At 39.5% G+C, this 111,285-nt stretch overlaps 7 protein-coding genes across 7 annotated transcripts; 4 read left to right on the top strand and 3 right to left on the bottom strand.

Moving 5' to 3' along the window:
* The first annotated feature begins 10,133 nt into the window (after window positions 1–10,133).
* Window positions 10,134–26,442, top strand: LOC140243255 (3-ketoacyl-CoA thiolase A, peroxisomal-like). Its single transcript, XM_072322924.1, has 11 exons — window positions 10,134–10,528; window positions 13,984–14,135; window positions 14,630–14,752; window positions 15,759–15,857; window positions 17,730–17,810; window positions 19,366–19,462; window positions 20,534–20,627; window positions 21,770–21,949; window positions 22,871–22,926; window positions 23,967–24,112; window positions 24,574–26,442. Exons 1-11 carry the CDS (start codon window positions 10,283–10,285, stop codon window positions 24,647–24,649), a joined length of 1,350 nt encoding a protein of 449 aa, XP_072179025.1. The 5' UTR covers window positions 10,134–10,282; the 3' UTR covers window positions 24,650–26,442.
* A 540-nt stretch (window positions 26,443–26,982) lies between these two features.
* LOC140243403 (uncharacterized) lies at window positions 26,983–44,746 on the bottom strand. The gene is made up of 8 exons (XM_072323083.1): window positions 44,696–44,746; window positions 37,050–37,717; window positions 33,643–34,000; window positions 32,255–32,390; window positions 31,452–31,616; window positions 29,868–30,016; window positions 28,599–28,702; window positions 26,983–27,973 (listed from the first exon to the last, which is right to left on the bottom strand). Exons 2-8 carry the CDS (start codon window positions 37,659–37,661, stop codon window positions 27,752–27,754), a joined length of 1,746 nt encoding a protein of 581 aa, XP_072179184.1. The 5' UTR covers window positions 37,662–37,717; window positions 44,696–44,746; the 3' UTR covers window positions 26,983–27,751.
* Window positions 41,885–69,771, top strand: LOC140243402 (uncharacterized). Its single transcript, XM_072323082.1, has 8 exons — window positions 41,885–41,962; window positions 62,251–62,808; window positions 63,538–63,895; window positions 65,142–65,277; window positions 66,236–66,400; window positions 67,633–67,781; window positions 68,821–68,924; window positions 69,550–69,771. Exons 1-8 carry the CDS (start codon window positions 41,885–41,887, stop codon window positions 69,769–69,771), a joined length of 1,770 nt encoding a protein of 589 aa, XP_072179183.1.
* A 1,299-nt stretch (window positions 69,772–71,070) lies between these two features.
* On the bottom strand, window positions 71,071–79,034 carry LOC140243400 (GH3 domain-containing protein-like). Its single transcript, XM_072323081.1, has 6 exons — window positions 78,023–79,034; window positions 76,963–77,098; window positions 76,420–76,584; window positions 75,446–75,594; window positions 72,499–72,608; window positions 71,071–71,624 (listed from the first exon to the last, which is right to left on the bottom strand). Exons 1-6 carry the CDS (start codon window positions 79,032–79,034, stop codon window positions 71,400–71,402), a joined length of 1,797 nt encoding a protein of 598 aa, XP_072179182.1. The 3' UTR covers window positions 71,071–71,399.
* Window positions 79,035–88,040: 9,006 nt separating this feature from the next.
* LOC140243865 (RISC-loading complex subunit tarbp2-like) lies at window positions 88,041–93,897 on the bottom strand. The gene is made up of 6 exons (XM_072323538.1): window positions 93,847–93,897; window positions 92,680–92,960; window positions 91,427–91,578; window positions 90,095–90,207; window positions 88,971–89,079; window positions 88,041–88,347 (listed from the first exon to the last, which is right to left on the bottom strand). The coding sequence occupies exons 2-6, from the start codon at window positions 92,934–92,936 to the stop codon at window positions 88,061–88,063; spliced, it is 918 nt and encodes a 305-aa protein (XP_072179639.1). The 5' UTR covers window positions 92,937–92,960; window positions 93,847–93,897; the 3' UTR covers window positions 88,041–88,060.
* Window positions 93,898–95,732: 1,835 nt separating this feature from the next.
* LOC140243399 (uncharacterized) lies at window positions 95,733–103,107 on the top strand. The gene is made up of 5 exons (XM_072323080.1): window positions 95,733–95,786; window positions 98,837–98,985; window positions 100,126–100,301; window positions 101,452–101,660; window positions 102,858–103,107. The coding sequence occupies exons 2-5, from the start codon at window positions 98,844–98,846 to the stop codon at window positions 103,105–103,107; spliced, it is 777 nt and encodes a 258-aa protein (XP_072179181.1). The 5' UTR covers window positions 95,733–95,786; window positions 98,837–98,843.
* Window positions 103,108–104,008: 901 nt separating this feature from the next.
* Window positions 104,009–108,795, top strand: LOC140243283 (uncharacterized). The gene is made up of 3 exons (XM_072322951.1): window positions 104,009–106,636; window positions 107,434–107,503; window positions 108,521–108,795. Exons 1-3 carry the CDS (start codon window positions 104,034–104,036, stop codon window positions 108,524–108,526), a joined length of 2,679 nt encoding a protein of 892 aa, XP_072179052.1. The 5' UTR covers window positions 104,009–104,033; the 3' UTR covers window positions 108,527–108,795.
* The last annotated feature ends 2,490 nt before the right edge of the window (window positions 108,796–111,285 follow it).

Below are 111,285 nucleotides of genomic sequence, written 5' to 3'. Positions count from 1 at the left end.
AAAATAGGGTTGCAAGCGTGAAGCTCAAATAAAGCTCATATAGGATGTACACATTGAAATATAATGCCTTGCTTAAATATCTGTTGTTCCAATCTCTTCAGAAATTCTTAGTAGTTTTTCCGGTTTCGTAAATATTCTACTTTTTCATGTCTGTGAGTGTTTGCTGTCCACAGACTTGATCCAAGGCAAATTTATCATGCTGCCCCATAAATCTGGCTGTCAAGGAGGATTGCATGCCATATATTTGTACGATTCACCTCAGTGACACATCGTGCACAATTATCAGCTCAGTCTTGATCAAACACCATTTGATGGTGTAGTGAGCCTACAGGAAGAATTCATGCTTTTATCACAAAGCTGGGATGTAGTAGAGAGCGATCATATTCAGGGCAGTTGTACACTCTTACCCTGGACCACTTTAAAAAAATGTACAACGTGTACATGACTGCATGATGAAAAAAATACAGTCCTCAGCCTTGCAGCTAGGCTACACCTCTACCTAATGCAGCAGGAATAGTATTATTTGTTTCATTATGATTCTTTACAAGTTCCTGTTTCTGTCTTCCATGCGATTGTGAGTTTGACTTGTTCTTTCATTATGAAACATTCATGTGACCACCTGTTTACTGTACACTTTATGAACCTCTCTTAGAAAACATATACATGTAATTACCCAGTATCTTTTTTTCTCTCTCTCTCTCGTTTGTTTGTTTGTTTGTTTTTGTTTTGTTTTGGAAAGGGAGATGAGTAGGGTAGGTTTTTGGTTAAGAGGTGTAAATATCATTTGTTTGCTTTTTTTGTCATTTTTTTTTTCCACAAGCTTTGGCAAGTACAAGTACCTTGACTTCGAGGTTGCATGTGTTACTAGTAGTAGTGCTATCCTGTTGCAGAGTTGACCCACATGGACGGAAGGGATCGATATTTAACGCAGAACTCAATCAATGCCACGTTCACTCCGGAAGGAGTACTCATTACAACTGCACTTACGTCTTGACTCTAGCTAATGATTTACTTCTAAGGGCTTCACTTGGTTCACTGGTGCAAGTTATTACATTTTTTCCCCTCAGAGATTGCAAAAATTTTCACCGAGATGTGTATGCCCTGCTAACATGAAGAAAAGCTAGGTGCGGTAATTTCTTTTGCCAAAGAAAAAAAAAAAAAAAAAAATTAAAAGTCCCATTGCTTTCAAATTCATGTAGATTCAGACTGCTCTGAAGTTATGTTGTACATTTCTTGCAAACATAACAGCATACCTGTTGTTTAGGCATCACTGCTAACAATTGAACAACAGTCAGTGCAATCTGACATTGTTTATTTAGCAGTGAAGCGCCAAAGGTTTATTATCAAGTTGATGCGTGATGTTCTAAGGCATGCGTGGTCGATTATGAGTTTGTTTTATCTGCTGAGACAAGCAAGCAAAGGAATTAGTGTGCAGGGTATCAACACTTTGTGTGTGTTACTACAAAACATTGTTTCAGTTTCTTCCATAATAGTGGTGTCTGTCAAGTAGACAAACAAACAAACACCCAAGCAAAGAATCAACTCTTCTGTGGCAGTAAATGCCATTTTTTTTTTCAGAGTGGATAGCCAAGGTTACAAATAGTGTATTGGAACTAATACTTACGAGTGTACTTTCATATAATGCAGTACATTGAGGTGAGAAAAATGGGTAGTACAACTTGTTTGTTGTCTTTTTTTTTCTTTCAGGTATGTATTTGTTTTATCCTATGTTTGTTTGTTTGTTTGTTTGTTTGTTTTTTGGAGGTGATGCACAGGAAACCCATGGACCTGAAATTCACAAGAAATGTATGTTTTTGTGTCAACGTTGAAGTTTGTATGAATTGGCTCCTTTCAGTATATACATGGTGACACCCTTGTCCATATTTTCTTCTCCTATATGTGGTATGAAAGTGAGGCTGTTATCTACCAGGTCACACTTTATATTTTGATCTTGGAGGGTATTAATAATGATCAGTTCTTTACCAGCTTTTCACAAGGTACTGTAATAAGTGACTGATTATGGATAAGGAAGGATCTGTGAAGTATTTTCCGACATCGATGAGCTAGGTGCATGAGTGAATTATTACACCATGACGCTATTGGTCTGATAAGTGTATGTGAGACTTTCGCATCATAGTGCAGCAACCTGAAGTTTTTGGTGAGAATGCTCACTGTAGCACTGCAGAGCTGGTTGTGTTGTGTGACTTATTTTGAGACTTGTTTTTACATTGAGGTGTACAAGTATATTTGGCTGCATATATTTGTATGTGGAGAAGTCTTATTTCTTGTGGATTTAATTGCAGAGAAAATAGTTCTTTCCTTTTTTGTGTGTGTAGGTTATTTTTTCTATTTGTTTGTTTTTACCCTCAATATGTATTGCTCAAAGATACATTGTATGTACATTGTACAAGTATCGATAGTCTACCTACTGATAGAGGTAAAAATGCTGTATCGGAAAGTGTTATCTCATTGGTAATATTACATTGAAAGAGCTGCTGTTATGTTATATTTTAGATACTGAAGAGAGAAAGCAGATCGTGATTCCATCCTTACCGTGACATGATGCGATATCATGAAATCGCTGACAGCAATTTTAGTGATGATGACTGTTGAGTTAGTGTAGAGAATAGTGATGATTGATAGTGGTGATGACGATGGTGATGATGATGATGGTGCTGCTAATATTGATGATATGATTTAGTCACCATGCAAACATACAGTTTTATGAGCAGCTGCGAGGTTTGGGATAAATTATGTGGACCGGTCATAGGTCTTTGTCTCGCAAGCTCGCTTTGATGCTCAAAGCTGTGGGGCTGTTGTTGTATTTTTTTGTCCAAACTTTTCACCTTATACTAAGGAGAAAAAGTCGATATGTGGAAGGTTGTTTAGTTTGTGTCTGAAATTACAGTCTTTTTTATTGAGTGCGTGGAGAATCACAGATGTAGAAATGACAGGCCCAAGTTTGAGAGTGTTGAAATTGTATGGAATCCGTGTGGGCAGTTCATCATTGGCCACTCAAATCGTGTGTACATAGTCGTTGTTTCTATCCATGTTTCAATCAAGCCAACTCAATTGTTTCATGCGATATTAAAAGTGCCTTAGCCAGCACTCTGTAGCTTTCAGAATTGACAATTCTGGAAGAAAAAAAAAAGTGGCTGTATGTTTTCAGAATATTAATGGCTTCCCATATGGTGGGAGGCAAATTTCATGTGTACATGTATGTACAATTTGTATGTAGCATTGTGATCTGAACACATCCAGCATTTGTCACTCAATATTCAAGTGGTCACTCTTTTGTTTTAGATTGTATATTAGTTGTAATAATCAATATTAGTGAATGCGTAACAACGAAATGGCAATAGACAAATAAAGAGATGGTTAGCAGTGATCAAGATTAGACATTTTTTTCCCCTATTTTAACTCGTTGACTTTTTACACTAGTTGGGCCATGGACGGAGTGTATGGAGATTTCAGAATCCGTTGAGTTAAACTTCAAAGGACTGTGTATTCTGAATTGCCAGCAGTAAAGGGGGATGGGAGTTGGGGGAGAGGGGTCATGAGAGGGATTTATAATTGCTGGGGGGTTTTTTCTTTTGTTTTGTTTTTTACCAACAGTAAGTGATTTTGCAGTAGTGGCTTTTAGTCTCAGATCATTCACAAAAGCTTGCTTCAAAGAAATTAGATTTTCTTGACATTTTATATTCAAATAGCAATTATATAGTGAGTTTAATGACATGTTTGTGCCCCAAATAATAACTAATCACTTTGACAGTGGCATTTTTAAAATAATATTGTTTGTTCATTTCTGTTCAAAGTTTGTTTATTCCCCCCCCCCCCCCCACATGCTTTTGTACATAGTGTACATGTTATTATGTTCAAAATAGTCTGAAGGAATATGTTTTGCATCTTGGTATGGTGTAAACTTCATTGCGGCAAATTGTGATATGAAATCTGCTATTGAAAGGTAGTAAAATGGGACCAAGTTTTTACACCTGATAATAATTGTTTTTAAATATTTGTACCAGAACACCATGGTATTTGTTCTGTTGTGTAGGTTATCAGATTTGTTTTTGAAGTATAATTCTGAATTCTGCACCATTCCATCTGTGTTAGCCATATTTGATTTGGCTTTTATTCTCCTATCTGAGTGTGTGTATGTATGACATGTAGGTGTAGATGTCAGTATTTACCAGCTGCTGTAACTTAGATTGTGAACTTTAAACTTAAAAGCCGGAATGTTGAAAGCTAAATTGTCCAATCATAGCACCATGCAAACCCAAGATGATACACTTTGTATATCGGTAAATGCTTTTGCAATTTTGAAAATAATGTAAATGAAGGAGTAGTCTGCTTTAATTTTCTTGTAGCCTTGTACTTAGTGTTTTACAGCCACGCATCATATATATTTATTGATTTGTCATATTTATTGAATATAAGCATCCTCAAGCCCAGCCCCCACCCCATCCAACCATGGTACCACAGAGTACGAGATGGCCTCAGTCATTTTCAAAGTTAGTATATTGTTCGATTGTAATTTGTATTCTGAATGAGGTTACTCCCAAATGCATGTAATATTGAACAAAATTCGTTATTTGTAAATTTGGGTATACATGTAGCTTGCATTTGAGCTGGCTATTCTACAAGTAAGCGTTTGTTTTTCTATGTGCTTTTGACATCAATGTTGTGGTTTTTAAAACATCTTTTTACAATCTTTTCGCGATGAAACGGGATATTATTGAGACTCTGTGTGTATGTTCAGGCAACACTATGTTTCTGAAATACCGGGGTATTCTCACTTGTCTCAGTTGTGTTTGCTGGGAGAATGCCGAATTCAACTTTTTCCAAACTCTTTTGTTTTACACAAAGTTGGCCCATTTAAGAACGGAATCATGCTGGTGTACAATACTGTAAAATATGACACATTTGTATTTTCGCGGCATGAAATTTTCGCGAATTGGAGCCAACGACCTCTTTTCGTGGCATGAAATTTTCGCAAGTTGCCTCTAACATTCAATGCGTATAGTGTAGACAATAACTTTCACATGCATTTTAATTTCACGGATCTTGGCTGTCGCGAAATTTGCGAAATCGAAATGCAAGTGAACATTCCTCGTTTTACAGTATGTGAAGTATTGGTATTGTATTACAGCAACTGGCATGTGTATAAAGAAAGTGAAGACTTGAGCAGGTGTTAAATGCAGCAGTGTTCATTATCATGGTTTCAAATCTAGCAACTCTGCTGCTGGTATGGGTTGACATACAGAACTAGGGAAAAAGGAGTTGGAGTGTGACAAAATGCACATTTTTTTTAGATTTTGGAGGGCTTTTTTTTTTTTCTCCTCTCCTGTCTCTGTGTATCTATCTGTATCTGTCTACTTATCTTCCTTTCCGTCTGCTTATCTCTCCATCTTTTGCTCTATCTATTTTTCTGTCCATCCATCTACTTATCTATTTGTCTGTGTATCTATTTATCGATCTTGTCAAGCGATAAAGAGTGCTTTTGGTCATCACAGTCATTGAAGTGATAAATTGCCATAAATGGATATGAAAGGTCAATAATGAATGTCGTGCCAAGTACTCTCATGATATGAGAAGATGTTTGAAGGGACTTTAATGTTTCCTGTCAAACAGTTATCAGTTATCACTTATTATTTTTTTAGTGCACTTTTCAAATGAAGTAATAAAAAAAGTTTGTAAGCAGTGCAAGTATGCTTTTAAGTCGGTGTAGCTGTACAGTAGAGTAATGGGAAGATGAGTTGTACATTCTCTGCAATTTTAGGTAGCTGTGTGTCCATATAGAAAAAAAAATTATACGTACAAACGTAATTTGTAAAGCATGTACCTGTGTTATATTTCCTCATGATCTGTTCTTTATTTTTAATGTTGATAGTCGTTTCCCCCTCCCATATTGCTATATTCTTCTAGTAAGCTTACAGTGCACTTTCCATGTCATAAAGTTCATGTGGTATTAAAAAAAAAAAAACCACATCGCCATGAACAGACCTCAAGTTTCGCAAGACTATGGCTGTATCTTGCTTTGTAAGCATTGGCAAGTGTGTACTTTGCGATAAGCTAGGCTTTCTTCTTTTTTTTTTTCACAGCAAACAAGAAAAAAAAAATGTTTTGTCATGTACTGTATATTCATTTTTTTTTCTTTTCTGCTGTTTACATAATGTCTTTAATAACTGAAGATCACGTAGTATTGCAGAAGAAAGTATCCCTCGTGTGGTCGTGTTCTCAAAAAATAATGGGAAAATGAGACTAGGTATTTATTATGTACTTTCCTAATGTGATTCGATGCAAATTGTGATTTTTCATCATGAGGGAAAAAAAAAGAAAAGTCACTTTGTAGCATACAAGACAGTTCTGTGCCTTTCTGTAGATGGAGGTCACGATGACGGTGGCCTCAAAATTGTGTCTTGTAAATATCTTGTCTGTACTACTAATAAAAGTGATCTATGATTATATATATCAAGTCCATATTTCCAAATGTGGAGACAAGAGAAGAGCCGTCATCTTCATGGTATTCATTTTGCTGAGTTTGTCTACGTGAGAAGTCATGGTTGATGTTGTTAAAGGAAATGCAAACCCAAAGAGAAACATGGATTGAGGGAAAGCAGCAACATTAGTAGAACACGTCAGTGAAAGTTTGAAGAAAAATCGGACAATCAGTGCAAAAGTTATGAATTTTTAAAGTTTTGGTGTTGGAACCGCTGGATGAGGAGACTACTAGCGGTTATGACATACAACTTTATGTCTGGACAACAATATAAAGAAAATATAAAGAAAATTCCAAAAAAGAAAATCTTTTTTTCATGAAAATTACACATTCCATCAAATTGATACTGACATATGTTAAGTGTAGCACTTATTCCCCCTTCTTTCTGAAAGCGGTGAGTCAAGTGCTCTTTCATTGTCCTAGAAAAGTGAATTTTTATGGAATTTTCTTTATATTTTCTTTATATTGTTGTCCACACATACGTACTAACCACTGGTTCTATCCTCATCCAGCGGTTCCAACACCAAAACTTTAAAAAGTCCTAACTTTTGCATCGATTGTCCAATTTTCCTCAGACTGTCACTGATGTGATCTACTAATGTTTGCTGCTTTCAATCAATCCACATTGCTCTTTGTGTTTGGGTTCCCTTTAAGGCTGGTATTTCAAGATATTTTTGTCGTTGATTTGTGGTTTTGTTTTATTGTGGTTCCTTTTTTTTTTTTCACACAAGTGGTTGTGGTGATGTTTGTGTACATGTAAAAGGCACATTAAAGAGAATGATAAGATGAAGTGTTCCCCTGCCACTTTCATACAAACTTAGAGCCTGACAACCTGACACTTGGACACTTACAACCCGACATGAGAAAGCATTTGACGGAGTGTACACACTCATGCTCAGGATAGCTCTTAATGTGTCGTGGAGTGACTACACATACATTAGAAATGTCAACTTACATGGAAGTTTCTGACAAAGGCGTGAGAGAAGGATTAGATTACGGGTAGTTAGGACACTGTGCGCGGCACCCTTGAATAGCTATCTGCCAATTCCCTCAAACTCTTGGATCCCAAACAGGGAATTGCAAAAAGAGGAAAAAGTAGGGCCACTTTCATCCGTGTGCTGAAGAAAGACACAGGCCTTGATGGCATTAATGAAGTGACAATAGGCCATGTTAGATAGACAGGTTTGGAGGTGCAACTTCATTTATGGAACCCGAGATGGCATGGGCTGAAGCTAATACATGCCCTCGAATTAGTAGTAGTACATGAAGTAGTTCCCTTGCCATGATATTAAAGGACCAACAATTTTAAGCTGTAATTTGTGCCATCTGGTGCATACTAAATAATCTCCTTGCTGTAAAAATACTGATTAAAAATAATTGCCAAAAAATGTGTCTTTTTTGGTTGTTGGAAATCCATGTGTGTGTGCGCGTGTGTGTGTGTGTGTTTTGCGTTTTTTGAATTTTTTTTTTTACGGTTTCATCTTCTTGAAAATGGTGACTGGGTTTGACCAGATGAACTCGTTGGAACAAATGTTGGTATGTGGTTCAGGGGGTGGTGGGGCTAGGGTATCATGGGGCCCAAACATCTGCAGTAGGGAAGATATTTTGCTTCAGGAGAATGCAATCATTAGCCCAGGTCTGAATATTTTTGAAATAGTTTGCTCAGGTCAAGTACCATGAAGGTGAAGTGCACTTACTGCAGTAGGCAAATACTTGACCCACAGGTCTTTTGTGTGTTTGTTTGGTTTTAATTGTTTGAAATGGGAATTTTCTTCCATGTCTTGTTTCCCATATATCATGCAATATGTTTAACCCTATATAGCCCAAGCTGTTTTGACCCCTTCCAGGCCAAGGGGGTGGGGGGGGGGGGGGGAGGGCACATTGTGCCCCCTACATAACTTATTATCATTATATGATGTATCACCATCATATTTGACACATTAGTAGAGCAACTCATACTCTACATGACCCAAAAGTTGAAATTTCAAGGTCACCCATTGAGGGCGCTATTCAACTAGATATAAAGAAATACATAGGAAATATGATAAACTCATGCTTTTTCTTTATATTTCTTTATCCCCAGTATATATGTTTTTATTTTATACCAATAATGTTTGTATTTACCACAAAGGAAAAGCAAGTCAACCTCAAGTATTTGTAATATATGGTTGAAATTTCTCAGGTTCACTGCACATGGGGGGGGGGGGGCACTATTCATTGTAACATAAAGAAATATAATTATGAGATCTATGATGTATTATTTGGGAGAGGTACATATATTGGTATCACATTTCATATTTCCATATTATTGGAATTTTGAGTTTGCAGATTAATAACAAATGATACTTCTGCAGGCAAAACTTGTGTGAAAATGACACATGACACAAAATAAAAGGGTAGTCCTTGGAAAATGTATATTTCAATATTATTTCTATCATATTTATTGTTTGATACCTATATCATCATAAAAAATGAAGGAAATAATAAAACGACCATTTCAGGGTAATTCACGACCATAATTACTTCACATTATGGTCCTTCACGCATTACAGCCAAGAAAACCCCCATTTAATTCATCCATTATATTGTTAACTGGAATTGGAACAGAAAAACATGCAAAATCTGACAGACATGTAGTTAAATTGTGAGTGTATGGTTGCCATGGCAACCTGCAATGTCGGAAATAGCTAAATCAGGGGCGGATCAAGGAATTCCGTAAAGGGGAGGCGCCTTTACAAAATTAAATGGGGCACCAGCGCCCCACATTTTTTTCTTATTATTTCTTTTGTTTTGAAAAATAATAAAGAGGGGGGCGCGCCCCATGGTGCGCCCCCCGATCCGCCACTGGCTAAATTATAATGTGTGCAATAAAATTTTAGCTAGGAAAAGTCAACAAATTTGGTTGAAATTGGGTAAAGGGCATAGGAGTGGCAAATGAAAATAGGATGGGGGCACAATGTGCCACACCCCCTTGGACTTTATAGGGTTATAATAGATACGAAGTTAATCTTTCCCATAATTTTTCCTCATCGCATCTGAGTGTAGAAGTCATTGCGATCGATGAGCCACACAAATCAATATCTTACTGCTTTGATTTTGGAATATCGAATAGCTTACGGACCCGAAGGAAAAAAAAGGGGGCACAACTAAAGAGCTCCAGCCACCTCCAGCTCCTCCACCAAGTTTGAGTACAGCTACACAGTCACTCTCTTCCCTTCCACCTCCCTATACTAGTTGGTGAGAAGGGGGGGGGGGGTGTTTCACGAAGAATTCGACTAAAAAATTATGGTATGCCACTGGTTTCCCTGTTCAATTTTATTAGCCTAATCACCACCCACTTCAAATTTTCATTCATGTTTACAAAATAATTCTTTTGTTATCTATTCTATCTTATGTTACTAATGGCGACATGAAAAAAAGTCTCCAGAATCTTCATTTTCATTAGAAAGTTGAGTAACATTGAAGACACACACAGCACACCAAAGATCCTAGCTCTTCGTGAAACCACCTCCCTGCTGGTGGTGGAAACACCCCCCGCCCCAACGTATCGCCAATAATTATGCGTTGAGCATCGACCCAGGCCATCGCACCGCTATCGCGTCAAGTCCAAAGGTCCAGACTATAATTTATTGAGGGTATATAACGAAGTATTCTGCAAAGACTGTATAAATATCTAATCTCAGCTGGAACAACAAACACGCTGAAGAGCCTCTCAAGTGAGATTCACCTCAGTCAAGTCCTTTTTACTCAGTTTTGTTGCCCGCGCTTACTGTTTGGGGATCAATGTCACTCCCAAGTGATTCCACCATGCATCGCATGTCTGTTCTATCGGGACATCTCTCCCATGGACTCCAGCACAGTGCGGCAGTACGCCGCCTGCACAGCTGCGTCCCGATCCTCACGGCAGCCACCGCCAGCCGACCGGGTCAGCGTCGGGCCGTGCCAGAAAGACGATCGAAACCCGACGACGTGGTAGTTGTGTCAGCCCTAAGAACGCCTATCGGAAAAGCGAAGAGAGGTTCCTTCAAGGTACGTGTTGGTAATCATGATTACCAGTGTGTTTGAAGTAGACGACTTAACGCTGATCTGTTGAGTGTTTCAGAGTTTTTACAGTGTTCTTTCAAGTCTTCAAACAATGGTAGAAAAAACAAAACAAATTGCAAGCAGGGAGGGGAGAGGGCTGGTATTCGTGGTAATAAATTATTGTAACTCGACATACAAACCAAATGGTGATGAAATGTCAGATTTTGCTCAGTTGAAGTTCATCTCTTCCCATTCAATTGTTTGAAGTGTGAAATCATTGTTTTCTTCTTGGGACCACTGATCCCGATAGCTGTGCACGACTCTGTGAGGAATTAGTGCCTAGTGGAGGGTGAGCGTAAAGCAGATCAGTGTCTCTTGCACGCGCACATAAACATGAAAATAAAACATTTAGAACTGTGTCTGATGTAAACATTTTGAGATGCTCAATGTTTGTGACAAAATTAAGCATTTTTAGGGAATTCAAACTTGCAGAATTAAGCCATAGTTGCTACTCTAAGAGCCAGGGCTATAATTTTTATTGGTTAAAGTGTAAGTAATGGGGTTCATCAGTCCGCAGCTATCTGAACTCCTATAGTATAAGTTATACCGTCCCTAGGGCCTGGCCTCTGTAAAACTAATTTATAAGCAGCCCAGTCGCTGTAAAAATTACAGCGACTAGGCTGTGTATAATTACTATAAAACATTGACTGGATAATAGATGTGCAGTCTTCTTTCTTCCGTATAAGTGCAGCCCACCACCAGTCTTATATCAGTGCCATTTGCGTGCCTTTGATTAATCAGTTGTTCGTAACTTCAAGTTTGCTGAATTAAATTTATATCTTCCTTTTTTTGTGTGTGATCATTTTAGTTTTATAATTTCACAACACATGGTTCATGCCATTTAATCAGTCAAAGACACTGATGGTTCACTTGTTATGATATAATGTGTCCTTTTAGTGCATTCTAAAAACAAAAAACAAAACAAAAACAATACCGGTAATAAACTGATTTAAGTTGCATAAGTCGGCCTTGTACACTTTGTGAGAGAACCTTTCTGTACACACATGCCACATGCATTGGTTTACATATGAAGGGTTTGTTTGCAAAAACCGATAAGTCCATTTTTGAAGATTTTGAAGTGCGATCTCTGTCATAAAGTTCAAAATAATACCTTTTAAATGATATATTGGTCACTACATATAATGATATATTTTTTAAGTTATGGTCAAAAGAAGCAAAAATTTTCTTAATTATTCTCTTTATTTTTCGTGACCTTTAATCGCAAATATCTCCATTTGACAAATATGGACTTATCGGTTTTTGCAAACAAACTCTTCATATATTTGTTGTACATGGTGTGCATGGGCCTACTAGGCTGCAAGTACTACTATGAGTAGTAATTTAGGTATTTAAAAACATCAATGGATGATTTTGGCCACAGATAAGCCACTGGTACCCGAGATTTGATACTGAGCTGTTTGAGTGATGACTCCGTAGATGCACACTAATATTGTGGGCAAAATGCAAGCCCATACCCCAACACTCCCCCCCCCCCCCCCCCAACACGCTCACGTGCGAAACATACACGTATCTTGCTGTAACTTATAAAACCAAAAAGCTTTATAAAACTCTAAATGCAATCTATTGCACAGCAACCCTGCTCATACATTGTATTTGCCCATATATGATCTGCAAATAGCTAACTGGGAAAGGGTATTTTTATTGTGAACATCTTGTCTTGCGATCATGCCATTTGCTGTATGGAATAAAACAAATAAAACAGGACAGATTTGTACTTTGACCAGCAGACAACAAGAACTTGAAAAAAATGGTGTTTTGTGATTGTCAGGGGCTTGACTATCCATACAATTGACAGTGGACTGCACTTCAACTACACAAATTGTGAGTTACAGTGCAGTTTTACCAAGGAGACATTGGGGCCATAGTGCTAGTGGATAAGCAACCTATTATATACAAGTCTTCTGCAGTTAAAGGCAGAAAACTCACACTTCAGGGGTCCGATCTTTCTCACACACGTGACTCACATGCTTAACAAGCTTTTTGATAACTCACAAGAAGAAATACACAATATTAACACAAAAAGATAGGGTTTGAAAACACCTGTAAAAAGGCCCATTTTGAGACAGTATTCTTTTTATTGAATTAAGCCAAAATATGAAATTACTATGCACCAAATCGCACAATTTTAATACAGCTCAAAATGCTTTTAGAGCTGCTTACCTTTGTACACAGAAATTCTAATTTTTCATAGTAATTTACAGTACAAAGCTGTGTTCATAAGAATTTGCAGTAGACCCTACACAGCTGTGATGATATGACATGATAAATTTTTGTGCTGAAATCCAGGTAGCATATTAAAGTGTATTAAACACTACCAGGGCCCAAATGTACCAGCGAGAATCAAATTTAAATTCATCCAATACCTGTACAAAAAACAAAAACAAAAACAAACTGTAGTCATGCTTAGAAAAGTTTTGAAGGTACTGTACACACACAGCTTCCATATCCCCCCCCCCCCACATTCTTACACACTAAATATATGTGCACAAACTCCACACAGCATACAGTTTTGTATTCAAATAATATGTGCTGGTACAATCCTAATAAGGACTATAGACTGTAAAACTTTGAATGAATTAGAGGAATGCATGATGCGGCATTCTTGGTACTGGAGTTTAAAGTCACTGGTATGTAGCACTTACTAATGCAGTTACAGGGAATCAGACAAATTAGGCGTACAGATATCCACAATGCTTGCTCAAATTACGTGTTCATTGTATTCTAAAAAAAAATATCTATAAAAATTTGACAAGTACAGCTACTTTTAAGATAATGATCAGGTGTTAGCATAACCTTTGTTATGATGGTACACAGGTACTGTAATAGTACCTGCCCTCACATGATAACACTCTTAAAGTGGATGCACCAAAATGTGAATTGTGAGTGGATCTTCATTTCCCCAGTGTGCGATCACTTAACATTGTACATAAATTGTGCAAACAGTCAAACTAGATCTTCAGCTGTTCAGAACAGAAAAAAAAAATGAAGCAAGACTACACATCAGTCAGCTGTGAACATTTTAATATGTATGTGTATTAAATTATCAAGAAAATCTCAGTTATTTCACATTGCATCTATTTTGATTTCTTCATGAAACAGACACTGGTCACAAACATCCAAACTTGTAGTGCTCGAATCAATCTATCAGTCTATTGGCTATCCTCGTCCTGCACGAAGCACTTAAAGGCAGACAATCTAACACACAGACTAACAATTTTTCCCACTTGCCCAATTACATGAGCATTCAGGCAGGGGCCTCACTTTTTACTTGCCCTACAGTGGGTATAACTTGCCCTGGGAGAGCATGTAGTGGGTTTGTATAAACCCGATACCCTGCCAGTAAAGAATGTGATTATAATTTGTGTTTGTACCATGCACAGGACACACGAGCAGACGATCTGCTGGCTGCTGCATTCAAGGGCGTGCTGGATGAGACGAAGCTGCCCCCGGAGCGTCTTGGAGACATCGTTGTCGGCAATGTGCTCCTGCCAGGCGGTGGCGCTATACAGGCAAGATTTGCCCAGTTCTTCAGGTAAGTGTGACATACTACCTGATGTCCCGTGAAATATACTATCACTCTTAATAGTGTTCGAAGATGCTAGGGCCAAACAGATTGCTACGCTTGGGTTTAAGTTGAATATGCCCATTGCTGACCAATATTTCTTTCACATAGCATTGAAGATGATGTACCTAGAAGATAATGATTCACACAAAGTAGAAAACATTTTTTCAGATGACATAGCATTGGTTACATTTTTGACATTGGATAGATGCTAATAATATTGCATCTTAGGGAAAAAGCTTCAAAGGATGATCTTTGGAGAAAACTTAATAAAATGTAATTTGGTTTGATGCCTTAGATACATTCGTATCAAGTGTCATAACAGTCATGCATTTTATGCAAAATGCAGATTTTGTATGTGATCTCATTCTGTCATGATAATGTCACAAATGCAGTGCTAATGTTGGAGTTCGGTAGTGCTCATGGGCAGATAAACACATACTGTTCTTTTGATTTCCTTTCAGTAACATTCCAGAAACCGTGCCAGTCAACACAGTCAACAGACAATGTTCATCTGGTCTACAAGCGGTCATCAATGCTGCCGGAGGCATCAAGACAGGAGTGTACGATGTCGCCATGGCTGGCGGGTAGGTCAAAGAGAGGTCAAAGGAAGGTCAAAAGGAGGTCAATGCACAAAGAGACCGAATGCCCATTGTTCGATTGACTACAAAGTGACAATTGAAAAAAAAAAAATAGTATTTTCCATGTGTAGTCCCAGGCACCAAAAAATTAAAAGATGTTTTTGTCAGTTGGCTTTAATAGCTAGTAATATAGAATGTAGGCACAACCTGAGTTAAAATGTACAGAATATGAAGGTTATATTTAACAACAAAAGAGGGGGGTTGTTCCTATTGTTCCTATCTATTCAAAAGAAGATACACACTGTATCTAGATTTGATTTGGTTGATCTTCATTCTGGTGTGATGACACATTGTATATACATACCTGGACTTTTCTACATTTAAGTTGGCCATGATAAAACAAGCATTTAAGTTTTAAAGTAGAATCTTTTTGCCTTGGCTGGGATACTTGCAGTGGGTTACTCTTGGTGACATTTAGTTTTCATGTTCCTTCACTCAGTTTTTGAATGATTTTACTGGATTTACTGCTAACTTGATAACTTGATTAGGTAGAAGAGTTTTTAACGTGTACAATCCCGCCGTTACTGTTTAAATGTGTGAGCCAGCGTTGAGTCCATGAGCCGGAGCGAAAGGGGTACTGGCTTTCGAGATCTCAACCCACGCGTTCACGCAATGCAAACCGCAGAAGACTGCCTTATACCCATGGGGTGAGGATTTGTATGTCAAGTGTATACAGACCACCATGACAACCACCTTCCTCTGCATGCATTCTCATGAAAAACTGGGAGCCATGCGCTGCGCATTTCGTATCTAATCTTTGATTCTGTCTCTTTCTCTTCACTTTAACCAGTCATGCAGTGTATGGTCAACTATAATGAATAATGTACATTGTACTCATATCCTATGCAAACTTGTTTCCCCATCCAACCCAATCCCTTCCTTTCTCCACCTCCATCCTTTTCTAAACAACCTCACTTCATCCTGAGCTGCATTACATCTTGCCTCCTTCCAGTGTGGAGTCCATGACGCGCTCCCCAATGTACCAGGGTGAGGATCTTAACCCGAGGGTTTTACAGAGCCAGGTCACGCAGGACTGTCTCACGCCGATGGGGTAGGTCATCTAAAACAATGACCCTCTTTTTGGAGACTTTAACCCAAGAGGGGTGGGTAGGTGGGGTGGTGGTAGAGTTTGAAGTGGTGATTTAGAATGTCCAATAGCATTCTCCAGAATGTAGCACTTCTGTGATGATATGGAATGTCACTGATTTTTTTATATTTATTTTTTATCACTTGTCAGAAGTTATACTATAGAGAAGAAAAATTATGTTCCTGTCCCTCTTATCTTCTTTCTACTCGTTGCTGTTGCTGTTGTTTTTTGTCTTGTCTTTTTTTTGTTTTGTTTTTTTTTTAATGCCACCTCCAGGAAGTGTCGCTGGAGGCATTATGTTTTCAGGTTGTCCGTTCTTCCGTTCTTCTGTCCGTCCATCTTTCTGTCCGTAATCAATTTTGTGGGCAGGATAACTTAAAACCGTTTGAGCCAGCATAATGAAACTTAGCATATATATCAGTGAACAAAGTTTTGCCTATCAACTTTTGGATGCACTTGCTCAAGGTCAAAAGTGAAGGTCAAATTCTTTCAATTTCATTGTTTCCCCATACCAATACAATGGCTGAAGGTATTTTCTTGAAACTAGCTGCATATCCATTATCAGAAAAGATTCTGCAGTGAATGTTTTCGGCCATAGGTTCAAAGGTCAAGTGATAATGCTTGAATTTATTTGTTTTCTCCTTATCTCGGAAATACATGTAGCTCAGGGTACAATGTATCTTCATGAAAATGTGGTTTCACGACATTTGCTCCTGCAACAATTGCTCCCATGAAATATCTGGCATGCTAAGCCAATCATAAATGCTACCCACAAATATAACCCAAATTCTAATCCTCACATCAAACTACTAGTAAACCTAAAACGCTATCATATTCCTAACCCTAACCCCAAGTCCATGGAGAAAATATGATCAAAGTAAATTGTCGCACAAGCAAATGTGCCACCGCTTCATGACGATGTATTTCATGCCCTTTCCTTTGGTTTTATGACTTACATGTACATACAATCTTTCATCTACTCGTGCTAGATACTTAAATAACTTGTCATAGAAATTTCCATTGCTTCAGTGCTTATCTTATTAATACATCAGTCTTGCAGTGCATGTAATGCTCATTTATTTTATAGTACTATTTGAATGATTCTGGATTGCATTCAGTCAAGTATATTACATATACTTACAGATGTTACTGTATTATAAACGATATATTTATTAATGGTCTTTGTCCATTTGCCTCTTGAAATGTAAAGCGTGAATCATCTTGATAATGGTCTTGCACAATTATCAACAGAGTTTTCCAACTCTGCATTTACTATGGGGCACATCAATATTTAGAAGGGAAAAATGGATTGATGGGGAAAAAATGGAGAGTTTGGTGCCATCAACACTGACATGTACCCCCTCCAAATGATTCAACAGCAGCAAATGCACAGTTGCATCAACGGATTGAAACAGGAATGACTGAAATCTCGTCCCCAAGGTTTAAAGCAAAAGCATAAAACCGAAACAAGAATAAAACTAATGCAACAGTTCTTCTGTGATCTGTTCATGTTTGATGACATTTGTCTGTAGAAATATATGTCAATCAAATGTTTTTGTTTATTGTGTGTGTTTTCCTTGACTTCTCACATCTCATGAAGAGATGAATACAGTATTGCTCCAAATTGTGTATTTTCTCAATTAATGTCCTTTTCTTGTTCATTCATTGGTATACAGACTCAACCAATTTGTTTCCATGTGTAGTATAATCTGTTTGCGTGGACACCATGAATGCACGGATGGAGTAATTGCAGTAAAATAGCTTACTAATTTCTCATGAGTGCCATTCTGCTTGATGTGGCTTTTGATAAACTCTGTTGCACTTCGATTCTGACAGGATCACCTCAGAGAACGTGGCAGCAAAGTTTGGAGTTACCAGGGAACAGCAAGACCAGATGGCATACGAATCACAGAAGAAGTTAGTATGCATATGCTAAAATGATATCTGTTTTAATATCATTTCTTGGAATATAAGGTGTTGTATTGTTGGAAATATATCGGGATAGAAGCACTGGTAGTAGTAGCTGTAGTAGCAGTAGTAGTGGTAGTAGTAGTAGTAGTAGTTGTGGTAGTAGTGGTAGTAGTAGTAGTAGTAGTAGTGGTAGCAGTAGTAGTAGTTGTTGTTGTGGTAATAGTAGTGGTAGTAGTAGTGGTTGTAGTAGTGGTGGTAGCAGTAGTAGTAGTGGTAGTAGTAGTGGTTGTAGTAGTACATGCAGAGACTCCAACTCTCCCGCTTTCGCCCATTTTTGTAGAATCTCCCGTTCTCCCGCTTGAGATTTGATTTCTCCCGCTTGAAATGATTTCTTACTGAAAGGTGCATGGTCCCGGTGTTTTAGTCAAATGTGTACGCGGGTGCACGGTGCAAGTTTCCTATAGAGACCTACGCTATCGACTCCTCTTTAGCGCTTACGCTTTGGCCCACTTCCCCGAGTCCGAAGAAGTCCGATCCACTGTAGTCAGTGGTCCGATCACAGTTCGGCTCATAATTCGACTGAGGGGGATGACAGCTTTAGCAAACTTCTTTTGTGATGTCATAATAACAAGCACATATGCACGCACCCTGGCTATACTACAGACTGCGCAGACAACGAAGGCAACGCTACTTAGCAACACCTGTGCACTTTACTCGTGATGACAGCTCAACTACGGTAATCTTTGTATCAATGCTAACGGTGATCGGCAGTATCATCAACAGCGCCCTCTACACTACCGGGACTATGCCCCTTTAATTTCATTGTATGTCAAAAAATAAGCCTGAAATAGCACAAGAGAGCATCTAGAACCCTAGACCGCAAGGGACTTTGCGCTCGTGATGTGCGCTTCGCGTTGGAGTCTCCCGTTTGCTTAGGGTTTCAGATGGGAGAATCTCCAGACCAGAGATGCTTGGGGTTGGAGTCTCTGTACATGTAGGTTGTGGTGTAGCAGTAGCAGTAGGACTATAAGGAGTGGTGGTAATGATAATAATACTGATAGTGATTACCACCACCATCATCTTGATGTGAAATTTGGTTTTTGTGGGCCGCTTTCCTATTGCGATCATTATTGTTACACGATTTACCCCGGTCACTCTGGTCAAACCTGCATGTCCAGTGCATTCTCCTCTCCCTGGCAAGCGTTATAGCCAGGCAACCATTTTATGGTATCCACATCACAACCACATGCAGTGTATGCTAAATTTAACCACAAGAATGCTTCATTTCTATCATGGTACACCTTGTAGCTGTTTGTGCAACTTGGTAGAGAGAAAGGAGAGCTACAGATGGAATGACATGCCATACAGTGTTGAATCTAAACATCATCAGAAACTAGCAAGAATGGAGAATCTTCTGATTTATATGTCAATAAACAGAAGTACAATCTATCTGTGACATACATGTAAATATTAACAACAAGTCAATAAATTGACTTGTTGGTTTAAGAACTCAGGTTTCAATCTCTATGTGTTTTGTATGAATTCTTCCTATGATTTACAGGGCTGCAGCCGCACAGCAAAAAGGTTACTTTGACCGCGAGATCATCCCCGTTACGACAGTCATCCAAGACGAGTCTGGCAATGAAACAGAGATCACGGTGAGCAGCATCATTAACTCTTGTCATCACTAATGTGCACTTTGTCAGTGGTGTGATGTTGATGGTGGTTTTCAGAGGGTTAAACGAGAATTGCCTTTTGACATACAATATGTTGATTCAGTGAATGCACAAATATTATTTGAATAAATTAATGATGTTTTATCACAACCAGACTGTCCGTTCAAAAGTTATGGATTCTTAAAGTTTTGGTTAAATATGCAGCAGTTACCTACATGCCTGCATGCCATTATTACCTCCGCCAAGGGGGAGGTTATGTTTTCGTTACCGTTGGTTTGTTAGTTAGTTAGTTAGTTAGTTTGTCCGTGTGCAAAATAACTCAAAAAGTGGTGAACGGATTAGGATGAAACTTGCAGGAATGGTTGAGAATGACATAAGTAACAAACGATTAACTTTTGGTAGTGATCCGAGAATTTTGGGGGAATTTATGAAGGATTTTTGATATTTTGGCAGGTAGGGTCAATGAACTTGGGAGTTCAGGCTGCGCGTATTTGAGGTTTCCATGCGCGCACTAAAGTGCGTGCTCTAGTTTCTGCTAGGGCAAGGCGCGCTGTGCAGCTGAGGGTTTATGACGTAACAAAGGCTTCTATATTGGGAAATCGGGAGACTTCCAGCACACTATTATAAACACTTTCAGCATGAATACAAGTATGTATGGGTGGAAATCACTGATATCTCTATGGAAGAACAAGATCAGTGGTGGAAATGAGCTGCATGCTTGGCGGAGGTCTGCGCTCTCAGAGTGCTTCTCTAGTTTTTTAATGCAATGGCTATCAGTGGTATTTTGTGTTGTCAAAATAGTGCAACAATAGAAAAAGGACACTATAAAGAGAATCTCATACATTTTTATTTTTATATTGGTGAAAGAGCTCTCGACTTGCCTCCTTTAGAGCAGGGAAAATAAAATTACCCTTTTGGCCTTACCATACATTGTACACCAGTAACAAGAAAAAGAATATATGGATTTTTACTGTAATCAAAAATTCAAATCATGTTTGATTTGATGTGGCAAAATGTATTGCTTTATGGACTTTCCTCTTGACTTGACCATAGGTGACCAAAGATGATGGTATCCGTGCGAACACGACCCTTGAAGGTCTGGCCAAACTGAAACCCTCCTTCTCCGCAGATGGCACAACAACAGCAGGTTCGGATCCACATACAGCACGCCGTTATCTTGCTTAGAATTTCTCTCTAAATCACATTAGCAAACAGAACCCTAATTCAAATTACCACAATGATTCTTGCATCGAGTTGTTCTCAGTGCAACTGGTTGACAACTCCAAAACTCTCCAAAAAAATCAGTGTGTGTTTATGTCAGTAAATGTCAATGAAGGGCAACCAGCACCCTACCTGTCATAGTTTTGATATCTAGACTTCAACTTCCTTTTTTCGAATTCAAAACTTACAGACTAGCATTTGCCTGACAGTGATTGAAATAGCAGCTCTTACTTTGTGACCTCATTATTGGTGGTGCAAGGCAGGGGCTTGTGTCCAGATTTTGTCAAAATTATTAATTTTGGTATATGGTTTCATGCCATTAAGGATTTTCTTTATCTTATGCAACATAGAATTTCATATGAATAACAGAGGTTTTAAAAGTTCTCTAGATGGCATACAATGAGTCAAGCAACAGCCCGTTTGTGTTTTGTTTTTGTGTGGCATAACCTTATAAAAGCATTGATTTGGAATTGCAGTAGTAACAACATTAGTTGAGCAAACTGTAGCTGTGATGAGAATAAGTTTATCCCAGCTTCATTGGGACAGCCGTAAAACAGGCACACTATAGATTGAGCAGTAACAGGTGTTTGTACAACTGTGAGTACATTGTATGTCAGTTTGTATGATCGTGTTAGAGTAATATATTCATTGAAAGCATTGTCACTGCCGGCAACCAGGAATAGTCTGGTGGTAGTGTTGCTGTCTAGAAAGCAGTAGATGACTGGTTCGAGTCCCGTGGCTCCTTTTTTCCGGCATAATTGTTAAAGTACAGATCAGCAGTTGCGATCTTACAAATTTCATTTGTAGAGGGAGACAAATTGAAGAAAATTCACACCTCAATATATATATATTGTTGTCTACCAGTGATGAACAAACTTTTTTTTCATGATTGAACAGACAATGAATACTCGTAATATATCATATCCTCTTCTTACTGCGCAGTAATTTCATGATGTACATGTGCTCTCCTCCTCCCCCGCCCCTCCTTTACCCCCTTCCCCTCCCATGCCGCTCCTTTTCAACTCCCTCTCCTCTTTCCCTCCTACAAATCTCATCAACCTTCTCCAGGTAACTCCAGCCAGGTGAGCGATGGAGCAGCTGCCGTGCTCATGGCCAGCAGGGCGGCGGCTGAATCCCTCAACCTACCCGCCCGACTGGTGCTGGTCTCCTATGCCGTGGTGGGCGTGCCCCCCGCCATCATGGGTATAGGCCCCGCCTACGCCATCCCAGAAGCACTCAAGAAGGCTGGTGAGCATCCTTAAGTCTTACTTTCATGCGGATGCTGTCATTGTTATGAATACAGGCACTTTTTAGTGTTGTGGTGACTCAATTTCAAAACTCTGCTGACCGAGTGGTTTGATGATGTTCAAATGCAAGACAAAACACACTAGCATGCAAAAGTTTTGAAAATATTTCCATCATTTTCAAGAGATGTGAGAAGAAATATCACCCTGCCAATAAAACATTTACTAAATCAAAGAATGGTTTATTCAAGCAATGCTGTCTATGATAAATATTGAGCATGCTTAAAGGGGAAGGGGAAGTGTCCCCAAATATAATGTGTATTGATTGAATACAGCAATACTAGAACACATCAGTGAAGTTTGAGTGAAATCGGACAATCAATTCTAAAGTTATGAATGTTTAAAGTTTTGGTGGTGCCATCACTGAATGAGATATCAACAGCAGTTTATGGCCTCACAGCAGAATAATGATGTAAAGAAAATGTAAAGAGAATTTTACAAACAATTGTTCATTTTCTAGCACTTTGCAAGAACAATTATCTTTGTACCTCCTTCAGAAAGCAGGGGGAATAACATCACCCTCAACATATATCAGTAACAAGTAAAATGGAATGCATACTTTCTTTTCTACGAAACAATTTTGTGGAATTATCTAGGGCATCCAGATGGTACAATCTCCTGGTTAAAAAGTTTGCTGCAGGTTGGAGTCTGTGCAAAAGCCCGTTTTGTGCCTCTGCTGCATTTATGTAAAGTTTTTATCGATACAAAATGCACCTATAATTCCAATGTACTATATGCATGTACCATAGTAATTTGTTTTATCTGCCTTGCCCCAACTCACTGACCACCCTGCTGCATCGGTATACCATGAAACTGCCGGGTTTCGACTCACAACATATCACTGATTACCTCTTATCATTTCCAGGTCTGACGACTGATGACATTGAGATCTTTGAAATCAACGAGGCATTTGCAAGTCAGGTGAGTTTAACCTGTTAAAGACGAGTCCCGAGTATACTCGTTCAGGTGTCTATGCGAAATGCGTGTTGTAGCAAATTCAGCCAATCCTCAATGTGTTAAAGTTCAGTTCCACATTGTGTTCGAGTTTTGTTTTATAGATAAAGTATAATTGGACCCCCCCCCCAAAAAAAAAAAAAAGAAAAGAAAAAAAGAATAACATTGTTTTCAACATTGCCATACTTAACAGTTTTTGCACATTTTGATGAAATAGGGATATTGCTTGCAACATCATATACAAGTTTGATGAGGTGTGATGAAGTCATCAACTCAAAATAATCCACTTGACCCATACATCACTCTTTACAAAATTCCTGTGATAACATTGCATAAAGAACAAACACTGATGTCACATGCATAGACTAGCAACGATACCTTTCTTAGCTGAAATATGATTGTTGTTGCTAACATGGCAATCCACTCAAGAGTTGTATGATAATTTTTGTGAATAAACCAGTTAAGAGTTTTTAGTATATTTCATAACCACAATTTAATTTGCATAAGATGTGTTAAGCTACAACAAATATCAGTATTTCTTTAAAACATGAAGTTTGAAATTCAATAACATTCCTATTTCTTAATCTGACTCTAATGAAATTTCTTTCATTTTGTGTCTGTGATTCTGTACTATTGTTATAGTCAACTTTATGATACAGAATAGCATGCGAAACTTTAAAATTTGATAAAAGATAATGGCCCAGCTATTAAAGGTTGGCATACTGCACACTGATCCAACATATTTCCACAGTTAAATGTACTTTTATGGAATTTGTGAAACAGACGTAATGATGCAAACAGCACAATCATCAATCCCAAATGACTTGTTTTAAACATAAAGTCCCGATCGTGAAGGCAGAAAAGCTCTTGAAATGAGAAGGGAACAATCTGTCTCTGAATATTCAGGTTTGCTGACTGTACGTGTATGTCATGATGGTAATGTCTGTGAAAGTTCTGGTACACTCTGTGTGACATATTTACTTCATTTCTGTCACTGCTTACATCAGGCCTTCTACTGCGTGCAGAAACTGGGCATCCCCATGGAGAAAGTGAACCCCAACGGGGGTGCCATAGCCCTTGGACATCCCCTGGGTTGCACGGGATCTCGCCAGGTAGCCACCCTCCTTCATGAGATGGAGCGCAGGGGTAACAGGTGAGCGATATCATTTCCTTGTGAGATTCATGTACTGTAAAAGTGGCCTTATTTTTTTTGTGTGTGTGTGTCAATAAATTTTCATACTAAGCTGGATGAAATTCTGTCACTGAGTGCTGGTATTTCATTTGCATTTATTTTCCTGAATTATGTGAGTCGATTTATGCTTGCACAATTAACTCACAAAAATGTCGCCTCCTGTGACAGATATACAATGTTTATCATCTCCAAAGGTGAAGATTGCCAGTTTCTTACTTGAAAGGGAATGAAACTTATTCCTCATTTCATTGCTATGGTTGCTAAGGTATCTACCTGTGAAATATGATAAAAATGGGGGGGGGGGGTTATAATATTTATAGTTTGCATGCATAATTATGGTTGGTTAAGTCTTACCCGGCTTAATGATACATGCACACATTACAAGACAGTTTTCTTTCCTCTCGTTTTTTCACACGCTACAGGGCATACGGAGTGATTTCAATGTGCATTGGAACAGGGATGGGTGCTGCAGCAGTCTTTTACTACCCTGGTAAATAGATACCTGCAGAGGGCGCTATGCCACATCATTTGATCAGAGGATTTGCATCGACAGGACACTCAGATACAGTCACTGATGGCAGCACTCAGTATAAAAATGAAATCCATCATGCAGTTGCTTGGATTTTGGTGTTGGTGTTAACTCACCAAGACCCAGTGCGGTTTTCTTGTCCACTTAGGCCCTACTGCTAAAAGCTGTTTGATATGATGTTGACATAATGATTATTATTTTCTACGTTTATCAATGAAGTTGCCATAGTGATAGCCAGAAATCATAATTATGGAAGTCTAGGCATATGGAAATCTTTTGATGTAGAACTATATATTTCCTGTCACCAAATCATGCATTTTGAAAGGTGAGTGTCAAAAAATAAAAAAAGTAGGGGAAAAATTGAAATGATTTCTCTCTTATGTTTGGCTGTATTTCGAGCAGATGATATGCATTCCCCTACTAGTCTTCATTTACAGTTTTTATATGGATTCCTGCCGTGACAGTGCCTACAAATATTTGAGAGCCTGGACAATCTGTGTTGCCAGTAATTTGATAGAAAACAGTAAGGAATTTGTATTTTAAGAAAGTACAATGAGCTGGCAGTGTCTTTGAAATATGAAAAAGAAAAATTATGTCGCATTCAGCACACATGCATATGTACATGTAAATGGTAGCAAATGCTCATTGTGCAGGATTATAAAAAATTGAACAACTCGATATTCAAGAAGAGCACAAATTCACATTACTAAAATGGTGTAATGTATTTTGTGTTGTATCAATTTTGCAGAATATTCAGCTTTGTTTTCTACTGACACAAACTACACATGCTATCTCTCCTAACCACTGTGACCAATATTTTCATTGACAAGAAAGTACAGTGTATGAAAGTTTGTCCATGAAATATATTTTTGTATAAGACAAAAAAAAGGTCATAATTTTGTTCACAACTCAGGATATACTGATTATTGTAAAACAGTGAACAGTTCATTTCTATTATAGTGCATCAAAATGTATGTCTGTTTTCTTCTTAATATTGCACATTGCAGTGTTTAGTGAGGTAATATATAATGTCACATCATTCTTTGGGCCAGCTTAAAGTTAATGGAAGCCACAGCCCAAAATTATAATTATTAAAGTCTGTGGTGCAAAATTCTCTTTGGTCATATCAGAATTTTTATAAATAATGAAAGAAAACTGCCAGTCCAGAGGACTTCGTTATAATGGAAGTCACCTGCATAATGAGTTCCATCTAATCTCTCTCAATTGTAGCATTATCATCATATGCAGTGAAATTCAGAGGTGTCAATTTGATGATTACCAGATAATGATTTCTGTGCCAAACAGACACCTCCAAGAAGTTGACGGGTTGAGGGATGTTACAAATTGTTGGATTAGAACAATAATGTGAATGGGTGTCTCGAATATAATCTGTGCAATACGGAAATAACTGTCTCCAAAATTTTTGATAACATGCAAGTTTGAAGAATGAATAAATACCATAATCACTTGTAGTTGCCACTGTCCTTGATTGTGCAGTGTTTGCGTTCATACAACTGCCCAGTTAATAGCAAAACATCTTTAGGTTGAAGTTTGTAATGAATTCGATGAAGAGAAAATGTGATCTGTATGTATATATAAGATGAAATTACCTGTGATTGATATTCCCATGAGATCAAAAAAGGATCAAAAGGATTCTGCTAAAGCAGTGGAATTGCATGTGTAGTTGACAGAATTTCACAGATTCACCACCACCCAATTGAGCCCATTCTTACCTGCATTATGTGTACCAAATGAGTGTATATTACCAAGGAAAGTTTTGAGTTCTTGCACATAATATATGCCTGGCATGCTACCTTGAAGTGTCTTTAAAATTGCTTTACAAGTGTTCTAACACCACCTCTCTTCAAGCGTCGTCCACGGTATATAGTCTTCCAACCACCTGGCTGTTTGGCACTGTGTGGTCCACGCTCACGACCACTCTATGTAGCCATTTTCTTGTGTTTAATGAGCACGTCCGTAAGGCTGTGTGAATAATTTAAGAGTTTTATCACAAAACGAGCTAACTCCATTCTTGTTGAGATATTTGTGATTAAAGCTGCTAAAAAATACAGGATATTTTAATCATAACTTCTAGAATATTTTTTGTTATGTCACAAGTGAGGTATTACTGGAAAGGATTGATTTTGCCCTATCTGATGGAGTTTAGAAATGGTGCTTAGCTCATTTTGCAATAAAATTCTTCAATTTGACCATGCAGAAGAGCAGTTGTCAAAATAGGGTAGAATGAGTGAATTTGCTAGAAGGCATTTTACATTACATGTATATCAATTTGAATGTCAATTTCAATTTATACAAAACCAAACATATAGGCCAATCAAGATTATACAAGATTACATGAATCATTGTTACAAAAAATTTACAGGACTTAAACATGAATGGCTTGTAGGGCCACACAAGGAACAAGCTCCTCACTAGAATAGTATCAAGCAATACCACATATATTCTGAAGTATTTTCTGTTTATGGAAGCTATTATGTTGTAGAGTACAAAATCCTCAACTTATTACATGTACATGTACTTACTTTGCATTCATTAGGCGATAAGGACACACCGATATGGAAAACACCCAAACAGATAGATACACTGTAGATGAAATGGGAGAAAACACCATTACAATTATTATGTGATCTAGCCCTGTAAGAGATTTTTTCATGATTTTACCAAAACAAATGAAATTAGGTTGGTACAAATACATTCATAATTCACATTATTTAAATGTTCAAAAATCTTGGCAGATCGAAGCATGCCCGATGGGGAAATGAAAGGTTCAATTGACAGAGATTCAACGGAATGACATTGAGAAACATTGAGCCGTTGTAGAAACAAATTCTATAAAATCATTTCCGTAATTATGGATCTACTACACATGGACTATTAAGGGATGTCTTTTTTTTTTTTTGGATCCCATCAGATATTTGATCAATACCGCCAGGCGCCACCTGATTATGTGCATCTTAATGAAAACATTCGGAAGTTTGAACAGTGACAACTTCATTAATCGTGCGTTGTCACTGACAAAAGAACCGTCTCCCCAACACCTCTCATCTGGTCTAATCTTGAATGTGATTCAGCAGGAGTTCGGCCATTCCGTAGAGCCTGAGTTTTCGCGGCGTTTTGTACTGGTTGGCAGTCGCGCCTGTGTTCGCTAGAACATAGGTCTTGAGTTTGTCGAAAGTGTCGGGTTTCACGAGATGGATTCTAGGATGGGATATCCCGTTGTCTTTGCGCATTCCTTGGTAGACGCTGTTTCGGCGACGCAATTCGATGTCAATCTGTAAAGATTGAGACACCAGATGTCACTGCTAATGAAATCATCTCAAGTGTTTTTGTGATATAATTTCGTTCCTACCAAACCATTGGTATACTATGAATAAAACTGTAACTATCATTATCATCGTCCACAACATCATCCCCACTTCTACTTTTTAAAAAAGTACATATTTTGAATGTCGATCGCAAAATGCAATGTAAATCTAAATAATACTTCATATTATGTAAATCTTGTATTTTGCGATGGCAGGAAATTCATTTCCAATGGCGTGTTTCCTATGAAAGGAAGAGACATAATCTCCGTGCTATGCCCTATTTTCTTTGATCTTTCAAAACATAATCAAGCGCATTAATCTAGCCTTTTTTTATGAAAAAATATCAATTTTATATGGTATTGAATACAAGTATGACTTTTAAAAGGTTGATGAATACGACCCGTTTTATGGTCCTGTAAAATGGCGCGTATGGGAATAACATTTAACTGATTTATTTGCATTTTTCTTAAAACTTTAGTAATGTCTACTTTGATTCTATCAATTTGATGTAGTTACAGTGTCACGTAAATTGGGATCTGTTCACTCCACATGTCATGAATAGCTCTCAAAAGAAGCAAAATTATCAACTTACCATAGATTTTTGCTCCTCGGTGAGTGTGATTTGTCCTTGCCCGTTTTCTTGTTTCACCTCTAGGAAGATTAGATAGTACGGCATGACCTCATCAGGCTCGAACGCTAAGATAAAAAGAAAGTACATGTGCAGTACTAGTAAACAGTGGCAAATTATAAAAATGACAATAATGAGGATAGTCCACTCATAATGCCATCCACGAAACTGCACCTGAATATCTTGAGAATTCTTTGTCATTTTTGAAGACACAAATCTACCATATCAGTTCGACCAAACTTTCAAGGAACTGTGGTTCGCAAATGACAGGAAAAGGAAATGAAAACTTGACTTAACTACGCAAAGATAAGAAATCCGAGATATATTATGACAACAAAATCTAGTCATCTTGATTGATAGACGCATAGTCTGAGAAAACATTAAAAGCGACCTGCTAGATAGGCCTACCATAATATATTTTGCCTCTCTCTTCAATATGATTTTCAATAGTAATACAAAATTTATATTATATACAATTATTTTTATGTTTGCGTGTGTGTGTGTGTGTGTGTGTGTATGTGTCTGTGTTTCTGTAATAAACCAAGACAGATCTGTCCAAATACCTAGTCGATCTGCATTACGAATCAAGTGTTTTTACTTCTTAAAAATAGTCACTTCCTGAGTTGCTTTTCAGTGTTCATGGAGTAATATTTTCAGTCAGTATATCAAAAGGGTCGTATAGTTTTGGTTAAGACCTAATTCAACAGTAAAATTTCTATTTTTTTTTTTTTTTTGGTGAGTTGACGAGAAACCTCTTATGAAATATGAAAGAGCATGGAATTCCAAGAGGAATTCACCATATATCTGACAAAAATTGTTATGAAATGACTGAGATATCCAAAACAGAGCGATACTAATAAAGTGTGGGACTCACCTTTTATTATGATCGTTTTGTTTAACTTTATTTTTAGATGTCTCAGCCATCCGAATACCTATTTCACCAAATAAACTTCGAATTCCTCTTAGAATGGTATGCTCTGTAATATTTCGGAAGTGGTTTCTTGATATCTCGCAAAAAGTTAAATGCCCAATCGTCATCCAAACCAATACTAAACTATCAAGTTAGTGTATAGGACTCCCTTGTAATAAATGAAACCATCTTGCAAGCAAAAATAAGCAATGAATAATCATGACGTGTTTAAAAATCTGCAACAGTTGTTAGTTAGTTAGTTAGTTAGTTAGTTTGTTTGTTTGTTTGTTTGTTTTTCCCTCCGTGGATCCGAATGAACTCACCAGGGCTTGTCTGGGGGATGAGGGAACTCTCCGCTGCCGCATAATCGCAGAGGGTCAGGCCAGACCAGCGGGCAACTGCTGAGAAGATGCTTTCTCTCACGACTGCCTCGGTCAACTTCTCGTATCGCACATTCAGCATCGTTCCCAACCTGTTGGTTGAAACGGACGGAAAAGGACGGATAAAACATCGAAAATATATAATCACCCACTTTGCGAGGTGTGCAGACGGTGGAGAAACCTATACAATGAATGAGTGGAGAAACACAAAGACACGTATAGATAGAAGTGGTAACAGGTAAAACATAAGCTGACAAACTATCATGTCATGGGTAATTATTCAGCTGGCTGAAAGAAATTAGTGGCAAGCAGTACGTGCTTTCTTGCCGATTTGTAACTTTCTTTCTTCCTGCAAAAAGCAGGGCAACATGACTAAAAAATGTGCAGAACACGCAGGAATTTTGCTTCATCGTTCCAAAACTACACCCACACGATGTTTTTTCTTCGGCAGGGGGATATCTACGGTTATTCAAAACAATGCTGAATTGTGATACATGAATTTTGCTTGAATCCTAAAACAAAGCTAATTCTGATACATTGTCCCACGTGTCTTAAATTTAGTGACACCAGCGTATATAATTATAGCCAGCCAGATTTGTGTGTGTGTGTGTGTGCTTCATGATCTTGGATTTGTTAAACTCTATGGCCTTTCATATGATTATAGTGCTGTATCAGCAATTCAAATCAAAGAGACGATTAACCCTAAAAGGGCCGGGGGCGGCAGAATCCGCCCCTGCCCCCCCCCCCCCCGAAGTTTCACGCTATTATTCCGTAACGCGAGAAGGCCTCGTCGCGAGTCTCCTTGACTTTCTTTGTTCAAGTCTCGCGCAACTTTTGAGACCAAATTTGCAACGTCTGCGCGTACTTTCTAGCGGAAGCAACGCCCATTTTTGTAACGGCATGTCACCCAGAAACGGGCACAATTTTGGGATTCTTTTTGTGCAATTCCTATGGAAAACAGAGCTCTGTCATGAAAGTCATAAAAACCTGATTATTTTACAATTAATCACTTTCTTTGATTAATTTTATGCTAATTATGGTAGAAAAGTGGTCAGTGACAATTTCCAATAAAAAACAAATAAAAAACAAAAGTCTGAAAACATAGAAAACAATAACAAGACCAAAAACAATAAAATACATCAGAATTCAAATGACTGTTGGAAGTTTTTATGATGTACAATTGTTGAATATGCTAAAACAGATATACAAACCAAAAAGTAGACTCGCAATGCTTTTAATTAGGCTAAAATATGATCTTGGGCTTAATTTGCATGATTAATTAATTAATGATAGAAATTGATTACTTTCAAAAAATCTTATGACACAATCTTGTAGATTACGACTTGGGTGTCACGCATGCCAAACTTCGTTGCGATCGCGACACTGATGGCCAAGATCTGTCGAGAATCTATCGAGAATCTGTCGATCTTTCAGACGCAGATTGTGAATTTTTTTGGCAAGTTCAATATTTTTGGAAGCAAAATGAAACTTTGAGGTCGTCTGTCTATCACTCAATTATACACCCACCTGTACAGGACCTCTAGGATGGGAGTTTTGCCATCGAAAGCGACCACGCGAATGATGTCGCCCATCCGATATCGGTAGAGACCGCTGAGTTGGGTGATGACCACCTCGTACTGCTTTCCGACTTCCAGCTCGTCGAGTAGGTAGGTCTTAGGCTGGTCTTTATCCCTGTACCACCACAACAGCATCATATAATGAGCGTCGTCCAAGAACATTAATCTTCTTACTTTCAGATTAATCCTTTTACTTTCAGGTTCACTTCTCAGTATATTTTCATATTTCTCTATTTTCAAAAGCAAACGATACAATGCGGTGTTACAGGTAGGCCTATACATGACAGACGTGGGCCGTTTTTACCCAGTGTCGAATTCGTGGGCATTTTTGCTTAGTGTCGAACTCGTGGGCCTTGTTTGCGTAGTGTCGGACGCATATACATGCCTGTAGTGTCGAAATCATCACGCTCATGGGCTGCATGACTCGTGGTCTGTATGACTTGCGGACCTTTATTCAATGCCGAACTGTATGACTCGTCAGCGTTGATCTCATGGGATGACCCCGAGTTTCGCGGCTCGACCGAGTCTCCCAACAGCTGCGGATGTGCCCCTTGTAATGCTCATCACCTAGTCCTTGGAAGGTAAAGTTTTTACTTGTGTTCAAATTGCTTCCAAATTATAGGCCTATTTCTTGTTTTTAGCTCTGCTCAAAACACCCTCTTTACGTAGGTATTTATAATGTTGTATGTGTCATCTTAAAATCAAATATCGAGGACACAATGTTTGAAATTAAACTGTCCATATTATACTCACGTATCTGCTAGCTCGATGAATTCGTAGATGAGTTCGGTGTTGACAGGATAATAGCCTCTTTGTTTCTTGGCAAACCAGACAGCCTGACCCAAAATAGCCTCGGATGATCCGTACACAAATGGAAACAAAGGAATCCCTAAAAAAAACGATGTGAAGATGATGATATATTTTGTGTGAGTACATGAAAATGATCCACAACTGATGTTTAAATGAAAATGGGACATTTTGAATTATCAGTGATGAACGATAATTTACGAATACTAGTACGAGTAATACATCAATTACTCAACAATTCTCTCACCCATAATTGTCAACACATTTTACCAGATTTACTTTTTTCTCTGCAAAGCAATGGCACTCAAAATTAAAATTTTATCAACTATAAAGCTCCTATCTTTTAGAAATGATGGCATTTTAGTTTTTGAAGTGGTGAGTGATTGTAGCTACTAAATAGTGATGAAGATCATGATCATAGCTTTGAGTAAAGCCAGTAGGGGAATTATAAGGCAATCGCGATAACGTCAATTTTTCTTTTAACTGGCATAACTAAACTACGCCGTTGTTATAACCGATTTGTGTGAAAACATGGGGAAATGTTGCAAATTTCACAATTTTCTAAATCTTGTTTGTGTTCATCCTTGCATTTTAATAATCTGCCGTGATTTTAGGTGTCATCTTCAAATCAGGTACGATCCTGGTCACCAGCGAATTATTTTAACTATCATAAGTATTGAGCTTTTTGGAGCTGGAATAATCATGCAGCTCACTGGGACTCTAATCCCCGAGAACTCGAATCCCGGGGGCTTCTAATTTGTTGGGCTGATCTAATGCCGACTGAGCATATTTTCTTTTCAATTCAATTCAATTCAATTCAATTCAATCCAATTCAATTCAGTTCAATTCCACTTAATTTCTGTCCATCGAAAAGTAATACATAATACAAAGTATACATTTGCCAAAGCATATCGTTTAACAAATCGTGAGAAGTACAAGCCATAAAGTGTGATGCAAAATACATGTACGAACACAAGAAATGATTATGAATAACATAAACATAAAACAACCTATATTCTGCAATGTAACAAATGGTAACAAATTTTCTCACAGCGAAGCTTGTTAAACGTGGATCACTTGAAAATCAAAATGTCAATAACGTACATTATGCACAATTCATCTATGTACAGTTATAACATTATTTTGATAACTTACATGATGCAAATGATTAAAAAAAAACGTATTGTAATGATGCTTATTTTACTGTGCAGAGTATATAAAAACTTGAATAGATATCACTCTTACGGCACAGACATTATTCATTTATTCATTATTATTACTTGTGTTTGGCTCTCTGTTGAATAATCATGCATATTTTAGGACTGAGGGATTACCTGGTGCATACTTTGCCTCCATCGTAGGCCAGATCTTAGTATTATCAATGCCCACAACCATGGCCATGTCGGGCCAAATTCTCCTCATAATCCCCTTGAACCCTTTCTCAAACTCGCGTCGCAGTTTCCCGGCCCTCTCTCGGTCGCCTGAGCCCAAGGTGGCCTCCAGAGCCGCCCTGACGCCATCGTCGAGTTCGATGTCCTTGTGGATAGTCCCTAGCTCTATGTCGGAAACGATGTCCGGCCACCTTTGCTCCAGGATTTTCATCATGCTCTCCATGTAGTTCAAGAAGAAGAAATAAAAAATGCCGATGGATGGCTCTCGAACAGCGAAGAGCACGTGGACGTAGCTCGCATCCTACGTTTGAAAAATTGGAAAAAAAAAGACTGTACGTTAGAATGGTGGTTGTGCGATGTTTTTTTTTTTTTCAGATTATCGTAGTGTAGATGTATTATACGGTATAGTGTACCCTTGTTCTTCGGCAAATCATGCAGCTGTCTTACAGGTTGAGTCTCCCCTGGTCACTACCATTTCGACTTGAAAAAACAAAACAAAACAGACTTTGGGAATATCTCCATGCTTGCCGGTCTGTACTTTATCTCCCAAAGATTATAGCCATATCAGAGTACACACTATTTTGTAGATGAACGTTTAGTGTCAGACAGGCATGGAAGCAAACAAGTTGGCAGAAAAAAAAAGTAAAGCAAAGCAAAACCAAACCAAAAGAACGGGGTGGGAGGGGGGGGGGGGGTGTCTCGTGCTGATATCGCAAGTTCAACTCCGCTGCATACTTGTATTGTGCCCATTTGAACAAATTCCAAAGATAATTTCCCTCTAGAATTGCTAGCAGCAAAGTTATAATGAAATTCCGTCATGGGTTTTCATGAATATGTAAGAAGTTTACGCACGACGCACGACGGACTACAAACGACGGACGCCGGACGATGAGTGATCGGAACAGCTCATTTGATCCAGTGGCTCAGGTGAGTTATACATGAATGCGATGAAAACTACAACCAGAGAGCTAGCGACTCACAATTGACGTGAAATAATACTGCAATGCTTAAAAGAAATAAAATTATAAACAAAAAAAGATAAATAAATAAATAAATAAATAAATAAATAAATAAATAAATAAATAAATAAATAAATAAATAAATAAATAAATAAATAAATAAATAAGCCGACGTCTGTTTGACGCGCTTTGTTGTTACAGCAATATGTAACCGCGATGATGACAGAGCGCTATAGAATATGAACACTTGCTTTTTCAAATGCCCTTACTAGTCGTGTTAGCACTGACAGTCACTAGCGGGCCTTAATTGCAAGATCACCGATTGTGATAATTGTTTATAACCGAAAAATGCCTAACCCCAATCTAACCGTTAAACTTACTTCGACCAATTCAATGTGATTCACCCATACAGTGACTGTCAGATTGAAACGTGTTTACATCAGTCTACTTCGGACGACGCTCTTATACTGATTGGCTTTGAGTTTTGCTATCAAAACTGGTAGAAAATTCCAGTACAGGCCAATCCCGTTGTAATCGAGTCCTTGGACCGGGCAGTTTGGATTCGTTATTTTGAAATTTCGTTAAAACCGAAAAATAAAGCATGTTAAAATGTTATATAGATTATGATTTGGCGCTTGAGTTTTTACTTCGTTGTAACGAGAATTCCGTTATATAAGGTGTTCAGTATAAATACGACGGTATAGTGTAGCTCAAAGGTGTAGCCTACGTTAAATGAAGAAATTCGGACAGATTTTAAAGGGTACATGTCACGAACCCCGACCGCGACACCCCGAATTGTACAGCCCACAACTCAAAATATGCCTACTAGTCATACTGCCCAAGCGCAACACAGTTCACTAGTCATTATAGCACACAATCAAGGTCCACAAGCTCGACATTAAGTAAAGTACACGGGCTTTCTTTATAGACATATAGAAGTAAAGAAGACCCACAAGGTCGACATTGCATCACGGGGCTTATTTGCGTAAAGTGTCGAGCTCTAGTGTCTAGCTCGTACGCCTGTTTTACTTGGTGTCTATCCCGTGACCCCACTATACGACCTTGATACACTGCCGGGTCTATCAACGACCCTCTGCTTGCACCTTATAAAACTATTCCAGCGGAAGGGCCTTTTGACAACAGTTATATGAACACTGACTATTCTTGTGTTTTGTCATGTTATGTGAGGTTATGTCATGTTATGTTATGTTATGTTATGTTATGTTATGTTATGTTATGTTATGTTATGTTATGTTATGCCATAGTTATTAAGTTATTTATTACGTGTTGATGAACAGTGTTGATGTGTTATTGAAGATAAATTGGATCTTTTTGTAGCCATACTCTCATAACGTGCGTTACCTTACTGCTCACTTATTAAAAAAAAAAAAAAAAAATCACTTTTGATTATATCGAGAACGTTAAATAGCGAAGCTGACTGCATGGATACTGCTGATTCCCAGGGATTCTACCAAGCGTTACAAGGGAGGAATTGATGTGGCTCAGTGAATGACCTTATGGGTACCTCTTCGGTCCCGAGCTGGTTAGAGTGCCAGGGCACCTCGCGGTGCATGGTTGTGCCCAGGGGCAAGGTACCATTCCCTCATAGTCTATAGTCCCTCGGATGGAATTTATACTCCTCTGTTTCGGGCTTTGTTTTGCTTCAGTTTGATTTTGATTTTGTTTGTACTTTTCCACAAACGAGATGAAAAGTGAAACGATAACGTTTTATAAAGGAGGAGTTGTTTTAATAATCTTAGGGACCTCTTCGGAATAAGAAGATCCCGAGATAGTTAGAGTGCCAGGGCACCTCGCGCGGAGGTTGCGTGCCTAGAGGCAACGTACCTTTTCCTCATAGTCTAGTCCCTCGGCGGGAATTTATACCACTCTGTTACGTGTTTTGCTTCGTCTGTTTTGTTTTTGATTTTGTCTTTGATTTTACTTTTGACAGACATTCATGGCTTCCTCAGTAACCGATTTTAATTCAGTATTACTTCCAAAGTGACTCATGTCGTCGTTGCGAGTTATCGTTTATCTTCTCGGAGAGTTACATTGCGTCAACATTATCAGTGGAAGTCGAAATTTATCAATCATACTTGTGAATAATTTGATCTTATAATCACTGCGTAATTTGCATGAGGAACTCACAATGATGGATTTTAACTTTTGCTTGAGCGAGCATTTTACAAGTTTTTCTGTTCCTGCGGTGTAACAGGATTGATATGAAGGAGTTCCGGTCACATCGAAAGAAATTAATAAATCATGGTTCGTTTTAAAGCTTTGTTAGAAGTGATCACGGAAAAACCACCGCTGCAAATCGTACGCAAGAAAAAAAAAAAGAATCCAGTCCTTTAAAAGCCAGATTGTTATAAGATATGTCTGTTTTCTAACCTTTAAGGAGCTGATCCCAAATGCCTCCGGTGGACTGCTGAAGACATCTAGGCGACGGCTGTCTTTGGGAGAGAAACAGAGGAACGAGCTGATGCCAACTCCACTCTCTGCTTTCGTGACTCTTGGATGGGCGTAGAAGCAAAATTCTTTCTGGAGAAAACCAAGAGTTGGGCAGAGCTCGAACGCAAGTTTCGTCGTGCGACAAAACAAGGCGTCCAAGAGGTGCAACTTCATCACATGCGGGATGTATTTCGACTGACCGGTGGTGCCCGTTGTCCGGCAGTAACTGTCCAGCGTCCGTGGCGTAATGATGCCCGACTCACCTCTCATCGTCCGGTCGACGTAAGGCCTGTAATGCTCGTACGATGTCAGTGGATGGCGCCGTCGGAATTCCTCCATGGAACGAATCTCGCCGAGGCGGTGTTCCCTCCCGTAGACGGTGTCGGCATTTTCCCGCAGAATGTCAAGTAGAAACTTTTCCTGAGACTGGCGAGGATTTTTCCAGGACTCGCGCAGGAGCGCCATCTCCCGCCTACCACGGATGTAGCGACGAGTCACCTCGCGGATGTGGCGCAGAGTTGAGAGAATGTCGTCGTGAGGTGATGAGCGCATGCGCGAAATGAAGAGGAACCCAGCAGCAAGAAGTATAAAGAAGGCTCCTAGAGCCACTGTTGGCAAAGGCAAACACACAACCACACATTATCATATCGCAATTACTAGTAGCCCAACCCTTGCAAGAAGTGTAGTACTTCATGCATTTGTGCACAGAGGATTGAAAATGTCTTCTGCGTCGGAGTGCACGTGAGAATGATGCACTATACATAATCATGTTTATTTGTAACTCTTTAAGACGAAAGGACCCAAAAGTCGGAAATAACCAAGTCGAAAAAGGGAGAAAAATAGCATTTCAAATCATATTTGTCAAAATTAGACTACACAGTCCATCCCATCACCACTCTCCGAGAACCGCCTGCCTATATCCTCAATACCTTCTCGTTCTTAAACTCCGTCTCATTCTTTGCCATGATTAGAAAGACATATCTCTCCGGCAAAATACACTAATCTTTTTGTCTATTTGAATATTTATGTGATATTTAATAATGCATGATATATGTTTCATATTTATGTTATCATAGGATGATTTTTTTTTTTAATGGTAACATAATAACATAGTTATCAAACCTATACAAAGTTTTACTATTAAACTAATATCAGTACATTTTGGAACTGATGTTGGCAAGTAGTTTCTTACTATCTCGTAAGTCTCCCATTACTTAATCACAACCTGTAACATATTATGGACATGTATTGTGTTCAAAATAAATTATTGATCGACTCATTTAAAGATAATATAAAGTTTTGGTACCTCAAAGTTTCCCTGAGTTTCCTTGTCTTAGTTTGTGTTTCAGGTTAAAGTAACTTTCATATAACTAACACTGTGAGACTTACTCGCCCCAAAGTGCTCTCATGTCTTAGTAATCATGCAATAATGGTTTCGTACCAGAGTCAGAGCGGGCTCTGAAAAATTCGAACGAGCCGTTAGTTTGACTCGACGCGGTACCGCGACAATCAATATACACGTAGCCTATTGTACGAAACCATTTTTACAACTCAACTCAGACAGTCTCAACATGGACCTAAACGTGGTCTACGTGGACATTCATCACTCGTTAATTCATAGACCTTTTTCCGTCAAAAGTGTCACAACAACTCTTTAACCGTGTGTTCCTGCTAGTCATCATCTCCGCCCAAACCCTTTCTCGATAAAAAAACAACAACAACAAGACGGTGCTTGGAGAAATCTAAAGACTACATTATACGCAGGTACTCTTTAGGTGCTCTTGAATCAAGAAAATGCATGAGCACTTGTTCGTTAGAAATCAACGTTCAAGCAATGCCATTTGCGGAATGCAAGAGAAAGCAAATATTTTAGCAGGTTGATCGTGACTTGCGGGGGGGGGGGGAGGTGAAGGGGGAGAGGCATTGTATTACCATAGACCAAGTACTGCGCATGCGTGTGATCACGTCTTGGAGGGAATCGATATCGAGAAGTGACAACGACAACTTCGAGGCAACATTTTGCTAGGACCGTTTTAACAGAAAGCCCGGACGTTGTGGCTCTAAGTCTGGTTTGAAAGGCCCTGCTAAAACGGGGCTTAAGTCCATCATTGTCTTACCTGGGTATAAAAGAGAAAGAGTATGCACTGAACTATAGTCGAAGTTGGAAAATAATTGCTTATTACGTGCATGTCAAATAAGTCTCAACTCGATGCCCTAAACTATATAGATTAGGCCATAAACTAACAAGGTTTATCAGCATGCAGAAGCCCATATTATGATAGATATAATACAATACCTAAACAGAGATAATCTATTTGATGTACCACTAAAGTCAGGGGGTCGAGTTCAACATAAGTTCAAAATATGCATTTATTCTCCAAAGGCTAACGCGCTGACCAAAGCACGACGGTAGATTAAAAAAGAAGAACTAATCGTATAAACGAACGACTCTGCATTTACACGTACTGTATTCTGATTTGCTGAGTTCATGAGGACATTGACCAATCATAGCTCGCCATTAGTGTTCTATACGTGTTTGATTGGATATGGGAACACTTACTCTGATACATACATGAATAAATCAGTCAGAGCCGAAGAAAGCAGAGAGAGAGAGAGAGAGAGAGAGTAAGAATGGAAAGAAAAGAGATGGATACGAACAGTAAAAATGGGCAGACAGATAGTTCATAACTTTGTTGCAGTGTGAAGTCTGAAATACAATTAAGAAACAAAGTGCAATCTTTACTAATACTTGCAAAATACAATTAGTCTGTTATTGAGTAATGTGCAAATATAAAGAATATATATATATATATATATATATATATATATATATATATATAAAATCGAGTGAAAATTTTCACTCTAAAAAGAGTGAAGACAAAAAAGAGTGAATTTCAAGTGAAATTGGAGTGAATTTTGAGTGAAAATGCTCATTTTCACTCATTTTGGAGTGACGTCAGGGATCACTCCAAAATCTTCGAGTGATCCCTGACGTCACTCTAAAATGAGTGAAAATGAGCATTTTCACTCAAAATTCACTCCAATTTCACTCGAAATTCACTCTTTTTTGTATTCACTCTTTTTAGAGTGAAAATTTTCACTCGATTTTTTTAAAAGAGTATATATATATATATATATATATATATATATATATTATATTATATTATTTTATTTTTTAACATTATTAGGTAGAAAGAATGCTATCATTGAAGAGCTGAGACATGCATCCCCCGCTCTTTCGTAAATTATCTTTTAATGAAATCAACGATATCAAATCAGATCACCAGAAGTTACAACAAATATCAAAAAGTTTAATGTATAAGTAACAACTACAGTGCTATCATCGCAACGATTATTTTGACTCTGTTTTTTTTTTTGTGTGTGTGTGTGCGTGTTCCTAGAAATCTTTATTTTCCATACTCTCTGCGTTATAAATAATCTACATTTCGTTTGTATCTTGACTTATCTTGACTTGCAGAAAAAAAGGTACAGAAGTAGACAGGAAAAGTTTTGATTCCTTAGGACTGTTTCCGTTCTCCTTTACCGGTCACGCGCTCCCCTAGATTATATACTTCTCAGCATCCTCAATCATATATCTTCTTTTTTTTCTTTCGGTAGTGTTCTCATTGGTATATTCTAAATGTTTTTATGGTAGCTCGAGAATTGTCCGACGTGTATTTTGAACTCAATTCATAACTTTTCAACGGATCATTCGAATTTCCCCAAGTGGCGTTCGCTGATGATTTCTACTGATATTGCTGCATTCACTCAATTCATACATTTATACATTAATTTGAGTTGCATTTTCCTTTATTGACTCTCACTGAATAGAACAATGTATTTGTTCTTAATGAAATAGGCAGTTTACTCCGCATTCACTTCTTGCGAGTGTCTAATAATGCTTATGAATGACTCACCGCAAAACAAGGACTTCCATCCCTTGTCGGACTGAATACCAGCCCAAATAAGCCGACAAACGAGACAGAGACAAAGCCCAGAAAACCAGCCTGACATTGCACGAAATGTCCACGTCGCCATTTTTAAAAAGATGAAGAGTTTTCAGAGCAGTCGGTCTCTTGTTATAGACATACGAGACATGCACCGGGATGATCCGCTCCTGATCCGGCGATCGTCCTGAAATGACTTACTGTGTATAATACGCTCACTCTCGCGACATAAACGTCCCATTAGTGGGCGAGAATCATGACCTTATACAGAACGAGCATCAATTTATCGCATGATTTCTATTTTTGGTCAGGTCATTTCTGACGTCACACGCGTTTGAAAAGAGAGACATTGACATTTAACACCTTCAGCATTTTCTTTTTTAATTCCTGCTGTCCAACCGTCCAACTTACTGATATCTATATGCGTCTTGAAACCATGAGCATATAGATATGAATCTAGGTAATCACCAGCGAAGGCAGGTAAATAAACATCATACAAAGATGACCAAAAGAAAAAAAAAACTTTTTATCTAATCATCCATTCAGAGTATTAATGTCCAATGATATCCGAAGGGGACAAAGATCACCAATCGCGATTAGTTTTAGCGTTGTCCAAGGTCGTAAAAATTGGGCGAAGGGGAGGTGTGAAGCTCGGACGATAATGCGTTCCGCGCATATTTTGACATAATCATGGACTCACTTGATATCATCATTATCATCCTGGTACAAATACACACACACACACACGCACACACACACACACACACACAAACATACAAACCCAGGTATTTACCCAAAGGTCAAATGGTTCAAAATAATATTAAGGCAATGAATAAAAATGACCCTCGAATGAAGGGTAGCAGACAAGACAACGAACAGCCACTTGGTGGCTCCGGTGCTGTTGGAGTGAGTACGTCGAGTTGATATCGAAACGAAAATTCTGGTTACGAGCGAAGCGAGTCAGATAAACCATTGAAGTTGTAGGTCATGTGAACAAACAGAGGCGCTTGAGCGGAGGGCATCTTGACAGCTGCATTATATTCGGCAGACACGGATTCCTTCGGATTCATGAATGAAGATTCCCGCACTGCGATTTGTTACTTCAAAGGGGATGAAATTTATTCCTCATTTCATTGCCATGGTTGCTATGGTATCTAGGTGTGAAATATAATATAGAGGGGGTATACAGTATCAAAATAGCTTGCATACATGGTTGATTAAGTCTTACTCATGCTTTGTAATGATACATGTACACATTACGAGACATTTTTTCCTTCCTCTCTGTTTTCTTTTTTTCACTTGCTACGGGGCATATGGAGTGATTTCAATGTGCATAAACAGGGATGGGTGCTGCAGCGGTCTTTTGCTACCCTGGCAAGTAGATACCTACAGAGGGCGCTATGCCACATCATTGAATCAAAGGATTGGCATTGGACACTCGGATACAGTCACTTGATGGCAGCACTCAGTATAAAAATGAAATCCATCATGCAGGTCCTTGCATTTTGGTGTTGGTGTCCAAAACAGTCCAAAAGACCTATAATGCAGAAGTCTGGTCGCAAATGTTTTTTGTTTTGTTTTGTTTTGTTTGTTTTGTTTTGTTTTCTTCTCTTTTTGTGTGTACAACTCTTTTCAAGTTCAAAAGCTCTTATGTCAGCTTTTCCTCCCGAGAAATGGTTTCATAAAGGAATTACAGGAAACAAAATATGGTACATTATTTTACTTCACTAAAACTATTACAAGTTGGAAATTATGTCAGATTGAGAAGTCATTTGCATGATAAATTTAGTGATGATGATGAAGATGATGATGACGACGACGACGACGATGATGATGATGATGATGTTGAGGAGGAGGAGGAGGAGGAGGAAGAGGAGCAGGAGACAGGGACAGGGACCAGTTTCAATTACCTCCTCCCCCTTTTCTGACGGTTTGAAACATTGCGTCTCCGGCCCGGTTCCTCAAAAGGTGATGTCTATAAACATTGCGATACTGAGCAGAACTATGATTTGTAAAATACGTGGTTTCATCCATGAAAATAGAACAAATAAGGGTAGCTACTGAAGACAGGTAGATAACAAGTAAACATGTACACTGCAGGGTCAGGATTCAATAAAAGGGATGGTTTTGCAGTACACTATTCAATACCGGACGTATAACATGCAATTACACATTACGGGACAATAAATCTTGCATCCAGGCACCCATGTACGTATTATGGTGTAGGGGCTACCTGTATTTGAAAAAAAAAAATGGAGTTGTTTGATGGAATTTAAATTCCCTGAACCCTGAACCCAGTGGTATGGACTCTAACCTGCTTTGTATGGATGCTCGATATAACCTATAGACCGATTCAATTTCGATGACCTATTCACCTACCGCCGCTAGCGGCGCTATAACGGTCGCCATAACTGGGGGCCAACGGGGGCTTCCAGCGAGCTAGCTACCCAGCGAGTTGCACTTGCAGCTCAACAGCCTAGCGTACCCGTCGCGCATAGTTAGCCGGGCGCGGCCGCTGCGCCACGGCCGGCGACCGCCGCGCTAATATTGTGAGTGTTTACTCATTGTGGGAAAAGTCGTTCAGCGGCTTTTAATGCTTTTCTTTTGGACAAATTGAGTGATTCAGACATATTGATCTACAATGAAAGCTTCAGAGGAAGGATCAGGAAATCATATTGTGCAGTTGTTGGGTGCACAAATAACAAAAACAAAAAAAAAACAATGGAAATGGAAGCTTCACGGCAGTGTGTGCAATTCAGACACCACTGACGCATGACAAATATACAATGTTAGAGACAATTAAGTGAAATACAACGGCATAAAAAATGCACTACACTACAGCTAAATAAATGTTTCAAGATGCGTTCAATTCTTATAGGGGCCTATTGATTTCACTTCTTTAATGTTCAGCACTGAATTGACCATATTCAATTTTGGCCTGAAACTCTGAATTTGATTTTTGATAAAGTGATACTTTTAAATATTAAACCATGGATGGTGGCAAACATCCGTTTCATAATCATAATTTATTAAGAAAGTATGATTTGAAAATCTCTTTTGCAGATCTTAGGCGTTAGGGTGATGTTATGCAAAGTTACTTAGACCCAAGTAGTTTTGGTTGTTGACATCAGGCAACGTAATTTAAGTTTATACGGCTTAGAAACGCCTAGATTTGTATTCCTTTTGGTTTACTTAGTTAGGCTTACCTGAAGTTATCGACAACCGAAAATGATATAGGATGTAGGGTTCTAGAAGTCAATAGGTCTAGATGTAGTCTGGACTCTTGCCTAGAACTCTAGACAAGATCTAACGTAGATCTAGACAGATTCTACCCCGCTGGCCCGAGACTCCCGAGTAAAGGCAAAAGCCTAAAAAGGTTCAATTTAACTGATAGGTTGCAATTTATAGCGCCATCTCTAGCTCAAGGTTCTTATTCATTATTTGTATCTAATTATACCAGTTAACTTCTCAACAGTCTATGCTTACTAGCAAGACGTCTGCCTGCGCCTAGCCATAGTTCTCCCCTGCGGTTTTTATTCTCTTACACAAATGTGAATATATGGGGCTTACACGCGAGTAACCAAGTCATCGCCAAAGAAATAGAATCTACAAACACTCACGGATCGTACCGATATTTACCTTGAAATTCAAGTTTTGGCTACAGCCGTATGTCATCTACCCATTCGCTCATAGTCGGTAGAAGTTGTTTAATTTTTTTTTTTTTAATTAGCTAGCGAAAAAAAAAAAAGTAGACTCCAGTTGTCACAAATCCAGATGCGTCGATCGCTGCCAGCGCCAGAGATAGCTAGCTGGCCGGCTGGCGCCGGGTGGTAAAAGCACTGGCTGCCGCTGGCACCCTTGCCACGCACGCAGGGCGCTTGCCGACCCGGCCTGGTTGGCCCCCAGTTATGGCGTCGCCATAAGAGGGCGCACTTCCATGAACAGTCACTTGAATCGGTCTATAGGTTACCATGATGTTTATCTATGGCTCAGGGCAGCCATGTTTCACGCGAAAGCAGCGTGAGACTTTTACCATGAGACGAATTTCACCGCTGTCTTATTATACACTGATCCCCGAAAATCTAGCTGGGAGAAAGAGATGGCTGAAATTATGCCTATGTCTGATCAACATAGGTGACCTTTTTTTTTCTGTTTACATCCTGTGATTCGTGGCATTTCTTAATACAAAATATTGAACCCATTATTGCATGCATACTAGCTAAAGACAAAAGTGTAAGTCTGTATAATTATGCAGAAATAATCACTATAAACCTATATAAGCTGATGCGCTGACTGCATTACGCTGAGAAGCTTCCCTTTAATGTCAATACACTTTAGTAGACACTCCCCACCTCCGCCCCCAGCTGACCCATCAGCTCCGGTCCTTCTACGCTGTACATATACCTTGCAATATCAAAGGTGCGCAATCCCCTTGCATAGGCTTACTGGTCACCAGTCCTGTCGTAAACATATTGATGGAGTAAATCCATACTATGTTTTCTCAAAATTTATGTTAGCGCAAGTGCAGCGAATTTCGATGCGAGCCGAGTAGATTTCTACACTTTTATACGGCATTGCTCGCCAAAGACATTGCACATTATTAATCCTTGATTCATGGGTATTTACTATTCTGCAAATCATTAACGATATGATATTCCATTCCATTTCTGTCTCATCCCTGTAAGGTGAAGTTTGATCCCAAGATAGGCCCTAAATGGCCGTATATCTATACTGCCCTACTTTGGCAAAAGGAAGCAAGTGACATTTGTATGGATAATGACTTTTTTATTGATTTGGTATAATTTAGGCATGCTCTATCTAACTGAAAAATCCAAAAGTTTTACAATTTTGGCCCATTTCTGAGATATTCGGGTGGCAAAAGGAAGCAAGTGCACCGTTGCATGAAAAAAATGGCAAAAGGAAGCAAGTTACAACCCAATGATATGATCGTCACTTGCTTCCCGTTGCCAAATCATTTATATTTACACACAATCTAAAATACTTTGGCAAAAGGGAGCAAGTAACATCCTCATGATATGATTGTCACTTGCTTCCTTTTGCGGCCAATTTTTTATGTTTGCTACAAATCTATAATACTTTGGCAAAAGGAAGCAAGTAACATTCTCATGATATGATTGTCACTTGCTTCCTTTTGCCAGTTTTTTCATGTTTGCTAAAAATCTGAAATAAATTGGCAAAAGGAAGCAAGTTACAACCTCATGATCAAATATGACTGTCACTTGATTCCTTTTGCCAAATTATTTTTATTTGCACACAAACTAAAATACTTCTGCAAAAAGGAGCAAGTGACATCCTTATGATATGATTGTCACTTGCTTCCTTTTGCCAGTTTTGTATGTTTGCTACAAATCTATAATACTCTGGCAAAAGGAAGCAAATAACATACTCATGATATGATTGTCACATGCTTCCTTTTGCCAGATTTTTCATGTTTGCTACAAATCTATAATAAGGAAGCAAGTAACATACTCATGAGTTTCTATGGGAATATCAAAATTCTTCGAATTGTCATAAATGCATCACCATATGACTTGCACGAGTACCGATATCATTTCTCATCACAAATTTCCATTTTGAAGGGCCTACCCAAAAACAGTATACATGACCTTCAAGGCTGAACTAATTGGAGATCGTCTAGTCATTAAAAAGCCTGTTGACAATGTAATTTAACCCCGATCTCACCCCCCTCCCCCCCCCCAAAAAAATATATATATATGTTATAATATGTGTATATACGTGTTCATGTCACTAAAAAGGAGAAATGCTTTTCTGTTTGTGCCTCTGTGTGTGTGTTTGTATGCGGGTGTGAGTGTGTGTGTGCATGGTTATCATTGTCAGTCCATGACAACAACGCTTTACACACATTGTATATTTGACATGGAAGGATGTATAATCGTGTGACGTCAGTAGTGTCATCTTCTCCGTACAGATTTCCCCGACATATCCGCTTCCCGTCCTGTGAAAACTTATTCCATGTTAACTCAGCTGATACGTCCTCATAACGTCACATAACTCGCAGGAATATTGTTTGATAAAGAACTGCATCCATTGTTTGTACTTACAGTGCATTTTAAAGGGATGGTATAGTATTGGTGGCGATGATGATTGGGCTTTTAAATTTTTGAGAGATACCAAGAAACCAGTGAAACGAAATAGTGCAAAGCATACCATTCTAAGAGGAATTCAAAGTTTATTTGACATGTTTGATGAAAGTCGGTTTTGGAATGACTGAGAGATCCAAAAACGACTGAGTAAATCAAAGCGATCGTAATAAAAGGTGGGTCCCACGTTTTAATAGGATCGCTGTATTTTGGATATCTCATTCAGCCATTTCAAAACCAATTTTCGTCAAGTAAAATGTTGAATTCCTCTTGGAATTACATCCTCTTTCATATTTGATAAGAGGTTTCGTATCATCTCACAAAAATGTTAGAAACCTGAAGTTAGGTCTAAACCAAAACTACAATCCCTTTAAAATGTCCGTGCTTGCAGTAGAGGTTCCACTTCTGACAAGAACAACAACAAACAAGCAAACAGACAAACAAACAAACAAAGAAGACAGTTTTCTTGCCTTCCGAGACATCATCAATAGTAAAATTAAATAAAATAGGACAACAATACCTAATTCAGAGCTCGACACTAACTTACTTCTCTGATGGACTATTCAGGCTACTAAAAACTTCAAACTTGAAATTTTAATTCCCCGAAAGAGAAGTACAATGTTATTGGCCAAAAATAAATGGAAACATAAAGCCTATTTTGAATCTAAGTTGTCCGTTTGGGGTACAGAAATATTTTTTTTTTAATCTGGTAGCCCGACATAATTTTTTAGTGGCCCCGGGCCACCGCTTAAAGTGTCGAGCCCCTGATGGCATGGACCTTGTCGTAGCCAGGAACTTATAATAAAAGCAAAACGGGTTTCCAAATACTATACAATTCCACACCTTTCTCTTTCCATAGACTCAAGCTTGGAACATTTTCAACTCGGCGATGACTACCATAGTGTTCGGGTGATATTCTGCATTCCGAAACTTCGTTAATCTGAAAATGAAATAGGGTTCGTTAATCCACACATTATGTGGTATTATTCCGAAGGTTTCTTATTCCGAAGTTTCGTTAATCCGAACATGAAATACGGTTCGTTAATCCATAACTAAAATAAGGTTTGTGAATCCGAAAATGAAAAGAAGTGGCATACTAACAACCCTTCGGAATTACGAACCAGATTTCATTTTCGGATTAACGAATCTTCGGAATGAAAAACCCTATTTCGTTTTCGGATTAACGAACCCTTGGAATAAATAACCTCCTGATAATAATATCAGTGTAATAGCAATAAAAAAAAACAAACCTGTAACCTAATGGTGTGAGGTGCATGTTCTGTTACACGCAGGGTCAGATGCGTCATGTTCAGCATTTTGATGCATGTATTTCAGCTCACTATACTGTTGATGACGCCACAAAAGGCAACAAGTTTCCTTCTATTAAAGTTAAAGTTGCGGAGATAGTGGCTGTAGGAAAAAGGACAGATGAAAGTAAGTAGAATCTGTGATACATATCTTTATCAAACAAATCAAGAAGAGGCCAGTTAAAAAGATCATTTGCATCCTCAGAAGTCAACTTCTGGAAGTCGAGGGACCTATAAATTTCACGACAGAAAGAGTTGAACTTCGCCGACTTTCATTTCCATAATCAGGATAGCGCATAATGTGCATGACACAGATATCCTCTTTAGACGCAAAATGAGCTAGGGAAGCACGTATACCTACTAAAATATGATTATGTCCTTTCGTGTTTGTGTGCATGTGCGTGGTGTGTGCGACAATGAAATAAAAAGTGAGCATACACAAAAACTTGATCTCGTGATTGCGTCCTCGTATCGTTTAATACCGAAATTATGAGGGGAAGGTGAGATAGTGGAAGACGTGTATAAGTAGGTATACGTGGCGTAGAGGCAGTTCAGTAATTATGTACATTCAGCAAAGAAAAAAAGTAAACACATTTTCGAGTTCATAATATTCATAGAAGACTTTGATGAAAATTAATGTATTATATACCATATTAAAGGTCATTTAATTGGCTTTCAACTTAGTAGATCAATATAAAGGAAAACTTTACCCATGAGTGAACACATTTGCTTTTGTCCTCCAAAGCACGGTAGTAACATTTGTAAAAATTGACATGTCTTTCATTTGCAAATGCCCTTTAAGGTAACAATGACAATAAAAGACCAATTTCACACAATGAGAGACATGAATGAAATAGCAAACATAAGTTTTCGTTCTCTTTATCTCTTTATATAACCTCAAACAAAATCAAAGTGGGGAAACTTCAAATGACATAGGGTGTAAGGGCACAAAGATGATTACATGAACAGAATGTCTTTATTTAATTCATTCAATTTAATAATTTTAGAATTCATGAGACAAATCCAAGAACCCAATATCATTCAAAATTTTCCTAATTTGAGAAATCAGTTCAAAATCGTTCCATTTTTGTTAATATTGCTTCTTCTCTCATTTTATTTAAATTTGGATTTGACAGAACTTCATTTTCCTACTTAAAGGGGATGGCTAGTAACTGATCAGTGGGAGTCAGTGGGAATGCTGGGGGATGATTGTTCCAATCCTTGTGGGATTCATTTAAGAGTACATTATATATCAATTGTTGTGTGAAAATCATTTGCTTCAGAATGGTCTCATATTCAAGTCATGTGCAGTTTAATGTTTCCAGGTTAGCATGCCCGTACAGTGACGGGGTATCAAACTGCACATTACTTTAATATGAGTCCGTTCTGAAGCAAATAATTTTCACGCAACAGTAGATGTATAATGCACTCTTAAATGAATCCCACAAGAATTGGAACAATCATCCCCCAGCATTCCTGCTGATTCCCACTGATCAGTTACTGGCCATCCCCTTTAATTTTTAGCCTTTATTGATCCTCTAGGCTTCAAAGATATTATAGAGATCATAGGTATATTTTTACAAGTTAATTCATGCTATTTCATTGTGACGAATTTGGGTTTTTTTGTTCTTATTGTTACATGGAGGAGTATTTACGCATGAATGACAACTAATTGTTCATTTTTGCAATTTTTAGTTTTGTGCCATGAATGAGAAAAGCAAATATGTTCACTCATGCGTAAAGTTTCCCTTTTATTGACTCACCAAGTTGATAGGTGATTAAATTCCCTTTCATATGGTATATGATACGTTAACATTTAGCTAAAAATTCTATGAGAAATATGGACTTGAACAAATGATTACTTTCTTCTTCTTTTTTTTTTTTTGCTGAGTGTATTAGCAATATCCAAAGGAATTCACTTCCCCCAGCAGCGTATTTTTCGTTAGATCATTTTTATTTTTTTTTTTTGAGAGAGAGAGAGATTCTTTTCTACAGGATTTCTTCTTGAATATTATCACTTCGAGATATGCAAACAAAGAATCATTTACATATACATTATATTGAAACGTGGATTCCTCGGAGATTTAAAAAGGAGGTTATAAAACATTTTGAAAATTAACAGACAAAAATAGTTCAAGAATTTATACCATATTATTGTGTCATATCATATATTACGTATCATTATATGAATATACATTTATATGATTATCATACGCGTACCCTAAATAATAGTTAGTGGTGGGGGCATGGGCGTAAATCCCGGGGGGGGGGATGGGGGGATATATCCCCCCCCCCCCCTGAAATGGAGGAGGGGGGGGGGATGGCCTGTACAATCATCCCCCCCTGAATTTTGAAAAAAAAAATGGAGGAAGCAGAAATGTGATTGTATCAATTTTGGCATATTGCGTGACGTTTGTACACCGGCCTTCAGACAGGTAACAGAGCTGAACAGTATTCTATCTTGTAGGAAAATGTATACATAATTTTCTCAAGCGCTCGCTCGCTTCGCTCGCTCGCGAAGAAAGTAACATCGACATAACCGTCGGCCTTATGCCAAAAGGGCCTTAACACCATAGACTTTGTACACTATTAGTGCCCTTTTGGCATGAGGCCGACGATACTGTACAATGTAAGGTATGGCTCAGACGTTGACAACGTCACACAGTATAGGCCTACATGTAAACATGCTATGACGCGAGTAACTTGGGACCATCTGCAAAATATGTACGAAAACAAACAAACAAACAAACAATAAAAAAAAAAACTATATCGCCAAAATTGAACCCCCTCCATTTCCTGAATCATTCCTGAGAAACGACAGTGACTGGTGACTCAGTCAGGATACATCCGATGGGCATACCCAGGGGAGATCAGGGGCGTCGAATCTATCTCGGGGGGGGGGGGGGGGGGGGGGCAAAGGGGCATCTGCCCGCCCCTACGGAAGTGTTTAGGCAGACAAATCATTTATCCCCCAAGCAATTCCCGAGATGAGGACAAATCTCGAACTTTCTTAATGGAAAATTGTCCAAATATCGCCAGAACTATGCACCAGATAGTTGTATTGCAATCTTAAACATGCAAAAGCTCCGCTATCGGGTTCTGTCGCGGTTCGGAGCGGAGGATCCCTTTCGATAGACTTTGTACACTTTTGAGATTGACGTATATTTCCCTAATTTATCAAAGAGTGTGCAGCAGATCTTTCACTTAACAAAAGCACCCTCATATGCAGAGGCGTCGATGGGGGGGGGGGGAAATGGTTACCCCATAAAAGTGGGACAAACAAAAGCGAAAAATATAGCCACAAACGGCAGTTTTTGGAGTGTAAAATGTCAAAATTTTAAAGCTCGCTCGCATTTAATCGCTATGCCATTCTCCTGATGTTGCTGCCAGTGACTGACAGCAGTTGCGCCCGGTGCGCCCCCTCAATTTCCAAAGCGAAATATATAGCTACAAACGACAGTTTTTGGACTGTAAAATGTCAAAATTTTGAAGCTCGCTCGCTTTGCTCGCTCGCATTTAATCATTATACCATTCTCCTGATGTTGCAGCCAGTAATTGCCAGCAGTTTTCGCCCGATGCGCCCCCCTTAATTTCCCAAGCGAAAAAATATAGCTACAAACGGCAGTTTTTGGATTGTAAAATGTCAAAATTTTGAAGCTCGCTCGCTTCGCTCGCTCACATTTAATCATGCCATTCTCCTGATGTTGCTGCTAGTAATTGCCAGTAGTTTTCGCCCGGTGCGCCTCCTTAATTTCCAAAGCGAAAAAATACAGCTACAAACGACAGTTTTGGGGACTGTAAAATGTCAAAATTTTCAAGCTCACTCGCATTTAATCATTATGCCATTCTCCTGATGTTGCTGCCAGTAACTGCCAGCAGTTTTCACCTGGTGCGCCCCCCTTGATTTCCAAAGCGAAATAATACAGCCACAAAGGACAGTTTTTGGGACTGTAAAATATCAAAATTTTCAAGCTCACTCGCTTCGCTCGCTCGCATTTAATCGTTATGCCATTCTCCTGATGTTGCTGCCAATAACTGCCGGCAGTTGCCCCGGCGTGCCCCCCCCCCCTTAATTTCCAAAGCGAAAAAATACAGCCACAAACGGCACTTTGGGGACTGTAAAATGTCAACATTTTCAAACTCGCTCGCTTCGCTTGCTCGCATTCAATCGTTATGCCATTCTCCTGATGTTGCATACTGCCAGTAATTGCCAGCACTTATGCCCGGTGCGCCCCCCCCCCCCCCCTTAATTTCCAAAGCGAAAAATATAGCAACAAACGACAGTTTTGGGACTGTAAAAAGTCAAAATTTTCAAGCTCACTCGCTTCGCTCGCTCGCATTTAATCGTTATGCCATTCTCCTGATGTTGCTGCCAGTAATTGCCGGCAGTTGGCCCGGTGTGCCCCCCCCCCCCCTTAACTTTCAAAGCGAAAAAATACAGCCACAAACGGCACTTTGGGGACTGTAAAATGTCAAAATTTTCAAACTCGCTCGCTTCGCTTGCTCGCATTCAATCGTTATGCCATTCTCCTGATGTTGCATGCTGCCAGTAATTGCCAGCAGTTGTGCCCGGTGCGCCCCCCTTAATTTCCAAAGCGAAGAATATAGCTACAAACGACAGTTTTGGGACTGTAAAAAGTCAACATTTTCAAGCTCACTCGCTTCACTCGCTCGCATTTAATCGTTATGCCATTCCCCTGATGTTGCTGCCAGTAACTGCCAGCAGTTGCGCCCGGTGCTCCCCCCTTAATTTCCAAAGCGAAAAAATACAGCCAAAAACGGCAGTTTTTGGACTGTAAAATGTCAAAATTTTCAAGCTCGCTTGCTTCACTCGCTCGCATTCAATTGTTATGCCATTCTCCTGATGTTGCTGCCAGTAATTGCCAGCAGTTGCACCCGGTGCGCCCCCCTTAATTTCCAAAGCAAAAAAATACAGCCACAAACGGCAGTTTTTGGACTGTAAAATGCCAAAATTTTCAAACTCGCTCGCATAAAATCGCTACACCATTCTCCTGATGTTGCTGCCAATGATTGATAGCAGTTGCGCCCGGTGCGGCGCCCGGTGCGGCACCCCTTAATTCCCAAAGCGAAGAAGTATATCTACAAACGGCAGTTTTTAGACTGTAAAAGTATTATGTCAAAATTTTCAAGCTCGCTCGCTCCGCTCGCTCGCATTTAATCGCTATGCCATTCTCCTGATGTTGCTGCCAGTGATTGACAGCAGTTGCGCCGGTGTGCCCCCCCCTTAGTTTCCAAAGCGAAGAATATAGCTACAAACGGCAGTTTTTGGACAGTAAAATGTCAAAACTTTCAATGTAAAAAGATTTCACGGTGAGAGGGGGAACCCCCCTACCATACCCTCCCCCCTTGCTTGCTTCGCTCCCTCACGATCTCATAACCGCTCCCCCTAAGATCAAATCCTGTCTACGCCGGTGATAGGCCCCACTATTTAGTAGGCCTTCGCAGTGATGTCGCACAGGCGGAGCAAGAGCTGAAATACCACGATTTAGTCATTCAATAATATTATATTGTGAATATTTCATTTTCTATTGGGTTTTTTTAAGAAAAAAAAAAACAAAAATTTCACCAAACGTGTGCACCAGATCGCTGAATTTCAGGTCTTAAAATGCAAAATCTTCCTCGTGTGGGAGAGGGATACACCCCCCCCCCCATACACACCCTCCCCCCGTTCGGTCGCTCCGCTCCCTCTCACAGATATTTCAAAAACAAAATGATTTTCCGCCGCAAGTCATCTGATAAGCAAAAAAAAGCAACAACAAGAACAAAAAGTCTTCGTATTTTTGTTGCCATTCTCCTCCCACTTCATATTTCTGCAAAAGAGTGAGATCCCTGTAAAGTGTGTGTGTGTGTGTGGGGGGGGGGGGGGGGAGGGGGCACAAAGCTTCCCCCCCCCCCCCCTCCCAAGGCTGCGCCGGTCCGGTTATGGGCTTGTGATCTGATCGTGGTGATGGTGACCATCCCCCCCCCCCCCCCCACTCCTCAGTACGAATTTACGCCGTTGGGTGGGGGGTGGGGTACATGCTGGTCGCCTATATAGCAGAGAAGGCAGTTCCTCAAAGCTTCCGCAGCCGGTGCATATAAAAGCCAATTGAGAGGAGTAGTGTGATATACGTTACAACGAATTTCTACTTGCTGAACTTGTGAGGAGGAAGGTATCAGACTTGCCTACAATAAAACAAACAAGAAATAAAAAAATATAAAATGTTCACTGCATGAAGATGAGTAAGCAAAGATTTATTTACATTAAATTTGAATGACACACATTGGACTCCTCAAAAATTTTAATAGTTAATAGAGTTAATGGATCCCATTTTGTACACACGCGCGCAAACACACACACACACACACACACACACACACACACATCTCCTAAGGCATAGTTACGACCTGAGAATCTCAGCTCTCAAAATGCGGAGGAGACGTACAGTCCAAGGCACATATCAACTTTAATTCCGCAACTTTACAAAAGCTTGGACGAGTTCAATTTCATCAGATGCAGAAGCCCACGAAGTAGACCAACACAACTGCCACTGAGCAGCTCCTAGCAAGGTCCTTTTCAAGATCTCAAATAATAACCATGTCCGCTTCATCAAGCAAGATAACCAACAAAAGTGTGGCTACTCGTCCTGGAACAGACATCCTTCTGTCAATATCCTCCAAACGTACACCTAAAAAAAAAAAGCCTATCCGCTGCAAAAGGTATAATGAAGAGTTGGAATTACAGCCCAGTGTGAGCCAGACAACATAGGAACCGGCCGGGCCGTATCATCAGAGTTCCTACTCGTACACTGCAGCCAAAGGTGTCAGAAATGACCTAGAATTCTTTTTCTTCTGCCTCAACAAACTGACACCCATAATAAGACCTGGCGAAAGGGAACTGTCAACGCTCTGCCTAAAGCAAGCAGGCCTAAACCACGCAATGGCAGTCACAAGACGTACCGGAAAATATCTCTTTTCTGTCATGTCCGTGTCCTCTTCAAGGTTCTGTACGACCTCTCTTGACCCGATTTGACCCTCGTTTTGACCTATACTCAATCAACAAACATTGTTCCGCCGAGAACGCAGCATCGTTCACGTTGCAGATTGCGAAGCTGACAACTAGCTATATATATAATGACACTGAAGAAAGTTTCAAAAAAGATCCAAAAAGGCGGTCTGGTACTGGTGGAACTCGATCACTGCATCCTATTGTACACTGACGCCGGGGCCTGATCTCGAAGGTTGATCCTCCGGAATATTCCCGACCACCACTTAAGTTCGGTTACTAGATGTACATCCTTTCAACCCGCGAGGCCAGGGAGGTCTCACATCCCTATGAGGCCCACACTTTGGCTTTCTTATGCTTTCGGGTTTTCCTTCCTTCCGTCCGTCGGTTCGTCCGTATCATGTCTCACAGTCACACTGTCAAGATGTAAAACATACCTAATAAGGGAGAATGATGCGATACAACGGAAGCATATCAGTCTTATTATTGAACCTTATTTCATAGCGACATCTCTATTTGTCTTGTTTTTTGAGGCCCTGTTAGATCACATATGAATCTTTTCTGTTTTATTTTTGGCCGACTTCGCCACCCATACACCAGATGCGAGGACTTCTCGGCATACTGGTTGATGAGAAGCGCTAGCCTATATCATTCCACGAGAGCTACACCTATACTCCCAGCTAACGACGTGGACCTCGGAAATTCAAGCCCCGTCGTAGTGAGCTGACCAAAAGGTTTAGGGCACTGCCTAACCGTCGTATTATGACAGAAGTTAAGGCCTGTTTATACCGAGCACGGCAACGGTTCGATTTTTTTTGTTTTATTTTTGTATTTATTTTTATGGGTGCTGTTCGTTATTCCGAAGGTTTGTTATTCCGAAGGTTCGTTAATCCGAAACACACAAATTCCCTATACCTTGAGGTTCGTTAATTCGAAAATGAAAAAGGTTTCGTTAATCCGAACATTAATATTGTGGCATTATTCCGAATGTTCGTTATTCCGAAGGTTCGTTAATCCGAAAATGAAATAGGGTTCGCTATTCCGAAGGCTCGTTTATCCGAAAATGATATAGGGTTCATTATAGGGTTTTATTATGCCATCTCTTCTTCATAGTTAGAGGTAACCACTCTGTCCCTCAGCCAGGACATGAGATTCGGAGATCCCTTGTGTGAGAGATCGAGTCGCAACCGACGCAGGTAAAAGAACCCGCTTCATTCATTCAGGGAGATGAGACATTTTGAGTCTCACTTCCCTGATTCATTCATCAATCGCAAAGAGCAGGCCGGGTGCATATAACCCGGTGAAGTAGTCCACCCTAAATACACAATATTTATAGGCCCTTACATGCAACAGCTTACTGGTCCCCATACATTGAAGACCAGCAACACTTTAGTGTGGCTTGAATGATAACAAGTTATCTAGTCGTCTCGTCTTTTCAGTTTAGGTCAATTCAATTGATCTTTTTTAAATGATATTTTTACATATTAAAAAAAGCCAAGCCAAGTACTCGCAGAAATATGTGTTCTGTAAAAGAAAAAAAAAGAGAAAAAAAGAGAAAACAACGGACAAAGTTCATTTTGCATATCACAGACCAGATGAAATAAAAAAAAAAAGAATGTGAGGAACACATTGTTATCGTCCAAGCTTCGATCACATCTCCTTAGCCTTTTGACGTCCTTTTACAAGACTATAACTAATCATGATTGGTGATCTTTGTCCTCTCCCGTTATCACTGTATATTAAAGCTTTGAATGAATGATTGTAGAAAAAAAAAGAATATCGGTTTTTCCTCTTTGTATGTTTACTTACCAGTCTTCGCAGGTGATAAACTAAATTCCTGTTTGTACGCATCATGGTTAAAGATGCAAAATGATTTCAGTAAGTTGGGGTGAATGATTAAGAAAAAAAAAAAACCCAGTGAAGATGTCAAATGCCAATGTCTCGATTTTTGAAACGTGTGTAGTGCTAGAAGTGATGGGATCGAAAACAATTTGATGCCCGTCCTGTTCAGGTCATGATTCTCGTACACAGGGATGTAACGAGAGTGGGTCCAATCCGTAGTAGGCCTAATTTTTACTCATTCGAGAACGATCGCCGATTTGAGAACGATCACTTCACCGGATCGCTTCGGTTCGTGTCTCGCAGGTAGCAAAGACGACATCGGCTCTGGAATTGCTGAATTTCATCTTTTAAAATATGGCGGTGTGGACATTTCGTGCAACATTAGGCTGGTTTTCTTGGCTGCTTGTCTGTCTCGCTCATTGGGTAGAATAGGATATCAATCATGTGAATCAAGTGTGAGGGAATGCATCGTACAAGCTTTTGTATTTCCATATGCAATCAATATTTTGTGAACTTAATACATATATTTTAGTTTACATTGTGATGTAATTTATGCATTAAACTTCTGTAAAATATATAGTTTCTGCTGGATATAGAAGAACAAATGAATGACAATGAATGAATTATACGTGGGTGCATGAGTTGAGCTTTAGCTTTATTGATTTTGATTTTGATTTGATTTGATTTGATTTATTTATTCACCGTAAATTCAGCATAAAAAAAGAATACAGTAAAAGTATGACAAGCAATATACAACATATGAATTATGTTCTTCTATTGTATTTTGAAGGTGCGGTAGATAACTAAGCGTCTTGTTTGTAGCACTTTGGACGTCACACTGCAACGATGCAACCAACTATGTGTGTCTGTCGTTGTTTCATTTTGTTTCTTCCTCCTCCTCCTCCTTTTCTTCTTCTTCTTCTTCTTCTTCTTTCATGTTATTTCACACACACCACTTTCTTCGGCTATGATTTATTGTTTCATGAATGGGAGCTGTTATCCAGTCAAATCCGTTCAGCACTAAGTTATTGCTCGATAGTTGGTCAATGTCTTGGTGAACGCAGAAAATGAGTAGAATACAGAACGTGATAAAATGAATAGAATCGTTCGGTTTTTTTTTTTTTTTTTTATCTTCTTTATCTACGCACTTTGAACAGCCGGATAGCAAGAGTGTATATTGAACCGACGTTCATTCCACTTACATTGAATCAGGTGGCAAATACCAAATGGATTATTTCTGGAGGTATATATTATCATTGTGGGGGCTTCTGTATACTGATAAGCACCAATTACATGAATCACGACCTAATTTACCGTTTAGGGCTAGCCGGTTGAGAGATAGACTTGATAAGCATGTAACAATTTTATTCCAATGTCATTAAGTTTGGTGTGAGTACATGCTCTCCTTTACTCGGGTAAATTGGTAGATCAACTACTCCAACAACACCCCCCCCCCCCCCCCCCCGCCCCCCCCCCCACACACACACGCACACACACACATCTTTCCATCGTAGACAGGATGATACATACAAACTGGACTACAATAATCAGTGAGTGGTCGTCAGCCTGTGCTCGTGCTTTCGGTTACAGTTCGTTGTTCCGAATGTTCGTAAAACCGAAAACGATATTATGCTTGTTATTGCGAAGGCCCGTTAATCCAAAAATAAAGAAAAAAAAAAAATCTTCCTCATTCAAAAGGTTTGTTAATCCGAGAAAGAAGACAAATGTTTGTTATTCCAAAATGTCTGTTCAATCTGAAAATGACCATTTAGTTATTTCATTTTCGGATTAACTAAGAACCTTGGGATTACAGTTGGGATTAACGAATCATATTTCATTTCCGGACTAATGAACCTGATTTTATTTTCAGATTAGCTACCCATAGAAATAACAAACCTTAGTTCATTTTTGGACATCAAACCTTCGCAATAACGACCCTATTTGATTTCGGATAAAACCTGGCGTCCACTAAGGCACGGACAAGACTCAGAACGCAAATTTAGCAAATCCGCATTCATTCCACAACCTCTCCGCATGTTCTTGAAAGATTCCGTTCGCTGTCTTAATCATTCCTAAAGACGTCCGGGCGTTTGCACACCTGCGGGAGAGAAAAAATAGTTGACCACATTATGCCATTTCGGCAATTCTTTCAGCGTGAAACGCGAAAAAAGTGTGCGAATAAGTTTGTCCTATAGCCCTGCTGGAAAGAACACAATTATCCCACAGTGTGTTCATAATGTGTTTACATACATGTAGTCGACAATGCGAAAATGCTCGAATTCAACAGTGTGAAAATGATTTCACAATATCTTGTGGTTTTTCACATAGAGTTCACATCGAAATGTTTTTCACACCGTGAATTGACGATTCTCAATGTGGTCACAAATTGTTCAAACGCCCAAATTCAACAGTGTGAAGAGATTTCATACTGTGTGCACAGTGTGTTCTCACTGTGTTTCACATTGTGTTACACACTGTGGGGCACTGTGTTCTTTACAGCAGGGAGGTCATTTATTACTAGGAATCTCTGCGGACTGACTGCAGACCGTCATCACTATGTCATTGCCATTTTGATATACACATATAACCAAAAGCAAAGTGATGATATCATTAAAGATTTGTGTGCACACATTGAAATGTTTCTTTTGGGAGAAAGGTGAGTAATAGATAACAGCCTGCTATGAGTACATACATTTGGAGACTGACTCTCTTTTACATTGTCTCAATTCTTATCACCTCCGATTTTACCGACGTGGGACATGCTGCAGATGTACGATACCCATTGTAATAAACTTGCGCACTTGTCTTTTCTTCGGCATTGCTGTTTGTCGTAATATCTGTTTACACAACCACTTTTATAGTAACACGTGCATTCTACAAGAACCATACAGGGGTAACGTTCTTCCCATCGGCTGCACGTAACCGTGACTTTCAAATATTTATTATATCACATGTATAGTGAGGCGCACATGGTTTTATGGCAGATTCACATCGATACCATGTCATAATCGCAAGCTTCGTATACGTTTACAGGTAGTCCGGCCATAAGATGGCAAGGCGTCTAGTCCTCTTTGAATAATATTAATAACTACAAGTCCACTAGCTGACTGGAATCTCTTTATCCTGGCTGAATTGATATCTACCAAAACACTAATTAGCATCGTCACAGTGGCACAAAGAGTTGTAATAGAGAAATCACGCCCCGGTCGTGCCTTTAGGAAGTCTAATACTTATAGATACCCCTCTCACGTATTCTATCTCCTCGGTATGGATTTTAATCGTTTAACCCTAGTTCGGAAAAAAAAAGATTTCCTGGTGATTCTTTGTCTGGAAATATAGCATGTTTCAGTGGGCGGCAACAGTTAAAGGAGACCTCCGGATGATTTTTAGACTTTCACATTTTAACAACTGAAGGGGTCGGTGCAATATAGCGCTAACCCACACAATAGTCATTTTGAGATAATCGCTGTTGAATCTTTGGAAAATCCATACATTGTACATTAATAAAACATGAATGCATGCATTTTTTACCATCTTATTTGTTAAATTCAAATATGATACTTTCACGGAGGTTAGAGTGAAGGATAAGGATTATGAAAATGCATGTAACTCACTTTTGACAAAAGTGTGGGTTAGCACTATATATTGCACCGACCCCTTCAACTTTAAATTAGTTATACCGAGTACAGAGTGTAAGGATTTATAGTGATTGGGTTGAGGAATAAGAATTTTTTTCAAAATTTACAACAAATTGCAATGAACATGGATGATGACATGGCAGCCTCACCATAAGAATGCATGAGTTGGGTCCCAAGGAAGCAGAACAAAAGAAAATGGCGTGCATATATTCTACACAGGTGAACTTGTTAAGTAATTGGTATATGTAATGCAATTGCACTGCTACATTTTTGAAATATGTGAGGCTCCTATGTCATCAAGACTGTTCAGTGTAATTTGTTTAAGGTTTTCAGAGTATTGTTTTTCTGCTCAAGGACCACAATAAAATCCACAAATCTATTACATGGAGCTGCCGATGTATGTACTACATGATATGAAATTATGAAAATCGTCTGGAATGCCCCTTTGATCGGCAACAGTTAATCATCTGAGTATAGTGTCATACATTTTGCCGATTTGTTGTTGATTCGCGTCTTTACATCCATGGCCAAAATTTAGACCGACCTGCTTTCTCTCAATCTTTTTTTTTTTTTTTTTTGTGAGATTTACATTTACTGATAAAGATCAAGGAATAGCAAACACACACAGATGAAAAAAAAGGGGGGGGGGTGAACCATTTGGCATTGTGCGAATTTCCGCTTCGATTTGATTGAAGTAGCCGAATGACCAGACCAATAAAAATGCTCCCCTGGCTATACTAGGGGCGGAGTCCACTTAGAAGGATAATCAGAAGCTTCGGACTCGTTTCTGTCTTCTCAAAACACATCTAAACTCGCCACAGAATAACGAATTTTGTTTTAATGTCTTCGATCATTTTGTTATCAAAAACCTTAGTTTTTTTTTAATGATTTTAACAATCTGATTTCAAATGTGTGTGTGTGTGTGTGTGTGTGTGTGTGTGTGTGTTTTTCGGCTCGGTTGTTCCCGACTTTTGATTCCTCTTGTGGCAATGTAACAAAAGACAGAAATTATTATAGGCATTGTTCTTATGCTCCGAGGCAGAATACGTTTTCAATTTTATATGTAGGTAACGTACATAATGCTTGAGATACGACACTTCCTGCAAGGTTTGAGCTAACTGTGGTATGTTATATGTGTGGTTGTCATGGTAATGTGTGTTTTTGTCAACAGTGGGTCTTGGAGCCTTCTTTCTCCTAATTATCGCTGGGATTCAATTCATTTCGCGCATGTCCTCATCACCTCACGACGACATTCTCTCAACTGCGCCACATCCGCGAGGTGACTCGTCGCTACATCCGTGGTAGGCGGGAGATGGCGCTCCTGCGCGAGTCCTGGAAAAATCCTCGCCAGTCTCAGGAGAAGTTTCTACTCGACATTCTGCGGGAAAATGCCGACACCATCTACGGGAGGGAACACCGCCTCGGCGAGATTCGTTCCATGGAGGAATTTCGACGGCGCCATCCACTGACATCGTACGAGCATTACAGGCCTTACGTCGACCGGACGATGAGAGGTGAGTCGGGCATCATTACGCCACGGACGCTGGACAATTATTGCCGGACAACGGGCACCACCGGTCAGTCAAAATACATCCCGCACGTGATGAAGTTGCACCTTTTGGACGCCGTGTTTTGTCGCACGACGAAACTTGCGTTCGAGCTCTGCCCAACTCTCGGCTTTCTCCAGAAAGAATTTTGCTTCTACGTCCATCCTAAAGTCACGAAAGCAGAGAATGGAGTCGACATCAGTTCCTTCATATGTTTCTCTCCGAAGGACGGCCGTCGCCTGGATCTCTTCACCAGTCCGCCGGATGCATTTGGGATCAGCTCCATAAAGGTTAGAAAATAGATGTACCTCGTAACTTTAAATGCGACTTACAGCCTATATGTTTTCAGTGATCCTCGCTAAGAAAGCTTAAAATAAACAAAACTACATTTAGATTTGAGAGAGTGAGGGCCTTTGAAAAAAGGACAAGTATTCGTAGGCCTATAGTGCTCTCCTATCAGTTACAGATTGTTAATCCGAAGATTCGTTACTCCGGAGGTTCTGCAATTCTAAAACAGAATAAGATTTGTTATTCCTAAGATTCGTCAATCCGAAAATGAAAAAAAAAAAGTTCGTTATTCCGAAGAATTGTTTATCCAAAAAAAAAAAAGTAAGGTTCGTTATTCCGGTGGTTCTTTCATGTGATAAAGAAATAAGGTTCGTTTTTCCGAAGGTTCGGTGATAAAAAAAAAAATGATATTAGGTTCGTTCAAACTCACCTTTTTTCATTGCCAGATTAACGAATCTCATTTCACTTTCGGATTAACGAACATTCGGAATATTCAGCATCACCGTTTTTATTGTAATTTGCGAATTGTTGAACAACAAAGTACATCAAACAGCAGTTACCAATTTATTTCTGTTTGTTTGTTTTCAATATGACTGAGCATTGTGGAGTTACCTCAAATACAAAATTCCGATACCAAATTGTAAGTCATTAGAATTTCAGGTGCTAGTTTTCGTCACTTTCACTTTTTTATATTATATTTATTTTATATTTCAATTTTCCGAAACGTATAGGATGCAAGCTACATTCACGTGCTCTTCGCCCTTCGAGAGCCATCCATCGGCATTTTTTACTTCTTCTTCCTGCACTACATGGAGAGCATGATGAAAATCCTGGAGCAAAGGTGGCCAGACATCGTTTCTGACATCGAACGAGGGACTATCCACAAGGACATCGAACTCGACGATGGCGTCAGGATGGCTTTAGAGGCCACCTTGGGCTCAGGCGACCGAGAGAGGGCCGGGAAACTGCAACGCGAGTTTGAGAAAGGGTTCAAGGGGATTATGACGAGAATTTGGCCCGACATGACCATGGTTGTGGGCATCGATAATACTAAGATCTGGCCTACGATGGAGGCGAAGTATGCACCAGGTAATCCCTTAGTCCTATATGCATGATTATTCAACAGAGAACCAGATAATGACTTTATAATAGTGAGAATGCCCATCACAGCTCTTTACGTAAGAGCTCAGTTACCTGTCAGTTCAAAATAGCTAAACTCCTTCATCGCCTTGTGACCAGTATCGTGCATGATTTGAGAAATGACACCCCAGGTTCATTGTGGGGCGCTGTGGCATAGCGGGTAAGACTCTCGACTCCCAATCGGAGGACCCGAGTTCAATTCCCGCCCAGTGCTTACGTCCTTGGGCAAGATGCTGTTACTCACAATAACCCTCTCGACCCAGATGTATAAATGGGGACCTGGCAACACTGGGTAAAAATAATGGTAGGGTCCTCTGGTAGAGCAGTGGCAACACTGAAGAGGCTACCCTGGATAAATAAGACATTATTATTATTATTATTATTATTATTAGTAGTAGTAGTAGTATTACTATTATTGCTATCATTATTATTATTATTATTATTATTATTATTATTATTATTATTATTATTATTATTATAAATGCAAGATTGTACACAAACAAACAGAAGAAAGTTATGAAATTTGCGACTTTTCCAGACGTTTCTACACAAGTCGGTCACTATACGGCGTAGTTTATGCAAATTAGAAGAAAAATTGGCTTTATTGCCTCATAATTCCATCACTGGCTTTTACAATCACTCCCACTTAAAAACAAAAAAAAAAATTAATCATTGTTAAATCATATTAGCTCTTGATAAACGGAAGTTTTTCTTGAATTTTGAATGGAATTGTTTTGTAATTATCAAGATAAGTCATTCCGGTAAAGTTGGCACTTTATGTGGTGGAAGGCTTTTCGATCGAGTACTAGTAATGATGCATATACAGTGCACTCCGGTTATAACGAGCACGATTAAAATGAAATTCTGGATAAAAAGAAGTAAAAGTTCAGGCCGGAAAATTATCCACTTTTTAATTGTTCTTTATTGTTTATTTAATCGGTTATAACGAAATTTCGATACAGTGTATAACGAAAGAAAACTGTCGGTCCCTAGGACCTCGTTATAACGGGAGTACGCAATGACTGTACTCGTTTCAGTGTTCGTCCATTGTGGTTTATCATTGATCATTCAAAATTTCATTTTTTTTTTTTTTTTTTTGGTTTGAACATCAGTTGTGAATCATTTAGGGCCTACGTGTACTCACAAAAGATGAACTCAAGACGAAAGATCACCAACTTCATATCCTACTTTTCAGGGATTCCTTTGCTTCCATTCGTGTACGGATCATCCGAGGCCATTTTGGGTCAGGCTGTCTGGTTCTCCAAGAAACAAAGAGGATATTATCCTGTCAACACCGAACTCATCTACGAATTCATCGAGCTAGCAGATACGTGAGTGTGGACATTTTAATTTCCGGTACATTTGCTCCTGCGGGAAAAATATCGTTCCGGTCCTGTTTTCTCCAAGGATTTATAGGGTTAAGGTTGTGCTAGGATCTTAGGTTTGGTTTGATGTGAGGATTAGGATTAAGGTTAGGGTTATGTTTGGGCGTAGACTTTATGTTTGGCTTACCGCGCAGATATTTCATGGGAACAATTGTTGCAGGAGCAATTGTCGCATTAGCAAATGTCGTACTGGAACCTATATTTCCTCTCTGTCGTATCATGTCATCGATCCTTTAATTCCATATGCCCCCAAAAATGGGGGTTTTCAGCATAGCTGAAAACAAGTATAATAGGCCTACTTTGAATGCAATTTCATCATAAGGCACAAGTTTACCTCCCAAGGACTAGGCCATGAGCCTGAGGTGCCTTGACTAGTTCCCCGATCTCACAGTCTATCCATTGCAAGAGTTTAACACCTCCACCACCTGTTGTGAGATGATCCTTCTAAAAGCTGATAACTTGTACCGTGCAGGATATCCCAAGGAAAAAAAGAAATAAAAAGGCCTCAGATAGGTAGAAAAGTGAATCATATACAGTGGAACATAAACTGTGTAAATGAGCATTGGGCGGGTGGGGGGGGGGGGGGTGATGTAAGGGGTCTCCAATGCACGAAAAAAAGGCGACAGTTCGTTTTTCCTCTCTCTCTTCTTTTACATCTGCAATATCCTCATATCACCTTTTAAACCACATTTACTGTATATTTCTTCTGCGAAATTGAAAATAACACAATCTTTTGCACTTGTTATTCTATTTTATTTTATTATTGCAGTGACTCGTTTCGGTTTTTTTTTTTTATGAGACTGTGAAAATAAACAAATCTGAAACTGTAAGTAATCTAGTATAGGCCTATTAATGTCCCTTGGATGGATGACACTTATTATCATAATCTGTTGTGGTGGTACAGGGATAAAGACCAGCCTAAGACCTACCTACTCGACGAGCTAGAAGTCGGAAAGCAGTACGAGGTGGTCATCACCCAGCTCAGTGGGCTCTACCGATATCGAATGGGCGACATCATTCGCGTGGTCGCTTTCGACGGTAAAACTCCCATTTTGGAGGTCCTGTACAGGTGGGTATTGAGTACACAGACGACCTGACAGTTTCATTTGGTTGCACGTCATGAGTTCGACACCCACATGTCATTTAGCCCACGATTCACACAGCCCGCGACTGATACAGCCCATGAGCTCAACACTAGGCGAATAAGGCCCGCCATGAGTAGGACACAAGGTAAACAAGCCCCACGAGTGGAACACCAAGTGAAAAAGGGCCATTAGTCCGACATTTTTTGCCGAGTGTCTGACTCGTGGGTCTTGTTTGACTAGTGTCGAGCTCATGGACTGTTTGACTCGTGGAACCTTTTTTCCGATGTCGAACTCGTGGGCCGTATATGACTCATGGATGTTAGTCTCGTGCGATGACCCCTTTCATTTCGCTTCCAAAGATTAGTGAGTAAGGAATGACAAAGGACTTTCAGTGAATTGCAGAAAATTGTTCAAGCCCTCTATGCACATCATGGATATACTTTTGAGCCACTGAAAATTCTTGACAATAAATTTATTGCCATTCTTTGAAAGAAATTGTCTGAGATCGTCTCGTTATTTTGAATTGCTCATGGTGCAATAATACATATTTTAACACATCCGAGATCATGAGACAAACACACGCACGCGCGCACACACACACACACATACGCAAATCTGGCTGGTTACACTGGAAGATACCAACGCCAATAAAGGTATTTTGGACAATGTTTCAGGATGAGCTTTGTTTTGAGATTAAAGCAAAATGTTACAATTCCCAAAATAAGAATTGTTTTGGAAATCAGAAGCATAAAGTAAAATTATCGTGTCTGTTTAGTTTTGGCATAATGAAGCAAATTCCTACAATTTCTTCATATTGTCTAAAGTCATGTTCCCCTGCTTTTTGCAAGAAAAAAAAAAACAGCGGAATGCAAATCAGCAGTATAAACTGACAGCTATTAGTGCGTAATTACTTTGATTCGTAATATTCTAGTTGGATTTCAAGTGCTCAGCAAAAACATTTATCCTGCACAGAGGTCAGTCGTTCAGTCACCATCCGCAATAAGCACTGTTAGTCACCTCTTTTCCTTTCAGCCATTATTGTATATGATATGATAGTTGGCAACACTCATGTTTTACCTATTACCACTTCTATCTACGTGTCTTGTGTTTTTCCACTCATTCATTGTACAGGGTTCTTCACCGTCTGAACACCTCGCAAAGGTGGTGATTTTATCCGTTTTTCGATGTTTTTTTTTCTGCCTGTTTCAACCATCAGGTTGGGAACGATGCTGAATGTGAGATACGAGAAGTTGACCGAGGCAGTTGTGAGGGAGAGCGTCTACGCAGCAGTGGCTCGCTGGCCCGGCCTGACCCTCTGCGATTTTGCAGTAGCGGAGAGCCCCCTCATCCCCGAGACAAGCCCTGGTGAGTGGACTCGGAGTCGGAGTGGATACTGTGAATACTTTCTCAACACGTCATAATAATTCATCTTTTACTTGCGTGTTCTTATTTTTGTTTGCAGTTTTGTCGAGTATAGCCTAAATATGAGAAGATGGTTTCATCTATTATGATTGTGTACAAAGGGTCCTAAACGATGTTGTTGTTTTTTATGCTGACTGAAAATAAAACTATTATAAAGCTCAGACGGTGACAAAGAATTGAATGATGAAAAAAAAAAAAACTAGGCCCCTACTTGATTCTTAATGCAGATCAACTAGGTAAATCATATTTGAACAGAACTTGGTATATCACGGACACACACACACGCACAACAAAAAACATTGTATATAATATATATATATATATATATATATATATATATAATAATATATATATATTTAATCACTATTGAAAATCGCATTGATGTTAGAGACAAAATATGATATTATGACAGGGCTATCTAGGAGGCCGCTTTTGATGTCTTCTTCGGCTATGTATTTATCAATAATTGACTAGGACTTTGCTGTCATATATCTCCCAGGGTTTTTTCTTCGCTTTAGGTAAATCGAGTTATCAATTTGTTTTCCTGCCATTTAGCGAGCGATAGTTCCTTGTACGTTTGTTCGAGCTGATATGCTAGGCTTGTGTCGTCCTAAAATGATTAGATTGTCATATCATTAAATACGTCGTGGATGAAAACGCAAGTATACAGCGAGCTTCACCAATGATATGTCGAGGTGTCCATGGCGCATAATTAGGACCTATGACGTATAAAGATAATCATGAAGCACACAAAATATTTGCCTCAATCACTGGTAGTTTTACAGGGTCAAATCGCCGGAGAAGCATTCATATTATAAAGGTTCATTATGGTTCGTTTTATTATCCCAGCTCCTATCATATTTTCATTGCAATCGACTCTAATCATATCAACGTCATCAATATCAGTATCTTTCCATTATTGTTATTCTTTACATTATTGCCACTCTGATAATTCGTCAGTGTTTGCTACTTTTTTTCATAGCATTCGAGCCTGATGAGGTCATGCCGTTCTACCTAATCTTTCTCGAGATGAAACAAGAAAACGGGCAAGGAAAAATCACACTCACCGAGGAGCAAAAATCTATGGCACGTTGATAATTTTGCTTCTTTTGAGGATTGACTACAATTCATAATAGCATGAGTAGTGAACAGACAACAAACCACGTGACACTGCACGCCACCTTGGTTGAATCGAGCTAGATATCATTGAAGTTTCAAGAAAAATACAAATAAATCAGCAAGATGGTATATCCGTTTGCTCCACTGTGATGCACTGTCATAAATCAACCTACTTAAAGTTTTACCCATATGGGATGTTATTTCATAATGGATTTTACAGTTTGTTTAAATTAGAAAAAAAAATATATTAGATCACTTCCCCATGGTATTAGGCTGTTTTGAAGGAGTAAAGAAAATATTGCAGTAGTGAGATCATTTATCTCCCTAATACTGGGAAGTGCACCATGGAAAATGCATTACCAGTCATTCAATACCACATATTTTATGCAAATATTGTATTTTGCATTCGATACTTATAGGCCTACTAACGATTTTCTTGTAGTAGAAGTAATAATCACAGTGATGATGACAATGATAGTTATAAAAAAATAACAATGATCTTTGTTCATAGCAAAGGTTGTAGGATCAAAATTAGCTCACGTTGAGTTGATTTCATAGCACTGACATAAATAGTGTCCCCCTGATTTCACAGATCGACAATGAATTGCGTCGCCGAAACAGCGATTATGAGAGACTACGCACAGACGACGGGATTTCTCACCCTAGAATTCATCTCGTGAAACCCGACACTTTCGACGAACTCAAGACTTATGTTCTAGCAAACACAGGCGCGACTGCCAACCAGTACAAAACGCCGCGAAAACTCAGGCTCTACGGAATGGCCGAACTCCTGCTGAATCACATTCAAGATTAGACCAATGAGATATGTTTGGGCAAAAGAACCAAAGTTAACAACTTCTGATGGTGATAGATATGAGCATTATTAATTCAATGATTTAAGACACTGAAATAATTTGCGCCTTGGAGTATGATTTCTGCACCGTTGGAAAGAACACAGTGTCCCATAGTGTGAAATCTCTTCACATTGTTAAATTTGAACGTTTTAACATTGTGAACACATTGTGGATCATCATTCGCAGTACGTGTGAAACGGAGCACTAGTATGTGAACACTCTGTGAGAGACCACACCACAGTGTGAAATTATCTTCACACTGTTAAATTCGAGCGTTTTCACATAGTCCATGTTGTGGACACACTGTGAACACACTGTGGGACACTGTGTTCTTTCCAGCAGGGATGTACTGAAGTAGCATATAATGTAAGAGGATGCTTCGGTAGTGGATAACGCAAGCTTTTTCATTTTCAGTTTCAATTTAAACTTCTTCAGAATTTTCTTCATTGTACTCTATCATATTACCAATGAAATACAATCATGAAGTTATGGGGCCTACTGTAAACTATTCGTGAGGGCCATCTCTCGTAAATACCTTACCGAGATGTTCCAAATAAGATTCATATTGATATAAACGGATGCTAATTTTGGTACAGTGTCTCATTCCTTTATCTCTCATGATAACGATAATCGCTCATATTATGGAGTCTGCCCCCGAAATCTTTATCAGTTGTTTCTATTAAACATCTAATTTACTTTTTAGACGCTCCATGTTAAAATTTGAGTTAGGCCTATGTTAAAGTAATTTACCATTTTAACGCAGAAGTTTACAATACAATGGAGTGAAGAGTGAAATGATATTCCAGATGAGATAAAAGATCATGAGTTTCAACATAATCTAAAGTCCTGTGTAAAACAGCCGTAGTTGTCAGCGTAGTCTTACATTATTCATTTTTTTTTAAACTCACTTTCCGAATAATTAGGCCAACTAGTTATAAAGTTTGACATGTTATCAGATGAGTAATATTTGTTATTTTTTTGTGATATTATTATGTTAGTGTTTTGTCATTCTCTCCAGGCTTTGCACACACACATTTTTTTTTTCTCCACAACTATATATATTTCCTTTTTTGTTAATACTCTGAATCTATTCTGCTGTGTTTCTACTATTCGGATTGCATATGCACGGACTTGCAGAACAGCCGAAACTGGCTAAGCAAGTGTCTTGTATTACCGTGTTGAAATAAAATTGAAATAAAATGAAACAGAATGAATGCCATTTTGTTGAATTCTCTGTCACCTTTACCTTTCGTGCTTTTGCAAACACTTTTGGTACAATTATAATGTGAATAACGAGTAATCCTTGTCTTCATTGCCATTTCTACATGCGCTCACACTCACAACAGCGTCACACGTTCTTTTAATGCAAATGTTTCTTATAAAGTGATATTGACGTAGAAATGAATGTCAACTAACAACCCTGTCCATTGTTCATCTCAAGTGGTACACATCGCTCCAGCGCAGGCAAGATCTTTTTAGATTGTTACATAATAGGCGAAGATCGCACCGTGGGCATTGACTTTTATAATTCCGTAACATTCTCGAACAGACTCTAATGAATATTCATGTTCTATGGGCCAAAGGAACTTCATTGGACCACAACATTATCGAGCATGACCTGCAACATTTCCTTGGTGCGCAGTTTCCTCGGCACCTTGTACTGGTTGGCGGTGACGTTCGTGTGTTCAATGAGGTAGTGCTTCAACTCTTCAAAGGTTCCCTGCCGCACGATGTGCACCCGAGGTCGCGCTATGGCGTCCTCACGTCGTAGTCTGTCGTAGTCGGCGTTGCGCGCTCGAAACTCCTCGTCAATCTGTATATAGTATGCAAACATTAAGAAATTATTTTTGCCATTTTGTGTCCTCCTCACTTAGGACAATATCTTGTTTGAGACACATTATACTATGAAATTGAAGAATGGCGTAAGGAGAAGATTAGTGTGGAAGAATATCACAGAGGTAAATTGAAAGTAAATTGGATACTCAAGACGAGCGGCAGTCTGCTCAGTGTGAGTTTCTAAAACAAAAGTATACTCCTTCCGATACAAGAAGGTGCATTAAGGTGGAGGAAATTTCCTTCTGTGGTAAGCAAATTTTTTAGTGGAGCTTGATCACCAAATTTTCAAGTAATCTTTAATGTTATTTGAACTTTGAGGTAACCTTGGACAGTAGCACAGCATTATGAATCATCAAATGCATCCATGTTTCATTTAAGTTATGGTATATACAGGTCAGAACAGGTCAGAAGCATGGTTGCCATGTTATTATTTTGTCACAAGAGAGCCATGGATTGTTAACGATATTGTTGTTCCGTAATTAAATTCTATGTCATTTCATTTTATTCCATTTCACCTAATTCACGTCATGTTATAATCTTCATTTCCTTTCTTTTCTTTTCCTTTCATTCTTTCATTTCCTTTCCTTTCATTTCATTCTATTTCATTTCACTTCATTTCATTTCTCTTCATTTAATTTCATTTTATTCCATTCCATTTCATTTAATTTCACTACACTTCACTTCACTTCACTTCACTTCATTTCATATCATCATTTCATTTCATTTGTGAGGTGATGATTTGTTTGTGATTTCATTTCATTTCATTTCATTTCGTTTGTGAGGGGATGATTTTATTTGTGATTTCATTTCTAGAAGAGATGATCACGTCAACAATAATAATTACGTCATACCATAGTCAACTCTTCGGAAGTTCTCCTCGGTTTGTTCGCGTTCATCTCATTCACATGTCTGAGTTCCACGAAGATCAGATAGTACGGCATCAGCTCGTCCTTTTCGTAAGCTGAATCAGATAGGATCGTATTGAGAGACCGTAACGAAGAAAACATGAAATGCATGATTATTCGTTGTTATCTCTTTATGTTTTGTATTCTAATATACGTATATATATATATATATATATATATATATATATATGAAGAGTTTGTTTTCAAAAACCGATAAGTCCATATTTGCCAAATGGAGATATTTACGATTAAAGGTCAAGAAAAATAAAGAGAATAATAAGAAAATTTTTGCTTCTTTTGACCATAACTTCAAAAATGTACCTTTATATGTAGTGACCAATATATCATTTAAAAGGTATTATTTTGTACTTTATGACAGAGACCGTACTTCAAAATCTTCAAAAATGGACTTATCGGTTTTTGCAAACAAACTCTTCATATGTATATATATATATATGTATGTATATATATATACATATATTATAAATAATAAACATAATCATTATACATTACATTATTGCCGTTTTAAATTGATATTCGAATATCACGGCGATGAATTCATATATTGTCCTTGATCACAGGAAAGAACAACGGTGGCGTGTTGGCACAGCCGATACTAGGTTTATCTATCCTCGCGATTTGTGTTTTTTCTCTCACATTGAGTGACAACGAAAAGGAGATTAAATCACTCACTTAAATCATGAGTTGTTTTACTCCATAGTTATTTTTTTCCTCTCTCTCTCTCTCTCTCTCTCTCCCTCTCTCTTTTTGAGAAAACCCCACCTGAATATAAAATTTTGATTACCGGTATTCATTTTGGATCTCGATGAATCAAGGATTGTGTGGAAAGATTGTGGTAAGCTACTGTATATAGCGCACAGTATCCCGGACGCTTATCTGTCAGGGTACCGCTATATAAGAGCGCCTGCATGAGCCTACAATAAAATGACTGAAAGACAGTATGCAGTGACGATAACCTTGTTTTGCCAGACAGTACCCCGGGTTCCCATTACAACATCCACTATAATAACAGCATCGTTTTTCCTATTGCTTTTTTTTTTGTCCGTAAAGGCACAGTAGGAATATGTATATAGGCATATGTATGTGTTCATAAATATATTGAGTAAGTCGTCCACGTGTTGGTGTGATGATATCATCAAAAGAAAAAAGTGAAACCAAGTTCATGCTGCATTCACTAACAGTTTATTTCGTCACACAATTTTTCGAGCCATTCATCGCTCTTTCTCAAGTGTTGATACTAAGGAAACAATAACAATAAGTCATAACAATATTGCAAGGATGCTTATATATGTATATATATATATATATATATATATATATATATATATATATATAAGAAAGAGTCTAAAGTACGCCATGGATCCATGGCGTACTTTAGACTCTTTCTTCTAATAATTACAACATTCGAAGTCCAACACGTGGAAAATTCCAAGATATATATATATATATATATATATATATATATATTATGTGTGTGTGTGTGTGTGTGTGTGTATATATATATATATATATATATATATATATTACTATTCCTATTATTCTTTTCATTGTTACCATTATTATTGTTATTGTCAATCATTATAATCATTATATCGCTCTAAAGAAGGGGGTGAAACAGACGGCAGCGGTACCCATGCTCCCAAGGTCCGTGCAATACTTTTATAGGTATTATAACGAAAAGACAGCAATATGGTGATTTGGATTGATTATCATAAAAACAATAAAGTTTAAGTTACAAAAGTCTGACTGGAGCAATATCAAAACAGACATGATAGTTATGTAGACCTACTAGAGTCCGTATATATTGACCGATTCTGTGACGCGCTATGTGTATTTTTGGCATGGGCAGCGCCATTACTGCGGTGTCTCAGCCGACCCCCCCCCCCCCTCCTCTCTCCCCACCCCTCTCACGCGCGCGGAATGAAAAACTGATGCATGGTTGTTTTAGCCAATAGGCGTCTCGTACTGAGTGCGCGAATGCTTGCTAAATGCGCGAACCTTTGTTACAAGTGCGCGATAAACATGTTGCCCTGGGGGTGGGGGAGAGCAGGGGGGGTCGGCTGAGACACCGCAATTTGAGCTCATGGCTGCGCCCAGTGCCATAAAATGTCTGCTGCCCTCAACGAACCCGAATCGGTCAATAGGTTGAAGTATTTGATAACTTCTTGACCTTGATGATCTTTTTTCCATGACGTTGTATAGGCGATGTCTTATTCTGTTGGAACCAGATGAGACTGCTGATAAGTGATCCAACAGAACAGTTATACTTCAAGAAAAGTATGAGACAGTTGACCTATGTACCCTTCTATGTGCTACAGCATATACAGCATAAGGGTTATCTCAAAATACTGGGGCCTAACGAAAACAGCGACTGTAGCCTCTAATGTGTATTTTGACGAGTGATAGATTGTAGTTTTACACATCCACTTTAACTCACGTCTATAGTTAAATCGAGACGACTGATTTTTCAGCCTGAGAGCGTTCAAAGAGGAATTTACCTCAACATGCTGAATGCTACACATACTATTATTACTAGTAGGATACATTGGGGAAGTTTGAAGAGAAAAAGGACATTGCAGTCCGTTCATAAGTATTGATATTTCATGTCTGTGTTAAATCCATTTGCCATGATCGTTAGAATGGAAGGCTACAACAGATCGTGATGTTACGGTATAATGGAATGACGTAAAGTAAATGTTAAGAGAATTTTTTTATTGGTGGAAAATAATGAGCAACCGATGCATGTCAGGAAATACTGTTACATTTTCCTCACATTGCACTGATGTATTCGACGCATAATTTGCATTCTCTAAATTCTCTAAATCTTCATGTATACATCACATGGAGAAATTGCTGTGTGGGCAAAACTCACCCGGGCTAGTCTTTGGAATCAGCTTGCTTTCCGCCAGGGCAAACTCGATGAGCTTAACCCCAGTCCATCGGCCGACGGCGGTGTGAAGAGAGTCTGTGATAATCCGCTGATCCATCTTTTCGTAGCGGACGTTCATCATCAGTCCAATGCTACAAAACCCATGCAGTCAAAATGTCATGTTTATATCACCATCATAAAAAAAGGGGGGGGGGGGGTGTGAGAATTGGTGTTGTAGCATTTGGATGACGAGTATGAGTGTGATCCGTGGCTACAGTTGCACTTCAAGCAGCAACGGATTGAGTTTAAACATGCCTCTTATGTAGGAAAATGTGATCTAGTTTACAACCGTGTGGTTTTAATACTTTTTTTTTTTCGCGATGGACATCCTAAGACCTAAAAACAAATACGAGTTACCCACATGCATTGGTTGTCATTACTTTTATTCAGGAATCGTCTGACGTTTCATATCTTTTTTTTTAATAATACAAATTTGAATTGTCTTTACTCTTTATAGTCGTGCAATAGAACAAGATTTTGCACTCGGTGTAAGCCTTTGTACCGGCAGACCGGCTCATTATTGACCATTTATATTTTAGCAAATTGCTACTTGCTGATTATACGGATTGGGTGGCACATTACTCTGAGAGATAAAAAAAAAAATGAATAAATTTTGACACAACACGCATAGATGAGTTTACTGAGAAAGATATCACTAATCACACATTAAGCAATGGCGGATCCAGGCGGGAGTGCACCGGGCGCCCCCCTTTATTTTTTGTTAAAACAAAAGAAATAAAAAGAAAAATTTGGGGTAGGGTGCGTTGGCCCCCTTTAATTTTGTAAAGGCGTCCCCTCTTTACGGAATTCCTAGATCCGCCCCTGTCAAGTTTTTTTTTTTTTTTTTTTTTTTTTTTTTTTTTTTAATTGTTTTAAGATATCCCAATTTACGCGCGAAAAATGAAGATGATTCTAACCGGTATAAAAATTCCATCATCGGACAGTTGTCATGGTAATCGACGATGTGGATGATGTCGCCGAGTCTGTATCGATAGAGGCCGTCAAACTGGGTGATCACGACTTCATACTTTTCCCCGATAGCCAGCTCGTCGACCAGGTATGTTTTGGGCTGACACTGATCACTAGGAAGACGCAGAGAAAAGAAGGTGAAGGAAGAAAAATGCAACAAATTAAACATGCATGACAAGTTCATAATAGATATAATAGGCGCAGTTCTGCGAGTTGCAGTCAGTTTATTCTTCATATATATGGTAGGACCCTATAAATACGAAAGAAGGAAATATTAATCGATGCTGCCAATAATTCACGACCATTGTTGCAGCATCAAATTGTTGGAACTGCTGTTGGAACATTATGTTCTTTTTACTTGTTTTATTCAATGCTTACAAATAACACAAATTTTTATGCACAGCTTGCATTGTCGCAATTTTAATCACAGTCGTCATGCCAACCCCGTGCTAATGTAACTCCGCGGTAACTGTAATAGTGCCTGCACTTACACATCCTGCAGCTTAATAAACTCGAAAAAGATCTCGCTGGTGAGGAAGGTGTATCCTCGACGCTCTTCCAGCGGCCAGCACGCCAATGCCATGAATGCCTCCGTGGCGCCGTAGGCAAATGGAAGAAATGAAATGCCTGCAAACAGAGAAAGACCGAAAGGATTTATTTAGCCTTGAGTGAGGAGGTCATTTTTTATTGTTGTTGTTGTTGTCGTCGTCGTCGTCGTCGTTGTTGTTGTTGTTGTTGTTGTTGCTGTCCTTGTGCGTCAGAGGCATTTATAGGTCTCGGGGCTTTGAAAAACGAGTTTGTGTGTTTGTTCGTTTGTGTCCTCGTGATATCCAATAAACAGAAACTTCATCTCTGACAATAAAATTGTTCGTCCTAAAAAAAAAAAAAAATCCTTCCGATTAATGAAAAGAAAAAAAAGGAATTCATAAAACAAAAAGCAAAATACTGTACAAGAAAAAACCCGAAAAGAAGAAGAAGAAGAAGAAGAAGAAGAAGGAGGAGGTAACTTTCCCGGCCTCTTGATCCTTCTCAAGCACAATCCTTTTTTTTTTTTTTTTTGCCGAATGCACTGCACTGCTTTGATACGTCTTTGATGCTAAAACTGTATCTCATCTTTAAACTTCAGAATTCTACGATTAATCATTATGAATATACATGGTTTGCCTTTTCACTTACTAGTTGTCAATTTGGGGAAACAAGGTAATTATTAATAGTATGATATAGGCCTACTGTCTGTCGGAAGTCATGCAGATAAAAAGAATCCTTCAAAATAACAAATTGGATTATATATCTGTTATTTGTATATTATATCCAATATAATTCTTGAGCATGCTTTAAAAGTCACTGAACAAAATAACTCTATTCTCTCTATTCAGGCCAAACCAACATGAAAAATAGGTTGGGTCACGCCTTCTACATCATCTTCCTGAATAGTTCTGGAAAAAAAAACCCACACACACACCCAGTATCATAATTTTGAGAAAGAATGTAAATAATTACGTTAATAATCCTTCCCAGAGGATTATCAAGGATGAAAATCCTTTTGCTTACCCTTTCCATATGTTTGTTTAAATTCCGGCCACACCTTTGTGGAGTCTGCGGAAATAATGGCTCTCAGATTAGGCCATACCCGAGCAATGATTCCCACAAAACCCTTTTCAAACTCCGCCCTCAACTGTCGCGCTCTCTCGGGGTCACCACCTCCGAGTTCACCAACGAGTGCAGTCCTGACGGCGATGTCGAGCTGCATAGCTTTGTTGATGCTACCGTGTTCGATGTCGTAGACGAGGTCTTCCCACCACAAGTGCTCCAGCTGTCGCATCATGCTCTCCAAGAAGTGGAGGAAGATCACCTTCAGCACTCCAAGATTTGGTTCCCGCAGTGCGAACAGGAGATGGATGTAGTGCGACTCCTTGAGGGCGCTTATGCGGTAGCCAGCAGGTGGCGTGGTATAGCGCACCAACTTGTACTCTTCCTTGGGCGAAAGTGTCAGCATCGACACCAACTCAGTCCCGCACTTTGCCTTGGAGACCGTCGGGGCGGTGAGGTGGAGAAAGTGTTTCTGAACCAGACCGAATTTCGGGAAGTTACGGTAGACCACCTCGTCCACTTTAGACCACAAGTTTGACACGTTAGCGAGGCGGTCACGGTAAGGATAGAACTTTGACGAACCGGTCGTCCCGGAGGTCTTGCAGAAGCTCGCCGGCTCTTGCCCCGTGATGACGTTCTTCTCGCCTTCCATGGCCCGCTCGACGTAGGGGCGATAGTGCTCGTAGGTCGTCAACGGATGCTGCTGTCGGAACTCGAGTGAGGACGTCATCTGGTGAAGACGGTGATCCTTCCCGTAGGAAGTGCGGCCGTTCGCTGCCAGGATTCTCAGCAGCACTTGCTCCTGGTATTCACGTGGCCTCTTCCAGGACCTCCGCAATGCGCGCATCAGGGACTTTCCCCTCATTCTCGAGACAGCGGCCACGGCGAGGTGACGAAGAAGACTGGTGATCCCATAGTACGGCGACTTTAGGAGAGTGAGGCAGTAGGTGAAAAGGAGAGAAGAGGCAAGCATGGAGAACCAGCCGAAGTCTAGGAAATCAGGCCGAAAAGAAGGGCACATAAAAAGCGTACAGCTTCTTAAACAAAACGATGCCATAAGAAAGAGAGAAAAAGAAAAAAAAAATGCCGGTCCCTAAACCCTTAAATAAAGTGGCATTATGTTCAGATTCATTTTGATAACGAGGTTTGATAAAATGATGCAGTGACCATAACTATTTAAATTGACAATAGAATAGCTAATGGTAATTTTCGAGTTGAATTTCTCTTTGAAAAAGAAAATGAAGTAAAAATATATCTGAGGGACAAACAGAGACATGTGAGGCAATCATCACATCATCTGATTCGCATTATAGAGTCCTATTACATTGCTGTCTTTTATTCCTTCCAGTTATGATGAAACTTTCAAATATTATCATTTCGGTTTTTTGTTTTTTGTTTTTTGTTTTTTTTTGCCAGTGCCTATAAGTTATCGGTAACAGTTCGTTATTCCGAAGGTCCGTTATTCCAAAGGTTCTTTAGTCCGAAGGTTCGTAATTCCGAAGGTTTTTTATTCCGAAGATTCGTTATTCCGAAGGTTCGTTAATCCGAAGGTTCTTTACGGACCATATTTCATTGTCGGATCACCGAACCTTCGGAATAACGAACCCTATTTCATCTTCAGGTTAACGAACCTTCTGAATAACGAGCCCTATCTCATTTTCGAATAAACAAGCCTTCGGAATAGCGAACCCAATTTCATTTTCGGATTAACAAACCTCTAGGTATAGGGACTTTGTGTGTTTTGGATTAACAAACCTTCGAAATAACGAACCTTCGAAATAACGAACCTTCGAAATAACGAACCTTCGGAATAACAAACAGCATGCACCAAGTTATCAAACCGAATTAGAACATGCCTTGATTGTAGAGGCCTATTCGCTGTCGTAAGAGAATTGAACAGCAATATAGGGGGTCGTCACGCGAGGAGAGACCGGGTCGATCTACCGACAAGGCGAGGCCTGTCCCAGTGAGAGTGATCATAATCTAGTATCAAAATTGCATATGGAATTTAATGTTTGCATAACCTGATTTTCCGCATAGAATCTTATTCTACCAGAATCTCTGTGTTATTGTTGTAATATCATTTGTACATTGTATTCTTGAAAAAAAAAAAGCTGTAGAAATAAATTCAAATTGAAAGTGAAATCAAACTTGAAATAGAGTCAATCTTATTAGCGAAAAAAGTGGCCGTTATTGACAGGTGGCCAGTCTAGACAGGGTTGTTAGATTTTTTTTTTTTCAGTGACCGTATATTGCAGGTGGCGGTCATGAAATTGACAGGTGGCCGCTAAGGCAGGTTTGACGATGGGTGTATGTTTAATTTAGCTGCCGCTCGACTTCGATCGAATCTCTTCCCTCGCGGCATCGAGGTAAGCACCAGCAATAGCCCCGGAAATGGGGTTTATCATATTACGCATATTACGTAATGATATGATTAGAGTAGTTACGAGGAACTGAGTAAACAGAAGACCAATAAAGCAAAGAACATAGAGCACTGATCATGGATACTGGTGCGTCGATGTGTACGTGTGAAATGCCGAGAAACATCATGAACATACTGAATGAAACCCTCCCATTCGAATCATTTACTAACTGGGATGAACTGACGTAATAATATATTATGAATTAAAAATTCTGTTTGTTTCTTTCTGAAACTTCTTTACTTGGTGATAATACATACTGTACACGACTGCAAGAGCCCATCCTCGCTTTAGGCCTGTTTCCGATGCATGACGAAAGAAGAACACGCCGAGCAGCAAAGAGATGACGATTAAACACATCAGCTTCGCGTTCAACTGGTAAGGAGAGGACGCCATATTCGAGGGAGATATGAAAGCTGTCTCCATGAAACAAATTAAAATCTAATGGCGGGATTATAGGTCCAATAACCAAGATCCAAGGTGCGGGTAATCCAGTCTGTGCTGAAAACCACTGACGAATATGTATTAAAGTACTTACAGCGGAGCATACGGGTTACAATGTTCACTTCATACAGGCAATCAGTGATAATGTAACAAGGGTTACAAGGTCCTGTCCTAGGACATTGTTTGTTCTCGTTTCTTGGCGGAAATTCGCCTCTGATAAACACTCGACCCAACATAAGATAAAAGTCTACGAAGCAAGGAGAAAGATCATGAAAAAGTTTCATTTTGTTTTGCGTTATTGAAATGCTGTGAGCCTGGCTGTGGTTAAGGGTTTGGTAGGGGTGTGGTCCAGAAATTTTATATATGAGCTCGACATTAGCGCTGGCCCGGGGCCACTAAAGATTGATAACGGGCCGCCACCAAACCCCCCCCCCCCCCCAAAAAAAAAAAAAAAAAAAAAAAAATCTCTTCTGGTGGCCAGATCGGGCAACAAAGATTTCCATGAAATTCCTACGTTTCCTTTTATTTCGGACTAAGACAGTTGTGTGTGTGTGTGTGTGTTTTTTTCAGGCAACCAAAATTTTAAATCTTAACATTTTTAGAGAAAAATGAGTCCCAATATACATGTGCTTTGCCTATCTATCTGTCTATCTATCCATCTACAGTATCTATCTATCTATATCTATCTATGTATCTATCTATCTACCTATCTATCTATCCATCTACAGCATCTATCTATCTACAGTATCTATCTATCTATCTATCTATCTATCTATCTATCTATCTATCTCCCTATCTATCTACAGTATCTATCAATCTATTTTTCTATCTATCTATCTACAGTATCTATCTATAATCATTAACATTTTGCACACGATGATATCTCTCTCTCTCTCTCTCTCTCTGTTTCCTCTGTAAAGATAAACATACATGTAGTATGAGTGTGTATCAAAATGTATGCATTGAAATACTTTGGGTACACATGACCAGTTTTGTGTGGTAAATACAAGTCTCAAACTCCCCATTTTTGCAACTGATAAATACCAGTGTCTTACAACAGTATAAGTACATGTAGTATGTTCCAAAGAGAGACTTCATTCTGTGTGTAAGTTGACTTTAATAAGAACAGTTAAGTCAAACAAAAACAGTTGAGTTTTCTTTCACAACGGCCACACAAATTAGATAGTTATGGAATACTAAAGTTTATAATATTTGTTGCAAAACAATGATATCGGTCACAACAACATACAGTCAACCTCACCTAAGTCCACCTTGCACAAGTCGAAAAATTCTGCCCCAGAAGGACAAAGTCATGTGGAATATTTCTACTTCGAAGTCGAAATTCACGCAAGTCGAAGGATTTTCTGTGGATACTTTGGATTTGACTTAGGAGAAGATGACTGTATAATTATGCAAAATCAACACTGTGAAGACACATCACTGCCTCAAAACTTGCCCACTGCCTTGTAAGGAAAAATTCAAATTAGCAATTCTGTTAATAATGTAGCACCTATATTAAACTTCCTCCTTTGACTTAAAATGTCATCATAATAGATTACAACTCAGAGTGCCATTTCATAAAAAGTTGATATGATGGCAACTTTTGCTGGAATGGAAACTGTCATGGTAATGACAAGAATCCAGCTTCGTGATTGGCTGTTGCTGTGGGAAGTTGCCATTCCAGCAAGAGTTGCAATCATATCAACTTTTATGAAATGAGGCCCAAGACAATTTTCCTGAAAGGATATATTTTGTTATCTTCATAATCAAGGGGAGAGAAGAGAGGAAACTTGGTATAATTTTGTGTGCATGCAGGACATTGCCACCTTTCTTGAAATCTGCATAATATGTGACTGTGACAAGATTACTGACCTTAATAGAATGAGTGAAACCTTAGAATTCAAAATTTGCTCATTTCTCATTTATTGGATGAAAGTGAAATCTTAACTATTTGGTTGTTTGACAGCACTCTTCTCTATACACTTAACTTAGATATTAGGTGGATTCCACTGGAAGTCACAATTTGGACCAAAGTATCAAAAGATGTGTTTGGCAATCACATTGTAATATGCTACATAACCACGCCTGTGATAGCAGACTGCACAAAGAATAAGAGACAACAACTTGCTAAAAATACATGTCACTCTCTGCTGAATATGTTCTGAATCTGAATAGCAAATACTGACAAATAGCATACACCGCATATCAAAAAGTGAATGAACCAGTCATTCAGTATCCAAAAAATGAAGCATACCAGTACAATCATCACCTGAGTCTAATTGTCTATCACTTTTCCTTTTTTCCTCCCCATTGCTTGATTTTCATTGCATTGGGAGAGAGAGAGAGAAAAAAAATTATTCTGCTATTGACATCTCAACTGCATTTACAATTTAAAATAGTGAATGAAAAAGTTCCAACTTTTGACTATAACAAACTAAATATACAAACAGTAAAGAATTTGGGTAACTACTCAATTTTCTGAAGACAGTGTACAGTACCTTCACATATCACAACCCTAACTACAGAGGGGGGTGGGGCTGCTACCTCCATATTTTTTGGTGACTGCATCGCGACCGCAGGGAATTTCAGATTCTTGCTTTGTGACTTTTTCTCCTTAAGTTTCATGCACACATTTTGATACCACATTCGTCCATCTCAGAAATATGGGGTGTGGTATGTGAATTAGTAGGTGCATGTCATTAAAACTGCTCAATGCTGTATACACAGTAGACTGCATTACTTCATGAATCTCGCCAAGGGAATGATCAGGCACTTGCTTCATGCTTTTTTATAGTTCTGATAAAAACTGGTCATGGTTTGGAAACTATGAAATACATGTTTGTACATTTGGAGCACAAACAATTACAAACAAAAATAAAAACAAGACAAAACAAAAGGACATAAAAGTGATGGAGTCTTTTGGTTGTAAGTGGGGGAAATAGAGTGTTAATACTCGATTCATATAACTGTTTTAAGCTTCCACATGGCTATGTGACTTACAGGGCAAACTGACAGAACAAACACATGAAGAACTGATAGGTTTAAGTGAATTTGAGGCACATGATTATGAACGAAGTGAATTTTGAAAATGTTTTATGAGCATTGCAAAGGATTTGTTTGCCTTTTCTCTCTCATCTCTAAATGAGTGATCCATCTTCTTTCTTTTTTGCACTGAAATTTCCAAATAATCAAAATTTACAAATATTCATATGAATTTGCATAAAATATACTATCAAGTTTTACAATATCCAGGGTAATAGAAGACAATAGAGGATATGGTAGTGCTGATGGGTCCGGTAAAAAACATTATTTTACCTACATTTTCACTTTAGTACACCGTAGATTTCTTTCTTTCTTTTTTTCTTTTTTTTTTTTTTACAATACACTTGTAATTCATAAGTGGTAGATTTGCGCATCAACAATTTACACAAGTTTGCTGTACACATAAAGATACATAGGACATGGTTCATTTCTCCTCTGGAAAAAAAAAAAAAATCTTAATCATTACACATTTTCCATATATTTTCAAACTCGATTAGTTGAAATTATGACAATTCTATACATGCTTAAAATCTGCCTAATAATTGAGGATTTAGAAAGCACTTAATGAATCATAATTACCAAAAACAAATTACATGTATGTTAATTTTATGAAAATAAATTATGTCATCAGATTCAGCATATGACAATCTATCAGCATGCAAATTTTCAAGATCATGGGACATTGCATTTCCAAGACGGGGAGGGTGATCATCATCATCCGTCATCCCTAATTTTTACAGCTCAAAAAAGCTCAGTACACTAAAGCTGGTATCTCAATGAGCGGCGAATGTTTGCGAACGTAGCGAATTTGAGATTCGCCAACTTTTCTGACGAACGTTTGCGAAAAATCAAGGTTCGCTTCTGCCATTAGCGACAGTTAGCGACTTTTAGCGATGTTTAGCGACAATTAGCAACACTTTAGCGAACGTTTGCGAAAGTGTTTGCGAAACACAGATGGCGACTATTAGCGAATGTTAGCAAATGTTAGCGACAATTTTGCAAATGTTAGCGACAGTTTTGCAAATGTTAGCGACAGTTTTGCAAATATTAGCAACTATTTGCAAATCCTTTGTGACAATTTTGCGAATATTCTTGGACCTAGAAAAGTACCAGGCAATTATGTATAGTCACACCGATAAAACGAACGTAAAACCTTCCACTGAATTCAGATATGTGACAACCGTTCAAGATGGATTTCCAGTATATGGAAATAAATTTCTGCCAAGAAGAGGCTCAAGGTGTTGCTATCCTTGAAGAGCTGCTTTGTCAGGCTGCTGCTACAGCTATTGTGCAGCATAAGAGAAATAAAATAAAGAAAAACAAGAAAGGAAGAAGAAAAGAAAGACTGTTTGGGTCAGAGAGTGGTTGCAGAGGACAGACTTGCAGCAATTACATGACGGAGATGTCAAGAGCTTCAAGAACTTTCTTAGAGTGGAACCATGTCTGTTTCAGAAGCTTTTCTATAGGAACCATATGGTTACTTGTTCGCTAGCAGTGGCGAATCAAATAAAAATGTTAGCGACACCGTATTACGACCGTTTGCGAATTCTTACAAGTGTTTTGCGAATGTTTGCAACTGTTAGCGAAAATACAAATTCGCAAAGGTTCGCAAAGAAATTTTGAACATGTTCAAAATTTCTTTGCGACAAGAAAAACTGTTTGCGACAATAAAAACCGTTTGCGAACTTTCTTGCGACTGTTAACGAACCTTTTGCAACCCTTTACGAACCCTGGCGAAATCCCAAATACGCTACGTTCGCAAACGTTCGCCGCTCAGTGAGATACCCCCTTTAGGGTTTATAAACACCTTCGGACAACTAGCAAAAAACATGTGAATTAATAATGTACCAGGTGTTTTAGTGAATTTGATAGCACGCAAAAATATTAACTCTTATCCCAACACGAATGCATGCATGTACTGGTACGCAGTACAAAATTCGTGATCAAGGTGCATGGTAACTGCTGTGCTCCGCAATTGTGAATGTAACCACTTGCGAAATTGTTCAGAAGTCCTGATACACACACACACAAAATTGACTCACTAAATGGATGAGGCATACAGTGAAAAAAAAAAAGAAAAGAAAAAAAGAAAAGAACAAACTCTCTTTAGGGCAAGTTAATTGTCATTGGACTAGCAGATAAATTATACAGTGCTGTTGAATTGACGTGATTAGGATGTCGATACCTCATGAAGTAGAACTGGAACGGAAGGTATGGGGATACTCATTTAGTGCAGAGAAGCTCATTCCCAGTGCAAGGAAAATCCATTTCATTTAGTCCTCTATCCGCCGACTACACGACTTCTCTTCATTTCAGTGGCCAGCATGCATGTACAGTGCACTCCCAGAGACTCCAACTCTCCCGTTTTCGACGGGAGATCTCCCGCCGAAAACCCACTTTTGCAAAATCTCCCGTTTTCCCGTTTGAGATTTAATTTCTCCCGCCCTGGCTCAATGTCTCCCGTTGGAAAGGATTTCTTACTTATTGCTATCGTATATTGCAAAAATAAGCCTTAGATAGCACCAGAGAGCATCTATAACCCTAGGAACTTCGCGCTTCGCTCACATAAACTTGGGTCTCCCGTTTGCTGGGGGTTTCAGGTGGGAGAATCTCCAGATCAGAAGGTGCTTGGGGTTGGAGTCTCTGCACTCCTGTTAATAACGAACATGGTTATAACAATATTCTGGTTACAACGAAGTCAAATTCAGGCTACAACATTTTCCACTCATTGTATTTTTATTGTTTATTTGTTTGGTTATAACAAAATTTCGATATAACGAAAGAAAACTGCGGGTCCCAAGGACTTCGTTATAACCGGAGTCCACTGTATCACCCTGAATCTTTGAGCAATGAGTTTTGTAACCTGGACAAAAACAGAATGGCCCTTGGTGTATAATCAAAAAGGTGGTTATTGGTAATCAATGCTGTCTTCATACTTTCTATACAGTAGAACTTCATTGTGTAGAATAAACCTCTCTACTAGAGAATGACTGCACAATATCCCTGAATACAAAAACAAACTTTTGCTCTAAGTGACACATCAGTAGTTTTTTCATAATGTTCACAGGCACCACTCTGCATATTACATGTATATAGAGAAAAATTTTTCAAGTACAAAAACATGCTGTTTTTCACATGATTACTGACAATATCTAAAAATACTCTATCCACTCCCCCCTCGAAAAAAAGGTTATTTTCACATCATTGATTACCACATTACTCTACAAACCATGTGGCAAGAATGCCCACAGAATACACACTTCACAAGTATGTAAACACACAAAGAGAGATATTGACCCTTGATGTTTTTTTGAGTGCCGATTAGCACAGCATCCTACATTCTGTCCAAAGTCTCTGGCAAAAAAAGAGGGTTAAAGAACACTGCTCTCATGGTGTAGTCTGGTCTAACAGACTGAATTTTTACACTGCTTTCATGATTTGAATATAACACAAGCATCTACACTCAGTAACAAGTGTACAATACTGAACCCCTACCCCCCCCAAAAAAAAAATAAATAATAAAGAGAGAAAAGAAATGAATACATGAACTCTGTGTATACAAATTAAAAATGATCCTGCTTTATTCCATCTGTTCACAGCTCTAGAAATATTTCTATTATTGCTTGCCCTGTCCGTAACTGGTCAAGGGCAAGGGCGGGGTGATCACCTTCACTTTTTGCTCTGTTTTGTTATGGGGACTATTTTTAAACATTCCTCTATTTTTCCTGTCTATAAATCTGCAATGCATGAAAAATGACTGTGCTGCAGACAGCAATATAAACATCTTCATGAAAATATGTGCAAGTCATCTTCATCCTCATCAACAGCTCTACTGACGCTGTGTCCATGATTAAAGGGCAAATTGGGCTTTTGTTACATAGTGAGGTACAGTACACCAAGACTGTAGTCATGCCAGTGGCGAGGCACAAAATTTTAGCATGATGCAGCCATAAGATTCTGGTCGACATGCCAACTCCTTGGAGTTCCACATCACCTATTCTATCCTTGATACTGCAAGAGAATAACAATCTTTTAAAAAAGAAACAGAACCGAAATGTCCATTACATCACATGCAACAACGGCAGGCCCTGAATCAATGCGGCTCTAGTTTCACCCGCATCTGTCCGTTTGCTTCCATGGGCTTGGGCACGGCCGCCCGCAGGGCCATGACCTTCAGGTACTGCAGTGCATTGTTTGAGGCTGTCTCCATGGCATCATTGCGCGAGAGGCCGTTGGCGAAGCAGACGGTGACGGGCGCGGTCTGGAGGCGGACGAAGCACTGGTAGTGGCCGGCCTTGGTCTGCTCCTCTATGGGCACGTACTCCACTTTGAAGTGCTGCTCCCCGGCCAGGTCCTGAAGCATCTGGGAGTAGGTGGGATCTGGGACAAAGAGGGAGCAGCAAACTTAGATTATCCAGTATAGTGGACAGAGAAAGCTTATTCACATTCTGAGACTCTGGCATTTAGAGTATCTTTGGAATGAAAATCCATATTAATTATTTGCAATGGCAAAAAATCATTTAGGAAACCTCTTACTGCTTCCAACATTTACACAAACTATTCAAGATTTGATTTTTTTTTTTTTTTAATCTAAAATAGCTGTAATAAACATGCTTTGGTTCAAGTGGTGACCACTTTACATGTGTATATCTGTACTTGGGTATCTGTGGGACCGTACCTTTTTTTTTAATGGAATTCACATGTTGAGGCATATGCTTGTGCATATATATGTGTGCATGTGGGTGTAATGTGTAGTTGTCTTTTTTTCTTTTAAATCCCTTTATTTCATATGTTTCATGTTTATATGTGTCAGTTTTATGTATGGTGCACATGCAGATATATAAGTAAATATTAGACATATTTATATGGAGTGTGATCAACAATGATTAGGTAAATATGCACATGCAGCTAAAACTGAGACGATCAAACAAACCAGACCAAACCCACAAACATTCCAGGAAACAAACAAACAAACAAACAAACAAACATCTGACTGTGTTCACCTGGAAACTGGAGTGGGTTCACCCTGAGACTGGCAATGAATGGACCGTCAGCTTGAGGTAGATTCTTGATAAACAATCGGCTCTGGGAAGGAAGCTTTGGACGCTTTTGCTGCAAGCAAAGAAAGCAAAAAAACAAAGAAAAAAAATGCTTTAAAAAAGACACCAGCCAATGCAATCATCTGACAGAAAGTAAAGAAGGTTCTGGGCTGAAGTTTTGCATCATGGGTGCAGTAGAGGCGCTGTAGCATTCAGCATCACATGTGACAATTCCCTAGCCTCTGCATGCAACACTACTACATTGAGGGATGTCATTTTGGATGTGGGAAGGGCCTGATGACATGTGCACCTTATTCATGCAAAAAGGCTTAAAAACAGGTAACAGCTACTGTCTGAATAAAGATGAGTGCTTGGGAAAAAAAAAAAAATCTTGAACCCTGAACACATGCATCTCTTTATAGTGTATACCAAACTCACATTTGAATATTGTGCCAAACGATGGCATTTGCTAATAGCAAAATCTAATCTTGCTTCACTCCTGTGCAGAATTTAATGATGTTACATCAAATACCATGTACATGTACATACCAATTCACTGTGCACAATTACATAAGAAATCACAAGATTCTAAAATATTTACTATTGTTCTGAACCTTGACCTTTAGAGCATCTTTATACAGCCACTAGAACTCCCCTAGAGAGAAAGCAAATTACATGTTTGAGGACCTTGTCAATACTGGCCAAATGGTGTACACAGCAAAAGGCCCTTTAGTTTGTCTTCTCTGGGCCTCTTGGTGTAATGTGGCAGCATACATTTTAATCACCTACTTTTCCCTCTGATACATTGCTAGTTATCAGTAAAAGGAACAGGTATAAGATACATCACAAAATTAGTGCACACATTCATTTCTGAGGAAGGACAATTAATTCATTGATATGTAAATGAGAAAAATCCGATGTGACAGCCATTGCAGATGGAATGTGATAAAATCTAGTGGCAACCCTACAGGCCACCATCATGTTTTTCATCCCCTTGAGCAGCTGCAATGCACAGTCTTGACCCTAATGGAAAAAGTGGATGACAAAGGCAGTCAGTAAATTCATTTGGAATTTCTCCTTGCGCTCACCTTCTGCTTCTTGTTTATGAGCCCTGGGTTGACGTCGACTGGCAATTTTTGAAGTACTTCCAACATTGCACTGGCAGCTGCCCTTTTTGCCAGCCTTTTGCTCTGATCAATGCCTGAAGCCCAGAAAGTGAGGAAAATGTAGAATATTCCGGTGATTTTGAAAAAAAACAGCAACTCTAAACTTTTAATTACATTTGACAAAGCAGCTGTCACTTTGGGGTAAAAAGGACAAGTTGGTAATGAAATATGTATAAATATATATAAGTAGATTTATACTAATGATATGATAATAATTTACATTGATATAGTACATAATAATCTATTAAAGATTCTTGACAGATGCACTTTACATAACTTTTGTTTTATACATCAGAAAATAAGTTTTTCAAAGATTTTACAAATTGCTTAGTGTCTGTCTCAGCCATAAATCTGTTCAGCAACCTATTCCACAAAACAGGCGCTGCAACAGCAAACAAAAGATCTCCATATGAACAAGTGGATGAAACTGGGACAGTAAGGAAATGCTTATCAGAGAGAGTGGAGGTTTCTTATAGGCGAGTATGGACTCATTGCAGTATATGAACCGGAAGGGGATTTTTTTATTTTTTTATTGCAACTCTATGACATAAAAGAACAATCTTATATAGACAATTCTTTTTTTGCAACAGGTATCTAATGCCAGCGATTCAGCAGAGGCATAATTGGATTCCTACCTTTTGCATGTTCAATTAGTTCTGCAGCACTATTTAGGACTACAGTTGAACCTCTCGTATCCGGACAAGTCGGGACCGGGGCTCATCCGGATAAGGGATTTGGCCGGATACGGGAGACTCAATGCTTTATACACGTACATATACATACACATGTACTGATGTAGCGAATTGTAGTACCACATGTAGTAATGTGTATACTGCAACCTTTCGTTGTTACATTTGGGGATGTTTGGGGATATTAAAATGTCTGAAGGTAAGCAATTTGATGTAATGTATGTTAATCATGTTCGAAGTAATATGTAATTCATGTGTGTTTGTGTAGGAGTTCTCAAGGAGTTAGGAATCCCCCTTTCCTCCCGTAATTATTAAAACAAAAATCACGGCGAGATTGCGTCCGTATAATAGAGAGATCCGGATAAAGGGAGGCTGGATAAGAGAGGTTCAACTGTATCTGTAATATTCCAATTTCTCTTACAGGGAAGCCATACATAAGAACATGACACCAATCTCCTCTAGATGAAACAAGTGCATATATGTATCAATTTCTCTGTAGTCTTCTTACACAAGAAATTGTGAATTTGTGCCACTTTTTCAAGAGCACACTTAAATGATTGCATACCTTGCTCCTTGTACTTGTCTACGGTAACCGCGACAACAAAGCGTCTATTGTGGGGTGGCCCACTCTCATCCACAGCCTCGTACTCTGGTTTTCTCCATCCCAGGCAGGTCACCAGCTCCTGCAGCTTCCCAACGGGATTGTATTTCAGTGTTCTGCAAAAATATGGGAGACCAGCACAGCTGTAAAGCTTCTGTTGTTGTCATTCATTTATTTTCTAGTGTTATCATTCACTTGTCATTATTTATTCCACGTACAATTTTGTTGGAATCTATGGAGAAAGAATTACTAAAATGGAAAAGCCCACGCTGTTTCATTCGCGCAGTTCTGGAAATTCTGAACGGGTGGTCATCACAAATCCTTGGCTGTTTTTTAAATATTTTCTGGCTATATTCTCAAAAGTAGTCTAACTTCTACACTTCTCTTCACAATAATATCAGAGTAGAACACATTACTGGAAAAATGTCTTTCCCTTTCTCTCTCTTTCCAATTGCATCCACATTTCCCCCATCATTTCCAGTCCACCACAGTACAGGTAGTCACATTACCATTTGAGAAATGAGTCAAATGAGACGCCAAAGACATGTGCCCTTGGATAAGAGCATTACAATATAAAACCTCAAATCTTCTCACAGACTTTGATCTAAGATGCAGAAGACAGTGAAGAGTGCTCGAGAAATACTTGGAAACAAAACGTTTGATTGAGTGAGAACATACCAGACAGAAATAGGAATTTGGCAGAAAATGTCACACAGAAACGAGAGACCAAAACAAGATGTTTGATGCACAGAAGAAAGACTTGAGGAAAAAAAAAATTTGAAGAGGAGGCAGATTTTTGCTAGTAAGTAACACTTGTGACAAAGAGAGGACAAATCTGCAAGTCAGTTTGGTGCCAAAAGGAAAGACAAGTACAATGTAAGTTTGACGAACAGAGGACAGATTGAAGAGAAATTTGACCAGCAAAAAATAACAAACTTCTTCAAAAGCTGGAAGGACGCACTGCAATGATGGTTTGATGAGGGGACGATAGACTTGACAGAATAACTGATGGCAAAAGGTCTATTTGGGGAAAATATTTGATAAAGTAAAGACCTACTTATTGTAAGAAATTTTGATGAGTGAACAGAAGACAGAAGTAAAAGTATAATGCTTGATAAAGAATGGAAGACAAACTTGAAAGCATACATGATGAGTAGTAGACAGGACTCAGACACCCACAAATGAGGACTCTTTCTGACTCAAAAGATTCTGCTCACCCTCCATCAGCCTGTTCAGTTTCCACTGTTGGCACTTCTACATCTAGCTGCTGCAGAACATCTTCCGCGGCTGACTGCTTGGCCGCCCTCTTGCTGGGGCCCTGCCCCGTGCCACCGACGTCCCCCGCCGTGCAGCGGATGGTGAACTTGGGCTGGTGTGAGGCGCCTTCCTGGCCTATCGTGTCGTAGACCGGCGTTACCCCCTTGCTGGCGCACAACTCCTGGAGGATGCTGACCGGAGTCTTGCAGTTTGCCATGGCGACCGAATGAGATCCAAGCCACTATAAACAATTAAGGTGTAAATTTACACACAACTATTCTAAATGGCCATGGCATCATATGGAACACAGAAAAGGGATGTAAATAAACTACATGTTACTATTAGTATCAAGAGCTGCACATTTCCTCAGCCAACTCAGGATTAATTCTGGTGTGGTGGTCATGTCATCACACATTTACGCATAATTGCCATTTTGTAGTCATTACTATTAATAACTTTTTATGATAATTATCTGTAATTGTATTAGATTTGTAACTTCTTCTTCTTCTTCTTCTTCAATGGCTATGATTGATGAACTGTGGCATTGACACTTTTGTGTCAAGGCCTCAAGACTAGACGAGAGAGTAGTTAGTACTAGCTGATCATAGCATCTGCAAGCCATTATTAGAAACTAATTTCTGCTTATTAGCCACTGCTAATCAAATTGCTATTGCATTGACGCTGTGTTTGAGCTGATGGCTGATCCTCTGATTATCTAGGAGCATGAAGTTGTATCTTAAACATGAATACATTGATTACACGCCGTTTGAGTCACGTCAGGAATATGATGCAGGTCCTTCTTGCAATCTCTCACACTCACAGTCACAGACATAGACACAGCTCATCGACATGACATGTCATTGGTCATTGCATGCAGAACAGAATGCAGTGTGACCGACTGTCGTCTGGCTAACACAGGTCTCAATAAGTGGGACCATGGTAGCTACTTCAGCTACTGACACTCACTGACCCCCAGGGTACGACATGAAACAATGTTGAATTACACTATAGAATCCTAGTTTCATTAATGGAACCATGCCCCAATGTTAAGCAAGAAGTAGGTTGCAGTAGACTATTACGACGACGTAACTGACCATTACATCACACAGATTTTCATGTCAGCTTACCTCCTCAGAGAGTCAGATGGTCGCGCGAAAACAATACACACAGGTAATACACTAATACAATACGTACACCGGACCACATGCCAGCGCATCTCCTAGTTAGCTGACGGTAAATGCATACAGCGTGTTGTACTACAAACTCTGCTACAACTAACACAGTGCCATGTATCACCATGCGTTACGTTGGGGGGGGGGGGGGGGGGGGGGGGGGAGCAACAGTGGGGCAAGGGTTACAATCAAATTGCCAGAATTGAAGAATATTATATTAGGTAGGTGCCTACATATTGTAAGGATGAAAAGAAAATCCCCATTAAAAGAAATGAATTCGGTTTGCATTCATTGAAATGGGAGTGTTTTGAATATTAGGCCTACAAACTTTTAGCCCCCAGAGACGTTTTTGTGTCCCCCTTTTTTTTCCATCATAAACGGCTATAGGCCTAGGCCTACCTGTTATCTGTTTTTGACAGGTATTTATTTATTTATTTATTTATTTTTTTTTTGGGGGGGGGGTTTGAAAGTAGTTTTATGAATTCTCTTTCTTGTTATAACAACGGCGATATTTGAGTCGGGTTTCTTTCTATGTTTTTTTTTTTTCAATGAGTGGTTTGTGTTTAGGTATATCTAATAGTAAAATTGTACTTGGCAGGGGTGGGAGGAACATATGGCCGGAGTAGGATGTCTTTTTAGTTTTAGTTTTAGTAGCAGTTGTTGTTGTTGTTGTTGTTATTATTTTGGGAGGAGGGGTTAGTTTCTAGTAATTAGTAGTACATTGTACCTGAGTAGTACTCAAGTACCTCCGCCAAGAAACGATCGGGGCTATGTTCTCATCGGCTTTGGTATGCCTGGGTGTGCAAAATAACTCAAAAGGTGTGGACAGATTCGAATGAAACTTGCAGGAAAATTTGATAATGACACAAGGAACAATTCAAATGATTCAATTTGGGAGGGGGTAGGCCTATCTCCCTCCCACATACACCCTTCCCCCCCCCCCTCCCCCACCCGCTCGGTCGCTTCCCTCGCCGAGGATCTCAACATTGTCACATAGAATATGTGCCCCCATAGAAATTTTTGCCCCCAACTCCCCCTCCCCCCAAAAAAGAACAGAACAAAACAAACAAATTAAAAGTGTTCCGGCGTGCTTGCATACCAGCTATTATGCATCAAATATGATAACTCGAACACTTTGTTAACCACTGCTCCCAGTGGTAAAGAGTGGCTTTTTTGATTCGCAATTTCCATAGACCCTACCAAGAAGTAGGACTCCTCTTTTACACATTTTTTTTTTTTTTTTTTTTTTTTGGTAGCCTCTCTAAACATTTCACTTGTTTGAAAGTAATATTCGGGCAGATCATGGGTTTTGTTCTGTGTGTGTTTGTGTGTGTGCACGAAATTTATGGGTTTATTCTTTTTACGTTTATCCCTTTCTTTTTCTCCTTTTTATGTAATACACAATTCTTTCTTTTTCATTCGCAATATTGATAATGTGTTTTCATAAAGAAATTTGTATAATCTTGTAATAAATTTATATAGTACAGTATGTTATGATCTTTATTGTGTGATGCATGTGTGCTTTTTGAAAGAGCCAAACAGCCACCCCACCGCCACCGCTACCCCACCCCCACTCCTACCGTGACCCCCACCCCCGTTCCGCGGCCCCTGTGATGACTACCGTACTGTAAGCTGCTGGATTTCGAAAGACTGGTACGCCGCGGGGGGCAATACAATAAAATTTTATCGATTTTTCGTGTCCGAATGCTTAGACTACACTTGCTACCTTTTAACCAATCAGAATGCTGGAAAACTGTTAAAGCGCAGTTTTCAAAATGGCGTCTGTTTGACAAGGACAAGGCAATCGTCGGCGTAGCATTTGTAAACAAAGTGCCGTCAGAGGTTTACATATTTACAGCCGCACAGGAGACAGAGAAAAGACAGAACAAATTGTGGTAAGTAGGATGTCTACAATGATTTTGTAAGTGCATGAATTTCGAATGTGGAACGATTACGATGAATTTTGCCACTGCTGCACTGACTCATCAGTGACTGGCACACTAACTGCGCACTGACACCATGAAGACCCCTCGCCCTCGACCCTCGGTCGGCGAGCCGGCCCGCCCGCGAGCGGCCCATGTCCGCTTCGCGCTTCCTCGCTGCGCCGCATCACATGCCGCATCCGCTTGCCGCCTAATCCAGATACTGGACGATTCTTATCATCCGCAGTCCCCACACACTCGGCACCCACCCAATGCGCCCAACCGCTGATTGCGACACTCCAATTGGTACTCCCGAAAAAAATTCAGGAGGGGTGAATTGTGTAATACAGTGTACATACAGACACCATCAACGTGCGTCCGTACACACGCGGGCACACTACGAATACAGTCCAGGAAGTGGACTACTTGCCGCCGCGCAGTTGGCCCATGGATATGACGTTCAGCACACGTACATTAAAAGTTGACCGGAAGATCGGTCTGTATCTTGTAGTCGGGGATATCTTCACCATCTTCTTCTTCTTCTTCTTCTTCTCTTTCTTCTTCTTCTTCTTCTTCTTCTTCTTAAGTTCTTCTTCTTCTTCTTCTTCTTCTTCTTAAGTTCTTCTTCTTCTTCTCCTTCTTCGATTTCATCTTTTTCTTCTTTTCCTTCTGTTCTTCTTCTTCTTCTCCTTCTTCTAAGTTCTTCTTCTTCTTCTTCTTCTTCTTCTTCTTCTTCTTCTTTCAAGACCAAAAGATCCGTCTGTGTCTGGTTGTAGAGGATACGTTCCGCGGAGACTGCGTCTGGCTTCACGGATCCCCTCGAGGAGAGCGATAACGGAAAAAAAGAAAAAGAAAAAGACTCTTCCGGACAGACAGATCTTTCTGTCTACTACATCTTCTGAAGTTCTGGTTCAGTCTGCTTCCTTCAAACTTGAAGATTCTTTCTTGTCTTGCAAACTTTGGATGTGTGTGAGTGTGTGTGTGAAACACAGTCAGTGGTTGCAGTTTTCTATGACTATATTATAGACCTACAAAGGTTTCTAGGTTTAGGGCCTAGACACACTAGTCTAACACATCTTCCGCAGAGTTAAAGAAAACAAAAACGTCAAGTTTCACAAAATCCCCTCGGAGGAGGGCCGTATTTAAGTAAAAAAATGATTTAAAAGAAACTCCTCTAGCAATCTCAGTCCGGGAAACCCGCTCATGAGGACCGCCCCCGCGTACGAGGATGGTCCCTCCTCATGAGGACCTCCCCCCTCCTCATGAGGCCCTCCGGGGAACGCCTCATGAGGCCCCCCCTTCACTTCTTATTCATCTCACATCTGACGTATAAATTGTCGCAACTTTGCACGGTGATTTTTTGTTACACACACATGTCCACTATCCATGTGCTGGATGCGTGATGTGATGCGACGTACGTCGCGTGGCGGGATGATTCCAGAAAAAGCGCCCAAACGGTAAGCGGGCGGCGGAACCGTGGGCGGAATTGACGAAGAAAGTGAACTCGTCATACCTACAAAGTGATTATTTTGCTAACAAACTGTAGTATGTCATCTACCCACCTACTCTATCAGTGTGGAATAGTAATTTGGAATATATGGACAAGATCAGGTTAGTACTGATTTAATTTTTCTCGTTACGAATTTGTGTAAAAAGATGTCAGACTTCAGCTTCACGAGGCTGATTCGTGCGCGGAGAGGTGAGAGCCGCAGAAAAAAGCATCGAAAATATTTAGTCGGATCAGGCCGCTAGGTGCGGCAGTCTTGCACTGTGCGAACGCGTTGGCGCCCGTGTTTTGATGGGCGCTCTGCATCGGTTGATTAAAACTCGATTTTAAAAAAAAAAAACAGACAGGATTTTTTCTTCTTTTCATCATGGATAGTGGACATGTGTGTGTAACAAAAAATCACCGTGCAAAGTTGCGACAATTTATACGTCAGATGTGAGATGAATAAGAAGTGAAGGGGCGGCCTCATGAGGCGTTCCCCGGGGGGCCTCATGAGGAGGGGGGAGGTCCTCATGAGGAGGGACCATCCTCGTACGCGGGGGCGGTCCTCATGAGCGGGTTTCCCGGACTGATCTAGGTGGGATACGGATGGATTTTTCTGTCTAAAACGTTACACTGAAAGAGCTCTAGCTTATCCTACATGGATGCATCGTGTTGCAGTCCCATGCAAATTACAATGTGGGATAATGTAGTTTATGCATTGAATAAATGTGGATTGAACTACAGCTCACCAGTTTTACGTCAAAAAGTTGTACATTGAGCTGCAGTGCAAGAATTTGACCGAAAGATTGGTCTGTAAGACTACTGTATATCTCCTGATCTTTTTTGTCATCACTCGTTGGGGATATGTTCGGCAGAAACTCACACATCTGACTTCATGGAATCCCTGGCCTGAGCTGTAAAAGTAAAACAAATGATAAAAACTTCAACGGACAGACAGATTTTTCTGTCTAAATCTTTATTCTAATTAATTAATTTTTACAGGAATCTAGTTAGCCCGACCAGACGTAGACCGATGGTATCTGCCTCTTCACGGTATCTGACGTTGGGACACGTTCAACTGTTCATAAAATGTGTCAGTGACTTCTCACATGATACCCAAGTAATTTATGCGTATGTAAAGGGAAAGCATAGACTAAACGACAATTGATATGCAATATGTAAATCATTACATTATCATTACCCATTGTTAAAATGATCTCAAAATCATAATTATGATAATGATGATTATATTTACTAGAGTTTCCATCATCATTATTATTATGTGGCTCCTTTACTCCTGTGGGATATTTTTTGCAAATATAGATCCTCACTCATATTGTAGAATGTCTCTGAGAGTGTCTGTAAATACTGTATTAAAAATAGTTTGGCCTGTTAGCGTGGAGCATGTGCCCTGACCTGCTGAAGGACGCTTGTGGGGTCCTCGCAAACCACTTTTTTCTTCATCTACAATGTATCTTGTACTAGTTTACCCTGATTCACGCTGATTGGTGGGTATCCGAATTGTTATTCTCAGATACAACATGGATGCAAAGGATGATCCACCCTCGAATAAAGACGGGATGCTGGAAAGGAGCATCGAGGACATTCGCTCCAAGATGAAGGAGAAGAGACGGAAGAAGATCCAGGCCGATCTCAGCTCATCGAGGTCTCGCTACAAGAATGGTGAGTTTGGCCATCCATCTTATATCTTTTGCTTTTCTGTGTTAAATTTGTTCTTCAATTTGAAGTTTATAATTATATCGGTCATTGTACAGTCTGTATAACCTACAGTATATCCGTAATTGGTCCACAACATGACAGTGAGTAGATTTACCACACTTTGCACACATCATCAAATTCACAACAAAAACTGAAATGCATGATGCATTCACAACATGCATGCATTCAGTGAGAAGAAAATGAAAATGGCTACATCTAAAATGAAATACAACAATATAGTGATATACATGTAGTATCTTCCGTACATTCTCACAGCAAGTAATAACCTCATGTTCTATAATGTATGTCTGTCCAGTGAATCTTATTCTGAAAACCAATCTGCTGATGAACAACATATACCGGTAGTGATAGAGTAATATCTTTTGTGCATTCTCACAGCAAGTATTTAACCTTTATGTCACATGTCTGTCCAGCGAATCTTATTCTGAAAACCAGTCTGCAGATGAACAACATACTGTATGAGCTGAAATTTTCGTGTACAGATACTTTCGTGAATTGCTACTCGGAGGACATTTTCAGGTGTTGTTAATTTCACGGTTGTGAGGGTCTAACTGAACTTAGTTATTTGTGTGTTATTTTCGTGGTTCAAAGGCGATTCGCGAAATTCGCGAAAATAAAACCACTGCGAAAATTTCAGCTCATACAGTATAGCAATGAGAGTAATATCTTTCGTGAATTCTCACAGCAAGTAATAACCTTTACATTGTATGTCCCATGTCTGTCCAGCGAATCTTATTCAGAAAACCAATCTGCTGATGAACAACATATAGCAATAGAGTGATATCTTTTGTGCATTCTCACAGCAAGTATTTTACCTTTATGTCACATGTCTGTCCAGCAAATCTTATTCTGAAAACCAGTCTGCAGATGAACAACATATGTATTGCAATGAGAGTAATATCTTTCGTGAATTCTCACAGCAAGTAATAACCTTTACATTGTATGTCCCATGTCTGTCCAACGAATCTTATTCTGAAAACCAGTCTGTGGATGAACAACATAGTGATAGAGTAATATCTTTCATGCATTCCCACAGCAAGTACACTTGTACGTGTGATAACCTTATGTTCTATGTCTTTCCAGCAAATCTTATTCTGAAAACCAGTCTGCGGATGAACAATCGCAGCTTGGCCAAGTCCCTGGAGGTGGCGCAGACCGAGTTCCGCCAGACTCAGCAGGCTCTCCTTGAGCTCCAGCGGGAGCGCCAGCTCCTACAGAGCGTCATCAATCGGTACCAGGAGCAGCACAGCAAGCAGAGGGTGGGTCTCTGCTGCTTTCTTGGGGTTAATTAAGAGGGAAAAGTTTGCACTAACTAGAAAAGCACTCTGAAAGCGCAGACCTCCGCCAAGCATGCAGCTCATTTCCACCACTGATCTTGTTCTTCCATAGAGATATCAGTGATTTCCACCCAAAAGTACTTATAGCATTGTGTGCTGAAAGTCGCCCAATTTCCCAATGTAGAAGCCTTTGTTACATCATAAACCCTCAGCTGCAAGGCGCGCCTCGCCCTAGCAGAAACTAGAGCACGCACTTTAGTGCGCGCATGCAAACCTCAAATACAGGCAGCCTGAACTCCCAAGTTCATTGACCCTACCTGTCAAAATATCAAAAATCCTTCATAAATTCCCCCCAAATTCTTGGATCACTACCAAAAGTTAATCGTTTGCTACTTGTGTCATTCTCAACCTTTCATGCAAGTTTCATCCAAATCCGTTAACTACTTTTTGAGTTATTTTGCACACGGACAAACTTACTAACTAACAAACAAACGGTAACGAAAGCATAACCACCTCCCTTGGCGGAGGTAAAAAAACAGTTTCTGTGAGTAGAAGCAGAAACAATGAGGAACAAGTCTGTGTACAGGGTTTGAGCAAATTTTTTTCAAAAGCTTTGATCCCTTTTTGTAAATTTCCAGGCACCTACAGCCCAAATTCAAGAAAGGGTTTAAAGGTGCATAGTCCCGGTAGTGTAGAGGGCGCTGTTGATAATACTGCCGATCCCCGTTAGCATTGATACGAAGGTTGCTGAAGTTGAGCTGTCACCAAGAGTAAAGCGCGTAGGTGTTGCTAAGTAACGTTGCCTCCATTGTCTTCTTTGCGCATCACGCAGTCTGTAGTAATGTCAGGGTGCGTGCATATGTGCTTCTAATTATGACAATTAACAATTTACTATTTATACAGTTTGATTAGAGTTCAATCATTGGAATGCAATCCTTGTTAAAGAAAAATGGAGATTTATTTTTAAGGGTAAAGGTTTTCATGTGCACCTGTACGTTTGTAGTGTCAGTGACAAACAAGTAAAGCAATCAAATGATGATAAAATCTGTCAGAGGACAAATCAAATGATGCATAGACTACAACAACACGTCCACATGTCCTCACGCCTTCTGTCTTCACTTCTGCATTGTAGAATCAAATCTCAGGGGTACGAGACCTGCTGAACAAAGTGACCACCAGCCTCCTGGACACTGTTGGCATTCTCGGTCAGGCTCTGGACATGTGCCACATCCCGAGATCCACCAAGGACAGCAGCCTTGGCATGATGTTTCGCAAGTCGTGTGCCACGTCTGACGACGACGACACATCCTCGTCCGACTTGGAGAAAAGAAGTGCGGGAAGGTGAGGATTTGACTCGTTAACTTAAACCATTGTCACAAATCATAGCATGGTTAGCATGGAGTGGTTAAGAGTAGCACAGGTTTACTGGAATGTGTATACTGTGCTCTGGAGATTGGGAGAATTTCCTTGCATTGATGCAAGTAGGTACTTGCATTGATGCAAGTAGATTATCTAAAAGTATCATCGAAAAGGATTCTCAGACAATAGTTGTCTCTGTATAGCATTGATTAATAGCAAATTATGTTGTGAGATGTATTTCATTATGCAAACCATGGTCAAGATGTAACATTTAAAAATCAAGTAGAACACATTTTCAAAGATGATTAAAACTTTTTTTGGCCTAGGAGAGATGTCAGTCACTTCCAGAAAGAGTTCTGTATGGGTCACACTTTGCTCAAATTTTGCTCATGCCTTACTTGAATACTCTGTTACATGTATTCTACAAAAAACCTGTGTGAAACAAGGGAATATAGCAGGTGCACCAGGTTAAACTCAAAGCTCCAAAGAAAAGTGGTTGAGGACATTCGTGATTGATAGTGTCAGCAGTGACCCATTTTCGAACAACTCTTGATGTGTTCAAAACATAATATAAGACTGCACTGTATAAAAAGGGTATACTCAGATGAGAAAACAAAGGGGGAAAAAAAATTCTTTCTAACCTATTGAAGACAAGCTTCTGCTATAACACAAGATTTTGCTATAACACACTTTTCCCACAGACACCTGCCCGAGTATACTTAAGACTACTGTATGCGCCGAATATTTTGCGAGGTTTTTATTTTCGCGAATTTCACGAGTACGGTGCTATTCACGAAATTTAGAGACACGCGAAAATATTGACTCTGATCCCGATGTGAATGTGACGTATGCATGTACACTTCTCCGTTCAGTACAGGACTCCACGATCGCGAACTTAACCACTCGCAAAATCGTCAGAAATTCACAATTCGCGAAAATTTAACTCACGAAATATATGGCGTATAGAGTAATTAAGTTGGCCTCTTATAAGTCAAATGATCGCCCGAGTCAAAGGTCTTTTTAAGTCCTCTTCTCTTCATATTCTATTGATTTTAATCCCTCATAAGTTGAATTTTCTCTCAGTTGAAGCTATTTCTTCAGTCCAAATTGATTCAACGTAGGCACAATTGACTGTATATCTACTATGCGTCCCTTTTGTCTGTGTTTTTATTAACCTAGATCGGCTCCATCCAGCAATCCAAACATCTTCAATCAGAACATTGTCAATAAGAAGAAGCTGCAAAAGATGTCTGCCCATTCAAAGGGTCCAGTGGGCGGTCACGAGGATCTATGCCAGGACTCGTCCAGCGACAGACCCCAGGATGAAATCCCAGACCTTCCAGACATAGACATACCTCTCATGTTCATGTCGGACGACTGTCCCCCATCCAAAAAGGGCAAAGGTACCGGTACTTGTCTTGTCCTCTGAACCACCAAGTTTTGTTGCTTTTTTTTATCACTTGTATCGTTGCTGCTCTTTGTGAAGTTCAGTGCAGAGGCCCCATGTGGACATCCTTGTGTTATGCTATAATTGTGATTTCCTAAGATGCCAAGTTGCTTATGAGCTAGTATGAACATTGCCTTCCAGCAATACACCTTACTGTTTGCATTCTTAACCCTGTTGAGGACAAGTCCCGAGTATACTCGGGCAAGTGTCTATGGGAAATTCATGTTGTAGCAAAGTCAGCCCGTCCTCAACGGGTTGATTTAAAACGGCAGCAGCAACCAAAATGGAAAGGGGCAAGGTTCATCACACGAAAGTTAAAGTGCCTGTTTTAGCTGCAGCTTGTGTGATAATCGTGCAAACGATGTACATTTGGTGGCAAACTTGTGGACTCTTTCATATATGCAAATTCTTGATTTCCTCATTTCACTTTTTTAAGTTCTGCTGGTGTACTTAACAGATTGAAGGATTTTCCATCAATGCCTTAAATAAGTTTCCTTTGAAGACCAACTTTATTGAGTCAATATATAAAGGGTTTTATGGCAGAACAAGTTAACTCCGTTCTTGTGAATTTGAGATTCCTTGTGTAATGTTATGTTGCAAGTGAGGTATCACAGGAAAGGTTGAATTTTGCTCTGTGGTGATGGACTTGCTTTGAAATATTTGGAAATGGCACCTCAACCATTTTGCGATAAAATTCTTCATTATATAAAGCTGTAAAACTATAAATTCATCTTTTTAAGGCTCTAGAGCAAAAAACAAACAAACATAAATTAATGGGTGTAGTACTGATTGCATCAGTACTTCTTGATCACTTCCCATCCAATTCACTATTTGATCACTTCCCATCCAATATTTCAGTGACGGCCAGAAGGGATACCAGAAACATCACGCCTGAGGAGCTGTTACCAATGCCAGTATCACGTGAGGATCCTGGAACCAACTTCACGACAGATTCTGAGATCAAGGAGGTGGCTGAGGAGACTGAAATGATGCTGAATGAGGCAGCGGCAGAGAATCCTGTCCGCAGGAAGTCATCGCTCGACTCAAATGCAGATTTATTTGATGCTGTGCACGTTGATACAGATGGAAATGAAGATGAGCTGACGGAAGATGTAAGGGTTCCGCGAAAGAGGCGCAGCAGGCAGTCAAAGAAAGATCGCGCTGGTGGGAAGCCCTTAGACCAGAAGAACGATGGAAAGGATGGATGCAAGAATGACGATGCGGAGGAAAAGCGTGGCAAGGAGAGAAGGAAAAAGAGTGGGCGACGTGGAAAAGAGGAGGAAACCGTTGCTCCACAGCAGAATTTAGTGGAGGAGGAGATGGAGGCAGACTTGGAAGCCATGGAAATGGGGCCAGATGAGGACGTAAATAATGGGACAGCAAGTCGCAGGAGAAGCAAAAGACAGTTGAAGAGGAGGGGCACATTTGTCAAGCACAGTCATGAGGATCGGGAGGCGGCAGTCCAGTTGGGCGTCAGTGAAACAAAAGACGAGCCGGCGAGTGAGCGTTCAGAGGCTGAAATTGGTGGGATTACCGGTGAAGGACAGCCGGAATGCTCGGGCAAAGAGAACAATTCCAGTGGAAAGGATGCATCGGTGATTGCCCAGGCTGAAGAGATTAGGCACAAAGTAGATGGCAGTTCTGGTAAAGGGAACTCCATAGACCCAAGTAATAGGCAGGACAAGGCCAGTCAGCTGCAGAAAGAGAAAGAAGACTCCAGCGGAAATAAATCAGATTACAGCCTGGCAGATATGGAGATGACGAGCACAGCTCTAGGACACATTTCGGTCTTGGAATCTGGCAGAGATAGAGATGTCGAGGCCATGAGCAAAGGTGAAAACAACTTTGAGATCGGAGAGGAACGTGCTCATGGTCAGCCAACTTCAAAGAAGAGTAAGTTGCCTGTGATGAAAAAAGGGAAACTTCAGGACAAATCAAAATCCTCAAGACTGGTCAAACATAGCTCCAAGATCCCCTCGAAGGCTAGGAGCAAGAAGGAGAAGCGGGACAAGATGGACGACAGGGATGTTGCACAGATGTCCATCTTTGATCTGTCAGTTGGGGACAGTTTTTCCCATCCAACCCCTTCCCGCCTACACAAACCGCATCCTCAGACCCAGCCAGCTCCTGATGCGATGGCCAGCCAGGAGGCAAGAATGCCTGAAGGGGACGGTGACCACAACAGATCAGTGAGAGATTCTCCATCTTCTGCGAAAACCACAGAACTGCTGCATACTCACAGCTCAGAAGGCCAAGAGAATGTGGGGAAACATGGCGTGATCAAGAGAAAGTCCCGAAAATCAAAATCGGTTGTCACCCCGAGGAATCCGGAGGCTAAGAAGGTAACGTCAGAGAAGGCTCTCCTGGAAGAGCTGAACAATCTCGATGCCTCCTACTTGAGCGAGGTCACCAACCCCGAGAGGAGGAGCAAAATCGAATCCTCCCTGCCATCGCGGAAGAGCAGCAACCAAAAGGAGGAGCGGGAGAGTCTTAGCGATTTGATCACGAGACCCCTCGTGCGAAAGTCTTCCAACAAACGCAAGCTCTCAAAGATGCAGTTTTTCTTGGAATTGGAGGATGCTGAGATTGAAAGCCGCAGCTTGAGTCTTGGCAAAGAGACAGAGAAGAAAAGAAGCTCTAAGGTTTCTGACATGAAACTGACGGACTCCTGTGATGATTATGCCAATGTACCTGATTGTAAAGGGGGGCAGAAAAGCCTCAATGTTACCCATGATGTCCTGGAAGACATAGATCCTCTGGTCTCGGCAAGCAATGCTCAGGGCAAACTCAAACCAGTCCCAAGACGTACTACAATCCTGAAGTCACGCAAACGGACAGAGACATCCAACCTGAATGTAACATTTGATTTGGATGTTCAGTCAGAGAATGATTGTGCTCAAATGCAGGTAACTCATGAGCCCAAAAATGTGCATGGTGATGATCATTCCCGTTACAGCGCTAAGGTGCTGGAGGAGTGCGGAAAGAAAAGTTCAAACTCAAATAAGTCTACCGAACAGTATTTGATTCCCTCGAAATGCTTTGACGATGAACTTGGCCATGACAAAGAGTTGACCCAGGGTGTAGCCAGAAAAACATCTTGTGATTCAGCAACTGAGAATCACGAAAGGGTACGGCAAGATCAGCATGCCCCCTCGCCCCAGGAAACAAGTGATCACCAATCAGCCGATGCCCATGAAGCAGCTGGGAGGAATAATATGAACTCCAGCAAGAGCAAGAAGAGGCGGGCTGAAGACAGCTCCACCGGCGACCGGGAGGACAAGCCACACAAGGTCTTCAGAACCGACGGCGTGTCTGTGTCAAGGGTCATGACAGACGTGACCAACACATTAGCAGCTGGTGAGGAGAGCCGTGAGGATGAAGTGGTGCGCACAGGGGGCAAGGGAGATCTTTCTGCAGGGGATGCCATGAAGGAGAATGCTCCGGAGGTGCCCCAGAGAAGGGCGCGCAGGACCAAAGGCGTGGTCAGCTACAAGGAGCCATCAGGAAATAAGTATGCTCAGTTGGTAGTGGTATACCTCTCTGTTGTATGTTCTACTTATGGTTAAACCAAGTATTGTTTATATATCATTTGAAATATTGGAAGGGAGTCGTGAGGCATTTGTAAAGATACATTTCGTTCAGTAGGTTTGCACAATCGTGTACTTGCAATCTTAACAAATGAAAACAAAGAAGGCAAGAATTGAGACACCTTACCTAGGGCTTCAGACAAGGCTGACCTCTGGCTTTCACAGTGGCAATAGTAGCCTATGCATCCTTACAGGTACAAATTCTCATACTAGCATGATATCTGCCATCATACAGTATGACAGGAATTAGCCGATCCTTTTTTTTTTTAGTGTGCAACTGTTTAGTGCAGTGATATGTTTTGTTTTTATATTCAGTTAAAGAACATGTTTATCTAATTGCCAAATCAATACAGAATTTGTGAGTATTTCTTCTACAATTCCGAGTGAATTTCTGAGGAATTTGCTTACTCAGCTTGCGAGGACAAAGTTTTGATAATTATTCTTTGGTACCCTGTTGCATAACAAAATCTGCACATTATTTTTTTTGTGAACATGATGCCACATTTCTTCGTATTTACCTGTTTTTTTGTCTGTTTCATCCAAACTTGCTGTTATTACTTCCCAATTTTTGCAAATCTCATGCATCTCTTAAAAAATGACAAGAGTACAACTCCATCATAGCCTGACAGCTGTGTTGTAGATGAAATGCTAACTTGAATCTGCACACGTAATTGCAATGAATCAAATTCTGTTATATCTGTTGATGCATTTTTCATTGCAGGAAACTCCGCCAGGGGGATCCATTCACAGACACAGTATATAAGAGCATTGCCCCAACCAAGGTACCCAAGGTAACAAAATCATTGAGCTCTGTGCTTCATCTCTCTCATCTACACCATGTAGCTCCTAATAACGCAACTTGAATCACTTTCTAAGTGCAGTCGTGTCATAACAAACATGGTTATAACAAATTTTCATTGCAAAAATTTGTTGAGCTGCAAACAAGTTTTGACGAAACAAAGGAAAACTGCTAGTCCCAAAAACTTTGTTTTAACAGGAGTTGCTTGTACTGTTTTTGAAGGTCAAGAGTGGAGTGGTATGGGAAGCATTGCATTGCAAGTATTTGCTGCATATTGCAAAGGATCTTTTTAAGGTGTGTGTGTAGTGCGTTTTTTTTAAAGACGGCACAGATTGGGGCATGGCGCGTGTTAAACCTATGGGAAAAACGTTGGGTTAGGGTTTTTGGTTATGGTTATGGTTAGGGTTAGGGTTAGGGTTGGGGTTAGGGTTTGATGGTTAGGGTTAGGATTAGGGTTAGGTTTAGGGATAGGGTCCCCGATAGATTTTTAGTTTCCCCAATCTGTGCCGTCTAAAAAAAACACGCGTGTGTAGTGTGTCTTAAACCCTTGATAAAACAAAATTACTTGTGATGTAGCTTTCCTGACTTTGGTGTTGAGCCAAAATGTGGTGGGTCAATAATAAGACTTGCCTGTACTTGGCCTTGCGTAGTTGTATTTAGACCTGCTTCCAGCAACCACCTGTCCAGAAATTACTTTTCATATTACATGTAGTCATTATTTTTTTCCCCCAGGTTTGACCTTACAATTCACTTGAACGATCTCAGTGGCGTAAGGTTCGTTCTTGTATCACAGTCATGAGTGAACTCAGACTGAGGAGTTTCTGTAATGAACTTTTGTGACTATGTCCCTACGTAATTGCCGGCCAAGAAAATGGCCATTGCATTACACATATTTCTAACCTCAGTGGGTGTATTCACATATGTCCTAGATATTGACTTCAGTGGTTGAGCATGAGCAGTATGTCACACAACGTTTTAACACCTGTTCCAAAATTTTGTCCGTCTCCAGGCCTGAAAGGAATGAAGTGCTGACCGACATCACTCGCACAGCATTCTGCCAGTGTCCAAGCAAGAAGCAGGGGAGTCCCCCAGACCTAAGAGCATGGCCAAGCCCACAAGGGTGGCAGGTGTGGCCAGGGCAGTATGCATCATCTTCGCTGGACAAATCACATTACTACGGTCTGAATTGGCACTCAAGCATCTGTAGTTGCACATTAGTAATCCATTTCTTAATCTTTGTTTGTTTGTTTGTTTTTTAAATTCTGAATCGTAGTGATGTTGATATGGTCGCTGTCTCTCGGTCAAATCCGGATACATTATAATGCAAACAGTAAGTTCTGAACACAGTGCCACTGAATGTTGGCCACTGAAATCTCTCTAAGTTTCAGATAACCTTCCTTTCACTGAATGTAATCCTCAGCAGTGACCGCATGTGTTCTTTGTTTTTAATGTATCAGCCACCTCACTTATGATCTTATTTCAGTGCATGGTTTTGAGTTTTATGCTATCTATCAAAGTGATTCAATTTCAGCCATGATACAGTCGTGTATGTGAATAAGAGAGCAGTGATAAACACATTAGGCTTTTTGTTTTTGTGACCTAAAGAAAAAAATTGCCTGTTAGGGCATTCCAGGCTTTGAAATTGCCTGTTTAGGTTTTGAGGTTGGGAATAGGGAAAATGTCTCAAATCTTACATATGTAAGCATGTCAATATGTTAAAGGACAAGTTCACCTTCATAAACATAAGGATTGAGAGAATGCAGCAATATTAGTAGAACACATCAGTGAAAGTTTGAGGAAAATTGGACAGTCGATGCAAAAGTTATGAATTTTTAAAATTTTCGTATTGGAACCGCTGGATGAGGAGACTACTAAGGCTCGTGATGTCATATGAGTACAACAGTATAAAGAAAATGTAAAGAAAATTCAACATATTTCAACTTTTTTCGCATAATATAACAGCACTTGACTTGCCTCTTTCTGAAGGCAATGGGAATGATATTACCCATAACATATGTCAGTAACGAGTCAAGGGAATGTGTACTTTTTTCAAAAGATGAAATTTTGTGAAATTCTCTTTATATTTTTCTTATTATTGTTGTACGCATGTGACATCATACACTCCTTGAAGTTTCGTGAAATAGATATGCTGTAGTACAGTAGTACCTGTGGGTAATAATAGATACACAATTCCTTGGCAAGATTTAAGAAGTGTGGCCAAACGTGATACCTTCTTCTTGTGTGTGTGCACATGTGACACCAGCCCATGGGATTGTTACCACAAGGTATGTTCGATTTAATACAAAAATGTATTCCTCTTGATTGCGATATCTTACATTTTTTATTGTTTTTTTAAAGATGTGATCAACATGAACAGGTGACTCCTGCTATGACAAAGTTCTCAGGACCAGCAGTTTTCTTTTGTTATGTCAAAATTTCGATATAACCAAACGTTGTTTAACCCTAACTAGGCCGCGCTATTCAGGTAGATGATAGAGCCGGGGGGGGGGGGGGCCTCCCAGGCCCCCCCTCCGGATCTCGGCCGTCGACCGCACGATCGCGACGAAAATTGGCACACGCATTGCCTATGATGTAATCTAAAGTACCATGAAGTTAATTTTTTCAAAAATTATCATTTACACTAAATTATGCTAATTTATGCATAATGATGTATGAAATCAGACAATTTGGTATAAATCACTAAATAAAGCTGAAAACAGGCACATTTTTTGTGTAAATATTCTTTTTAGTGTCCTTAGCAAATATAAGAGAAAAAAATTGCGCAATCAGAAAAAATTTCCTAAGTATTTTATTGTTTTTTTAATTTCTTATGTATTTCTTTGTTTTTTCGACTTTATGTTTTTCATTGTTTTTCCGATGAAATTTGTCCGTGACATTGTTCCGAACAAGAAAATGCGTTATTAATTGATTTTAATCAATAAAACCCCAAAATAATCATGCTTTTATGAAATTTGTCTGTAAACACAGTTTGCATTGAAATTGTACACAAATTCACGTTTTTGAGCAATTTTTGGTCTGACATGCACGTGCATATTTATGCGCAACTTCGGAACCGCGCACCCGGGCATTGCAAATTTGGTGTCAAAAGATGTGGGAGACTCGAAAGAAAAAAGTCATGAAACGTCGCGGCGATAGCTTCTCGCGATAGCGATACATCGCGCGAAACGTCGAGGGGGGGCCTCGGAGGCCCCCCCCCCCGGCCTAGTTAGGGTTAAATGTACTGTAAAGGTGGATACTTTCGTGTGATTAATTTTTCGTGCTCAGCCGGTTAATAAGAGTTTCGTGTGTTTTTAATTCCGCGGAATCAAGACCTCAACTACTGGAACATATGGCAGGCAAAAATATTTATGTGCTTTTATTTTTGCGCTAGTTTCTGGTTGTGCGAAATGCGCAAATATTTCAACACCGCAAATATTTCCACTTTTACAGTTTATGGATGATAATTTTGGGACCCGCGTTTTTACTTTGTTGTATAGAGAATTTTGTTAGAAAGGGACTGTGCTGTATTTACTCTAATATCTTTGATGATGTAATTGTATAAAGGTTGCAGTTTTGTACAATGTACATGTAGAATATTTTGAAAATAATCAGAGAACGAGTGTAAACCGCAATTTTATTGTAGTCTATGTAGACTGTGTGGTCTTTGATTTTTAAGAGTAATGTTATATTTATGCCTGATGAAGGGTAACAAATTGTATTTTGTCATTTCTCATCTTATCCCGAGATCCACATCACTTCTGAGGCCTTTTGTGT

The sequence above is a fragment of the Diadema setosum genome, chromosome 20, assembly GCF_964275005.1.
Source record: "Diadema setosum chromosome 20, eeDiaSeto1, whole genome shotgun sequence".
Classification (NCBI taxonomy): Eukaryota; Metazoa; Echinodermata; class Echinoidea; order Diadematoida; family Diadematidae; genus Diadema; species Diadema setosum.
This window is presented reverse-complemented; position numbering and strand designations above follow the sequence as displayed.

What these genes read in the sequence shown, in the direction of transcription:
- LOC140243255 (XM_072322924.1), top strand. Translation starts at nt 10,283, where the DNA reads ATGTCACTCCCAAGTGATTCCACCATGCATCGCATGTCTGTTCTATCG. An exon ending in CGAAGAGAGGTTCCTTCAAG is followed by an intron (nt 10,529 to 13,983) that starts GTACGTGTTGGT and finishes TACCATGCACAG; the next exon opens with GACACACGAGCAGACGATCT. An exon ending in GCATACGAATCACAGAAGAA is followed by an intron (nt 17,811 to 19,365) that starts GTTAGTATGCAT and finishes TATGATTTACAG; the next exon opens with GGCTGCAGCCGCACAGCAAA.
- LOC140243403 (XM_072323083.1), bottom strand. Translation starts at nt 37,661, where the DNA reads ATGCGCTCATCACCTCACGACGACATTCTCTCAACTCTGCGCCACATC. An exon ending in ATCCTAGAGGTCCTGTACAG is followed by an intron (nt 30,017 to 31,451) that starts GTGGGTGTATAA and finishes TTCAACCAACAG; the next exon opens with GTTGGGAACGATGCTGAATG. An exon ending in CATCCCCCAGACAAGCCCTG is followed by an intron (nt 28,703 to 29,867) that starts GTGAGTTCATTC and finishes TTTTTATCTTAG; the next exon opens with CGTTCGAGCCTGATGAGGTC.
- LOC140243402 (XM_072323082.1), top strand. Translation starts at nt 41,885, where the DNA reads ATGAATAAAAATGACCCTCGAATGAAGGGTAGCAGACAAGACAACGAA. An exon ending in TTCATCGAGCTAGCAGATAC is followed by an intron (nt 65,278 to 66,235) that starts GTGAGTGTGGAC and finishes GTGGTGGTACAG; the next exon opens with GGATAAAGACCAGCCTAAGA. An exon ending in CATCCCCGAGACAAGCCCTG is followed by an intron (nt 67,782 to 68,820) that starts GTGAGTGGACTC and finishes TTTTTTTCATAG; the next exon opens with CATTCGAGCCTGATGAGGTC.
- LOC140243400 (XM_072323081.1), bottom strand. Translation starts at nt 79,034, where the DNA reads ATGCTTGCCTCTTCTCTCCTTTTCACCTACTGCCTCACTCTCCTAAAG. An exon ending in TTTATTAAGCTGCAGGATGT is followed by an intron (nt 76,585 to 76,962) that starts GTAAGTGCAGGC and finishes GCGTCTTCCTAG; the next exon opens with TGATCAGTGTCAGCCCAAAA. An exon ending in CTTCCGAAGAGTTGACTATG is followed by an intron (nt 71,625 to 72,498) that starts GTATGACGTAAT and finishes TACTATATACAG; the next exon opens with ATTGACGAGGAGTTTCGAGC.
- LOC140243399 (XM_072323080.1), top strand. Translation starts at nt 98,844, where the DNA reads ATGGATGCAAAGGATGATCCACCCTCGAATAAAGACGGGATGCTGGAA. An exon ending in AGCAGCACAGCAAGCAGAGG is followed by an intron (nt 100,302 to 101,451) that starts GTGGGTCTCTGC and finishes TCTGCATTGTAG; the next exon opens with AATCAAATCTCAGGGGTACG. An exon ending in GAGAAAAGAAGTGCGGGAAG is followed by an intron (nt 101,661 to 102,857) that starts GTGAGGATTTGA and finishes TTATTAACCTAG; the next exon opens with ATCGGCTCCATCCAGCAATC.
- LOC140243283 (XM_072322951.1), top strand. Translation starts at nt 104,034, where the DNA reads ATGCCAGTATCACGTGAGGATCCTGGAACCAACTTCACGACAGATTCT. An exon ending in AAGGAGCCATCAGGAAATAA is followed by an intron (nt 106,637 to 107,433) that starts GTATGCTCAGTT and finishes TTTTCATTGCAG; the next exon opens with GAAACTCCGCCAGGGGGATC.
- LOC140243865 (XM_072323538.1), bottom strand. Translation starts at nt 92,936, where the DNA reads ATGGCAAACTGCAAGACTCCGGTCAGCATCCTCCAGGAGTTGTGCGCC. An exon ending in AGACAAGTACAAGGAGCAAG is followed by an intron (nt 90,208 to 91,426) that starts GTATGCAATCAT and finishes TCTGGGCTTCAG; the next exon opens with GCATTGATCAGAGCAAAAGG. An exon ending in GAACCCACTCCAGTTTCCAG is followed by an intron (nt 88,348 to 88,970) that starts GTGAACACAGTC and finishes TCTTTGTCCCAG; the next exon opens with ATCCCACCTACTCCCAGATG.